The sequence below is a fragment of the Oncorhynchus clarkii genome, unplaced genomic scaffold, assembly GCF_045791955.1.
Source record: "Oncorhynchus clarkii lewisi isolate Uvic-CL-2024 unplaced genomic scaffold, UVic_Ocla_1.0 unplaced_contig_13632_pilon_pilon, whole genome shotgun sequence".
In the NCBI taxonomy this organism is placed as follows: domain Eukaryota; kingdom Metazoa; phylum Chordata; class Actinopteri; order Salmoniformes; family Salmonidae; genus Oncorhynchus; species Oncorhynchus clarkii.
The window spans coordinates 1-122683 of NW_027261044.1; the positions used below are offsets into that span (position 1 = coordinate 1).

General features: G+C 44.3%; 1 protein-coding gene across 1 annotated transcript; it reads right to left on the minus strand.

The window, feature by feature from the left end:
* Window positions 1–5390: 5390 nt before the first annotated feature.
* On the minus strand, window positions 5391–93045 carry LOC139403924 (integrin alpha-11-like). The gene is made up of 29 exons (XM_071147130.1): window positions 92892–93045; window positions 72058–72169; window positions 50717–50826; window positions 48196–48287; window positions 47709–47823; window positions 47410–47537; window positions 47063–47211; window positions 46652–46796; window positions 42913–43078; window positions 42719–42789; window positions 36608–36752; window positions 33478–33626; window positions 31538–31681; window positions 26782–27116; window positions 25959–26125; window positions 23425–23564; window positions 20807–20917; window positions 20315–20400; window positions 19990–20200; window positions 18706–18804; window positions 11504–11580; window positions 10605–10688; window positions 10116–10206; window positions 9833–9946; window positions 9632–9715; window positions 9432–9542; window positions 9235–9330; window positions 7773–7886; window positions 5391–7317 (listed from the first exon to the last, which is right to left on the minus strand). Exons 1-29 carry the CDS (start codon window positions 92941–92943, stop codon window positions 7240–7242), a joined length of 3576 nt encoding a protein of 1191 aa, XP_071003231.1. The 5' UTR covers window positions 92944–93045; the 3' UTR covers window positions 5391–7239.
* Between the last annotated feature and the right edge of the window lie 29638 nt (window positions 93046–122683).

Sequence of the window (122683 nt, forward strand, 5' to 3'; positions counted from 1 at the left end):
TATTTAGAGGAGACAAACTAAGATGCATACACAACATACACCCCGACACAATGTATGTTGTAGGAATATGCACAATTTATGGGAGACAATTTCATTCAGACGTTCATAATCTGGAATTATTGCACATCAATAGGAGAATGTCATTGATGTTTCTGTAAATATTGGGGTATCTAAGAACATGGATAATCAGTTTTTAGCGCTATCTGCTTCCCCCTGCAAGAATGGACCTCAAACTAGGTCCTAGTCAGAGCCCTTGCCCAAAGATGGAAGCTGCCTATTTGTGAAAGCAACAATTCCATTCCTGCTTCCAATGTGTAAGAATAATTATTTTGGCAGGTGTAAGGATCAGCTAGTGAGAGGAGGCTGGACTCTGCCCAACATTCTACATTTACTCAGTCAGTGTTTGAGAGAACATGTTAATAAAGAATTCCAGAACACTGTGAATTCTCAGAGACCGCTGAGAGACTCACCCTGCACCTCACTGAGTGGAGTTTTTCATGGTGTACTAGTCATTGACTTCCACTACTGAGCCTTATCTACATCTACCATGAGAAACACAGACAGTGGAGATGTTCTGTCTGTCTCCTGCTCCATCAGTCTGCCTCGGTCTACTGCTCTGTCAGTCTCTCCCCCTCTGGGCGATCAGGTTGTGTATAAGTGAAGTGTGTTTGTCTACAGGGAATGTTGGTAGAAGACTCCGGTGTAGGGTAGACCTGCTTGCTAGTTTGCTTCAAAAGTGTCTGCTAAATGACATGTAAATTCACCTGAATGTTCCTGCAGGTAGAACCCGATCATAGGACAATTTAAACTTCTTGGGCATTGATACCCTAGTTACACTGGGCCATTTTTCCTCCTGAGTGTTTATGTTTGATTCAAAATATACATATATCATATTTGGTTTTAATGTTTAATGTGTAGCTAAGGTATTGAATATATGGTTTACTGGATGTGCAGTGTTTGTTTGATTCAAAATATAAATATATCATATTTGGTTTTAATGTTTAATGTGTAGCTAATGTATTGAATATATGGTTTACTGGATGTGCAGTGTTTGGAACTTTCTATAACATTCTTGGTAGCGTGAATCATTTCTGTGCCAATGTAACAGTATAACTTTAGTCCGCCCCCTCGCCCATACCCGGGCTCGAACCAGGGACCCTCTGCACACATCAACAACTGACACCCACGAAGCATCATTACCCATCTCTCCACAAAAGCTGCAGCCCTTGCAGAGCAAAGGGAACCACTACTTCAAGGTCTCGGCAAGTGACCGTCACCGATTGAAACGCTATTAGCGCGCTCCACCGTTAACTAGCTAGCCATTTCACATCCGTTACACCAACAGGTAACATACTAGGAGCTACTTTAGAGTTACTATGTACGATGTGCATACAGTCTATGTTCGAAAGGAGACTGGTATGTAAAGAAATGTCGTCTAAGGCAAGGAGAAAAACATGTTAATAGCTACTGAAGAAAAAACACTAACAGCTAGAGTTTATTCTTCTCTCATCCCTGTTGTCTGTGTCATTTTGTCAAGGCATATGATTCATGTGTTAGACTACACATAGAAAAAAGGGTTATTTGGCTTTCCCCAATAGGAGAACCCTTTTTGGCTATCCATACATTTAAAAATAGAAAATGTTGCTGTTTAGTTTATATGGAATTTGAAATGATTTTTACCTTTGATACTTAAGTATATTAAATGACTACTTCTAGACTTTTACTCGTAGTATTCTGCTGGATCAATTTTACTTGAGTCATTTTCTATTAAGGTATCTTTACTTTGAGCGTGAGAGACTCTCCCCTATTTGACATTGATAACACCATCACTGTGAAACTATTCATTCTTCTGCCCCTGCACTAATAATGATAAACTCAGACCTGTTGGTCATTACCCCGGTCAATCACCAACTAGCTGTTCATTGCCTAACTTTTGTTAACCCCTAAAAAGGACAACAGGGTATTTTCTAGAAAGTAAAGCTTAGGGAAGCACTTTGCTAAATATAACACATTTACATGCATTTCCTGTTGTTTCAAATGGTCATTTTTAGCTGCTCTGCATTGATACACATTATTGTAGAAATCAAACACAGATTCAACCACAAAGACCAGGGAGGTTTTCCAATGCCTGGCAAAGAAAGGCACCTAAAAATGTAAAAAAAACACTGACTTTCAATATCTCTTTGAGCATGGTGAAGTTATTAATTACACTGTGGGTGGTGAATCAATGCACCCAGTCTTTACAAAGATACAGGAATCATTTGCTGCAGAGGAAGGAAACAGCTCAGTGATTTCCCTGGGAGGCCAATGGTGACTTTAAAGCAGTTGCAGATTTTAATGGCTGTGATAGGAGAAAACTGAGGATGGATCAACAACATTGTGGTTACTCCACAATACTAACCTAAATGACAGAGTGAAAAGAAGGAAGTCTGTACAGAATACAAATATTCCAAAACATGCATGCTGTTTGCAATAAGGCACTAAAGTAAATCTGCCAAAACTTTGTCCTGAATACAAAGTGTTATGTATTTGGTCTGTACCCGCTTTAAGTTAGTTTTAACAGTGGCCAAGTAGGATACTGTGGCTATTTGATCATAATGTACCATCAAAAACAATGGAGAAAATGCATCCCATAACATTTTAACATGGCTGAACGATATAACTTTTTCCAACTGTAGCAAGCAATGTGTGGTGCTCAATGTAGTCCTGCATTCCATCCAACTTTTGGGGGAAAAAACATGCAGGGTGTCACGACTCCCGCTGAAGTTGGCTCTCCTGCCTGTTCGGGCGGTGCTCGGCGGTCGTCGTCACCGGCCTACTAGCCGCCACCGATCCCTTTTTCTGTTTGTTTTGTCTTATTAGTTGCACCTGTGTCTAATTGTGTTTTTCTGATGTGCTTCCTTATTTAAGGCTAGTGAACCCGCCCCTGTTTTGCGCGGTATTGATTTTGTGTTACGTGTTGTTGTCGTTGGGTGTGTTCGTGCTCCGGACCTTGTACCCTGTGTTTTGGGTTGGTCAGTATTTTTCGCGCCCTGTGTTTTGGGCATTGGATTTTGGTGCCATATTAAAGTGCACTTTTCCCTGTGAAACTCTCTGCTCTCTGCGCCTGATTCTACCTCACACACTCAGTCCCTCGTGACACGGGGCTTGACATTAACCTGTTTATCCACTTGTCCTTCGGATAGGGAAGTGACTGAAAATATTGTGGCGTACGATACCGGAAACCACTTTACAAAATAAGGTGCATTATTATTCCCACAATAGTATTACAGAGAATCAGATACATTATGCTACCCTCTGCCTATTGGCTACTCATCTTATTCAAGCCTGTCTCAAAATACAACACTGCCCCTTTATGACAATAAAAAGCCCTTTGACCTGACTGGCTTTTCAAATATGTCTCTCAAAGCACGTTTTATGCTCTTGTAGGAAACATTCACTCCCCCATTTGCTGACTACAAATGATGTATAACTGGGCTAATAACTCACTAACTTGCAAAGGATAGAAACAAAATGTGCACACGTGGATACATGCAGTTCTCCCTTTGATCTCAAAACAAGCACATTTACTCAAGACCGATCATGCTGGAAATACAGTCCAATTCAAAGTAAATGTCACAGATCCATATATGGAAATGGTCTATTTGCATATAGGCCTACTGCAGCTCTTTTGGGTATGCTGCACTGGTCTGTGTAGTCTGTCTAGTGTACTGGCTGAGTCAGTAGAATCCTAGTCCGAAGCGCTCTGCCTACAACATTTCTTGCAAAGCTCTTCTTGTTTAGCTATGTTGCGTTGAAAGTGGCTAATGCTGCTGTTGATTCGATCACAATTGCCAAAGTAAAGGGAAACGTTGATCGTGTTAACTAACGGAAAACTCTCGAAAGTGAATGAACTTCCATCTCGTGCTTCTTTCCGTGGGCTGATATTTCTTCTGCGAGGCAGTCTCAGGCTACTGCGCAGGCACGCAGTTTAGAGGGAATATTGCTGAGTACCACTCTAAACATTTTCAAGCATGGTGGTTGCTGCAACATGTTATGGGTATGCTTGTCATTGGCAAGGACTAGGGAGTTTTTTTTAGGATAAAAAAAGTAACGGAATGGAGCTAAGCACAGGCAAAATCCTAGAGGAAAACCTGGTTCAGTCTGCTTTCCACCAGACACTTGGAGACAAATTCAACTTTCAGCAGGACAATAACCTAAAACACAAGGCCAAATATCCACTGGAGTTGTTTACCAAGATAACATTGAATGTTCCTGAGTGGCTTATTTACATTTTTGGCATGAATATCTATGGCAAGACTTGAAAATGGCTGTCTAGCAATGATCAACAACCAACTTGACATAGTTTGAAGAATAATGGGCAAATATTGAACAATCCTGGTGTGAAAAGCTTTTAGAGTCTTACCCAGAGAGACTGACAGTTGTAATCGTTGCCAAAGGTGATTGTATTGACTCGGGGTGTTGAAGCTAAACAACATAGTGTTTTATTTTCCATTTAATAAAACGTTTGTATTTTTCTTCCACTTTGAAATTACAGTATTTTGTTTAAATCGTTGACTAAAAAATGACAATTTAAGCCCATTCGAGACAGTATGCACATTCGTGAGGCTAGCATCTCCATTGAACACAGGAGGTGGATGTCAACACCCCTCATCGAATATTTTAAAAAGTGTTCAAATAACTATGTATCCACCAATCCAAAGAGGGGAATAGGCCGTTCCGCTCTGTGGACAATGAATCCCATTGTTAGGGCGAAGACACAAGTATCTTGTCATTATATCCAGTATCTCCACACACACACACACAGTGGAACACATGCGGATGAAAGTTGGGGGAAGGGATTTTTCACGTGGGCGTAGGATCTCGACTGTAGTTTGAGGTTATTGATTCTAGCAGATAAGTTATGGAGAATTTATATCATTAACACATTTCTCACTTAAAGTACATAATACGTGGAGCTTTACCAGAGACGGAAGAGGAAGTGAGACACCCCACTGGCTGTTTTTATTCTGGTTCAAGGAAAGTCAATGAACTAACTAGATCAGACCCAGCTGCTATTGCATTGGTGTCTATGGAAGACTACACCATTAAAAGTAGACTTGAACTGACCATTATTTTCAATGGGAAATGGCCTGAGTGAACTATCTTCATTTATCCACCATATTTGACTTTACTTATGTGATGTGATGTTGTCCCAGTGCTCTGCTGGTCAGGACTTTTGCCTAGTTTGAAGGCTCTCTGTTTTAGAAGCCAGCTTCAATGTATCGGCTATTCATTTAGCTATTTTTGTCAGTTACTTCTATACAATTGTGTGTGTGTTTCACGGTGACGGGCATTGAAGGAGTGTCTCATACAAAACGCTGATAAAGTTGAGGCAACACAACAATAGATACAACACATTAGACATATTTTATTCTAGATGTATTAGAGTTGATTTATACCTCATCCACATGGGTTGGACACTGACATTCATGAATAAACAAAAGGGATTTCATTGACAAAAAAAACATTTGAAAATAATTCATTTGCACATAGAAGCACTAAACACCAATGGTCCGATCCTCATTAGCTCATGTAACATTACATGATAGCCCGCCATTTTGTTGAAATCCTGAATAAGTCGTTTTTCAACAGCTCAGAACAGGTGCATGTTGCGGGTGGAGAATAGTTCTATGCATATCCTTTCTTCAAAGGCTATTTGTTGTGGTGCAAAGCATGTCAGAAAACCCATTTGTATTTGTCTCGTAGGCTAAACACATTTGCCATGTCTCTAGAGGAACAGGATAATGCCACAATCCTTGTGGGGAATACTGGAAAATCACAATATTACACTTGGTTATGTATAAAAAGATACTTGACTATTTACAAAATTCAAGTTTGTATTTCTACAAAGTAAAAGTGCATCAAAATTATGAATTTATTCCATGTATTTTCCTCCAACGGAGATACTGTAGGACTAGTATGAGAGGAGAGGGGAAGGAACGTGGGATCTCCAAAACAGAAGGTCTTTTCTTGGGACTTACAAAAAAAACTGTTCTCTGGAAACAAAAGCACCAGAGAGTTTCTTGAATGTTGACAATTGTTGTCCTGGTGTCTTGGAGATGTTCAGTTCACAATACCATTCTCTAAAAGTCACTTGGGTAGAGTCACATCTACTGGCACATGCCGCCAACTTCTTTGTCTTTGTGTTTCTCTCCAGAAGTATGTACTGTACATGTCAGCACAGTCGGCCATAGTAAGCCAATATTGCCGCCTGCAGTTGGCACAGCACCTTGAGGTTTCTTCTTGTACAGTGTACAGTTATCTCAAAACAAAGCCTACCAAGGTGAATCAAATTTAAGCTGCTTGCCTCAGAATCATTGTCTGACTATAACTGCAGCCTTTTCTAAGTTAGTCATTATTACACCAATAGGAATGGACTCATCAACCAAAATATCTCTCCATCACTCTTCAATGTGGTCAGGAGGAAGGGTGCCATTGCCTAGATACAGGGTAGAGGTCAGAGGTGGGTAACCAGGGGCAGTGTGGGTGGAGGTTAGAGGTGGGTAACCATGGGGAAGGGTGTCTAGATACAGGGTAGAGGTTAGAGGTGGGTAACCAGGGGCAGTGTGGGTGGAGGTTAGAGGTGGGTAACCATGGGGAAGGGTGTCTAGCTAAAGGGTAGAGGTTAGAGGTGGGTAACCAGGGGCAGTGTGGGTGGAGGTTAGAGGTGGGTAACCAGGGGCAGTGTGGGTGGAGGTTAGAGGTGGGTAACCATGGGGAAGGGTGTCTAGCTAAAGGGTAGAGGTCAGAGGTGGGTAACCAGGGGGAAAGGTGTCTAGCTAAAGGGTAGAGGTCAGAGGTGGGTAACCAGGGGTAGTGTGGGTGGAGGTTAGAGGTGGGTAACCATGGGGAAGGGTGTCTAGCTAAAGGGTAGAGGTCATATGTGGGTAACCAGGGGGAAAGGTGTCTAGCTAAAGGGTAGAGATCAGAGGTGGGTATTGGTAACCAGGCACCGAGGAGGGTCCAGTAGTCTCAGCAGTACAGTGGAGGGCAGGGCATTATGGTTGGTAGTGCTAACGTCTCATGGGTCATACAGGTACAGTTGGTCATCCAGTGCACTGAGCAGGTCTTGATCTGACGGTCTCATCTTGCAGAGCCTTCTGGACTGTACCGCTGTAGTGTCGGGGGGATGGGACAGTCCCTGAGTGTTGGTTCCCCTGTGTGTGTGTGTGATGGCTGGTCCCTCGCCTGCGTTAGTTACCGCTCCTCTGCCACCTTTCCATTGGTCTCCTGCTCATCCTCTTCTCTCCTCTTCTGCCTCTGGAAGAAGCCAAGCTTGGAGGAGGAGGGAGAAGTGAGATTGAGAGGCATAGATACTTCTAGATCGTTTTCATAGAAACAATCTCAGCTGGCTTTATCAGTGTGGGAAAATACATACAATAATGTACAATCATTCTTTGCCAGAAGAGGGCAGTGTCGTCCACTATTACACTGCAGTTACAACACTGTCTAGACGTCAGTCAGTTAAAATCCTCCTACTGAATTTAGAGAAAGAACCTGAGTGTTCCCGAAATGGCACACTATGCTCACTGTCACTTCTGCAATCCAGGACAGTACAATTACAGGTGCAATCGGGTAATTATCTATCTAGTTTAAACAAACACAAATCCTGTTGCTGTAAACTCACTATCTAGATATGATTATGTCCATGATAAATGTATATTGTGATCATCATGCCGTTGTAATGTTTGTACATGATGAAAGCTCCAGGGTAGTAGGGCAGGGTTTACCTTCCATAGAGCTAGGCTGAGCAGGGACAGCAGCAACAACCCTCCCAGCGTGCTCCCAATGATAATCCAGATTGAGATTCTGTAATCCCCTTCTTTCCTAATCTCCAGGATTATCTGTGGAAACAAGCACACAAAACAAGACAAAATGGCACCCCGATCAAACAACAAAAGCTGATCCTAATTCAGTTTACACGTCATAGACTGCAGTAGATACCAGTCTACTATTGGAAATCTTACTACATGTTGCTTTTCTCTACCATTGGAAGACTTTCGAAGGGCAGATTCTAGGGTTTTTAAAAGCAACTGGTGCCTCTAAAGCTCTTGTACACACACATTATATGCAGATCTGTCTTGCGTGAGGCTTTGTGGGTCAGTGTTAACACGGTGTCATCTTGCGTGATGCTTTGTGGGTCAGTGTTAACACGGTGTCATCTTGCGTGATGCTTTGTGGGTCAGTGTTAACACGGTGTCATCTTGCGTGATGCTTTGTGGGTCAGTGTTAACATGGTGACATCTTGCGTGAGGCTTTGTGGGTCAGTGTTAACACGGTGTCATCTACCCCCTCCTTTTTTGAAAATTCTGTTAAAAATCGCGTGATGCTTTGTGGGTCAGTGTTAACACGGTGTCATCTTGCGTGATGCTTTGTGGGTCAGTGTTAACACGGTGTCATCTTGCGTGATGCTTTGTGGGTCAGTGTTAACATGGTGTCATCTTGCGTGATGCTTTGTGGGTCAGTGTTAACATGGTGACATCTTGCGTGATGCTTTGTGGGTCAGTGTTAACACGGTGTCATCTTGCGTGATGCTTTGTGGGTCAGTGTTAACACGGTGTCATCTTGCGTGATGCTTTGTGGGTCAGTGTTAACACGGTGTCATCTTGCGTGATGCTTTGTGGGTCAGTGTTAACATGGTGTCATCTTGCGTGATGCTTTGTGGGTCAGTGTTAACACGGTGTCATCTTGATCACCGGTTTGACTGGAATTCCATCTGACCAACGATGCATTAAAAATAAAATGTTTCCATGCTCTCTTTCCCTGTGGAGTCTCGTCAAAAGCAGAGATGAAGGGAACTGGTTGTGCTTCTAAGAGCGCTGAGTTGAGTGCATAACAACTTTGTGTGACTGGTTGTTGCTTAACTCTAAATATTGGCCTATAGGTGGCAGCAAAGAGCAGTGTATGGGAGAACAGGGCTACACCACATGTGTTGCTGTTGGTCCTTTCGGTCCTTAAGCACCATGCAGTCAATCATGTGTGTTAGAATAACAGCCTTGGCTGTGAGGATTCTGCATAGCTATTAGGAGGTCATTTGTAGAACATGAACTGCAACTATAGTGAAAAGTAGTCTAGTCTCTTGGCCAGGCTGCTGTTGAAAATACAAGTTTTCAATCGAATGAATGAATGAATGACTCTATAGAAAAGGTTATGCACTGAAGTGTGTCTTGACTCAGAGTGTTTTGTACTCACATGTCTGACAGGCCTTTCTTCATGAAGAAACATGGGGCTTGAAGGTGGAAGTTCTACTGTTGCACTCGTCACCAGTTCCAGGACTTTGAACCTCAGCTGGTGTTGTAAGAGAGGGTGAATGAACACAACAGGAAGTTGACGTCTCACAGACATGCTCAAGGAGTGTAGGATTTAGCAGTGGAATGCGATATACTCACAGCATGCAAGGCGTCCAACCGCAATGCCCCCCTGATTCTGACGCTGACTTCCTTGTAGGGGTTCAGGTTGACAGTGCATTGGACTGGCAGAGGCAGAGTATTGGACTGGTTCTGAATAGGGGCCAAACACAAGCTTGTTAGTTAAGAATGTTCCATTATTTAGGTAAGCTAGTTGAAATCATATGGTGTGGGTGGGTTACCAGGCGTGAGACTCGAGAGAGGTCTTCTGGGGACGCCCTGCTCTGTGCCACATGTTGAGGGGGTATGCAGCGGGTACCGTCTGTCTAAGGAAACAGAATTACATCTCCGTTAGAACCGAGACAGTATGAGTACACACTTGGTGGTCTCTCAAAGGAAGCAGACCATTCTAAGTCCTTGGCCAGATTTTCAAGTCCTCTCACTTTGTCAATATGGAAGTCCGATATCTGCAACAGCTGGTTCCCGTTTTTGGTCATCTCTGGAATTTCTATATTCAACTGCAGGTCCCTCACGGGAAAGAAGCCCAGGTTCTGAATCTGGGAGAAATATAGGGCACTAATTCAGTCTTAACTCAAGCAATAAAAAATAGTTGGGGTATTTTGTAAATGTAATTGCAGTATTTCTACACTGTAAAGACAATTGATTGTTACGTGGTTGATGTGTGATTGTGGCCCAACCCTGTGTGTTGTGACCTTTCATCCTCACCTGGAAGGTGAAGTTGAATGGAGGACCAATATTTCCTGGTATCTCCAGGGAGAGGTCTGCTTTGATTTCACAGCCAGAGGGGTTGGAGTCCCTTTACGGAGAAAGGAAGGTGATACACTCAATCATGTACAGTGGCATGGGGCGGCATGGTAGCCTAGTGGTTAGAGCGTTGGTCTAGTAACCTGAAGGTTGCAAAGTTCAAACCCCTGAGCTGACAAGGTACAAATCTGTCGTTCTGCACCTGAACAAGCAGTTAACCCACTGTTCCTAGGCTGTCATTGAAAATAAGAATTTGTTCTTAACTGACTTGCCTAGTTAAATAAAGATAAAATATCTGTATACTGTATATCTATGTTTGCCATTGTGTCTGTGCAACACTAAATCAACATTGAATCTGTCAGTTCTAATGACAAGAGTTTAATGAGTTTATTTAAGGAGAGTGACAGAAGGAGAAGGAACGTTAGAGAGGACATTGTGACAAAGACAAACCTTGTAAATAGGAGGTCAGCCTCGTATTTCAGCGGGTGAAAGATGTCGTTGAAATTGTCTTCTAAGGTAACCTCCTCTCCGTCACTGCAGAGAGAAAAAAAATGCATTTCAACTAATCTGGCATGCCAAACTCACATCTCAATGGGACTGCATGCCAAACTCACATCTCAATGGGACTGCATGCCAAGTGACCCTTGGATGACGAGAACATATTTCAGAGATGTTATAGCTCAGTTTCTGTATATCCTGTTTCTCACTGGGTGGATCTGTAGTCTGTGGTTAGTGTGATGAATCAGTTAATTGTTGTAAAACTGATTGAGATTCAGTATCTGCAGGTTTTCACCCTCTTTTCACCCTCACCCTGATTAGTGACTGTTTGACACCACCCTCATCTGTTGATTAGTGACTGTTTGACACCACCCTCATCTGTTGATTAGTGACTGTTTGACACCACCCTCATCTGTTGATTAGTGACTGTTTGACACCACCCTCATCTGTTGATTAGTGACTGTTTGACACCACCCTCATCTGTTGATTAGTGACTGTTTGACACCACCCTCATCTGTTGATTAGTGACTGTTTGACACCACCCTCATCTGTTGATTAGTGAGTGTTTGACACCACCCTCATCTGTTGATTAATGAGTGTTTGACACCACCCTCATCTGTTGATTAGTGAGTGTTTGACACCACCCTCATCTGTTGATTAGTGAGTGTTGGACACCACCCTCACCCTGATTAGTGACTGTTTGACACTAGGAAAGTCAGGAGAGCAGAAACTCCTGAGCTAAGAACATTAGCTCATTATCTCACCTGGTCATAACTGTAAAAAATAATATTCATCAGACAAAGTGTTTAAAAAAACAGTTTAATATTTGAAGTGGTTTAGTGCGCCCTCACCTGCTGGCTTCTAGAATGACTCGTACGTGGTCCAGGAACACTGATCGGCTGAACTCAAACTCCAGGCGGAAAGATACCTACGTGGGGGACGACCAGAGAGAGTATTATAGTACCACGATGACAATGTTTCCAGATATTAATTTACTGTAGTCATTCCTCTCACAGGAAATATCATGCCTTTGCGTCATTGTAAATAACTTTGTGGGTCAAAGGTGTTTTCCTTGTGTAATTCTTGGACAGTCTTAACTCAGTTCTGTCAACATTGCTGATTTGGTCGTTACAGTGCTCGTACTAGTCACATTACCCATGAGTTTTGCCACAACAGAACAGTCAGAACATGCATACAGGTGTGGACACAGAGTAGAGCTGAGCTGAGAGCAGTAGCACTGGGTGAGGGTTCTCCTGGCTATAAACCCTTTCCAAACTGTACGCTCCCTCAGTCCCCAGCCTCCGACAATAATACATCCCACATTAGGGATTAAAGAGAGAAGCCTGCAATAACCTGGACTAAGTCCTTGGCCCAGGACCCAAGGAGCCTGCAGCCCTGTTGGTACCAAACTAAGAACCAGGGCATTTCCCCTCTGAAGACCAAGCACTGAACATATGTACAATTACTGTACTGCCAACATGGATGGGTTCAATGGAGACACACTGTAGCTACCGTGAGTTTACATATGCCTGATTCTAAATCAACCCTTAAAACCTAGGAACCTTGTACCTTCATGTAGATGTAAACAGATTGGATATGGACAGTAGGCGAGAGTGGAGTGTTTTACATTCTGCATCACTACGTCAAGAGAAATAATATCTTCATATATTTCAGGATGTTATGTATAATAATCAGGGTCGGTAGTCATTTAGGCAGGTTACCTTAGTGTTCTTGGGCACAGGGACTATGGTGGTCTGCTTGAAACATGTTGGTATTACAGACTCGGTCAGGGAGAAAATATCAGTGAAGACACTTGCCAGTTGGTCAGCGAATGCTTTGAGTACACGTCCTGGTAATCCGTCTGGCCCTGCGGCCTTGTGGATGCTGAACTGTTTAAAGGTCTTACTCACATTGGCTGCGGAGAGCGTGATCACACAGTCGTCCAGAACAGCTGATGCTCTCATGCATGTTTCAGTGTTACTTGCCTCGTAGCGAGCATATAAGTTATTTAGCTCGTCTGGTAGGCTCGTGTCACTGGGCAGCTCTTGGCTGTGCTTCCCTTTTTACCCTGTAATAGTTTGCAAGCCCTGCCACATCCGACGAGCATCAGAGCCGGTGTACTACGATTCAATCTTAGTCCTGTATTGCCGCTTTGTCTGTTTGATGGTGTGTCGGAGGGCATAGGATTTCTTATAAGCTTCCGGGTTAGGTTCCCGCTCCTTGAAAGCGGCAGCTCTACCCTTTAGCTCAGTGCGAATGTTGCCTGTAATCCATGGCTTCTGGTTAGGGTATGCACGTACAGTCATGTGGGGACGACGTCCTCGATGCACTTATTGATAAAGCCAGTGACTGATGTGGTGTACTCCTCAATGCCATCGGTAGAATCCTGGATTATATTCCAGTCTGTGCTAGCAAAACAGTCCTGTAGCTTAGCATCTGCTTCATCTGACCACTTTTTATAGACTGAGTCACTTGTGCTTCCTGCTTCAATTTTTGCTTGTAAGCAGGAATCAGGAGGATAGAATTATGGTCAGATTTGCCAAATGGAGGGCGAGGGAGACCTTCTCTGTGTGTGGAGTTAAGGTGGTCTAGAATTGTTTCCTCTCTGGTTGCATATTTAACATGCTGACATAAATTAGGTAAAACTGATTTAAGTTTCACCTGCATTAAAGTCCCCGGCCACTAGGAGCGCCGCCTCTGGATGAGCGTTTTCCTGTTTGCTTATGGCGGAATACAGCTCGCTGAGTGCGGTTTACGTGCCAGCATCGGTCTGTGGACGTATGTAGACAGCTACGATAAATATAGATAATCTCTCTAGGTAGAGAGAGAGACTCTACCTCAGGCGAGCAAACCTTGAGACTTCCTTAGATATCGTGCACCAGCTGTTTATATATATGCATAGTCCCCCGCCCTGTGTATTACCAGAGGCTGCTGTTCTATCCTGCCGATAGAATGTATAACTGTTTCCTGCTCCAGCAAAATCGCAGTTCAGATGTCCAGAAGCTCTTTTCGGTCATAAGAGACGGTAGCAGTAACATTATGTACAAAACAAGATGCGAACAACGTGAAAAAACGAACAAAATAGCATGGTTGGTTAAGAGCCGATAAGACGGCAGCCCTCCCCTCCGACACCATCACTACTACATCACCCCTCCGGTGCCATCACTACTACATCACCCCTCCGGTGCCATCACTACTACATCACCCCTCCGGTGCCATCACTACTACATCACCCCTCCGGTGCCATCACTACTACATCACCCCTCCGGCGCCATCACTAGTACATCACCCCTCCGGTGCCATCACTACTACATCACCCCTCCGGTGCCATCACTACTACATCACCCCTCCGGCACCATCACTACTACATCACCCCTCCGGTGCCATCACTACTCCATCACCCCTCCGGTGCCATCACTACTACATCACCCCTCCGGTGCCATCACTACTACATCACCCCTCCGGCACCATCACTACTACATCACCCCTCCGGTGCCATCACTACTACATCACCCCTCCGGCACCATCACTACTACATCACCCCTCCGGCACCATCACTACTACATCACCCCTCCGGTGCCATCACTACTACATCACCCCTCCGGTGCCATCACTACTACATCACCCCCACTTTTTGTTTTTACACTGCTGCTACTCGCTGCTTATTGTCTATGCATAGTTACTTTACCCCTACCTACATGTACAAATGACACTTTTTATATATTTTTTTACTGTAGTTTATTTAGTAAATATTTTCTTAACTCTATTTCTTGAACTGCATTGTTGGTTAAGGGCTTGTAAGTAAGCATTTCACAGTAAGGTCTACCTACACCTGTTGTATTCGGCGGATGTGACTAATAACATTTGATTTGATGTGACAAACAAAATTTGATTTGTATTTGTGTTGACACTTAACCTGTCCAGACGGCCAAAGTAATCCCTGCAACACTTAGCAGTAAGGACATTCTCTTCACAAAAACAGACACAAACAAGCCTAAATTCCAGCTGTATTTAGTATGCAGTGCATAGTCAGCCTACTAACTGCAATCCTTGGCCCCATTCAAGGAGGGGGAGAGAAGAGGAGGAGAGGCGGGGAGCATTGTTAACTGTCCTCCATCGCATGATGGACCCCTGATTCATTCCGGCTGGGCAGGAAGGAATGCCTAATGAGGCAGCTATCTTCCTGCCTGTATAGAATGCCTCAACTCTGACAGAACACAGTTACTGAATGTACACAAACAAGAACCTCTACATTATAACACCCATTTGTTTTACTATCCTTGTGGGGACCAAACAATTGATTGCCATTCAAAATCCTATTTTCCTCTAACTCCTAAATCTAATCTCTAAGTCTAAAATTGTATTTTTCCTTATGATGACCTGGCGAAATATCCCCACTTGTCTGAATTGTTCTTATTTTAATATCCTTGTGAGGACTTCTGTTTTTGGTAAAACCAAAAACACACACTGTGCTGTAGGCATCAGATATGTCAAAGGAATGTTCATCTTGTCTGCCTGACCAAAATGCTGAGGACTGGGTCAGTTTATGCCAGGTCCTATGGGGGGAGGATATTGACAGTAATAATAACTCTAATGGTTGGCTTCAGCGGCATTGGCTTGGAAGACATCACAGTGAAGCAGTGTGGGTAATGACTGGGGCCAATCAGAGCCCTGACACAGTGGAGTGGTGTGGGTAATGACTGGGGCCAATCAGAGCCCTGACACAGTGGAGTGGTGTGGATAATGACTGGGGCCAATCAGAGCCCTGACACAGTGGAGCGGTGTGGGTAATGACTAGGGCCAATCAGAGCCCTGACACAGTGGAGAATGTAAAACCAGAAAGTGCCTTAGGTACTCTCCTCTGCTCTGGGCCAACTCAAGACACCATAGTAAAGTGTTTCCCAAACTGAGTCCTGGGGACCCCAAGGGGGGCATGTTTAGTTTCTTTCCCTAGCACTACACAGCTGATGAAAATAATCAACTCATCATTCATCTTTGAATATTTGAATCAGCTGTGTAGTGCTTTGGGGAAAAAACAAATGGGAACACCTTGGGGTCCCCGGGACTGAGTTTGGGAAACCCTGTAATAGCACTATACCGTACTGTACCCATCTGATGCTACTCTCCTCTGTTCTGGGCCAACTCCAGCCACTGTAGCACTATACCGTACTGTACTTATCTGATGCTACTCTCCTCTGTTCTGGGCCAACTCCAGCCACTGTAGCACTATACCGTACTGTACCTATCTGATGTTACTCTGTTCTGGGCCAACTCCAGCCACTGTAGAGCTATACCGTACGATACCCACTCTCTACAGGGAACACTGCTGGTTTCACTGGGCTGGCCTCTGCTCTCTACAGGGAACACTGCTGGTTTCACTGGGCTGGCCTCTACAGGGAACACTGCTGGTTTCACTGGGCTGGCCTCTACAGGGAACACTGCTGGTTTCACTGGGCTGGCCCTCGCTCTCTACAGGGAACACTGCTGGTTTCACTGGGCTGGCCTCTGCCCTCAACAGGGAACACTGCTGGTTTCACTGGGCTAGCCTCTACAGGGAACACTGCTGGTTTCACTGGGCTGGCCTCTACAGGGAACACTGCTGGTTTCACTGGGCTGGCCTCTACAGGGAACACTGCTGGTTTCACTGGGCTGGCCTCTACAGGGAACACTGCTGGTTTCACTGGGCTGGCCTCTGCTCTCTACAGGGAACACTGTTGGTTTCACTGGGCTGGCTTTGCAGCTAGGGTGGTTTACTGGGAGTCTTAACTCAGTACCACACTTTAAAGAGACCCAACCAGAACAGAAAACATCTGGCTTGTGACTCTGTCTGGCTCCCATTCAAACACAATGACTGTGGGTGATTAATTCATTTCATTTTTTTTAAGGGTCCCCCAACATGGCCCCAGATCAGATCCCTCAGAAGGGTCCCCCAACATGGCCCCAGATCAGATCCCTCAGAAGGGTCCCCAACGTGGCCCCAGATCAGATCCCTCAGAAGGGTCCCCAACGTGGCCCCAGATCAGAAGGGTCCCCGACGTGGCCCCAGATCAGATCCCTCAGAAGGCTCCCTCAACATGGCCCCAGATCAGATCCCTCAGAAGGCTCCCTCAACATGGCCCCAGATCAGATCCCTCAGAAGGCTCCCTCAACATGGCCCCAGATCAGATCCCTCAGAAGGCTCCCCCAACATGGCCCCAGATCAGATCCCTCATAAGGGTCCCCCAACATGGCCCCAGATCAGATCCCTCAGAAGGCTCCCCCAACATGGCCCCAGATCAGATCTCTCAGAAGGCTCCCCCAACATGGCCCCAGATCAGATCCCTCAGAAGGGTTTTTGTTGGAGAGAATATGAAGCAAATAATCCTGCGGTAATTCTGTTGTCAAGGAGATTACCGTTATTTGCGCTAATGACTTGGTGGGGTAATGTGGTGGGAGGATTGGGGAGTGGATGAAACGGGTGGTTAACTGAGACCACTACTTGCTCGCTGTGTGTGTGTGACCTTTATTTATATATGCATTTGATTATCCAGATATTTCATTGGAACAGAATACATCTCCATTTGAAGTGTCTTTCTGTGCTACTAGAAATAAAGCAATTACTGTTGAGTTACTGTTACTGTTGAGTTACTGTTACTGTTGAGTTACTGTTACTGTTGAGTTACTGTTACTGTTACTGTTACTGTTGAGTTACTGTTACTGTTGAGTTACTGTTACTGTTGAGTTACTGTTACTGTTACTGTTACTGTTGAGTTACTGTTACTGTTACTGTTGAGTTACTGTTACTGTTGAGTTACTGTTACTGTTACTGTTACTGTTGAGTTACTGTTACTGTTGAGTTACTGTTACTGTTACTGTTGAGTTACTGTTACTGTTACTGTTGAGTTACTGTTACTGTTGAGTTACTGTTACTGTTACTGTTGAGTTACTGTTACTGTTGAGTTACTGTTACTGTTGAGTTACTGTTACTGTTACTGTTGAGTTACTGTTACTGTTGAGTTACTGTTACTGTTGAGTTACTGTTACTGTTCTGTTACTGTTACTGTTACTGTTACTGTTGAGTTACTGTTACTGTTCTGTTACTGTTACTGTTACTGTTACTGTTGAGTTACTGTTACTGTTGAGTTACTGTTACTGTTGAGTTACTGTTACTGTTGAGTTACTGTTACTGTTGAGTTACTGTTACTGTTACTGTTGAGTTACTGTTACTGTTGAGTTACTGTTACTGTTACTGTTACTGTTGAGTTACTGTTGGTGTTGAATTACTGTTACTGTTGGTGACTCCAGGTTACTGAATGCCTGAATGTGTTCTAATGTTCTCTGGCATGCCACGGGGTTCTATTTCTGGATACCAGACTATAAAAAGCTATAAAGAGATGATCAAATAAGTGTTGTTTTTTAACCAAACTCCTATGTTCAGTGCTTAGGGGCATAGACACATGTTAAGTGTGGATACTTGTTTGTACAGGGCTGTTCGGATGAGATATGTATATATTTGTGAGGCAGTTAGATGTGATTTTGGTGTATGTAGTTGATTGTATAAAGGGCAATAATGCATTTTGTTATGATATTTTGTTGTGATGGTGTTTGCTAAGCCCAGGAGAACTGTTGTACCATAATATTGACAATATTAAAGTGGTGGAGATGGTTACCAGCACACTGCTGACAGCCATCTTGACGGGAGTTGGGTCAGGAAGGACACTCTTCCATAACTCTTAGATGGTCGGGTTGGATAGGTGGGTGACTTGATTGTAAAATGTCCAGGATCAACCCCATATAGATTAACCATGGTGCAGCTTGATCAACTCTGTGGTTGCAAATGGTCTGTATTACTTTACTATGGTCTTTAATGGTCCACTGTTTTGGTTTACTGTTCTGGTAAGCACTGTTATGGTCTATGGTCTCCTATTCTGATCCATGATATGCTACAGTACTCCACTAAGAGCAGCTGTGGTACCCTGTGGTCATGAACGGTCTGGTATGGTGCATTGTGGTGAACTGTGTCTCAGTGTGGTCTACCTTGAATGCCTGTGTCATTAAAGGGACTCTCACTCACCTGCGTCTTGGCTCTCATGAAGGGAGCGCTGACGTTGCAGGTCTTCTCGTGCCTCTGTCTGTCCTCACTGCGACACTCTATCTTGATATCCGAGTTGTCCTGAGATGGAAACAGAGATAAAACACACTGAGACAATCTCCTACATAAGACAAGCCTGAATTCCCTCAGGAATAATTCTATTCTATATGGCTAGAACAGGTGCAGTAGTACTCCATACTGTATTTGAGGAAAGCTTGTTATTAAATAGACAGACTGTACTAGTCTAAAGGTGACTGGCCAAATCATCTTCACACTGACTTCTGTGAGCAGTCAACCAAGCACTGTTTCTGTGACTCTGCGCTACTGGTGTACTGTTGTCTGCAGTACTGGTGTACTGGTGTCTGCAGTACTGGTGTACTGGTGTCTGCAGTACTGGTGTACTGGTGTCTGCAGTACTGGTGTACTGGTGTCTGCAGTACTGGTGTACTGGTGTCTGCAGTACTGGTGTACTGGTGTCTGCAGTACTGGTGTACTGGTGTCTGCAGTACTAGTGTAGTGTACTGTTGTCTGCAGTACTAGTGTACTGTTGTCTGCAGTACTGGTGTACTGGTGTCTGCAGTACTGGTGTACTGGTGTCTGCAGTACTGGTGTACTGGTGTCTGCAGTACTGGTGTACTGGTGTCTGCAGTACTGGTGTACTGGTGTCTGCAGTACTAGTGTACTGTTGTCTGCAGTACTAGTGTACTGTTGTCTGCAGTACTGGTGTACTGGTGTCTGCAGTACTGGTGTCTGCAGTACTGGTGTACTGGTGTCTGCAGTACTGGTGTCTGCAGTACTGGTATACTGGTGTCTGATGTACTGGTGTCTGCAGTACTGGTGTACTGGTATCTGCAGTACTGGTATACTGGTGTCTGCAGTACTGGTATACTGGTATCTGCGGTACTGGTGTACTGGTGTCTGCAGTACTGGTGTCTGCAGTACTGGTGTCTGCAGTACTGGTGTACTGGTGTCTGCAGTACTGGTGTACTGGTGTCTGCGGTACTGGTGTACTGGTATCTGCGGTACTGGTATACTGGTATCTGCGGTACTGGTATACTGGTATCTGCGGTACTGGTATACTGGTATCTGCGGTACTGGTATACTGGTGTCTGCGGTACTGGTGTCTGCAATACTGGTATTCTGGTGTACTGTTGTCTGCAGTACTGTTGTCTACTGTACTGCCATTTATTGGACTGTATTGTTACACTATAGTCTTTGGGTCCTGGAGTAGTGGTCTTTAAAATCCAATGTACTGTGAATCATCACCTTGACTATGAGACTAGAGAATCGTAGGTTAGGAGTGTAGGTGATGTTGAGGCGGGCTCCGTAGGCGTTTTCTCCTCTGTTCTCCAGACGAACGTCCACCACCATCCTCCTCCTCGATCCCTCCATCACTCGCTCTGACCCCTCCGCCCCTCCTTCGGACAGACGTCGACACATCGCACCCCTGGAGTGGACTGCATTCCCACAGAACTGCCTGTGGGGGGAGGGGGGGAAATCAATCAATTCTGATCTCTGTGTGTGTGTGTGTGTGTGTGTGTGTGTGTGTGTGTGTGTGTGTGTGTGTGTGTGTGTGTGTGTGTGCGCTCACCTCCAAGACAGCAGGTCAGTTGTACTCTGTAAGGACAGGCCTGGTATACAGCGGTCGTCCTCATCACAGCCATTCCAGAAGGGAAGCTAGTAGAGCGGGAGATACTCAGTTACAATCCATATGATAGTACGGCTATGCCAAGAGGTCTGGACCTTTATGGTACAGCGACTACTATGCTTGCCCTGCAATCCATAGTGTCACTGGTTCAAGCCCCTGGAGGTTCCCCTTAATCGCTACAATACCACTCATAAAGCTGTAGACTAAGAGCTAAACAAGGAGACGACTGGTTAGTGGTCAGGTCAAGCAGTCATGTGACCCGCTCAAAGCGCTTCCTTCCTTCGTCGCTTCCTTGAAGTGATCACTGAATTGATATGATTGGACAGATGAACGGAAGGTTCCAGCAAATATTGTTTTTTTTACCTTTCCAGACATTTCTAATCAGTGATTACATAAGAAGTGATGATTGTCAGTGGTCAGATGTGTGTATCTCACCTCAGTCCTGAAGGTGGTGGGCCAGGTGTCGTCCAGCGCAGGGCCCTGGTCGGGATCCTGCAGTGCCACTGCCACAGTGAACACGATGGGCCTCACGTAGTCCGTGGTCTCCTGGATCAACAACACGTGGGGAGGATTAGCATTATTACAACTGTATGATAGGATAGAATAGGAAACATTATAATGATAGGATAGGAAACGTTATAATGTTAGGATAGAATAGGAAACGTTATAATGATAGGATAGGAAATGTTGTAATGTTAGGATAGAATAGGAAACTTTATAATGATAGGATAGAATAGGAAACTTTATAATGATAGGATAGAATAGGAAATGTTATAATGATAGAATAGGAAATGTTATAATGATAGGATAGAATAGGAAACATAATGATAGGATTGAATAGGAAACATAATGATAGGATAGAATAGGAAATGTTATAATGATAGGATAGAATAGGAAATGTTATAATGATAGGATAGAATAGGAAATGTTATAATGATAGGATAGAATAGGAAACTTTATAATGATAGGATAGAATAGGAAACATAATGATAGGATAGAATAGGAAACTTTATAATGATAGGATAGAATAGGAAACAGAATGATAGGATAGAATAGGAAACATAATGATAGGATAGAATAGGAAACATAATGATAGGATAGAATAGGAAACGTTATAATGATAGGATAGAATAGGAAACGTTATAATGATAGGATAGAATAGGAAACGTTATAATGATAGGATAGAATAGGAAACTTTATAATGATAGGATAGAATAGGAAACTTTATAATGATAGGATAGAATAGGACACTTTATAATGATAGGATAGGAAACTTTATAATGATAGGATAGAATAGGAAACGTTATAATGATAGGATAGAATAGGAAACTTTATAATGATAGGATAGAATAGGAAACTTTATAATTATAGGATAGAATAGGAAACTTTATAATGATAGGATAGAATAGGAAACTTTATAATGATAGGACAGAATGGGAAACATAATGATAGGATAGAATAGGAAACATAATGATAGGATAGAATAGGAAACTTGTTAATGATAGGATATAATAGGAAATGTTATAATGATAGGATAGAATAGGAAATGTTATAATGATAGAATAGGAAACTTTATAATGATAGGATAGAATAGGAAACGTTATAATGATAGGATAGAATAGGAAACTTTATAATGATAGGATAGAATAGGAAACTTTATAATTATAGGATAGAATAGGAAACTTTATAATGATAGGATAGAATAGGAAACTTTATAATGATAGGACAGAATGGGAAACATAATGATAGGATAGAATAGGAAACATAATGATAGGATAGAATAGGAAACTTGTTAATGATAGGAAATAATAGGAAATGTTATAATGATAGGATAGAATAGGAAACATAATGATAGGATAGGATAGGAAACTTTATAATGATAGGATAGAATAGGACACTTTATAATGATAGGATAGGAAACTTTATAATGATAGGATAGAATAGGAAACTTTATAATGATAGGATAAAATAGGAAACATAATGATAGGATAGAATAGGAAACATAATGATAGGATATAATAGGAAACGTTATAATGATAGGATAGAATAGGAAACATAATGATAGGATAGAATAGGAAATGTTATAATGATAGGATAGAATAGGAAATGTTATAGTGATATGATAGAATAGGAAACATAATGATAGGATAGGATAGGAAACTTTATAATGATAGGATAGAATAGGACACTTTATAATGATAGGATAGGAAACTTTATAATGATAGGATAGAATAGGAAACTTTATAATGATAGGATAGAATAGGAAACGTTATAATGATAGGATAGAATAGGAAACATAATGATAGGTTAGAATAGGAAACGTTATAATGATGGGTTAGAATAGGAAACATAATGATAGGATAGAATAGGAAACATAATGATAGGATAGAATAGGAAACATAATGATAGGATAGAATAGGAAACATAACGATAGGATAGAATAGGAAACATAATGATAGGATAGAATAGGAAACATAATGATAAGATAGAATAGGGAACTTTATAATGATAGGATAAAATAGGAAACATAATGATAGGATAGAATAGGAAATGTTATAATGATAGGATAGAATAGGAAACATAATGATAGGATAGGAAACATAATGATAGGATAGAATAGGAAACATAATGATAGGATAGAATAGGAAATGTTATAATGATAGGATAGAATAGGAAACATAATGATAGGATAGAATAGGAAACGTTGCAATGATAGGAATAAACCAGAGGAATGTATTTAGATTGTCAGGACATTGAGGTTTCTGCATTATGAATTGATCATGGTACCCCCCCATTAACATTACATAGGGGAATATTGCTATGCTGAATGTCTGAATGTCTAGAATTCTAATATTTACAATTATAAAAGTTGTCCCAATTATCTAAATACATGGCTCTGGATAATACCATCTCAAGTCTCTATCTTACCTTCTGATTGGCTGTATGTAAATGTGGTCATATTGCTTCCACCTATCCAATAATCTCAGATCTCCCGGATAAGTTAGAGTCTAGATGTTGATTTGGAATTCAGCTAGAGTTCAGTCAGTGCTCACCATGACATGGAAGTAGATGTGTTGACAGGTCTCCTCTCCAGAAAGCAGGGTCAGGTTTTGAAACAGCAGTTTATCAGGGTCGTCCATTATGGCTCTGGGGTTGAATCGGCGCTCCCCAATGGAGGTGTTGTAAGTGATAGCTAGAGAGATGAAGAAAGAGGGAGCATAAATGTTGGAAACATGTTCTATACATCAATACTTTATTTTCTATAAAGTAATGACCAGAAGCAGCACAGATTACATTACAAAAAAGAAACTTGGACAAAATACAAGAGCCACCGTCAAGGAACTGAAACAACGTCTCAGTCGAGGACAGTTGAATGAGTGACTACTGCGGAGTTGAGAGAGTTGACTAGACCTCTTGAGCCATATGGCTTTGGAAGTGATTCATTTCCAACCCACACTGTTTAAGAGGCACGTTATTTATTACACTGCTTTAATAGCTTGGGGAAAATACCATAAAATGCAGAGCTCATGCACATTACCCTACTGAGCATGCCAACTGGAGAGTACACTGGTCTCCCATACCTCATACCTACTCTCTCCATTATACCATGGCATTGTTGAATGCTCCTTTCTGATTGGCTTGAAAGGCATTCTAGAGTGTGCATTATTTCCCTATAACGTATGGTATATTTGCACGGTAGAATTCAATGGCTATAGTTCATTCTTACATGTTCTATATTTGAGCTGCTTTTTAAAAGTAAAAGTTCAATTGAAAACATTGACATTGTTGAATTCCATTTTCATAATGGCAAGCTAGAACTGATGGTTTGGTTAGCTAAACTAGCAAGTGTGATTGTTTGGTTACCACTGCAACTACTGTATCTATTAAAGTTGATAGCTACTTCAGTGGATGTTGAACACATGCTCTTTTCATTTCCATCAGATGCTGCTTAAAGTTGAAAGCATGTTACCTTAAGCACATTTGGAGATATCTCTTTTCTCAAAGTTTAGTCTTCCTTGTACAGTTGACAACAACAGACTTGCAGCCCCAGCAGCAGCAGCAGCACATCTGACAGATGTTACTAGACCAGACATGATGATGAGGGGAAATCAAATCAATGTGTTCCCACTGTTCAGTGTCCCCTAAATGACCAACCGTCCCGGCGGAGGACAAGATAACTTTCTGAGCCTTCTTCCTATTAGTTTGGTCCTTCTAACATATTTGACAAAGATGGCGGGAGGTTGGGAGGTTAACCAGAAACATCCACGCCTCAATGCCTCCTTAGCCTGCCTCCTTAGCCTGTCTCCTTAGCCTGCTTCCTTAGCCTGCCTCCTTAGCCTGCCTCCTTAGCCTGCCTCCTTAGCCTGCCTCCTTAGCCTGCCTCCTATAATCCCACACAAGGGGGAAAACTTGAGCCAACAGGCCTCAACCTTTAAAACAAATTGTGACCAGAGATACCTTGTGTCAGAGCACGGGTGGGTCACTGTCGGTGATTCAACACCTCAGAGCCACGGCAACCGAAACGGTCTCCAGGGAGATTCAGAAGTGTGGGGTAGCCATGTCGGGTTATCCGCAGCCTGACAACCATCAGGCTGATTATATTGACACCATAGAAATTCAATGAGTAGAGTGGACAGAATGCATACTATTCGGAGGGCAATTTACATACAGTATGCAAGGCTACTTAACAGTCAGAGGCTAGGATGATCCAGATCAGTTCTCATCAGATGTAGCAGTTGGCATAGCATGTCCGTAACCGCTCTGTAGCCTGCAGCGTATGTGTTTGGCAGATAGAATGATATCCTAAACTGTCACTGATAGCGAGGAAACATTTTCCTGTGGCTCTGCTCCGGGGCAAGAAGCCATCACCCTTTCACTTAGTGAGCCAACAACAGAGCGGTCTGACTGACTCAACAACAACCAAGCAGAGACATTGAGCAATACACGTTTGGATCTCTGAACTGCATTACTTCTAGTGCTGACTTGATCCTTAGCCAATGTGTAGCAGGCTTGGAAAGGCTAAGCTTTGCTCTAAACATAGAACAGTCTTGGAAAGGCTAAGCTTTGCTTCAAACAGAACAGTAGGAGATCAACAGTAGAGTTAATCAAGATGTCAGTTCTGCCTGAAAGACAATGAGGTCCTCTGCTGACTGTACAGTGAACGAACAACAGTGAATAAACTTCTTCCTGAATATAAACAAGGCTTTGTGGCTCCACTGGGATATTACATCCATTAAGATGAATCCAGTTTTATTTGTTTAGTTCTCATCCCCATAAAAGCAGTAAGCAGTGGGCGGCTTAAACAGAACCCACATTATGAGAAGTGCAGAGAAAGAGTTCAGCAACATCAGCAATATCTCAAGGTAGTTGGAGTCAATCTGACATCTTTTGCACTGAAGTTATAATCAGTAGAAGGATGCAGGCTACATTATAGTCTATAAAGTGACTCACTGAAGTTATAATCAGTAGAAGGATGCAGGCTACATTATAGTCTATAACGTGACTCACTGAAGTTATAATCAGTAGAAGGATGCAGGCTACATTATAGTCTATAACGTGACTCAATTGGTCATTTTTGAACACTCACCCACTTCCTGTGTAGGAGGTATGGCTGTCCGGGCGGTGACGTTTAGACACACTATGGCTGACATGCAGGTCACGTCCTTGCCTCCCCTGTCACAGTCCTTCACAAAGATGTTGATCTTGCTGGGTTCAAACCTGATGTTGGCGTGAATTCGGACGACACTGCGAGACCTGCAGATGAACCATACACAGTGTTATGATCATAAATGTGGTTATTATATGCTCCGCATACATACAGTACCATAGAAACAGTAGAACACTTGTTAATCTCTAAGAGGAACAGTAGAACACTTGTTAATATCTAAGAGGAACAGTAGAACACTTGTTAATATCTAAGTGACCTATCAGAGGAACAGTAGAACACGTGTTAATATCTAAGTGACCTACCAGAGGAACAGTAGAACACTTGTTAATATCTAAGTGACCTACCAGAGGAACAGTAGAACAGGTGTTAATATCTAAGTGACCTACCAGAGGAACAGTAGAACACTTGTTAATATCTAAGTGACCTACCAGAGGAACAGTAGAACACTTGTTAATATCTAAGTGACCTACCAGAGGAACAGTAGAACACTTGTTAATATCTAAGAGGAACAGTAGAACACTTGTTAATATCTAAGTGACCTACCAGAGAAACAGTAGAACACTTGTTAATATCTAAGTGACCTACCAGAGGAACAGTAGAACACTTGTTAATATCTAAGTGACCTACCAGAGGAACAGTAGAACACTTGTTAATATCTAAGTGACCTACCAGAGGAACAGTAGAACACTTGTTAATATCTAAGAGGAACAGTAGAACACTTGTTAATATCTAAGTGACCTACCATAGAAGCACGGCTGCCCCCAGGGACCCCACGGCCAAGTCCACCAGGCCATCCTCATTCATGTCCATACTGCCATGGATACTACGGCCAAAGTAGCGCAGGCCACTAGCGATGTCTAACGCAGCTATCCTCTGTTTGTATTTCCGCAGAATCCTGTTGCGTTGGCTGAAGAAGACGTAGATAGCTCCTCTGTGGTCATCCTCCAGAGGAGCCCCCACCACCACGTCGTTGAAGTCGTCCCCGTTCAGGTCAGGGACCGGGGCGAGCGAGGAGCCGAACCGAGCGTTCTGACCATGGTCCTGGATCTCCAACGCTCCCTCCAGGACGAAACGATTCTGAAGAAGGAAATAGGATGTCATTTTGGAATATTTCTGATACACGGGATAGAGGGTACTGTAGGTAAAGGTTGTGTCATGTGCATGTCTATTCAATTATGTATTTGCCAATGTTTCCCCTACTGGTTGGTAGGATTCTCTTTGTTACTCTGTACTTAGAGTCTTTGGTTGAAAAACCTTGACAAACATATGCACAAGTGGAATCCATCAACAACAGACATAGTGGCTAAGGAAATGGAGTTACAGTTTCTCAATTGCTAAAACACTAAAACCCATTGGCTGAACAAAGTTCTCAGTTGCCTGGACTCATTTAGCTAATTATGCAGTCTGTTGTCAATACCTTAAACCATTTCACATGGTAAAACACAATTTGCAGATCTCACTTAGACTTTTCAGCAAATCTCTAAACACATTCTCATTCTCAAAACACATTCTGCACTCTAATGCACATGTCATCCATACTGGTAAACACAAGTGGCAACAATCAAATACAAATAGAGAACACATGTCATTGATTGAACACAACCACTCAAAATTGATTTAACCTGTTTCAAATGATGCGACACAACCAATATAAGCCAGTTCAGAGAGCAAACAGGTTGTTGAAGGTGGGAAGGAGAAAGTCTGAGAATGGATAGAAGAAACAATGTACGAGGACGAGTGCGTATGCGAGGTCGGCGACGAGGAGGAAGAGGAGGTGTTGGGCAAGAAACAGGAAGAAGAGGAGGAAGAGGAAGACAAAGAGTGGAAATATCTGATGAAATTCGAGCAACATTGATCACATGTTTACTCCTTTTGATTTTTGTCCCTTTTTAGTATTGTATACTGTAGTACAGTGCATTGTAGGCTGTATACTGTAGTACAGTGCATTGTAGGCTGTATACTGTAGTACTGTGCATTGTAGGCTGTATACTGTAGTACAGTGCATTGTAGGCTGTATACTGTAGTACAGTGCATTGTAGGCTGTATACTGTAGTACAGTGCATTGTAGGCTGTATACTGTAGTACAGTGCATTGTAGGCTGTATACTGTAGTACAGTGCATTGTAGGCTGTATACTGTAGTACAGTGCATTGTGCATGTGTAGGCTGTATACTGTAGTACAGTGCATTGTAGGCTGTATACTGTAGTACAGTGCATTGTAGGCTGTATACTGTAGTACAGTGCATTGTAGGCTGTATACTGTAGTACAGTGCATTGTAGGCTGTATACTGTAGTACAGTGCATTGTAGACTGTATACTGTAGTACAGTGCATTGTAGGCTGTATACTGTACAATGGACAAAGTGTATGGCCCTGAACATTGTGCTTTCCATTTATTAACAGTACTGACTGCTCAATAGATTTTGACTGGTTGCAGGTTCATATCAACAAAGAACAAGAATTACAGGATCACAGAGACAAAGGACAAGTTTGTGAGATGCAGGGTACAGTACTGTAAAAATAGGGGTACAAGGAGGAGGAAGAACAAAAAACAAAATTACAAAGAGCAAAGCAGTGTAGTAATTTCTGATCAATTTTGAGCTACTATGATAAAACATGTTTTCGTTCATCAAAAGACAATGATGGAAAAATATGAATATTTTTTTAGATTAAAAACGTACTTCTCCCTGAGAATTGTATGTTTTGAACAATGTGTTTTCTATTTTTCGGTGTATTGTTTACTGACTGCTTGAGAGAGTATATCATTTTGATCACTTTGTTTATGCTTTTAGAACAGTGTATGATTTTGAACACAGGTAAACTGTTTTGAGGCGAATGTTTCAGTCAGAGGTTATGTAAATAGTGCTTGAAGATGAGGTTTTGTGTTGAATGTTTTCAGGAAATGGAGCAAGGTTTCAGAAATTGTGTTTTAGCAATTGAGAAAAACTGTAAGTTCTAAATCTGTTATCCCCTGTGCTGCGGCCGGGTAGCCCCACCCCACAGGCTTCTGGGATATCTCAGTCATCCATCGATGAGCTTCTTCAAATGGACAGTCCTCCATTTATTTACACAGCTCATAATGAGACATAGAGACATTGTTGTCTTTAACTTCCCCTTCAGTCTTTACAGAAGCTTTCATTTGTTATTCCAAATTCATTTAGGAAAGTAAACAAAACAAGTTGGAAACCTTTGTTTTTGTTTACATAAATAGACCAAAGTAACTAACAAACAATAACTGGGGAGTTATGAGTTTTGAATTTGAAATCAAGTGAAAACCTCAAGCCGCATTGTTTTTGCTCACGCAAGAGGAAGGTTTTAACTCATTTTCTATCCCAAGGGGGAAATATGATTTCCCAAAAACATTGTCAACATGAGGGATGGGAGATTCATCCGAGTGTCACATGATCAAAGGCAAACAAGGCTTCTGGATGTTTCTTTAGGGATGTTTCTGAGGAACTTTGAGTATTCACAGTGGGTGTAAAGTCAGTCGGAGTAGAATTAGGTTTACCCTCAGTCTGGAAAAAGGTACAATCCCTCAGCATGAAGAAAGTATGGGAGCCAAGTATTTTAGGCCGTCATCAGCCATACACATGATCACTCTCCAGTCTGTCTCATCTTTCTCCCTAATCTACAGCCTATGAACAGCTGAAACATTAGATCACTTGCTTTTTTCAGTTGTCTTTTAAAAGGAAAGAGGAGGACAGGGTACTGTGTGTGTGTGTGTGTGTGTGTGTGTGTGTGTGTGTGTGTGTGTGTGTGTGTGTGTGTGTGTGTGTGTGTGTGTGTGTGTGTGTGTGTGAGAGAGAGAGAGAGGATCATACTCAGTGGGGAACATTAGACACATGTGGTGGGATGGGGAGACCATCACTGTCATTATTGGTAGAATGGAAGGCCACCTCTCTGTCACTTATTTTTAACATAAACACAACACCTGTGTCCTTAGTTGGGGGATCCCTTGTCTTTTTTTCTTGTTTGTGGAACCTTAATGATCAAGCCCTTATCAGTCCACAGGTACCCCTTATAGTATATTTGAGAGAGAGAGAGAGAGAAACAGAGAGAGAGAGAGAGGGAGAGAGAAACAGAGAGAGGGAGAGAGAAACAGAGAGAGAGAGAGAGAAACAGAGAGAGAGAGAGAAACAGAGAGAGAGAGAGAAACAGAGAGAGAGAGAGAGAAACAGAGAGAGGGAGAGAGAAACAGAGAGAAACAGAGAGAGAAAAACAGAGAGAGAGAAACAGAGAGAGAGAAACAGAGAGAGGGAGAGAGAAACAGAGAGAGGGAGAGAGAAACAGAGAGAGAGAGAAACAGAGAGAGAGAGAGAAACAGAGAGGGAGAGAGAAACAGAGAGAGAGAGAAACAGAGAGAGAGAGAAACAGAGAGAGGGAGAGAGAAACAGAGAGAGGGAGAGAGAAACAGAGAGAAACAGAGAGAGAAAAACAGAGAGAGAGAGAGAAACAGAGAGAGGGAGAGAGAAACAGAGAGAGGGAGAGAGAAACAGAGAGAGAGAGAAACAGAGAGAGAGAGAAACAGAGAGAGAGAGAAACAGAGAGAGAGAGAAACAGAGAGAGAGAAACAGAGAGAGAAACAGAGAGAGGGAGAGAGAAACAGAGAGAAACAGAGAGAGAGAAACAGAGAGAAACAGAGAGAGAGAAACAGAGAGAGAGAATCAGAGAGAGAGAAACAGGGAGAGAGAGAGAGTCTCAAAACTACAGGAATTCCTCTGCAGTCATTTCCACCTACTAAGAAGCCCCTTTCTTCTCCAAATAACAGGCTGTTAATTCAGTTTGATGTAGTGAATGCTTTCCTACTGAGTTCACGGTGCACTTGTACACTAACCAACCAAGACTCTAATGAAGACGGCGTGCTGGCGCAGGGAGGGAGGCTGTTCATTTCATCTGTGTGACGGCAGGTGCCAAAAGTTGATGTTGTATCAGTGGGTTAACTAACCCATCAAGGCTCTGGAACGTCTGGTAGACTGTGTTGTACCAGTGGGTTAACTAACCCATCAAGGCTCTGGAACGTCTGGTAGACTGTGTTGTACCAGTGGGTTAACTAACCCATCAAGGCTCTGGAACGTCTGGTAGACTGTGTTGTACCAGTGGGTTAACTAACCCATCAAGGCTCTGGAACGTCTGGTAGACTGTGTTGTACCAGTGGGTTAACTAACCCATCAAGGCTCTGGAAGGCCTGGTCTGATGTGTTGTAATGTAAATACAATGCACTGGGATAGTTTGTCTCTATGTGTTCTGGTCGAGGTGTTTCGTATTCTGTGCTGACCTGGTTTTAATTCTGTTTGGTAACGTGTAAGTGAATGTGTGTGCACACGAGTGTGACGTGTGTGTGTGTGAGCATTCGTACATCTGTGAGTGAGTGAGTGTGTGTGTGAGTGCGTGTGTGCACGTATGTGTGTGTGCGCGTATGTGTGCGTGCGTGCGTATGTGTGCGTGCGTGTGTGCGTGCGTGTGTGTGTGTGTGTGTGTGTGTGTGTGCGTGCCCACCCACCAGCTCAGTCACTCTGTAGATGTACACCTTGCCCTTCTCCCAGCCTCCACTGAAGAACATGGGAGCTGCCACCAGTAGGTTGTCTGTTACTCCGTCACCATCTATATCCACCGGGGAGATCTCACTCCCATAGTACGACCCGATCTGAAATATAACCACACATCCAGACCATCAACACCCTGGATCAACAACATTTATTTAGCAGACACTTTTATCCAGAGTTAACACATAGTGTATTTCATACTCAGTAGATGTGGCCCATGTGGGAATCGAACCCATTACTCCAGCTGGAAACATCAGACTCTAAAAGCACCATGCTAACCAACTGAGATCATTAAGATCCCCACAATCACACGTCCTACACACGTCCTTCACCACATCCTTCACCACATCCTTCACCACGTCCTTCACCACGTCCTTCACACTTCCTTCACACATGCTTTGACCACATCATTAAAACCCCCCAGCAAACGTCATTAGTATTCATTAGCATAGCATTCCAGTCATCATCATCGTTCAGGTAACAGACCCAGATGTTTCCATGTAGAGGCTAGTTGGCTCCACAAAACAACCCTGCCTTTTATCAACCAGACCTGGGTTCAGATACCATTTGAACTTTTCAAATATGTTTAACGTTTTCTTTAGCCCATCTGGACTGCCAATGATTTACACTTTTGGAACTATTCCATTCGTTCCATCGCATCAGGCGAGCTCAGTCAAGCCCAGCTATAGTCTTTGTAATGATGTCAAATAGTATTTGAACCCAGGTCTGTTCCTCTCAATGAGTGTTGTTATGGATCTCTCTGTCTGTAGTATCCTCTTAGCTGGTGTTGTTATGGATCTCTCTGTCTGTAGTATCCTCTTAGCTGGTGTTGTTATGGATCTCTCTGTCTGTAGTATCCTCTTAACTGGTGTTATTATGGATCTCTCTGTCTGTAGTATCCTCTTAGCTGGTGTTGTTATGGATCTCTCTGTCTGTAGTATCCTCTTAGCTGGTGTTGTTATGGATCTCTCTGTCTGTAGTATCCTCTTAGCTGGTGTTGTTATAGATCTCTCTGTCTGTAGTATCCTCTTAGCTGGTGTTGTTATGGATCTCTCTGTCTGTAGTATCCTCTTAACTGGTGTTGTTATGGATCTCTCTGCCTCTTCTGTCTGTAGTATCCTCTTAGCTGGTGTTGTTATGGATCTCTCTGCCTCTTCTGTCTGTAGTATCCTCTTAGCTGGTGTTGTTATGGATCTCTCTGCCTCTTCTGTCTGTAGTATCCTCTTAGCTGGTGTTGTTATGGATCTCTCTGCCTCTTCTGTCTGTAGTATCCTCTTAGCTGGTGTTGTTATGGATCTCTCTGCCTCTTCTGTCTGTAGTATCCTCTTAGCTGGTGTTGTTATGGATCTCTCTGTCTGTAGTACCCTCTTAGCTGGTGTTTACTGTAGCTGGAAGCTTGTTTTTCAAATTGTATTCACAATGTAGATGGAATGTGTGTGTTTTGAATTAAGGGGGACAGGAATGGGATGGGAAACACATGGGATCTGTGTAATGTTGTTGGCTACATGGGGGCGTGGGAAGGCTGTCTAGACTCCATAGTGCAGACTATCATGTATGCTGTGTCCTGGCTGGGTTGCCAGATTGACAAAAGGACTGGAAAGACTACTGTCATGGTGGACTCAGATGGTGATGGGAGAACCAGATTGAGAAGGGTCCATGTGGGGTCCATGAGCAGAAGGGACTATCGGGGTCTTGGATGATCTTCATATGTCTTTTAAAGAGAGAGTAATGCCAGTGTAAGTGTGTGTTATACCACTGTGTAACTGTTCAGTTTATGGTTGGTGTTTAGGACTTGGGTTGTGGCTCAGGATAGTGCTGTGTCAATCAAATAGGTGGTAGACATGTCTTAGGGCCCCAGTTAAAAACAGAGTTTGGGAAGCCCAGTTGTTGAGTCTACCTGTTGTCCTTTGAGGGAGTGCAGGATGGTGAGGTTACCAGTGTTCTTCAGGGTGAAGATGATGACCTTGCCAGTATGGTTGAACCGCGGTGCCCCTGCCACGTACAGCCGACCGTTCCTGGCCGACACCACCGATGTTACTGTGTAACCTGGACACACACACACACACACACACACACCCTTGTTGAGTCCAAATGATTCAATCATTCATGACTGAAACCCAGAGTATTCACTAAACCCAGAGGTAGAGGATTGTCATAATTGCTAACTCAGCCTAATGTTCTCCTGTCTGTCACAGCTTCACGTTGTGTTGACCTCCTATGTTCACCTTGGATTGCCCAGTTGTCTTGAACTGTTTCCACAGCTTCTTTCTCCTTGGAGCACAAAGCCTGTTCCTCATATAATATCTGGAAGGAATGTCAGCTAGTTGTTACGGTGTGTGGTGTGACTCCCTCTTCTCTGCACAATATCACCATCAAATGGGTCATAAAGGCATACCAGTGTGTGTGTGTGTTCACCATAGGCCACTGTCATTCCTCTGGTTGGGTTGTATGAACTGCATGAGACCTGATTTTATAAAAAGCAACTATCCTATCAGCTTCGTTTAGAAACAGAGTTCAATGGCCTGCATTGACTCACTAGGGTGAAGCCAAGTGTCTCTCTCTCTCTCTCTCTCTCTCTCTCTCTCTCTCTCTCTCTCTCTCTCTCTCTCTCTCTCTCTCTCTCTCTCTCTCTCTCTCTCTCTCTCTCTCTCTCTCTCTCTCTCTCTCTCTCTCTCTCTGTAATCCTTTCTGTGTCTGTCTGCATCTCTGTCTTCCTCCTCCCTCTTTCCCCACCCCTCTGTCAGTGAGCATGTCCAGACCCATGCCTTTGCCCTATATTCCTAATGGGGCTATAATGGCTTCCGTGGGCAGGCATGCAGGCCAGCCAGAGGCTGATGGGAAAAGCAGAGGGCCTTATAGGCAGGAGGAGTGGTGGTAGGGTGGAGTGGGAGGGGGTGGAGCAGTAGAGTGGTTTATAGAGAGGGCTGCAGCGAGGCCTGGTGCTAAACCACTGTGCCTGTCACATGTCTATCCAGAGATAGAGAAGGACGGGATAGATGGAATATGGAGAAAGAGAAAGCAAGGGGGAGATGGAGGAAGAGAGATAGCATGAGAGAGAGCCAGAGAGAGCGCGCGCGAGTGAGAGATGGGTGAGAAATCAAAAGAGATGGAGGAGATGAGATGGTGAACAGTGGACTGTAGAGACAGTAAAGATGAAGAGAGAGAGAGGAGATGAGATGGTGAACAGTAGACTGTAGAGACAGTAAAGATGAAGAGAGAGAGAGGAGATGAGATGGTGAACAGTAGACTGTAGAGACAGTAAAGATGAAGAGAGAGAGGGGATGAGATGGTGAACAGTAGACTGTAGAGACACTAAAGATGAGGAGATGAGGTGGTGAACAGTAGACTGTAGAGACAGTAAAGATGAAGAGAGAGAGAGGAGTTGAGATGGTGAACAGTAGACTGTAGAGACAGTAAAGATGAAGAGAGTAGATGAGATGAGATGGTGAACAGTAGACTGTAGAGACAGTAAAGATGAAGAGAGAGAGAGGAGATGAGATGGTGAACAGTAGACTGTAGAGACAGTAAAGATGAAGAGAGAGAGAGGAGATGAGATGGTGAACAGTAGACTCTAGAGACAGTAAAGATGAAGAGAGAGGAGATGAGATGGTGAACAGTAGACTGTAGAGACAGTAAAGATGAAGAGAGAGAGAGGAGATGAGGTGGTGAACAGTAGACTGTAAAGACAGTAAAGGTGAAGAGAGAGAGAGAGATGAGATGGTGAACAGTAGACTGTAGAGACAGTAAAGATGAAGAGAGAGAGCGAGATGAGATGGTGAACAGTAGACTGTAGAGACAGTAAAGATGAAGAGAGGAGATGAGATGGTGAACAGTAGACTATAGAGACAGTAAAGATGAAGAGAGAGGAGATGAGATGGTGAACAGTAGACTATAGAGACAGTAAAGATGAAGAGAGATGAGATGAGATGGTGAACAGTAGACTGTAGAGACAGTAAAGGTGAAGAGAGAGAGAGAGATGAGATGGTGAACAGTAGACTGTAGAGACAGTAAAGATGAAGAGAGAGAGAGGAGTTGAGATGGTGAACAGTAGACTGTAGAGACAGTAAAGATGAAGAGAGAGGAGATGAGGTGGTGAACAGTAGACTGTAGAGACAGTAAAGATGAAGAGAGATGAGATGAGATGGTGAACAGTAGACTGTAGAGACAGTAAAGGTGAAGAGAGAGAGAGAGATGAGATGGTGAACAGTAGACTGTAGAGACAGTAAAGATGAAGAGAGAGAGAGGAGTTGAGATGGTGAACAGTAGACTGTAGAGACAGTAAAGATGAAGAGAGTAGATGAGATGAGATGGTGAACAGTAGACTGTAGAGACAGTAAAGATGAAGAGAGAGAGAGGAGATGAGATGGTGAACAGTAGACTGTAGAGACAGTAAAGATGAAGAGAGAGAGAGGAGATGAGATGGTGAACAGTAGACTCTAGAGACAGTAAAGATGAAGAGAGAGAGAGGAGTTGAGATGGTGAACAGTAGACTGTAGAGACAGTAAAGGTGAAGAGAGAGGAGATGAGATGGTGAACAGTAGACTGTAGAGACAGTAAAGATGAAGAGAGAGGAGATGAGATGGTGAACAGTAGACTGTAGAGACAGTAAAGATGAAGAGAGAGAGAGGAGATGAGATGGTGAACAGTAGACTGTAGAGGCAGTAAAGATGAAGAGAGAGAGAGAGAGATGAGATGGTGAACAGTAGACTGTAGAGACAGTAAAGATGAAGAGAGAGAGAGGAGTTGAGATGGTGAACAGTAGACTGTAGAGACAGTAAAGGTGAAGAGAGAGTATGAGGGACAGAGAGAGGATGAGGGACAGAGAGGATGAGGGACAGAGAGAGGATGAGGGACAGAGAGGACGAAGGACAGAGAGAGGACGAAGGACAGAGAGAGGATGAAGGACAGAGAGAGGATGATGGACAGAGGATGAAGGGCAAAGAGAGGATCAGGGAGAGGAGTCTACAGCTCTACCCAAACCAAACCCCTCTGTGACCAATCCTTTAGATCGTCAATTCCTCCCTCACCTAGGTAGGCGCCGTGGTTCTTCAGCTCCTCTGGGAATTCATGTGAGTAGGAGGACTTGGGCGGAACCACCTTCCCCTGTCGGGTCTCCTTCAGGACGGCTCCATTCCAGTCGTAGGCCCCCGGTGCCCCCACCAGGATCCCATCCTTTAGGGACAGACAGGAGACAGGCACTTAGTGTGAACATTAAAACATATTGTAACATTGTGTGTGTGTGTGTGTGTGTGTGTGTGTGTGTGTGTGCGCTAGTGATTGTATTGCCATTGGTTCAGCAGGCAATGATGGTAAAATGGAGAAGGTGATGAGTACACAGGATGATGATGATGGTGATGATGATAAATACATCCTTTCTCTCTAAATCAAATCATCCTTCCTCATCCTTCCTCCCAGGCTACAATCCCCAGTCTCCCTCCAGTCCCCAGACTCCAGCAAGGATATTTTTGCAGAAACTTTAAGAGTTTGATGACCGTTCACACGTTCTGCCAACAATAGCTTAATAAACAATAAATCAGTCAAAACATAAGTCTGCCCACATTCATGATATTTTCCTTCGTTCTCCTCCCAAATTGATTTAAAAGCCACTGGAGACATTTGAGAGGATAATAAGTTAAGCTTGCATGGGTCCTCTAAATGAATAAAGCATTGGACAAACGTTCTCTCTCTCTCTCTCACACACACACGTGTTCCATCACCTGTATGCACCACACAAAGTAATAGGAAAGAATGTTGATGAGAAACGTTACAGGTTCTTCATTATAATACATTATAGTAGGGGCTATTTTGGGTCTGTGTCATCAAAAAAGGACAAAACACTGTCACCAGTAACCAACCAGTAACCAACCAGTAACCACAAGCATGGGAGAAGAAGATGGCATATGGGCTGACGGTGGACATTTGTTCATCCTACCCTGAATACATGTTAGTTTTATAATGACAGAGTTCCCCCGAGGAATAATCTAGTCCCTCCTCTGCCACGCATAATATGCAGACGGAACATTTTCCAAAGGTTAGCTACCAGTTAGCATACGACTGACGGAACACTCTTGGACTACTTCTCGACCACTTCCTGGGACATGGAAACGTCTAGGTCAGTTTTTGACAGCTGTGTGGTGCTAGACTCTGTGGGTATCTGTTTTGGTGGTGGTGCATGCTGTTTCCATGGTGATGTAGCCCCAAATAGTCCCCACTATACACCCTTCTTCAGGCTTGTTGAGATCTGAATATATGCAATAAAGACTACCTGGAACATGTCCATTCTCATTGTCCAACCTGCGGCCATTTGCACACACAACTGGGTGTGAAACAATGCCTTATATCTGGGAATCCCTTTTCAACATTATTACTCTGAGTTGGAGGAAGCCATAAACAAACAGATCTCTGGCTAACTGGACTGAACTGGTCTGGGTATGTAGGACTTCAGCAGAATCAAGCCGGCACACTCCACATTCAACAAAACCATCTGGTCTTTTGGGACACGTTTTCTCCTTTATTAAGGCTCCTGAAGTCTTTCCAATAAGTTATCCTACTCTCAACACTCGGGTTGCGTTGGTTGAGAAAGTGCTATCCCTGGAATCCAGCCTTCTGGAGTATGGAATTTCCAGCCATCCCAGTCAACCAGCTGCAGTTTCCCTATTTATTGTTTTAAGAAAAAGGGATATATTTATTGTTCCCTCGTCAGGTTGTGCTTCAACTGTGGCGTTGAACTGGAAAATCAAAGCTATTGCATCAGCAAACCTGAATCTGGGACGCAGATGGAGAGAGTAAAAAGAAAGACAACAAATGAAGACTGGTACATGAGGGAGGATGGTGATGAGGCTACAGTAGAAAACAGGAAGACTGGTACATGAGGGAGGATGGTGATGTCAACTACAGTAGAAAACAGGAAGACTGGTACATGAGGGAGGATGGTGATGTCAGCTACAGTAGAAAACAGGAAGACTGGTACATGAGGGAGGATGGTGATGTCAGCTACAGTAGAAAACAGGAAGACTGGTACATGAGGGAGGATGGTGATGAAGCTACAGTAGAAAACAGGAAGACTGGTACATGAGGGAGGATGGTGATGTCAACTACAGTAGAAAACAGGAAGACTGGTACATGAGGGAGGATGGTGATGTCAACTACAGTAGAAAACAGGAAGACTGGTACATGAGGGAGGATGGTGATGTCAGCTACAGTAGAAAACAGGAAGACTGGTACATGAGGGAGGATGGTGATGAAGCTACAGTAGAAAACAGGAAGACTGGTACATGAGGGAGGATGGTGATGTCAACTACAGTAGAAAACAGGAAGACTGGTACATGAGGGAGGATGGTGATGTCAGCTACAGTAGAAAACAGGAAGACTGGTACATGAGGGAGGATGGTGATGTCAACTACAGTAGAAAACAGGAAGACTGGTACATGAGGGAGGATGGTGATGAAGCTACAGTAGAAAACAGGAAGACTGGTACATGAGGGAGGATGGTGATGTCAACTACAGTAGAAAACAGGAAGACTGGTACATGAGGGAGGATGGTGATGTCAACTACAGTAGAAAACAGGAAGACTGGTACATGAGGGAGGATGGTGATGAAGCTACAGTAGAAAACAGGAAGACTGGTACATGAGGGAGGATGGTGATGAAGCTACAGTAGAAAACAGGAAGACTGGTACATGAGGGAGGATGGTGATGAAGCTACAGTAGAAAACAGGAAGACTGGTACATGAGGGAGGATGGTGATGAAGCTACAGTAGAAAACAGGAAGACTGGTACATGAGGGAGGATGGTGATGAAGCTACAGTAGAAAACAGGAAGACTGGTACATGAGGGAGGATGGTGATGAAGCTACAGTAGAAAACAGGAAGACTGGTACATGAGGGAGGATGGTGATGAAGCTACAGTAGAAAACAGGAAGACTGGTACATGAGGGAGGATGGTGATGTCAACTACAGTAGAAAACAGGAAGACTGGTACATGAGGGAGGATGGTGATGAAGCTACAGTAGAAAACAGGAAGACTGGTACATGAGGGAGGATGGTGATGAAGCTACAGTAGAAAACAGGAAGACTGGTACATGAGGGAGGATGGTGTGAAGCTACAGTAGAAAACAGGAAGACTGGTACATGAGGGAGGATGGTGATGAAGCTACAGTAGAAAACAGGAAGACTGGTACATGAGGGAGGATGGTGATGAAGCTACAGTAGAAAACAGGAAGACTGGTACATGAGGGAGGATGGTGATGAAGCTACAGTAGAAAACAGGAAGACTGGTACATGAGGGAGGATGGTGATGTCAACTACAGTAGAAAACAGGAAGACTGGTACATGAGGGAGGATGGTGATGTCAGCTACAGTAGAAAACAGGAAGACTGGTACATGAGGGAGGATGGTGATGAAGCTACAGTAGAAAACAGGAAGACTGGTACATGAGGGAGGATGGTGATGTCAACTACAGTAGAAAACAGGAAGACTGGTACATGAGGGAGGATGGTGATGAAGCTACAGTAGAAAACAGGAAGACTGGTACATGAGGGAGGATGGTGATGAAGCTACAGTAGAAAACAGGAAGACTGGTACATGCGGGAGGATGGTGATGAAGCTACAGTAGAAAACAGGAAGACTGGTACATGAGGGAGGATGGTGATGAAGCTACAGTAGAAAACAGGAAGACTGGTACATGAGGGAGGATGGTGATGAAGCTACAGTAGAAAACAGGAAGACTGGTACATGAGGGAGGATGGTGATGTCAACTACAGTAGAAAACAGGAAGACTGGTACATGAGGGAGGATGGTGATGTCAACTACAGTAGAAAACAGGAAGACTGGTACATGAGGGAGGATGGTGATGAAGCTACAGTAGAAAACAGGAAGACTGGTACATGGGGGAGGATGGTGATGAAGCTACAGTAGAAAACAGGAAGACTGGTACATGAGGGAGGATGGTGATGAAGCTACAGTAGAAAACAGGAAGACTGGTACATGAGGGAGGATGGTGATGAAGCTACAGTAGAAAACAGGAAGACTGTAGAAAACAGGAAGACTGGTACATGAGGGAGGATGGTGATGTCAACTACAGTAGAAAACAGGAAGACTGGTACATGAGGGAGGATGGTGATGAAGCTACAGTAGAAAACAGGAAGACTGGTACATGAGGGAGGATGGTGATGAAGCTACAGTAGAAAACAGGAAGACTGGTACATGAGGGAGGATGGTGATGAAGCTACAGTAGAAAACAGGAAGACTGGTACATGAGGGAGGATGGTGATGAAGCTACAGTAGAAAACAGGAAGACTGGTACATGAGGGAGGATGGTGATGAAGCTACAGTAGAAAACAGGAAGACTGGTACATGAGGGAGGATGGTGATGAAGCTACAGTAGAAAACAGGAAGACTGGTACATGAGGGAGGATGGTGATGAAGCTACAGTAGAAAACAGGAAGACTGGTACATGAGGGAGGATGGTGATGTCAACTACAGTAGAAAACAGGAAGACTGGTACATGAGGGAGGATGGTGATGTCAACTACAGTAGAAAACAGGAAGACTGGTACATGAGGGAGGATGGTGATGTCAACTACAGTAGAAAACAGGAAGACTGGTACATGAGGGAGGATGGTGATGAAGCTACAGTAGAAAACAGGAAGACTGGTACATGAGGGAGGATGGTGATGTAGCTACAGTAGAAAACAGGAAGACTGGTACATGAGGGAGGATGGTGATGAAGCTACAGTAGAAAACAGGAAGACTGGTACATGAGGGAGGATGGTGATGAAGCTACAGTAGAAAACAGGAAGACTGGTACATGAGGGAGGATGGTGATGAAGCTACAGTAGAAAACAGGAAGACTGGTACATGAGGGAGGATGGTGATGAAGCTACAGTAGAAAACAGGAAGACTGGTACATGAGGGAGGATGGTGATGAAGCTACAGTAGAAAACAGGAAGACTGGTACATGGGGGAGGATGGTGATGAGGCTACAGTAGAAAACAGGAAGACTGGTACATGAGGGAGGATGGTGATGAAGCTACAGTAGAAAACAGGAAGACTGGTACATGAGGGAGGATGGTGATGAAGCTACAGTAGAAAACAGGAAGACTGGTACATGAGGGAGGATGGTGATGAAGCTACAGTAGAAAACAGGAAGACTGGTACATGAGGGAGGATGGTGATGTCAACTACAGTAGAAAACAGGAAGACTGGTACATGAGGGAGGATGGTGATGTCAACTACAGTAGAAAACAGGAAGACTACAGTAGAAAACAGGAAGACTGGTACTGAAGGTAGAAAACAGGAAGACTGGTACATGGGGGAGGATGGTGATGAAGCTACAGTAGAAAACAGGAAGACTGGTACATGAGGGAGGATGGTGATGAAGCTACAGTAGAAAACAGGAAGACTGGTACATGAGGGAGGATGGTGATGAAGCTACAGTAGAAAACAGGAAGACTGGTACATGAGGGAGGATGGTGATGAAGCTACAGTAGAAAACAGGAAGACTGGTACATGAGGGAGGATGGTGATGAAGCTACAGTAGAAAACAGGAGTTGGACAGACACTTGCGGATACCTCTCCAGCTGTGTCAAGCCCAAAGCCAACACACCGCCCCTGTCAGGTCTGAATGCAACCAAAACTTTCAGGAAAGACACCCCAACATCTTTTAAGGGGCGGCAGGTAGCCTAGTGGTTACACCGTTGGACTCTTAACTGAAAGGTTGCAAGAATCCCAGAGCTGACAAGGTAAAAATCTATCTTTCTGCCCCTGAACAAGGCAGTTAACCCACTGTTCCTAGGCCGTTATTGAAAATAAGAATTTGTTCTTACTTGCCTAGTTACATAAAGGTAAAATAAAATAAAAACTCTCTGGTGAGATGTTCTTTCAGCCTTCTCTGCTACGACCCCCTGGGGACTTCAGAGTGTCTTATTCGCACCTCTGGAAGGTCAAAGTGGAACAATGACTGTCGTCAGTGAGGGGTTCCTTAATCAGGATGACCTCAGCATCACAGCAGGCCCCCCAGGAACCTGGAGAGTGAGGGATGGGATGGGGGGGTGGAAACCTGTCAGGAGTAGGAGAGAGGTGTGTGTGTGTGTGTGTGGGGGGGGGGGGGGGGTATACTGGCAGCAGTGGTGAGACTCACCTCCACGAAGTGTGAAGAGAAGCCAGCCTGAGACATCTGGAGGCCAAAGGCTGTCCCGTTCTTACTGGTCCCTGTAGAGGAAGACCAGGTGAGTTCAGCAGGAGGAATTATTTTCTTTGAGAACAGGAAAAGGAAATGAGTTGGGTCTAGTTTGTGGTTTACAGATGGCTGTTTTACAGCGTTATATGGAATACCTTCCAAACTGAAGATCCTATCCCCAAGCGCGTCCACAATGTCCTTCAAGGCAGACTCATCAGTCACCTTGAAGAAGTGCTTGTCATCGGGGTCACTAGCGATATACTTGATTTCATTCAGGAATGCCTCTGGGTTGATTCCACGCCGGTTGTAGTAGCCAAGCACCTGGTGACAACCAGACAGAGACATCAATCACCAGACTTTGTTGTAGAGTGCCCTACTATAGAGCCATCTCACTTATGAACTGTGACTCAACAATCCTTTTGCCCACACAAACCAATAGGGAAACTGGCACACTTTAGATAGACTTAGAAGTTTAACCAGAGAAGGGTGGTTCCAACTTCCAATCCTTTGGTGGACTGTGGCCCTGCTGCCTGCTGTCACAAATTCCAGCTGTCAGCAACCAAATGAACTCAGCACCTCCCTTCTCTTCTTAGATGCCCATGGCCTGGTTTGACTGGGCCCCTCACCTCATCATCTATGGGCTGAATAAGCTCAGGAGAACCCCATGCCAAAGCGGGCTTAACCAAAGTGTTCTGTGGGCTTGGAAAGATCATTCACACCTTCAACCACTTGCTGGCTGTGTATATACATTTTGAGAGGGCACTAAACCGTTTAGGCTCTGTCTAATAACCTGACAACACCGCTCTGTCTAATACCCTGACAACACCGCTCTGTCTAATACCCTGACAACACCGCTCTGTCTAATACCCTGACAACACCGCTCTGTCTAATACCCTGACAACACCGCTCTGTCTAATACCCTGACAACACCGCTCTGTCTAATACCCTGACAACACCACTCTGTCTAATACCCTGACAACACCGCTCTGTCTAATAGCCTGACAACACCGCTCTGTCTAATACCCTGACAACACCGCTCTGTCTAATACCCTGACAACACCGCTCTGTCTAATACCCTGACAACACCGCTCTGTCTAATACCCTGACAACACCGCTCTGTCTAATACCCTGACAACACCGCTCTGTCTAATACCCTGACAACACCGCTCTGTCTAATACCCTGACAACACCGCTCTGTCGGGTGCACAAAATACATTTAGAAATCCATGTTATTCAATTATTGCACCCACACTGTTCGCGCGTGTCAACCAATGTCTGCTTTGCCAAGGGCTAAAATAGAACTCCTTTCTATTTCTAACGCAGATCGTGCTGTAAGTCCTGCCTCTCCCATCTCCTCATTGGTTTATAGAAGACAGAGAGGATGACTCACAGTGATGGTGTAGCAGGAGAGAGGACAGGAAGGAGACAGAGACGGTGACTCACAGTGATGGTGTAGCAGGAGAGAGGAAGGAGACAGAGAGGAAGGAGACAGAGAGGATGACTCACAGTGAAGATGTAGCAGGAGAGAGGAAGGAGACAGAGAGGATGACTCACAGTGATGGTGTAGCAGGAGAGAGGAAGGAGACAGAGAGGATGACTCACAGTGATGGTGTAGCAGGAGAGAGGAAGGAGACAGAGAGGATGACTCACAGTGATGGTGTAGCAGGAGAGAGGACAGGAAGGAGGCAGAGACGGTGACTCACAGTGATGATGTAGCAGGAGAGAGGAAGGAGGCAGAGAGGAAGGAGACAGAGAGGATGACTCACAGTGAAGATGTAGCAGGAGAGAGGAAGGAGACAGAGAGGATGACTCACAGTGATGGTGTAGCAGGAGAGAGGAAGGAGACAGAGACGGTGACTCACAGTGATGATGTAGCAGGAGAGAGGAAGGAGACAGAGAGGATGACTCACAGTGATGATGTAGCAGGAGAGAGGACAGGAAGGAGACAGAGAGGATGACTCACAGTGATGATGTAGCAGGAGAGAGGAAGGAGACAGAGAGGATGACTCACAGTGATGATGTAGCAGGAGAGAGGACAGGAAGGAGACAGAGAGGATGACTCACAGTGATGATGTAGCAGGTGAAAGGAAGGAGACAGAGAGGATGACTCACAGTGATGATGTAGCAGGAGAGAGGAAGGAGACAGAGAGGATGACTCACAGTGATGATGTAGCAGGAGAGAGGACAGGGAAGAGACAGAGAGGATGACTCACAGTGATGGTGTAGTAGGAGAGAGGAAGGAGACAGAGAGGATGACTCGCAGTGATGATGTAGCAGGAGAGGGAGGAGACAGAGAGGATGACTCACAGTGATGATGTAGCAGGAGAGGGAGGAGACAGAGAGGATGACTCACAGTGATGATGTAGCAGGAGAGGGAGGAGACAGAGAGGATGACTCACAGTGATGGTGTAGCAGGAGAGAGGAAGGAGACAGAGAGGATGACTCACAGTGATGATGTAGCAGGAGAGAGGACAGGGAGGAGACAGAGAGGATGACTCACAGTGATGATGTAGCAGGAGAGAGGACAGGAAGGAGACAGAGAGGATGACTCACAGTGATGGTATAGCAGGAGATAGGAAGGAGACAGAGAGGATGACTCACAATGATGATGTAGCAGGAGAGAGGACAGGAAGGAGACAGAGAGGATGACTCACAGTGATGATGTAGCAGGAGAGAGGAAGGAGACAGAGAGGTTGACTCACAGTGATGATGTAGCAGGAGAGAGGAAGGAGACAGAGAGAATGACTCACAGTGATGATGTAGCAGGAGAGAGGAAGGAGACAGAGAGGATGACTCACAGTGATGATGTAGCAGGAGAGAGGACAGGAAGGAGACAGAGAGGATGACTCACAGTGATGATGTAGCAGGAGAGAGGAAGGAGACAGAGAGGATGACTCACAGCGATGATGTAGCAGGAGAGAGGAAGGAGACAGAGAGAATGACTCACAGTGATGATGTAGCAGGAGAGAGGAAGGAGACAGAGAGGATGACTCACAGTGATGATGTAGCAGGAGAGGGAGGAGACAGAGAGGATGACTCACAGTGATGATGTAGCAGGAGAGAGGAAGGAGACAGAGAGGATGACTCACAGTGATGATGTAGCAGGAGAGAGGAAAGGAAGGAGACAGAGAGGATGACTCACAGTGATGATGTAGCAGGAGAGAGGAAAGAGACAGAGAGGATGACTCACAGTGATGATGTAGCAGGAGAGAGGAAGGAGACAGAGAGGATGACTCACAGTGATGATGTAGCAGGAGAGAGGAAAGAGACAGAGAGGATGACTCACAGTGATGATGTAGCAGGAGAGACGAAGGAGACAGAGAGGATGACTCACAGTGATGATGTAGCAGGAGAGAGGAAGGAGACAGAGAGGATGACTCACAGTGATGGTGTAGCAGGAGAGAGGACATTTACATTTGAACATCTTGACCATGTTCTGTTATAATCTCCACCCGGCACAGCCAGAAGAGGACTGGCCACCCCACATAGCCTGGTTCCTCTCTAGGTTTCTTCCTAGGTTTTGGCCTTTCTAGGGAGTTTTTCCTAGCCACCGTGCTTCTTCACCTGCATTGCTTGCTGTTTGGGGTTTTAGGCTGGGTTTCTGTACAGCACTTTGAGATATCAGCTGATGTACGAAGGGCTATATAAAATAAATTTGATTGATTGATTGAGGACAGGAAGAAGACAGAGAGGATGACTCACAGTGATGATGTAGCAGGAGAGAGGAAGGTGACAGAGAGGATGACTCACAGTGATGATGTAGCAGGAGAGAGGAAGGAGACAGAGAGGATGACTCACAGTGATGATGTAGCAGGAGAGAGGAAGGAGACAGAGAGGATGACTCACAGTGATGATGTAGCAGGAGAGAGGAAGGAGACAGAGACGGTGACTCACAGCGATGGCATAGCGGGTGATGCCATCCTTCTCGCTGTCCTCGATGGCCTGTTGAAGGTCAGGGCTGTCATGTGACTCCCCGTCAGTGATCACGATCATCACCTTCTTGGCGCCTCGTCGGGCTCCTCGTTTGAATGCTTCTGAGCTGTGGCATGTGATTTATTCAACTCGTATTTGAAAGGTTCAAAGTTTACAGCCAAAAAGTGGGATTTGAGTAATAACCCAGAATAAGGTAACAAATACAGTATTTTATCGTCTTCTATTACTATTACCTAGTGTCATTTACAATAATTTACTCTATGTCATTATAGTTGTACTTGTTGTGAGATACAACAGACAGCTTCCAATACTATACTGATTCAATATTAGGGATATTGCTGCTGTAGTTTCATATCAGTTAGGGAGGTTTACCGAGCAACGTTGATGCCGAGTGCCGTGTTGGTTTCCTCTCCACCTCTCTGATGGATGTTGCTTGCTCTCTTCACCACCTCCTCCACCGACTTGTAGTCATTCAGATGGAACTCGTGCACCACCTTCTCCCCATACTGCACCACTCCAACCTGAACCATATCACGCACATACATTATAACAGGTCTGGAGGGACAAAACACGTCTGGTTTTTCATTCTACTAAACATCAACATGGACTCAGACAACATCGTCCTTTGACACTCCAGACCTCGAGTTGAATCATGAAAACTGGGGCATAACAGGCAATTCAACCAGGTTAGCCAGAGCGACACATTTCCCACAACTCACCTGTATCTGGCCTGGTCCAATGTAGAACTTCTGTAGAATGTTGATAAGGAAGGCTTGCACCTCCGTCCAGGGGTAGATGGAGTTGGAACCATCCAGAACGATCACTATATCCATGTAGGTCTCACACCCTAGCAGAGGAAGACACACAGTAATGTCTGAACTGCACCATCAATGCAACCTTTATGGTTGAGCAATGGCAAACAGTCTAATGCATCAATAATAATCAATAATGACTTGTACTTATGGAAGAAGATCCATAAAGCATTGCCAAACAGGAAAGGGGCGTGCTCTGTATTTACTCTGGAAGGCTGGAGCTATGGTTTTGGAGAATTTGAAGCTGGCGTTGACTCGAGAGCATATCCCAGTGCTGTAGTATGAGCTGCCACACTCATAGGACCACAGGGGTCCACAGACCTGTACAACACACAAGAAAACACATTCAGCACAGCATGACTGAGACATGTACCGTGGGCCTACGTTGGATGAAAAGGTCATCACAAAAACTATATGTGGTTCTTCACCACAGGAGGTTGGTGACACCTTAATTGGGGAGGATGGGCTCGTGGTAATGGCTGGAGCAGAATAGGTGGAATGGTATCACATACATCACACCCATGGTTTAATGCCATTCCATTTGCGCCGTTCCAGCCATTACTATGAGCCGTTCCCCTCTCAGCAGCCTCCGTTGTTCTTCACATACCCCTGAAATTGACCACCAAGTTAGTCTCTGTGGAAACCACACATAATGACACTATACTTTTGATAGCCTGGGTGTTCATCACTAACCACAAAGCTGTTGTCTTTGGGGTTGGTTGTCAGCGTCATCCCCAGCCTCATCTTGTCTTTTCGCTCGGCGACATTGGTCAGAGAAATCCTTCCTTGAGGAACAAGAAAAGACAGAGTCAAAGAAATAACAATGTTTAAAAATCTAATCAAATTTATTTGTCACATACACATGGTTAGCAGATGTTAATGCGAGTGTAGCGAAATGCTTGTGCTTCTAGTTCCGACAATGTAGTAATAACCAACAAGTAATCTAGCTAACAATTCCAAAACTACTACCTTATAGACACAAGTGTAAAGGGATAAAGAATATGTACATAAAGATATATGAATGAGTGATGGTACAGAGCGGCATAGGCAAGATACAGTAGATGGTATTGAGTGCAGTATATACATATGAGATGAGTATGTAAACAAAGTGGCATAGTTAAAGTGGCTAGTGATACATGTATTACATAAAGATACAGTAGATGGTATCGAGTACAGTATATACATATGAGATGAGTATGTAAACAAAGTGGCATAGTTAAAGTGGCTAGTGATACATGTATTACATAAAGATACAGTAGATGGTATCGAGTACAGTATATACATATGAGATGAGTATGTAAACAAAGTGGCATAGTTAAAGTGGCTAGTGATACATGTATTACATAAAGATACAGTAGATGGTATCGAGTACAGTATATACATATGAGATGAGTATGTAAACAAAGTGGCATAGTTAAAGTGGCTAGTGATACATGTATTACATAAAGATGCAGTAGATGATATAGAGTGCAGTATATACATATACATATGAGATGAGTATGTAAACAAAGTGGCATAGTTAAAGTGGCTAGTGATACATGTATTACATAAAGATACAGTAGATGGTATAGAGTGCAGTATATACATAGTTTGAAGTTTCTACAGATTTGGAAGACTTTTGCGTATATTTTTCACTTCTGTTATGAACCTGCGGGGAAGTCGCTTCACAAGCTTCTGCAAACCCACTGACTACACACGGCAGTTAAGAAGAGGATACCAAGTCTCCCAACTAAAGGACGAGACACCTGTGCTTTGAGGCAGTGTGCAGAGCATGTTACTACAGTGGGCTAAATCAGGGTCACACACAGCGTTTCTTGGTAGTCTTAAACAAATCTAGTCTGAAACAAAAGTAGACACTTCACACATGGTTATTGGCTTAAAAGAAGACACCTGTACCGTGTCAGATATAGAGTTGAAATGTCTTTGCATCCCAATATGACACTTTATATACATCACAGAAGACTGAAATATAATAAAACAGCAGATTTTCAGCAGGTTTTTTGATTTTTTAAAAATTAATTATGAAATTATGAGAAATATTAACAACATTCCACCCGTGAGGCCATTAGAAGGGCGATTTGATCATTTGACTGCAGGAAAGGAGCTTCCGGGAACTAGGTTTGTTACACTTGTCAAGCCAGGAGCAGCAGTGTCTACACCATACAATATCTGCCAGCTAGTTCACACATCTCGCTGTGTCTCTCTGTACAACACAGAGCAGATAGGTCTCATCTAAGGAGACATGTGGACGTGTGGCGTGATGCCTAGGAGGATGTGGACGTGTGGCGTGATGCCTAGGAGGATGTGGACCAGTGGCGTGATGCCTAGGAGGATGTGGCGTGATGCCTAGGAGGATGTGGACGTGTGGCGTGATGCCTAGGAGGATGTGGACGTGTGGCGTGATGCCTAGGAGGATGTGGACGTGTGGCGTGATGCCTAGGAGGATGTGGACGTGTGGCGTGATGCCTAGGAGGATGTGGACGTGTGGCGTGATGCCTAGGAGGATGTGGACGTGTGGCGTGATGCCTAGGAGGACGTGAACGTGTGGCGTGATGCCTAGGAGGACGTGGACGTGTGGCGTGATGCCTAGGAGGATGTGGACGTGTGGCGTGATGCCTAGGAGGATGTGGACGTGTGGCGTGATGCCTAGGAGGATGTGGACGTGTGGCGTGATGCCTAGGAGGATGTGGACGTGTGTCGTGATGCCTAGGAGGATGTGGACGTGTGGCGTGATGCCTAGGAGGATGTGGACGTGTGGCGTGATGCCTAGGAGGATGTGGACGTGTGGCGTGATGCCTAGGAGGATGTGGACGTGTGGCGTGATGCCTAGGAGGATGTGGACGTGTGGCGTGATGCCTAGGAGGATGTGGACGTGTGGCGTGATGCCTAGGAGGATGTGGACGTGTGGCGGGATGCCTAGGAGGATGTGAACGTGTGGCGTGATGCCTAGGAGGATGTGGACGTGTGGCGTGATGCCTAGGAGGATGTGGACGTGTAGCGGGATGCCTAGGAGGATATAGATGTGGAAATGTACATAAACTGTTAAAGGTGGAATGAACAGCATGGTTCCCAGATTCCACTCACACACAACCTATGAACACACATATAAGATGTATACACACACACTCTAATGGCTACAGCACACACACACATCAGTCTCATGAGGCACAGTAGGCACATGTCAAGTCTGTGAGAGTTGATAGGTCTACTGTACCTAGGTTGAGTTTGGAGCAGCTGCCATTGGACCGTTTTCCCAATGGGCATTTGTACACATCCCCTGTCTGGTGGTGACCATTGGTTTCATATGGAGCTCCCACCAATAACCTGTGAAACATAAAACAAGACAGTTGAAATCCCCCCAAAATGAATTGCATATTACAATTGTTTTGTATTAATAGTATTTGTTGTGACATTGTAAAAATATTGTGATAACATTGAAGGCACTTCTCCTAATGACGTTTCATCTGATAAGAAATAATGGTGTGAAAGAGACGGCATTTAAACTCTGCTACACCGATTTATCTGACTGGAATGTCTTTGCTAACTTAACAAACACACACCCAGTGAGTATCAGAGCAGGTATTTGAAACACTCGTGAACTTCCTTGTTTGTGACTGGCTGTGTTCCTGTGGGAGCATGTTGACTTCTCCCCTGACCCCAGACTGACACGCACATAAACACACTGGCCTATAAACACTGTATCCACTCCACATTGACCCTGGGAAGATTCTCTCTCCCTGTCTCTCTGTCTCTCTCGCTCTCTCTCTCACCCTGTTAACTACTCCTCTGAACGCAGACTCTCGTCCTCTCTCTTTCTCTCTCTTTTGCTCTCTCAGATTCTCTGTCTCTCTCTCTCTCTCTCTCTCACACACACACACACACACACACACACACACACACACACACACACACACACACACACACACACACACACACACACACACACACACACACACACACACACACACAGAGAGAGAACAATATATAGAGATCGCAAAAGGTAGATAGAGAAAGAAAGGAGAGCGGGAAATTGTGATATCGGCGAGCATGCTGACCGAATCAATTGAAATACCCAATGAGGAGGCATTTCACCATGAAACAATACAGGACGGGTCACCATGAGTTCTCCTTGGCTGAAACACAAGCAGGCTCAGAGTTCTGTGGTCATGACGTAGAGCTCAGGGGGAGACAGTTTGTCACTCGACTTTGGGGTTGTACATCAGTGTCAGGTCAGGATGCTCTTGTAAATGTTGTAGATGTCAGTGAAGGCTTTCGATGACTTAATGTGGTGGAGCATTTAAAACACTCTGTGTTTACATCAGGCTGGACAGATAAAAGTCTCCTGAAGTATCTGAGATAGAAGAGCTCTTTGTATTCTTGGGTAGGAACCAGAGACTTTTGCCAAGACGTTTATGTGACAGCATGAAAACACAAAACGCAGATAGGTTTTCTTGATTATCTCTTGACCTTTCACCTTGTAACACAATGTCTTGGTACATGAAGTTCTTCCAGGTGATGACAAACTTCACCTGATTCTTCTCATACATAAACACAGATCTCCTCAAAGTTTAGCATATGATATCTTTAGATCAGACACCAACACATGATTACCATCATGCAATATATTGATATATTTTTTTTACAAGAGCTTCTGTTAGTAACCTAAGCTGTCAACACAAGAAACATATGTAGCCTAAGACAAATCAAATCAAAATCAAATGAAATTGTACTTGCTACATGCGCCGAATTCAACTGTTGGTTGTAGACCTTACAGTGAAATGCTTATTTACAACCAACAACCAACAATGCAGTTTTAAAAAAATACCTATAAAAAAAGTAACCAATGAAAGTAACAAATAATTAAAGAGCTTCAGTAAAATAAAACTAGCGAGGCTATAAACAGGGGGTACCGGTACAGAGTCAATGTGGAGGCTATAAACAGGGGGTACCGGTACAGAGTCAATGTGTGGGGGCACCGCTTAGTCGAGGTAATTGAGGTATAATGTACATGTTGGTAGAGTTATTAAAGTGACTATGCATAGATAATAACAGAGAGTGGGGGGGGGGGGGGGGGGGGGGGGGGCAGTGCAAATAGTCTGGGCAGCCATTTGATTAGATGTTCAGAGGGTAGAAGCTGTTTAGAAGCCTCTTGGACCTAGACTTGGCGCTCCGGTACCACTTGCCGTGTGGTAACAGAGAGAACAATCTATGACTAGGGTGGCTGTAGTCTTTGACCATTTTTAGGGCCTTCCTCTGACGTACTGGGCTGTACGCACTACCCTCTGTAGTGCCTTGCAGTCGGAGGCAGAGCCGTTGCCATACCCGTCAGGATGCTCTCGATGTTGCAATTGTAGAAACTTTTGAGGATCTGAGGACCCACGTCAAATCTTTTCAGACTCCTGACGGGGAATAGGTTTTGTCGTGCACTCTTCACGACTGTCTTGGTGTGCTTGGACCATGTTAGGACGCCAAGGAACTTGAAGCTCTCAACCTGCTCCACTGCAGCCCCGTCGATGAGAATGGGGACGTGCTCGGTCCTCCTTTTTCTGTAGTCCACACTAATCTCCTTTGTCTTGATCACGTTGAGGGAGATGTTTTTGTCCTTGCACCACACGGTCAGGTCTCTGAACTCCTCCCTAAAGGCTGTCTCATCGTTCTCGGTGATCAGGCCTACCACTGTTGTGTCTGCAAACTTAATGATGGTGTTGGAGTTGTGCCTGAACGTGCCTGACCGTGCAGTCATGAGTGAACAGGGAGGACAGGAAGGAACTGAGCACACACCCTTGAGGGGCCCCCGTGTTGAGGATCAGCATGGCAGATGTGTTGTTACCTACCCTTACCACCTGGGCTACTCAGGATAGTGGCATGCACAGGAGCAATTCACTCATCAGGTCAGAGGTGTCCCAAAGGGAAGGGACCACATTTACATTTAACATTTACATGTCAGTCATTTAGCAGGCGCTCTTATCCAATTAGGGTTAAGTGCCTTGCTCAAGGGCACACCGGTAGATTTGACCCGCTAGGCTACTTGCAAACACTTGACACCCCTTAATAGCAAAACCAGACCTCCATCAATTTACTGCCTGGAGTTATGGGTCAACCACACGAACCTCTGTAGTTTTAAAACATGTCTCCATCACATTGTTCCTATGAGGTAACATTTTAGTGGTGTGGTACATTTACGTATGGTATAATGGTTACCTAAACAAAACATGACACTTGGCATGAACATCCTTGGTCATCTAAAACTACTATGACAGGTTTCTTGAGATTATGACATCATACAATATTCAAGTAGTAAACTGGTGTTATGTTCCCCAGTTTCTGTTATGGGTTTGTATGTGTTTGAATGTGTATATTTCAGGAAATGGCTTCCTGAAGTCCAAAGCAGCTGATTGGTCGGCCCCATTTCAGATTGGTACTCTGACCCCGCCCTGTCGTCAGGAGATACAGCTGTCTGCCATTACCAACTCCTTCTGCAGCTTGAAAAGCCAGTGTTCCTTTGTCAGGAAGTAGGAGCTTCTTGGATGTCCTGTGTTGGATGTTGTGCAGAGACAGTTTAGTGGGAAGTATTTTGTAGCTGCTACTTCTGAGGTATGTGTGTGCCAATAGGACTGTGTTTTTGATTATTGAACTTGTTCACTTTAAGTTTGTATTATTCTGTTTCTTTTGTTCCCAGGGGGGAGGGGAAGGCACCTTGGGAGTGCTTAGGCAAGAGGCCTGCGGTCATACATATACCGTGTTAAGAAAATAAATTCCCAGTAAACTGTAATACTCTCTTTCACTCCACGGGGAGTTGAGTGTAGCAGGGTGTTGCGTTCCCTCCAAGAGGCGTGCGTAACACTGATATCATAAGTGCAGGTCATGTCAACTGAAACAGAAGCGTTGTATGTCACTGAATGTTTGAATAAGGTACCTTACTAGCACTGAATTTTCTGATAGCTACTTTATTGTGTATACTGAACAAAAAATATAAACTGAACTTTTGGTCCCGTGTTACATGAGCTGAAAATAATTATCCAAGAAATGTTCCATACGCGCAAACTTTATTTCTCAAATTTTGTGCGTTTTTCCTTTGCCAAGATGTGGCATATGAAGAAGTTAAACTGCACGATAATTTCATAAGTGCACCTTGTGCTGGGGACAATTAAAGGCCACTCTAAAATGTGCAGTTTTGTCACACAACACAATGCTACCGATGTCTCAAGATTTGAGGGAGCATGCAATTGGAATGTTGACTGCAGGAATGTCCACCAGAGCTGTTACAAGTGAATTGAATGTTAATTTCTCTACAATAAGCCACCTCCAGCGTCATTTTAGAGAATTTATCAGTACGTCCAAACGGCCTCACAACCGCAGACCACGTGTAACCATGCCAGCCCAGGACCTCCACATCCTGCTTCTTCACCTGTGGGATCATCTGTGACTGGACAGCTGATGAAAATGAGTATATCTTTAATAAAGCCATTTTATTTATTGTGGGGGAAAAAAACTTGTTTTGATTGGCTGGGCCTGGCTCCCCAATGGGTGGGCCTATACCCTCCCTGCCCTACCCATGGCGCCACTCCTACCCAGTCCTGTGACTCATGAATTTATTTGAATTGACTGATTTCCGTATATGATCTGTAACTCAGTCAAATAGTTGCATGTTGAATTTATATTTTTGTTCAGTTTACTTTCTCTGACTGAGGTATGTGGTTGTCCCACCTACAGTATACTTACTCTGACTGAGGTATGTGGTTGTCCCACCTACAGTATACTTACTCTGACTGAGGTATGTGGTTGTCCCACCTACAGTATACTTACTCTGACTGAGGTATGTGGTTGTCCCACCTACAGTATACTTACTCTGACTGAGGTATGTGGTTGTCCCACCTACAGTATACTTACTCTGACTGAGGTATGTGGTTGTCCCACCTACAGTATACTTACTCTGACTGAGGTATGTGGTTGTCCCACCTACAGTATACTTACTCTGACTGAGGTATGTGGTTGTCCCACCTACAGTATACTTACTCTGACTGAGGTATGTGGTTGTCCCACCTACAGTATACTTACTCTGACTGAGGTATGTGGTTGTCCCACCTACAGTATACTTACTCTGACTGAGGTATGTGGTTGTCCCACCTACAGTATACTTACTCTGACTGAGGTATGTGGTTGTCCCACCTACAGTATACTTACTCTGACTGAGGTATGTGGTTGTCCCACCTACAGTATACTTACTCTGACTGAGGTATGTGGTTGTCCCACCTACAGTATACTTACTCTGACTGAGGTATGTGGTTGTCCCACCTACAGTATACTTACTCTGACTGAGGTATGTGGTTGTCCCACCTACAGTATACTTACTCTGACTGAGGTATGTGGTTGTCCCACCTACAGTATACTTACTCTGACTGAGGTATGTGGTTGTCCCACCTACAGTATACTTACTCTGACTGAGGTATGTGGTTGTCCCACCTACAGTATACTTACTCTGACTGAGGTATGTGGTTGTCCCACCTACAGTATACTTACTCTGACTGAGGTATGTGGTTGTCCCACCTACAGTATACTTACTCTGACTGAGGTATGTGGTTGTCCCACCTACAGTATACTTACTCTGACTGAGGTATGTGGTTGTCCCACCTACAGTATACTTACTCTGACTGAGGTATGTGGTTGTCCCACCTACAGTATACTTACTCTGACTGAGGTATGTGGTTGTCCCACCTACAGTATACTTACTCTGACTGAGGTATGTGGTTGTCCCACCTACAGTATACTTACTCTGACTGAGGTATGTGGTTGTCCCACCTACAGTATACTTACTCTGACTGAGGTATGTGGTTGTCCCACCTACAGTATACTTACTCTGACTGAGGTATGTGGTTGTCCCACCTACAGTATACTTTCTCTGACTGAGGTATGTGGTTGTCCCACCTACAGTATACTTACTCTGACTGAGGTATGTGGTTGTCCCACCTACAGTATACTTACTCTGACTGAGGTATGTGGTTGTCCCACCTACAGTATACTTACTCTGACTGAGGTATGTGGTTGTCCCACCTACAGTATACTTACTCTGACTGAGGTATGTGGTTGTCCCACCTACAGTATACTTACTCTGACTGAGGTATGTGGTTGTCCCACCTACAGTATACTTACTCTGACTGAGGTATGTGGTTGTCCCACCTACAGTATACTTACTCTGACTGAGGTATGTGGTTGTCCCACCTACAGTATACTTACTCTGACTGAGGTATGTGGTTGTCCCACCTACAGTATACTTACTCTGACTGAGGTATGTGGTTGTCCCACCTACAGTATACTTACTCTGACTGAGGTATGTGGTTGTCCCACCTACAGTATACTTACTCTGACTGAGGTATGTGGTTGTCCCACCTACAGTATACTTTCTCTGACTGAGGTATGTGGTTGTCCCACCTACAGTATACTTACTCTGACTGAGGTATGTGGTTGTCCCACCTACAGTATACTTACTCTGACTGAGGTATGTGGTTGTCCCACCTACAGTATACTTTCTCTGACTGAGGTATGTGGTTGTCCCACCTACAGTATACTTACTCTGACTGAGGTATGTGGTTGTCCCACCTACAGTATACTTACTCTGACTGAGGTATGTGGTTGTCCCACCTACAGTATACTTACTCTGACTGAGGTATGTGGTTGTCCCACCTACAGTATACTTACTCTGACTGAGGTATGTGGTTGTCCCACCTACAGTATACTTACTCTGACTGAGGTATGTGGTTGTCCCACCTACAGTATACTTACTCTGACTGAGGTATGTGGTTGTCCCACCTACAGTATACTTACTCTGACTGAGGTATGTGGTTGTCCCACCTACAGTATACTTACTCTGACTGAGGTATGTGGTTGTCCCACCTACAGTATACTTACTCTGACTGAGGTATGTGGTTGTCCTGACTGAGGTATGTGGTTGTCCCCTACAGTATACTTACTCTGACTGAGGTATGTGGTTGTCCCACCTACAGTATACTTACTCTGACTGAGGTATGTGGTTGTCCCACCTACAGTATACTTACTCTGACTGAGGTATGTGGTTGTCCCACCTACAGTATACTTACTCTGACTGAGGTATGTGGTTGTCCCACCTACAGTATACTTACTCTGACTGAGGTATGTGGTTGTCCCACCTACAGTATACTTACTCTGACTGAGGTATGTGGTTGTCCCACCTACAGTATACTTACTCTGACTGAGGTATGTGGTTGTCCCACCTACAGTATACTTACTCTGACTGAGGTATGTGGTTGTCCCACCTACAGTATACTTACTCTGACTGAGGTATGTGGTTGTCCCACCTACAGTATACTTACTCTGACTGAGGTATGTGGTTGTCCCACCTACAGTATACTTACTCTGACTGAGGTATGTGGTTGTCCCACCTACAGTATACTTACTCTGACTGAGGTATGTGGTTGTCCCACCTACAGTATACTTACTCTGACTGAGGTATGTGGTTGTCCCACCTACAGTATACTTACTCTGACTGAGGTATGTGGTTGTCCCACCTACAGTATACTTACTCTGACTGAGGTATGTGGTTGTCCCACCTACAGTATACTTACTCTGACTGAGGTATGTGGTTGTCCCACCTACAGTATACTTACTCTGACTGAGGTATGTGGTTGTCCCACCTACAGTATACTTACTCTGACTGAGGTATGTGGTTGTCCCACCTACAGTATACTTACTCTGACTGAGGTATGTGGTTGTCCCACCTACAGTATACTTACTCTGACTGAGGTATGTGGTTGTCCCACCTACAGTATACTTACTCTGACTGAGGTATGTGGTTGTCCCACCTACAGTATACTTACTCTGACTGAGGTATGTGGTTGTCCCACCTACAGTATACTTACTCTGACTGAGGTATGTGGTTGTCCCACCTACAGTATACTTACTCTGACTGAGGTATGTGGTTGTCCCACCTACAGTATACTTACTCTGACTGAGGTATGTGGTTGTCCCACCTACAGTATACTTACTCTGACTGAGGTATGTGGTTGTCCCACCTACAGTATACTTACTCTGACTGAGGTATGTGGTTGTCCCACCTACAGTATACTTACTCTGACTGAGGTATGTGGTTGTCCCACCTACAGTATACTTACTCTGACTGAGGTATGTGGTTGTCCCACCTACAGTATACTTACTCTGACTGAGGTATGTGGTTGTCCCACCTACAGTATACTTACTCTGACTGAGGTATGTGGTTGTCCCACCTACAGTATACTTACTCTGACTGAGGTATGTGGTTGTCCCACCTACAGTATACTTACTCTGACTGAGGTATGTGGTTGTCCCACCTACAGTATACTTACTCTGACTGAGGTATGTGGTTGTCCCACCTACAGTATACTTACTCTGACTGAGGTATGTGGTTGTCCCACCTACAGTATACTTACTCTGACTGAGGTATGTGGTTGTCCCACCTACAGTATACTTACTCTGACTGAGGTATGTGGTTGTCCCACCTACAGTATACTTACTCTGACTGAGGTATGTGGTTGTCCCACCTACAGTATACTTTCTCTGACTGAGGTATGTGGTTGTCCCACCTACAGTATACTTTCTCTGACTGAGGTATGTGGTTGTCCCACCTACAGTATACTTACTCTGACTGAGGTATGTGGTTGTCCCACCTACAGTATACTTACTCTGACTGAGGTATGTGGTTGTCCCACCTACAGTATACTTACTCTGACTGAGGTATGTGGTTGTCCCACCTACAGTATACTTACTCTGACTGAGGTATGTGGTTGTCCCACCTACAGTATACTTTCTCTGACTGAGGTATGTGGTTGTCCCACCTACAGTATACTTACTCTGACTGAGGTATGTGGTTGTCCCACCTACAGTATACTTACTCTGACTGAGGTATGTGGTTGTCCCACCTACAGTATACTTACTCTGACTGAGGTATGTGGTTGTCCCACCTACAGTATACTTACTCTGACTGAGGTATGTGGTTGTCCCACCTACAGTATACTTACTCTGACTGAGGTATGTGGTTGTCCCACCTAGCTGTCATATGATGAATGCACTAACTGTAAGATGCTCTAGATAAGTCATTTAGCAGACTCTCTTAATGTAGAATGTAGGAAAATGTTTGTAGGAAATGTTGAGAAATATGACTCAAATCTGATAGATTGCTCAGCTTCCTTCAAAAACGATTACATTTCCCAAGTGTATTTATTCGTATTGAAAAGAGAGAGAGATATAAATATACAAATATGTGCAACAATTCAGATCCTGGCCAAGGAGTGAAGCTGTTAACTGGGCTGCACATGCAGTGTATGGCAGCCAGGCTGAGACACAAACTAGTGGCGAAGGGACTGCGTCTGGGATCAACTGTCCAAGTCTCACAGACTCTGGAAATGATTTTCACCTCGAGCTCCAGCAGTGCTCATATTTTCATAGCTATTAATATCATGATTATTGCTGAGATTACTGCTGTCCTCTGGCACGGTGTGATACTGTAGACTGGGAAAGTTCAGGCTGGGACACAGCTACCTTCAGAGAAATGGGATCCATTGTTTCCCTTTGACTTGAAGGACTCCTTTAACTCCCAGTCAGTTTCATGAAGAGTTGTTAAAACAATCATGGCTGAACATCCATTAAGGTCAGCCATGTAGCATCATTGAGGATAAAGTAATGCTGATATAAACAAAATAACCTGACCCTAAATGGACACCAGGACGTACTCTCTCGCAGTTACTGAGGAGAGCAGGATTTGCGGTTTGTGGACGCGACATACCAGAGCCGAAGACATTAATGCGCTAACATCTTTCAGGTTTAGAGGAGGAAGGAGAGACGTTTATGCTACGAAACCGTACCTCTGCCCTTAACACGAGACTGCGTGCAACTTCAATGACATTGCTCTCTCATCACATTCCATGTGTGTATGTAGACAGGATCTGAATGGCTTTGGTCCAAATTTGCCAATCCCAAAAGTATTCTGCAACTTGCACTCTATGTTTCATAAGAGCTCTGTCAAGTCATTACATAACCTAACAACTCTGCGGTAAAATTAGCATCTTTCAACCAAGATGTCCAGACCAACTTTAAGCAAAGAGGACATAAGATACATAGGTTTCCCAGAACCAGATTAAGCATAGTCCTGGACCTAACAGCTCGCTCAACGTAGAATATTGCAGAAGGTCCATAGCGTTCACACAATGCAGGTGTCAAACTATACAGTATACTCGTGTTTGTCAAGTGTTTAGCCTTGTCCTTCAGCTTCAACAGTGTCAGGTTCAACTTTCAATGAAAGCTGAAGGTTCAGATAACAGGCAACAGTATTTCAACTGAACCGCTGAGGATTGGCTGTGGATTGGTTGAGGAACGGCTGAGGATTGGCTGTGGATTGGCTGAGGAACGGCTGAGGATTGGCTGTGGATTGGTTGAGGAACGGCTGAGGAGCACCTGAGGAAAAGCTGAAGAACTTCTTAGACTCCCTGCATCTCCAAGTGTTGTGTGACCCGTGACCACGCCAAGGTGAAATGTCAAGTCTCAGCTGGAGCGACCCTGTTTCCATGGCAGGAAAACAAACAGAAAGAAGTGAGAGTGGGAGGTATGGAGGCGTAGAGGAGAAACTGGTGCGTGTGCCCATTTATCCCCGCAGCGCTCTCACATGGGGCTCGTCTTCAAACAGTCCTGGACGGACACGTGGGACAAACAGGCATTCTTGAAATGGCGACCTTTCCCCAAGTTAACAGTGTATTTTAACTAGATACTGAATTATGGAGAGTCATTATAAGCTTTCAGCTACGTTGTTTTCCAAATCATGTGATTTGCCACATGATGGTTTCCCCTCAAGGACTTTCAATTTGGGGGAGCATTCAAAGGAATTTAAATTGTAACAATTACTGACATTGCCCATAAGCCTCTGTGCCAAATACCATAGCTCTTGTCGACTTTTTCCAGTCTTACAAAGAGCTGTCTGATTTTCTTGAAAGCTCAGCTTGGTATTTGGATAGGAACAACATCACAGTTTCACTCAGCTTGAAAATGACCATAAACGAGCCTTTTTACGACCCAGAAAGTTCAGAGATTGCCTTCCTGAGGACTAACAGTAGAAAATAGCACTACCTGATCTCTACAGTATGTGCCAGTAGACTGGCTTGAGCAAGTACTCATCTTGGGACAATGTAATAAAGTGTCTATGGAACAATGGGTTTTCTGTGAAGTTTCTGTGGAAAGAAAGCATGGCCTTTTACAGTGTCTTGGGAATCTTCATAGCGCATCTGCTGACTTCAGTTTTTTCTTCAGTCTATAGTTTCTTGAGAAAGTGATTTAACACGGAGGATATTTTGCCATATCGACTCTTTCTCACCAAGTCCAAGCAGTTGCTTATCATCAACAGATAGTTTGTTGATAGTGTGACCATCTGTGGAGTATCTATATGGGACTAACCACATAAAGTGGGACCGTCTCTTTCCACAAGTCTTTTAACCTTACAGTGAACGGACACTAAAGTGTTGAGGCATCCTTCAAACGTCAATTGACAGGTGCGGTCCTTGTTTTCCAAACAAACAGACAGACAGACACACAGACAGACAGACATAGACAGCCAGCCTGCCAGCCAGCCAGACACATAAACAGACACACAGACAATGTACACAGTGACACCTATAAGAACAGTGAAAGTCTCACGTCTTAGGTCACCCACGGTGCCACAGCGTTCCACAAAGTGTCATGACATTGGTGAACACACGCGGTTCTCCAACGGGTAGCCGTCTGCTACATCAAAGACACATGTCAACATTGAAAAAAACTCAACTTCAGTACCCCTTTTCAAACCGTCACTACCCGCTGAATTCCTGGCATCACAGACTCATTCATCACTCCTTGAAAAAAGGCCAAGACTGCGACCCGTGACATTTGCACAATGCGAGCTGTGTTAACCGGGGGTCTGCTTCCCACATCACAGGCATGCTGCTGCGTTCAGGTTTCAGCTGATTGATATCTGGGGCAGTGGTCTGGGTACTGGGGGTCTTGGACTAAACACAGGCCAGCTTACCCACACTGCCTAGTGACCAGAGAGTGGATTCCTGAGTGGCACGCATCGCTGATAAGTCTACCCAACACTATCCATCTAGTGGACATCTACCCAACATTATATATCTAGTGGACGTTACTGAAAGCCAAGGGGGATTGCCAACCACCATGAGGAAGAAGGAGAAGAAGAAGAAAAACAATTGGACACAATGTTACAATCCTTTAAAGAGATGACTGTATTAAATCATCAAGCACTGTATGTTGCAACTGTTGAATTGAGGCCAGTGTCTCACATAAGGTAACAGCTGTGTCTCTAACGGTGTGTAGTTCTGTAGGACAATCATTGTAGAAGTTTGTAGACATCCAGTGTTAGCAAGTCATATTTGTGTCTCATGGGCTAGCAAATACAAAGATCAGTGACAGCAAATGTTTCCTCAAGATACATGTGAAATTATTAAAATCAAATCTAAGCAATGCTGCCAACATTTTATTGATTAACTATGCTGGCAACAGTTGTGAGGTTCAATTCTGGTCCGTCACCCTGGCTGACACTCTAAGATGACGTGAAAGCAGTCTTCAGGGTACTGAAGACTGAACAGATGTAAGAATTCTGTCTTTCGCCTCACGATGAAGCAGAGGGAAGCTCACACACTCCCTTCATATCCTTGGACTCCTTTGCTTCACAAACCACAGCTGACTAGCTAGTGTTGCCAACTTCCCTCCAACCATCACCATTAAAACACTCCCCCACTATGCTCCTGAAATCAGTAACTGACAGGGTCGGCTGTCGGCCGGCCCGGGAGCTGCTACTGGGCCCTAAGGGCTCAGACGCACCAATAGAGTTTGCTGGCCGAGAGTTCTTAGCACCTCTGCAGGTAATTTGTGAACAGAGTGCCCACAGATTTTACATGTAAAATCCCGTGAAAAATCTAGGAGTTTATATGTCTACAGTGGGTGGTACCTAAAACAGCATGTTGAATGATCGGCAGACAAACGTTAGACACATTTGGTGCGATGTGTGTGAGCCTTAAGAGAGTCTCTATAGTAGGGAAGTGGGTCATAGTGGTTAGAGTTTGTTATTACAGTGTTATCCAGCCTTTATTAATGTGTTATTACAGTGTTATCCAGCCATTATTAATGTGTTATTACAGTGTTATCCAGCCATTATTAATGTGTTATTACAGTGTTAACCAGCCATTATTAACGTGTTATTACAGTGTTATCCAGCCATTATTAATGTGTTATTACAGTGTTATCCAGACATTATTAATGTGTTATTACAGTGTTATCCAGCCATTATTAACGTGTTATTACAGTGTTATCCAGCCATTATTAATGTGTTATTACAGTGTTATCCAGCCATTATTAATGTGTTATTACAGTGTTATCCAGCCATTATTAATGTGTTATTACAGTGTTATCCAGCCTTTATTAATGTGTTATTACAGTGTTATCCAGCCATTATTAACGTGTTATTACAGTGTTATCCAGCCTTTATTAATGTGTTATTACAGTGTTATTCAGCCTTTATTAATGTGTTATTACAGTGTTATCCAGCCTTTATTAATGTGTTATTACAGTGTTATTCAGCCTTTATTAATGCGTTGTTAGTGTTATCCAGCCTTTATCAATGTGTTATTACAGTGTTATCCAGCCTTTATTAATGTGTTATTACAGTGTTATCCAGCCATTATTAATGTGTTATTACAGTGTTATCCAGCCTTTATTAATGTGTTATTACAGTGTTATCCAGCCATTATTAACGTGTTATTACAGTGTTATCCAGCCTTTATTAATGTGTTATTACAGTGTTATTCAGCCTTTATTAATGTGTTATTACAGTGTTATCCAGCCTTTATTAATGTGTTATTACAGTGTTATTCAGCCTTTATTAATGCGTTGTTAGTGTTATCCAGCCTTTATCAATGTGTTATTACAGTGTTATCCAGCCTTTATTAATGTGTTATTACAGTGTTATCCGGCCATTATTAACGTGTTATTACAGTGTTATCCAGCCTTTATTAATGTGTTATTACAGTGTTATCCAGCCATTATTAATGTGTTATTACAGTGTTATCCAGCCATTATTAATGTGTTATTACAGTGTTATCCAGCCATTATTAATGTGTTATTACAGTGTTAACCAGCCATTATTAATGTGTTATTACAGTGTTAACCAGCCATTATTAATGTGTTATTACAGTGTTATCCAGCCTTTATTAATGTGTTATTACAGTGTTATCCAGCCATTATTAATGTGTTATTACAGTGTTATCCAGCCTTTATTAATGTGTTATTACAGTGTTATCCAGCCATTATTAATGTGTTATTACAGTGTTATCCAGCCTTTATTAATGTGTTATTACAGTGTTATTCAGCCTTTATTAATGCGTTGTTAGTGTTATCCAGCCATTATTAACGTGTTATTACAGTGTTATCCAGCCTTTATTAATGTGTTATTACAGTGTTATTCAGCCTTTATTAATGTGTTATTACAGTGTTATTCAGCCTTTATTAATGCGTTGTTACAGTGTTATCCGGCCTTTATCAATGTGTTATTACAGTGTTATCCAGCCTTTATTAATGCGTTATTACAGTGTTATCCGGCCATTATTAACGTGTTATTACAGTGTTATCCAGCCTTTATTAATGTGTTATTACAGTGTTATCCAGCCATTATTAATGTGTTATTACAGTGTTATCCAGCCATTATTAATGTGTTATTACAGTGTTATCCAGCCATTATTAATGTGTTATTACAGTGTTAACCAGCCATTATTAATGTGTTATTACAGTGTTATCCAGCCTTTATTAATGTGTTATTACAGTGTTATCCAGCCATTATTAATGTGTTATTACAGTGTTATCCAGCCTTTATTAATGTGTTATTACAGTGTTATCCAGACATTATTAATGTGTAACTAATGTGTAGTTAAAGATGATGATACAAAAATAAAAAATAAAAAAAGTCTGTTTTTTTAAATTGTTTTATCTAAACCAGATATATTGTGTTATATTCTCCTACATTCAATTCACATGTACACAAACTTCAGAGTGTTTTCTTTCAAATGGTACCAAGAATATGCATATCCTTGGTTCTGTGCCTGAGCTAGGCTGTTAGATTTGGGTATGTCTTCAGGCAGAAATTGCACAAAGTAGGGGGGGAGCTGTAATTAATGTGGAACAATCGCTGACGTTTTAGCGTAACCCCCTAGCGAAGGCTAAACCATGTATTTTCTAGATAATCCCAACAAAGGTTTCCTCAGTTTAACAAAAAGTCATTTTGAATATAGTTTCACAGCATTATACTTGTAAAACAGTTTTGGAATATAAAATGCTGTAAACCATGGAAGGACTTCCATGAATCCCATTCCAAACTGTATTACGCCTGTAGCCATTTTGTTTATAAAGAACACAGCCAAAGTTGCTGTGCCTCATTCCATTAAGTCTGTGTTTATCTGTCTCAGCGGACAGTTACCTCAGACGTGTGGGTCCTCTCTTGACATCCATATTCCTCACATGTCAACTTCATCAGACCTTTTTCTATGGGACAAGTAGGCATGGTAGGCTGAGCAGCGTTCCAAGCCATAAATACACTGGATTTGTTTCTGTGGGTTTTGTGCCTGACAGTGTCCCTAACATAAGGCTAAGTTAGCATGTCGTTCAGGTCGACTAAGAATGTGTACTTCATATTGTGATGCTTGTCTAATATGGTTGGCCTGCCATTTCATTCTCTATCAGAGCATCTGATTAAACCCCTCTGAGTCCAATCCAGTGACACACACGCTCTACTATACGTCGCTTGTCAACTGCAATCGCTCTTCTTCATCTTGTAGCTCATCTTGTAGAAATTGAAATAACAGACTATTTGGTTTTAATTTGTGTTTACAGCAACCCCCACCAAAGATCATACATGAATGTCAGCCATCAAGTGTTTAAGATATATCAGTAAAAATACAGAAATACAGCTGGGCTAAAAAACATGTCTGGGTAGAAACAAAACTATTTCCAACAACCCAGTCTAAACAAAACTCTTTCCAACAACCCAGTCTAAACAAAACTCTTTCCAACAACCCAGTCTAAACAAAGCTCTTTCCAACAACCCAGTCTAAACAAAACTCTTTCTAACAACCCAGTCTAAATAAAGCTCTTTCCAATAACCCAGTCTAAACAAAGCTCTTTCCAACAACCCAGTCTAAACAAAGCTCTTTCCAACAACCCAGTCTAAACAAAACTCTTTCTAACAACCCAGTCTAAACAAAACTCTTTCCAATAACCCAGTCTAAACAAAACTCTTTCCAACAACCCAGTCTAAACAAAACTCTTTCTAACAACCCAGTCTAAACAAAACTCTTTCTAACAACCCAGTCTAAACAAAACTCTTTCCAACAACCCAGTCTAAACAAAACTCTTTCTAACAACCCAGTCTAAACAAAACTCTTTCCAACAACCCAGTCTAAACAAAACTCTTTCTAACAACCCAGTCTAAACAAAACTCTTTCCAACAACCCAGTCTAAACAAAACTCTTTCCAACAACCCAGTCTAAACAAAGCTCTTTCCAACAACCCAGTCTAAACAAAACTCTTTCTAACAACCCAGTCTAAACAAAACTCTTTCCAACAACCCAGTCTAAACAAAGCTCTTTCCAACAACCCAGTCTAAACAAAACTCTTTCTAACAACCCAGTCTAAACAAAACTCTTTCCAACAACCCAGTCTAAACAAAGCTCTTTCCAACAACCCAGTCTAAACAAAACTCTTTCCAACAACCCAGTCTAAACAAAACTCTTTCCAATAAACCCATTCTAATAGATATAACGTAACTTTCCATAATAATGGAAGATAAGAACATATCATTTTCTATTGAATGTTCTACTTATTTTTGGTACATTTTATATCCATAAAAGTAAATGCATAAAAACACAGCCTTTGCATATTGTTTTTCAAAAATGATTTATAAATGACTTAGATACATTGAAATGTATGAGGGTGTCACGTTCTGACCTCTATTTCCTTTGTTTTTGTATTTATTTAGTATGGTCAGGGCGTGAGTTGGGTGGGCAGTCTATGTTTGTTTTTCTATGTTTTGGGGCAGTTCTATGTTTTCGGCCTAGTATGGTTCTCAATCAGAGGCAGGTGTCATTAGTTGTCTCTGATTGAGAATCATACTTAGGTAGCCTGGGTTTCACTGTTTGTTTGTGGGTGATTGTTCCTGTCTTTGTGTAGTGTTCACCAGATAGGCTGTATTAGGTTTTGAGTTCTCACGTTTCTTGTTTTTCCGTTAGTTTGTTCATGTATAGTGTCGTCAATAAATTACAATGAACAACCACCACGCTGCGTTTTGGTCCGCCTCTACTTCACAAGAAGAGAACCATTACAGAATCACCCACCACAACAGGACCAAGCGGTGTGGTAATGGGCAAAGGAGAAAGCAGCAGCAGGAGCAGCGCGAGGAGTTATGGACATGGGAGGACGAATTAGACGGTAAAGGACCTTGGGCTCAGCCAGGAGAATATCGCCGCCCCAAGGAAGAACGGGAGGCGGCGAAAGCGGAGAGGCGCTGGTATGAGGAGGCAGCGCGGCGTCGTGGATGGAAGCCCGGGAGTCAGCCCCAAAAATTTCTTGGGGGGGGGCTAACAGGGAGTATGGCTACGCCAGGTAGGAGACCTGAGCCAACTTCCTGTGGTTACCGGGGGGCTAGAGAGACCGGGCAGGCACCGTGTTATGCTGTGGAGCGCACGGTGTCCCCAGTGCGGGTGCACAGCCCGGTGCGGTACATTCCAGCTCCGCGTATCGGCCGGGCTAGAGTGGGCATCGAGCCAAGTGCCATGAAGCCGGCTCTACGCATCTGGTCTCCAGTGCGTCTCCTTGGGCCGGCTTACATGGCACCAGCCTTGCGCACGGTGTCCCCGGTTCGCCTGCATAGCCCAGTGCGGGCTATTCCACCTCGCCGCACTGGCAGGGCGACCGGGACCATTCAACCGGGTAAGGTTGGGCAGGCTCGGTGCTCAAGAGCTCCAGTGCGCCTGCACGGCCCGGTCTATCCGTCACCACCTCCACACCCCAGCCCTCCGGTGGCAGCTCCCCGTACCAGGCTGTCTCTCCGGCCCATCCGTCCAGAGCCTTCCTCCTCTCCAGCGCTGCCGGAGTCTCCCGCCTCTCCGGCGCTACCAGAGCCTTCCTCCTGTCCGGCGCCTCTGCCGGAGCCTTCCTCCTGTCCGGCGCCGCTGCCGGAGCCTCCCGCCTGTCCGGCGCCGCTGCCGGAGCCTCCCGCCTGTCCGGCGCCGCTGCCGGAGCCTCCCGCCTGTCCGGCGCCTCTGCCGGAGCCTCCCGCCTGTCCGGCGCCTCTGCCGGAGCCTCCCGTCTGCCCAGCGCCAGCGCCGCCCGTCTGCCCAACGCCGCCAGCGCCGCCCGTCTGCCCAGCGCCGCCAGCGCCGCCCGTCTGCCCAGCGCCGCCAGCGCCGCCCGTCTGCCCAGCGCCGCCAGCGCCGCCCGTCTGCCCAGCGCCGCCAGCGCCGCCCGTCTGCCCAGCGCCGCCAGTGCCGCCCGTCTGCCCAGCGCCGCCAGTGCCGCCCGTCTGCCCAGCGCCGCCAGTGCCGCCCGTCAGCCAGGGGCCGCCAGTGCCGCCCGTCAGCCAGGGGCCGCCAGTGCCGCCAGTCAGCCAGGGGCCGCCAGTGCCGCCAGTCAGCCAGGGGCCGCCAGTGCCGCCAGTCAACCAGGGGCCGCCAGTGCCGCCCGTCAGCCAGGGGCCGCCAGTGCCGCCAGTCAGCCAGGGGCCGCCAGTGCCGCCAGTCAGCCAGGGGCCGCCAGTGCCGCCAGTCAACCAGGGGCCGCCAGTGCCGCCAGTCAGCCAGGGGCCGCCAGGGCCGCCAGTCAGCCAGGGGCCGCTAGAGCCCCTCCGCCCGGAGCAGCTGCCCCTCTGTCCCGAGCAGCTGTCCCTCTGTCCCGAGCAGCTGTCCCTCTGTCCCGAGCAGCTGTCCCTCTGTCCCGAGCAGCTGTCCCTCTGTCCCGAGCAGCTGCTTCACCTCTGTCCCGAGCTGCCCCTCTGTCCCAAGCAGCCCCTCTGTCCAGTGGGGTCATTGAGAGGGGTGGGCATGGTGAGTAAGCCACGGAGGCGGACAATAAGGCGGACTGAGACAATGGCGAAGTGGGGTCCGCGTCCCGCGCCAGAGCCGCCACCGCGGACAGACGCCCACCCAGACCCTCCCCTATAGGTCAAGGTTTTGCGGCCGGAGTCCGCACCTTTGGGGGGGGGTACTGTCACGTTCTGACCTCTATTTCCTATGTTTTTGTATTTATTTAGTATGGTCAGGGCGTGAGTTGGGTGGGCAGTCTATGTTTGTTTTTCTATGTTTTGGGGCAGTTCTATGTTTTCGGCCTAGTATGGTTCTCAATCAGAGGCAGGTGTCATTAGTTGTCTCTGATTGAGAATCATACTTAGGTAGCCTGGGTTTCACTGTTTGTTTGTGGGTGATTGTTCCTGTCTTTGTGTAGTGTTCACCAGATAGGCTGTATTAGGTTTTGAGTTCTCACGTTTCTTGTTTTTCCGTTAGTTTGTTCATGTATAGTGTCGTCAATAAATTACAATGAACAACCACCACGCTGCGTTTTGGTCCGCCTCTACTTCACAAGAAGAGAACCATTACAGAGGGTCAAAAAGACTCCTGAAATTGATTATTGAATTAGAACTATTAGAAGACCCAAAAGCTTAATTTATGACTTATTTGAAGCCAATATATATATTTTTTGTTTTGTTTATTTAGCCATGTTGTACATCTTGTGTGTTCTGTTTCCCACTGACTCTATGTATTTGCACATTGGTAATACAATTATGACATACAAGAGCACATACCTGGTTTCCCAAGTCTAAATTGAATGAACGAATGTGGATAAATGTGTGTGTGTGTGTGTGTGTGTGTGTGTGTGTGTGTGTGTGCGCGCGCACAGCAGCACACACAGCTGGTCCTGGGCATCGCTCCAGTGTAGCCCTGGCCAGCAGACGTACAAAGTATGCCAGCGATGAATCCCCATCGCCGCAGTGCCAGTTGGCCTAATAACAGTGTTTATAACCAGTCAGGGTCTGCTATGAGGTAATATGATGAATGTGAAAAGTCCGGCTCAGGAGCTCAATTTGTGTTGCAAGGCACAAATCATGACAGTCAAATCCACACTACAGGAGAAATGGCTCGCTATCTTTCCTGGCAGTGAAACGGATACATCTCCCTGTCTGGCTCCAGAGTCCCGAGACAGACAGTAACAATGCTGTGTGTGTCAGCACTTGGAGACGTTGAACAGTAAAACTACTTCATCTTTTACCTGACTTTAACCATCGCTGTCTGCAACGTGAGGAGGTTGTTACCTCGGAGTTAGTAGTTAATAGTTCAAACAATGCACCCAAACAGATTCTCTCAGTAGTCACTTTGGGGATTGTTTGAAATCTAGTCTTTTACATTCTGAGACAGTACTATATGGACCTGGAGAGTCAGCAACCCAAGACTTGTGTTTGTTTAGTTAGCTACGTTTGGCTTAGCGTTTCACATCACAGTGTAAATAAAAAGCTGTGGCAAGACCCCTGTTAGCAGAGTCATTGAAGCATGCTTACAGTACCTCACCTCAAAGCAACTGAAAGTCAGTGAAGTGACAAGGTACATCAAGTAAATGACAAATGCACATTTAAGTGATAATGTGGTAGAGGAGCTAGCTAACAACACAGCTAACACAATCACTTCAAACTGAAGCTGGAAAGACTGCAAACTAGCTGCACTTCAGTTTGTTTGATCTTTTTTCAATTGACATTTCTTTGTATATATCCATACAAATGATGCTAGCTGATTCATGATTTCGACTGTCTGAGAAACATTGCCTGTCTGTCTCGTCCCGACTCCCGACACGTTCATTACTATGGTACAGCTGGAGATCGAATTTGAATATTGAAACAATGTTGCACATTTTGGAGAGACAGACAGCAAGGTTTATACAAAATGTCAGTCTAAAATAAATGTGAGCTCTAGATGCTTTTATGGTGGAGATCAAGTTTATAAATTGCTTGGCTGGGTTGACGAGACAGTGGATTGGGCTGATGAGACAGTGGATTGGGCTGATGAGACAGTGGATTGTGCTGATGAGACATTGGATTGTGCTGATGAGACAGTGGATTGGGCTGATGAGACAGTGGATTGGGCTGACAAGACAGTGGATTGGGCTGATGAGACAGTGGATTGGGCTGACGAGACAGTGGATTGGGCTGACGAGACAGTGGATTGGGCTGACGAGACAGTGGATTGGGCTGACGAGACAGTGGATTGGGCTGACGAGACAGTGGATTGGGCTGATGAGACAGTGGATTGGGCTGACGAGACAGTGGATTGTGCAGTCAGATGGAACAGAGTAAATAGGCATTTTAACGTCATAGATTTAGCCAGTGTTAACTTGTGGAATGGACATCGGCTGGAATGCGGTTTTAACCAATCAGCATTCAGGATTTGACCCACCCGTTGTATAAAATGTAAATAATCGTCTTACCACTTTTGTCCCCCGGCAACGTGCTGCTGCACAGTGTATCCAAACTGGGCCTGCTTGGGGCCCTTGATGATCCTGTGGTTCTTGGTGTGGATGTTGAAACCATCATGGAGCCCTGGAAACAGACACAGCAAGGCAAACACATGCCATTAATAGCATGCTTGGACAGCACGTTATATTTATTTGGCTACGACAGACACTTCCCAAAAAACGCTTGTGTTTTGCTTGTGACCTGAAGTGCAACAGAAAGATTTCATGCTGGTTAGAACATTAACACCAGCCAAGTAACACAAACTCGAAGCGATAGATTGGAAACAGGACATGTGTGGGTTTGAGATTTTCACCCAGCGGTACCAAGAGCATCACAGCTGTTATTAGCCGGAAGGCGGCCATTTTGATGCTGACTTTGTAGCCAGCCACCTTGTGCGAGAAGGATACAGATAGCATGCCAGAGAGGGTGTTTGTCTTGTCTCGATATTCAAATCAAATCAACTTGTATTGGTCACATACACATGTTTAGCAAATGTTATTGCGGGTGTGGCAAAATGCTTGTGTTTCTAGCTCCAGTGCAGTAATATCTTATGAGTACTATCTAACAATTTCACAACAATACACACAAAATCTAAAGTAAAGGAATCGAATTTACCTTAACTCATTTGCACTAACTGTATATAGACTTTTTGTTTTCTTTTGTTCTACTGTATTATTGACTGTATGTTTTGTTTATTCCATCTGTAACTCTGTGTTGTTGTATGTGTCGATTGCTATGCTTTATCTTGACCAGGTCGCAGTTGCAAATGAGAACTTGTTCTCAACTAGCCTACCTGGTTAAATAAAGGTGTTCTCAACTAGCCTACCTGGTTAAATAAAGGTGTTCTCAACCAGCCTACCTGGTTAAATAAAGGTGTTCTCAACTAGCCTACCTGGTTAAATAAAGGTGTTCTCAACTAGCCTACCTGGTTAAATAAAGGTGTTCTCAACTAGCCTACCTGGTTAAATAAAGGTGTTCTCAACTAGCCTACCTGGTTAAATAAAGGTGTTCTCAACTAGCCTACCTGGTTAAATAAAGGTGTTCTCAACTAGCCTACCTGGTTAAATAAAGGTGTTCTCAACTAGCCTACCTGGTTAAATAAAGGTGTTCTCTACTAGCCTACCTGGTTAAATAAAGGTGTTCTCAACTAGCCTACCTGGTTAAATAAAGGTGAAATAAAATAAAAATAAATAAAAAATAAAAAATAAATATCAATATTTGGACTTGCAATGTTGGAGCAGCATAGACTAAAATACAGTAGAATAGAATACATTATATACAAATGAGATGAGTAATGCAAAATATGTAAATATTATTAAAGTGACTAGTGTTCCATTATTAAAGTGGCCAGTGATTTCAAGTCTATGTATATAGGCAGCAGCCTCTAAGGTGCTATTGAAAACAGGCTACCGCTGATGCGTCTGATCCAAGAAAACTATAGTATTTTCCCTTGGAATATCTCTAGGCTATGACACCTGAACTCCAGTACCTTAAGTATCTCGTACAGAAACAAACATAGCCATGGAGGTCTCATGATGTCATCTCAGAATGATAATTGTTTCCATTCCCCTCATGCCTGTGAAGAGCCCTGGCCTTACCCCTCTCTCCCTGATCTCCTAGCTCACTGTAAACAGAGCCTTGTCCCAAAAGGCAAGCAGATCTTTTACACTGTAGGGGCTGTAGGTAAACAGTAGAGCTGTCTGTCACTGAGTTTGATTGACATTTCTCAGTCTGCGTGAGGGTGGGTGGAAGGGGTGAATGGATGGCTGAAGGTTTTGTAAGCGGTAGTAGTCATATTGAAAGGAGTGGATGGATGGCTGAAGGTTTTGTAAGCGGTAGTAATCATATTGAAAGGGGTGGATGGATGGCTGAAGGTTTGTGTGAGGATAAGCAGTAGTAGTCATATTGAAAGGGGTGGATGGAGGGATGGCTGAAGGTTTTGTAAGCGGTAGTAGTCATATTGAAAGGGGTGGATGGATGGCTGAAGGTTTTGTAAGCGATAGTACTCATATTGAAAGGGGTGGATGGATGGCTGAAGGTTTGTGTGAGGATAAGCAGTAGTAGTCATATTGAAAGGGGTGGATGGATGGCTGAAGGTTTGTGTGAGGAGAAGCGGTAGTAGTCATATTGAAAGGGGTGGATGGATGGCTGAAGGTTTTGTAAGCGATAGTAGTCATATTGAAAGGGGTGGATGGATGGCTGAAGGTTTGTGTGAGGAGAAGCGGTAGTAGTCATATTGAAAGGGGTGGATGGATGGCTGAAGGTTTGTGTGAGGATAAGCGTTAGTAGTCATATTAAAAGGGGTGGATGGATGGCTGAAGGTTTGTGTGAGGAGGAGAGGTAGTAGTCATATTGAAAGGGGTGGATGGATGGCTGAAGGTTTGTGTGAGGAGAAGCGGTAGTAGTCATATTGAAAGGGGTGGATGGATGGCTGAAGGTTTTGTAAGCAGTAGTAGTCATATTGAAAGGGGTGGATGGATGGCTGAAGGTTTTGTAAGCGGTAGTAGTCATATTGAAAGGGGTGGATGGATGGCTGAAGGTTTGTGTGAGGATAAGCGGTAGTAGTCATATTGAAAGGGGTGGATGGATGGCTGAAGGTTTGTGTGAGGATAAGCGTTAGTAGTCATATTGAAAGGGGTGGATGGATGGCTGAAGGTTTGTGTGAGGAGGAGAGGTAGTAGTCATATTGAAAGGGGTGGATGGATGGCTGAAGGTTTGTGTGAGGAGAAGCGGTAGTAGTCATATTGAAAGGGGTGAATGGATGGCTGAAGGTTTGTGTGAGGAGAAGCGGTAGTAGTCATATTGAATGGGGTGGATGGATGGCTGAAGGTTTGTGTGAGGATAAGCGTTAGTAGTCATATTGAAAGGGGTGGATGGATGGCTGAAGGTTTGTGTGAGGAGGAGAGGTAGTAGTCATATTGAAAGGGGTGGATGGATGGCTGAAGGTTTGTGTGAGGAGAAGCGGTAGTAGTCATATTGAAAGGGGTGGATGGATGGCTGAAGGTTTTGTAAGCGGTAGTAGTCATATTGAAAGGGGTGGATGGATGTCTGAAGGTTTTGTAAGCGGTAGTAGTCATATTGAAAGGGGTGGATGGATGGCTGAAGGTTTGTGTGAGGAGAAGCGGTAGTAGTCATATTGAAAGGGGTGGATGGATGGCTGAGGTTTTGTAAGTAGTAGACATATTGAAAGGGGTGGATGGATGGCTGAAGGTTTGTGTGAGGATGTAGTAGGAATGGGGTGGAAGCGGTAGTAGTCATATTGAAAGGGGTGGATGGATGGCTGAAGGTTTGTGTGAGGAGAAGCGGTAGTAGTCATATTGAAAGGGGTGGATGGATGGCTGAAGGTTTTGTAAGCGGTAGTAGTCATATTGAAAGGGGTGGATGGATGGCTGAAGGTTTGTGTGAGGAGAAGCGGTAGGTGTCATATTGAAAGGGGTGGATGGATGGCTGAAAGTTTTGTAAGCGGTAGTAGTCATATTGAAAGGGGTGGATGGATGGCTGAAGATTTGTGTGACGATTAGTGGTAGTAGTCATATTGAAAGGGGTGGATGGATGGCTGAAGGTTTGTGTGAGGAGGAGAGGTAGTAGTCATATTGAAAGGGGTGGATGGATGGCTGAAGGTTTGTGTGAGGAGAAGCGGTAGTAGTCATATTGAAAGGGGTGGATGGATGGCTGAAGGTTTTGTAAGCGGTAGTAGTCATATTGAAAGGGGTGGATGGATGGCTGAAGGTTTTGTAAGCGGTAGTAGTCATATTGAAAGGGGTGGATGGATGGCTGAAGGTTTGTGTGAGGAGAAGCGGTAGTAGTCATATTGAAGTTGATCATTCATGTTATAGTGCAGAAGACTACTGAAAGAGCTGCTTCCTGTGCTTGGTCCTCCTATGTTGAATATAATAAACGGCTCTCTATCCACCAGATGTGTACCAAACTCACTAAAAGTGGCAGTAATAAAGCCTCTCTTGAAAAAGCCAAACCTTGACCCAGAAAATATAAAAAACTATCGGCCTATATCGAATCTTCCATTCCTCTCAAAAATGTTTGAAAAAGCTGTTGCGCAGCAACTCATTGCCCTCCTGAAGACAAACAATATATACGAAATACTTCAGTCTGGTATTAGACCCCATCATAACACTGAGACTGCACTTCTGAAGGTGGTAAATTACCTTTTAATGGCATCAGACCGAGTCTCTAACATCTGTCCTCGTGCTCCTAGACCTTACTGCTGCTCGATCACCACATTCTTTTGGAGAGATTGGAAACCCAAATTGGTCTACAAGTTCTGGCCTGGTTTAGATCTTATCTGTCGGAAAGATATCAGTTTGTCTCTGTGAATGGTTTGTACTCTGACAAATCAACTGTAAATTTCGGTGTTCCTCAAGGTTCCGTTTTAGGACCACTATTGCTTTCACTGTATATTTTACCTCTTGGGGATGTCATTCGAAAACATAATGTTAACTTTCACTGCTATGCGGATAACACACAGCTGTACATTTCAATGAAACATGGTGAAGCCCCAAAATTGCCCTCGGTAGAAGCCTGTGTTTCAGACATAAGGAAGTGGATGGCTGCAAACTTTCTACTTTTAAACTCGGACAAAACAGAGATGCTTGTTCTAGGTCCCAAGAAACAAAGAGATCTTCTGTTGAATCCGACAATTAATCTTGATGGTTGTACAGTCGTCTCAAATAAAACTGTGAAGGACCTCGGCGCTACTCTGGACTCTGATCTCTCTTTTGAAGAACATATCAAGACTGTTTCAAGGACAGCTTTTTCCATCTACGTAACATTGCAAAAATCAGAAACTTTCTGTCCAAAAATGATGCAGAAAAATTAATCCATGCTTTTGTTAATTCAAGGTTAGACTACTGTAATGCTCTACTTTCCGGCTACCCGGATAAAGCACTAAATAAACTTCAGTTAGTGCTAAATACGGCTGATAGAATCCTGACTAGAACCAAACAATTTGATCATATTACTCCAGTGCTAGCCTCCCTACACTGGCTTCCTGTTAAGGCAAGGGCTGATTTCAAGGTTTTACTGCTAACCTACAAAGCATTACATGGGCTTGCTCCTACCTATCTTTCTGATTTGGTCCTGCCGTACATACCTACACGTACGCTACGGTCACAAGACACAGGCCTCCTAATTGTCCCTATAATTTCTAAGCAAACAGCTGGAGGCAGGGCTTTCTCCTATAGAGCTCCATTTTTATGGAATGGTCTGCCTACCCATGTGAGAGACGCAAACTCGGTCTCAACCTTTAAGTCTTTACTGAAGACTCATCTCTTCAGTGGGTCATATGATTGAGTGTAGTCTGGCCCAGGAGTGTGAAGGTGAATGGAAAGGCTCTGGAGCTACGAACCACCCTTGCTGTCTCTGCCTGGCCGGTTCCCCACTCTCCAATGGGATTCTCTGCCTCTAACCTTATTACAGGGGCTGAGTCACTGGCTTACTGGTGCTCTTTCATGCCATCCCTAGGAGGGGTGCAACACACTTGAGTGGGTTGAGTCACTGACGTGATCTTCCTGTCTGGGTTGCCCCGCCCCCCTTGGGTTGTGCTGTGGCGGAGATCTTTGTGGGCTATACTCGGCCTTGTCTCAGGATGGTAAGTTGGTGGTTGAAGATGGTGTGAGGGCTGTGCTTTGGCAAAGTGGGTGGGGTTATATCCTTCCTGTTTGGCCCTGTCCGGGGGTATCATCGGATGGGGCCACAGTGTCTCCTGACCCCTCCTGTCTCAGCCTCCAGTATTTATGCTGCGGTAGTTTATGTGTCGGGGGGCTAGTGTCAGTTTGTTATATCTGGAGTCCTTCTCCTGTCTTATCCGGTGTCCTGTGTGAATTTAAGTATGCTCTCTCTAATTCTCTCATTCTCTCGGAGGACCTGAGCCCTAGGACCATGCCTCAGGACTACCTGGCATGATGACTCCTTGCTGTCCCCAGTCCACCTGGCCGTGCTGCTGCTCCAGTTTCAACTGTTCTGCCTGCGGCTATGTAATCCTGACCTGTTCACCGGACTGCTACCTGTCCCAGATCTGCTATTTTCAACTCTCTAGAGACAGCAGGAGTGGTAGAGATACTCTTAATGACCGGCTATGAAAAGCCAACTGACATTTACTCCTGAGGTGCTGACTTGCTGCACCCTCGACAACTACTGTGATTATCATTATTTAACCATGCTGGTCATTTATGAACATTTGAACATCTTGGCCATGTTCTGTTATAATCTCCACCCGGCACAGCCAGAAGAGGACTGGCCACCCCTCATAGCCTGGTTCCGCTCTAGGTTTCTTCCTAGGTTTTGGCCTTTCTAGGGAGTTTTTCCTAGCCACCATGCTTCTACACCTGCATTGCTTGCTGTTTTGGGTTTTACACTGGGTTTCTGTACAGCACTTTGAGATATCAGCTGATGTACGAAGGGCTATATAAATAAATGTAATTTGATTTGAAGACTGGATGTTGAAATCATGTAGCAGCTTACATGGATATTTCCATCCTGCTCATTTAAATGGACATACTGTATACAAAGTACATTAAAGGAAAACTCCACAGAAAAATTATATTAACTTCTTTTTTTTAAATACAGAAAAACAGCCGGTGTACAAAATGCATCATACCTGCTGTATTTCTGTATTTTGACATGTACAGTATGTCTTGAAAAGTTGATTGCTGACATTGTAAAACATGGAACTGTATCAACAATGGGACTAATGAAACAAATACCAAAATAGATTTCCTTTTACTAGATGCCAACATTATGTAGCACTGAATGAACACTAAAGTCAGAATAGCACTGATCTACACTGAATAACATTATTTAAGGTTATTGCCATTGTACTTGGCTAAGACAAGACTTTACGACAAGAAGAACAGAAGCATTATCAACCTTATTGTCTTATTCTGAGGAAACGTAAATGCATCTATTTGTTTTCTACCAACACCCGAGACAAACACACTGAGTGCCTTGCTTTTAATGGCATAAAGGCTGGAGATGGCATCTAGAATACTGATGCCAGGCAGCAGCCCTCTGATTGGCAGATCACTCTTCATCAGATGATGACTGACCATTGACTGTACGATGCTCACATCAGGGTAGGGAATTCCCTTCCCAGTCAAATTCGACCCCCTTAATTGTTTTCTGTACGTGAGATCAGATTTAGAAATCTACCACAGGTGCTGAGCTGAGAAAGATCAATAATTGCAACCCACATGCCTTCCCAGATGTGTATTTCTGGTAGAAGTTGAGCAGAGCGTTTAAGCACTGTGGTGAAACCCTGATTAGACCATGTGGGAACCAGACAAGACAAATTCATCTCAGAGATCAAAATGGAAAGGACCGCAAACACAACTATGGGGACTGATCAAAAGACAGAGCGGATTTGTGATGGTGTAGATTACTTCTCCTCACTTCCTCTGGACACTAAGAGCATTATGGGAAAACGCAATTCCTTTCTGGATTCAATTAAAATGCGTATCAGAGACGATACTTTTTCGGCTTTTCTCGCTGTCACCAAGTTACCCCAAATGGCTTATTAATGAAAACAGCATCATGTGGATTTTTTTATTTCCAACGGAGGAAGCAAGCAGCAAGCACATTTTTGTTGAGGAGATGGAAGACATGAGTAGATCTTCTTCTTGACAGAGAGGAGAGAGCAGGATGGAAAACATAATCTTCGTCAACATAACTTCCTTTCATTCTGGCTCTTCATTCATCTATCTTCTCTTTCAACTCCAGCTGTATACAGTGTCTTCGTTTCACCGGTCTCAGGTCTCACACCACTTTGTCTCTATATTATATACAGTGGAAGACAGACGTCTTGGCTACTGTAAGGTCAGGGTTCATGTTGGGATGTACATTTCATTGCAATTTTTCTTGTCTGACGTCAAGGGCTATGAGCCAGCTTGTGATGACAGTGATTTAACACTAAAGTAGAGCAGGAAATAGAGAGAGAAATGGAGAAGTACCAAGAGAAAGAAAGAGGCAGCTTTAAAAGTCATCACGCTTAATGACATAGAGTTAGAGGATTATTACTTGGAAAAAAAGATTTCACAGTCAGAACCCAACCCTGTGAGCAGTCAGAACCCAACCCTGTGAGCGGTCAGAACCCATCCCTGTGAGCAGTCAGAACCCAACCCTGTGAGCGGTCAGAACCCAACCCTGTGAGCAGTCAGAACCCATCCCTGTGAGCGGTCAGAACCCAACCCTGTGAGCAGTCAGAACCCAACCCTGTGAGCAGTCAGAACCCAACCCTGTGAGCAGTCAGAACACAACCCTGTGAGCAGTCAGAACACAACCCTGTGAGCGGTCAGAACCCATCCCTGTGAGCAGTCAGAACCCAACCCTGTGAGCGGTCAGAACCCATCCCTGTGAGCAGTCAGAACCCAACCCTGTGAGCAGTCAGAACCCAACCCTGTGAGCGGTCAGAACCCAACCCTGTTAGCAGTCAGAACCCAACCCCTTGAGTGGTCAGAACCCATCCCTGTGAGCAGTCAGAACCCAACCCTGTGAGCAGTCAGAACCCAACACTGTGAGCAGTCAGAACCCAACCCTGTGAGCAGTCAGAACCCAACCCCTTGAGTGGTCAGAACCCATCCCTGTGAGCATTCAGAACCCAGCACCTTGAGCAGTCAGAACCCAACCCCTTGAGTGGTCAGAACCCAACCCTGTGAGCGGTCAGAACCCAACCCTGTGAGCAGTCAGAACCCAACCCCTTGAGTGGTCAGAACCCAACCCTGTGAGCGGTCAGAACCCATCCCTGTGAGCAGTCAGAACCCAGCACCTTGAGCAGTCAGAACCCAGCACCTTGAGCAGTCAGAACCCAACCCAGTGAGCACACAGAACCCATCCCAGTGAGCAGTCAGAACCCATCCCAGTGAGCAGTCAGAACATTACTTAGTAATCAGTCAGAACCCATCCCAGTGAGCAGTCAGAACCTATCCCAGTGAGCAGTCAGTACCCATCCCAGTGAGCAGTCAGAACATTACTTAGTAATCAGTCAGAACCCATCCCAGTGAGCAGTCAGAACCCATCCCAGTGAGCAGTCAGTACCCAGCCCAGTGAGCAGTCAGAACCCATCCCAGTGAGCAGTCAGTACCCAGCCCAGTGAGCAGTCAGAACCCATCCCAGTGAGCAGTCAGTACCCAGCCCAGTGAGCAGTCAGTACCCAGCCCAGTGAGGAGTCAGTACCCAGCCCAGTGAGCAGTCAGTACCCAGCCCAGTGAGCAGTCAGTACCCAGCCCAGTGAGCAGTCAGAACCCATCCCAGTGAGCAGTCAGTACCCATCCCAGTGAGAAGTCAGAACCCAGCCCAGTGAGCAGTCAGTACCCAGCCCAGTGAGCAGTCAGAACCCATCCCAGTGAGCAGTCAGTACCCATCCCAGTGAGAAGTCAGAACCCATCCCAGTGAACAGTCAGTACCCAGCACAGTGAACAGTCAGAACCCAGCCCAGTGAGTTGAAGAGATGGATTTCATAGAGCACACAAAAACAGACCCCAAGACAAGCCCCCCCTTCTCTTACGTCAACACAGTAGGGCCTATTTTGAATACCCTAAACCCCACTCTCAGTCCTCTCTATACAGCTCTACAATCTGTTAGGCTCTGAGGGTCAAGTCAAGTGATCCTTTTTTCTCCATGGGAAATGTATTTTGTTACTGAGATCACAACGTAAAAGCACCAACAAAGTTTATGAGGCGACATAACAAATAAATAGAAGGTCAAAGTTGAGTTAGCTTCAGCACTGAGAGGCAAACCAATGGTTCAGAGAGTATGTAAGAGGCAGATCAGGTATGGTTCTGTTGTGTATCGCTAATCATTTTTACCAAGATTAGAGCAGTATAGAGAGCTGATATATTAAACAAATAGTTAGAAGCAGAAAATGGCCAAATACATTTTTATTTCCATTTGATGGACAAATGGACTTGACAGAGAAAAGTGTGTATTGGACAAACGTGTGAAATGCATTGGAACTCGTTATTTAATTGCTGGTCGGGATAGTTAGTAGGGTCAGGACAATACCATTATCACAATATTTTATCCATGACAAAAATGTAAACACAAAGCAGACCAAACTCTTTCAGTCCTTTAAAAACCTGCTGTATGTAAAATATTGTGAGCTATAGATATAAAATAAATAAATGTGACTCTGGAAGACAAACTAATGATGTTTGTTTCCAACATTAATGCTGTTTTCCTAAAGAACTTAAATCCGCATTGTGTTTGGTTTCTTTGTTGTGATACTAACGAGTTTCGCGATACTGGTATCGTCCTGGCCCTAGTAGTTAAAATTATTATATTTTTTTTTTTCATAGAAAGTAGGCTATACATTTGAAAAAAACATCAGTCACTTTCGAGATGCAGTTAACAGTTGGGATTCAATACCATTATCAAATGGTATTTGATACCAGTATCAAAGTCAAATTCAGGACAATAACCATTTCCTTTGTCATGGTTCATTCTTTAGAAGACTTTGATTTTTCACGTTGACAGTTTTAAAGGAGATTACCTCTGCTTTCAAGGCAGCTGAAGAATTTAAATCTAATGAGAGCACTGCAACTGCAGAAAAAATATCTTTATAATCCTCCAAAATATGTATATCTCACTAGTATATTCTGCCAACAGATGTTGCTGCTCTGTCAAGAGAAATTATACAAGAGTATATGTGAGAATACAGTGCCTTCGGGAGGTATTCAGATCCCTTCGTTTCTCCCACATTTTGTTACAGCCTTATTCTAAAATGTATTAAATAAAACAATTTCCTCAGCAATCTACACACAATACCCCATAATGACAAAGCAAAAATATGTTTTTAGAAATGTTTGCAAATGTTTTAAGTATTCAGACCTTTTGCTATGAGACTCAAATTGAGCTCAGGTGCATCCTGCTTCCACTGATCATCCTTGAGATATTTCTCCAACTTGATTGGAGTCCACCTGTGGTAAATTCAATTTATTGGACATGATTTGGAAAGGCACACATCTGTCCACAGTAGCTTGCGAAAGTATTCACCCCATTGTCATTTTTCCTATTTTGTTGCCTTACAATCTGGAATTAAAATAGGTTTTTGGGCAGTTTCTTCATTTGATTTACACAACATACTACCTACCACTTTGAAGATGCAAAATATTTTTATTGTGAAACAAGCAACCGTGCATAACTATTCACCACCCCAAAGTCAACACTTTGTAGAGCCACCTTTTTCAGCAATTACAGCTGCAAGTCTCTTGGGGTATGTCTCTATAAGCTTGGCACATCTAGCCAATGGGATTTTTACCCATTCTTTAAGGCAAAACTGCCCCAGCTCCTTCAAGTTGGATGGGTTCCGCTGGTGTACAGTAATCTTTAAGTCATACCACAGATTCTCAATTGGATTGAAGTCTGTGCTTTGACTAGGCCATTCCAAGACATTTAAAAGTTTCCCCTTAAACCACTCAAGTGTTGCTTTAGCAGTATGCTTATGATCATTGTCCTGCTGGAAGGTGAAGCTCCGTCCCAGTCTCAAATCTCTTGAAGACTGAATAAGGTTTCCCTCAAAAATGTCCCTGTATTTAGCTCCATCCATCATTCCTTCAAGTTCTGATCAGTTTCCCAGACTCTGCCAATGAAAGACAGCATGATGCTGCCACCACCATGCTTCACTGTGGGATGCTGTTCTCGGGGGGATGAGAGGTATTGGGTTTGCGCCAGACATAGTGTTTGCCTTGATGGCCCAAAAGCTCAATTTTAGTCTCATCTAACCTGAGTATCTTCTTCCATATCTTTGGGGAGTCTCCCACAGGCCTAATGGTGAACACCAAACGTGTTTGATTATTTTTTTCTTTAAGCAATGGCTTTTTTCTGACCACTCTTCCGTAAAGCCCAGGTCTGTGGCATGTACGGCTTAAAGTGGTCCTATGTACAGATACTCCAATCTCCGCTGTGGAGCTTTGCAGCTCCTTCAGGGTTATCTTTGGTCTCTTTGTTGCCTCTGATTAATGCCCTCCTTGCCTGGTCTGTGAGTTTTGGTGGGAGGCCCTCTATTGACAGGTTTGTTGTGGTGCCATATTCTTTCAATTTTTTTATAATGGATTTAATGGTGCTCCGTGGGATGTTCAAAGTTTTTGATATTTTTTTATAACCCAGCCCTGATCTGTACTTCTCCACAACTTTGTCCCTGACCTGGTTGGAGACCTCCTTGGGCTTCATGGTGCCACTTGCTTGGTGGTGTTGCAGACTCTGGGGCCTTTCAGAACAGGTGTATATATACTGAGATCATGTGACAGATCATGTGACACTTAGATTGCACTTTAGGTGGACATTATTTAACTAAATATGTGACTTCTGAAGGTAATTGGTTGCACCAGATCTTATTTAGGGGCTTCATAGTAAATGGGGTGAATACATATGCACTCAACAATTTTCCGTTAAAATTTTGTACAAAGTGGCCCAGCCCGATGAAACATCTCTGGATTGCTGTGCAGCAACGCTCCACATCCAATCTGACAGAGCTTGATAGGATCTGCAGAGAAGAATGGGAGAAACTCCCCAATTACAGGTGTGCCAAGCTTCGAGCGTCATACCCAATAAGACTCGAGGCTGTAATCCCTGCTAAAGGTGCTTCAACAAAGTACTGAGTAAAAGGTCTGAATACTTAAGTAAATGTGATATTTCAGTTTTAAATGTTTTAATAATATTAGCAAAAATGTCTAAAAAACAGTTTTTGCTTTGTCACTATGGGGTATTGTGTGTAGATTGGTGAGGAAAATAAACAATGTAATCAATTTTAGAATAAGGCTGTAACCTAACAAATGTGGAAAAAGTCAAGGGGTCTGAATACTTTCCGAAGGCACTGTATATCTAGCATATGTTATTGCTAAATGGTTCAGTTGTTGATAAGGCATCACATTGTTTCCTGCAAAATTGAATGACATGGCCATAAACTATATGTTCTGGTTGGAGAAAACATCCATTCATGGTTACCATCACTGCAATGTACAGTACACCGTTCAATCTAAATATTGACATATTTTCCACATTGTTCATTTCCTGTTGCATGAATGGTTCACATGTTCAGCTGTTCTTTGATCTCCCCCAAAAATATTATCCGGAGGGAGTCAACAAGTATATTAATTAAGCTGAAATAAAAAATGCTGCTAAATGGTGGAGGAACTGGTGCTGAAAAGCTATAATTCTTCACAGCAGGTGGTATATTTGAATTCTTTCCCATATGGGTTTGCATAATTTGTCCAGGCGTGCCGTCTTAAATACACATAAACACAAATTACTCCACTAGCCCGGCGCTTTGATGTCTCTGAGGCTCGTTATATAAAGCAAACTGTCCCAGATACCATCACAGAGCAGCTATGCTGTACTTCCTACCAAGAAAAAGAGAGAGCAAAAAGAACAACATAGAGAGAGAATGAGCGAGAGACGGAAAGAGTGGAGGTGAAAGCGTGAGATGGGGAGGGGATCCAGTTTCCATTTCAAACCCCTAACGTGGCAGAGCAATTTAATATTCCCAGTAATATCAGCAGCTCCTAAAGCTAGGCCGGAGTCTTGCCGGGTTTCCTGTGTACCGGCTCTTCTGCCCAGATAAATAAACCACGGGCCCGACCGGCCAGCCACTGCTTTTGGCCCAGCACCAAGCTGCAGGAGCTCCACCGCAGCCCCACTGGTGGAGAGACGACCCGCGGGTGCACTATGAACAGCCAGGGGTGCAACGCCTGCTAGAATGGATCCTCACACAGGACTTGATGGAGCTTCGTGCTACTCAAAGGACAATCAGCGTCATGGTCAGGTTTCAGTTCATGAGAGGTGATGCTGATGCCCTTTAAAAGGATCCATGCAACGTCCATAATGTGACCTGGGACTCATCATATACAGCGCTACACAGTGCTGAACAAAATAATGTGTCTACATTTTGTCAAACATAGACACGGGGGGCTTTCAGGGAAGATGTGAAAGACTTCACACACATGGCCACCTCACAGCGTCTGCCATGCTGGTCTGTGTGTGGGTAACAGTCATAACGCTCCGGGGCATGACTGTTACCCACAGGCCAAGATTCTGGACCAGCAGATTGAGTTTTAACCAAATCCAAATGGCGAGACGGCAGCTCCCCACCACCTCTCTGAAAACCAACCTTCAATGGTGCACCTATACGTACGTGGTGGAGAAGTCCACGTTCCAGATTCTAATATGAAACGGTCAAACGCTCTCTGAACTTTATGAAGGAATTCACATTGCAGCTCTCGCATGAAAGAGCAGCCCTGCGATTGGAGGTGTACACCTCACATGAGGTAAAAGGTGCAACTCAGCATCTTTTAGTTGGCCCGTTCTGGATCTTCTTGCGCTGGAAGGCTTTTCTCTGGAAAGCTCATCAGACCTCTGTTGAAAGATGCTTCACAATGGATGGTGCTGGTGACATGATGGGATGGAGTATCTGGCACCAGATGTGCCACTCCCACACAGGAGTTGGGCACTGCTAAGCAAGCTGTCTGCCTTCTCGGCCAGCTCTACGCCCTCCCAGGGTTAACTAAATCCTCGGTGGCAGAGCTTGATGCAGCGCCATGGACTGTATAAGCCATGTCTGCAGAGCAGGTCTGGGGGGAGTTGTAATGCACAGCTGTAAGCCACTGTGGGGACATCGGGACATTCATAACTGGAACAGTCAGGGTCTAAGGACTGGCTGAATGACATATTGATTCATTATTGGGACATTGACGCTGTACAGCATTTCAAAAGTTTAGATTTGAAATCAAACAATGACTATGCAGTCTGTCAGCTTTAATTTGAGGGTATTTTCACGATATCAGGTGAACCGTTTAGAAATTACAGCACGTTTTCTACATAGTGAGAAAGTTACAGATGAACAAATATCCTAACCCCTCCCCCCTGTTATTGAAATGGTGAGATGTTAGCATTTCCTGGAGGTAAGATATTTGTACGTCTGTAACTTTCTCACTCATCATTATTTATGATTCATTCAGGATGAACTGTAATCGTGTTCGCATCCACATTACTGTGGAATTGTTCAGAAACATATTATATTCTCATGTACAATACAATGACACAATCCATTATTTACCATTCATTTATTTCTGGCACAACATAATCTGAAACACAACCAAAACAAACAGCAAATGCATCCAACAACTTTGTAGAGTCACAAGCTGGATGTAGTCATTGAGTGCTATAAATATGGGACCAAATTATTTTACACACATATGAGTATTTGTCCCAATTTTTTTGGTCCCTTAAAATGAAGGGACTGTCACAGTCAGACTGTGTACAAAAAGTACTATGTTTCTAAACAGTTCACCCAACATGAATACACCCTCAAATTAAAGCTTGCAGTCTTCAATTTAACAGCATAGTCATTGTTTCAAATGCAAAGTTTTGGAGTTTAGAGCCCAAAGAAGAGAAAACTATGCACACTGTCCCAATAATTACTGAGGGCTCTGTACGGGGACAAACATGTTGCATTGGGACAAACATGCTGTACTATGACCAACATGATGCACACTGTCCCAATAATTACTGAGGGCTCTGTACGGGGACAAACATGTTGCATTGGGACAAACATGCTGTACTATGACCAACATGATGCACACTGTCCCAATAATTACTGAGGGCTCTGTACGGGGACAAACATGTTGCATTGGGACAAACATGCTGTACTATGACCAACATGATGCACACTGTCCCAATAATTACTGAGGGCTCTGTACGGGGACAAACATGTTGCATTGGGACAAACATGCTGTACTATGACCAACATGATGCACACTGTCCCAATAATTACTGAGGGCTCTGTACGGGGACAAACATGTTGCATTGGGACAAACATGCTGTACTATGACCAACATTAGACATCTAACAGGTGAAGAATACAGACTGTATGTGAGCGAAGAAATTACTAACGACCGGGTTTTTTAAAAAGCGAAACCATTTTCAAACACCACTATTTACTTTAAACTGTTTTTGTGTGTTTTTGTGCAGCCCGAGGGAGATATGACACTGCTCGCTTAATGAGCCCATAAAACTCAATGAGCAGTGTAACAAGTCCAACCTGGCCCTCTAAACCTGCCCTCTCACACTCAGGCCTAACAAGTAAAGTGTTGTCTTGACAACACGGCCAGGCTTGTGTGACAGCTTTGGAAAACCGTTGAATGCCCGCAGGCTGTTCATACCTCAAACAGACTGTACACTCTTCATGTGGCTTAATGTTTCAATCTCTAAATACATTCTACCTGAAGGAAGCCACAGTGCTGCAACTGGTTAGAGCTGCAAGATCACATATAGACAGCAGCAGTGGACAGCTGTGAATATGTCAGAATTGTCCAGCCAACCCTTCAGCAAACCCTCATCCTCTGTGGAAATGACAGAGTGATCCAGCCAACCCTTCAGCAAACCCTCATCCTCTGTGGAAATGTCAGAATAATCCAGCCAACCCTTCAGCAAACCCTCACCCTCTGTGGAAATGACAGAGTGATCCAGCCAACCCTTCAGCAAACCCTCACCCTCTGTGGAAATGACAGAGTGATCCAGCCAACCCTTCAGCAAACCCTCATCCTCTGTGGAAATGACAGAGTGATCCAGCCAACCCTTCAGCAAACCCTCATCCTCTGTGGAAATGACAGAGTGATCCAGCCAACCCTTCAGCAAACCCTCATCCTCTGTGGAAATGACAGAGTGATCCAGCCAACCCTTCAGCAAACCCTCATCCTCTGTGGAAATGACAGAGTGATCCAGCCAACCCTACAGCAAACCCTCATCCTCTGTGGAAATGACAGAGTGATCCAGCCAACCCTACAGCAAACCCTCACCCTCTGTGGAAATGACAGAGTGATCCAGCCAACCCTTCAGCAAAACCTCATCCTCTGTGGAAATGACAGAGTGATCCTGCCAACCCTTCAGCAAACCCTCATCCTCTGTGGAAATGACAGAGTGATCCAGCCAACCCTACAGCAAACCCTCATCCTCTGTGGAAATGACATAGTGATCCAGCCAACCCTTCAGCAAACCCTCATCCTCTGTGGAAATGACAGCATCAAATGACCTTTGGTCTGCTTCAGAAGGTACTTTTTTATGTAACTCTGTCTGGATGAGTGTCCACTGACTTTGTCCTTATTGACCAAAGGCATGAAGCCCACTAACTTTGCTGGCACAGCTCCCTCAGTTGTTCACTCAATGAGTTGTCATCAGCATGTATGCCATGACATTTTGCTATGTCACTATCCCCGCTATAACACCATCCTGACCATGTTAAGCAGCCTCGTTCAAACAGGACATTTAGCTATGTCACTATCCCCGCTACCACCATCCTGACCATGTTAAGCAGCCTCGTTCAAACAGCACATTTAGTTATGTCACTATCCCCGCTACCACCATTCTGACCATGTTAAGCAGCCTCGTTCAAACAGGACATTTAGCTATGTCACTATCCCCGCTACCACCATTCTGACCACGTTAAGCAGCCTCGTTCAAACAGGACATTTAGCTATGTCACTATCCCCGCTACCACCATCCTGACCATGTTAAGCAGCCTCGTTCAAACAGGACATTTAGCTATGTCACTATCCCCGCTACCACCATTCTGACCATGTTAAGCAGCCTCGTTCAAACAGGACATTTAGCTATGTCACTATCCCCGCTACCACCATCCTGACCATGTTAAGCAGCCTCGTTCAAACAGGACATTTAGCTATGTCACTATCCCCGCTACCACCATCCTGACCATGTTAAGCAGCCTCGTTCAAACAGGACATTTAGCTATGTCACTATCCCCGCTACCACCATCCTGACCATGTTAAGCAGCCTCGTTCAAACAGGACATTTAGCTATGTCACTATCCCCGCTACCACCATCCTGACCATGTTAAGCAGCCTCGTTCAAACAGGACATTTAGCTATGTCACTATCCCCGCTACCACCATTCTGACCATGTTAAGCAGCCTCGTTCAAACAGGACATTTAGCTATGTCACTATCCCCGCTACCACCATCCTGACCATGTTAAGCAGCCTCGTTCAAACAGGACATTTAGCTATGTCACTATCCCCGCTACCACCATCCTGACCATGTTAAGCAGCCTCGTTCAAACAGGACATTTAGCTATGTCACTATCCCCGCTACCACCATCCTGACCATGTTAAGCAGCCTCGTTCAAACAGGACATTTAGCTATGTCACTATCCCCGCTACCACCATCCTGACCATGTTAAGCAGCCTCGTTCAAACAGGACATTTAGCTATGTCACTATCCCCGCTACCACCATCCTGACCATGTTAAGCAGCCTCGTTCAAACAGGACATTTAGCTATGTCACTATCCCCGCTACCACCATCCTGACCATGTTAAGCAGCCTCGTTCAAACAGGACATTTAGCTATGTCACTATCCCCGCTACCACCATCCTGACCATGTTAAGCAGCCTCGTTCAAACAGGACATTTAGCTATGTCACTATCCCCGCTACCACCATCCTGACCATGTTAAGCAGCCTCGTTCAAACAGGACATTTAGCTATGTCACTATCCCCGCTACCACCATCCTGACCATGTTAAGCAGCCTCGTTCAAACAGGACATGTAGTGATGCAAACACTCCCACAATAGATAAATAAAATCTTGAATGCAGCCCTTTCCCGTCTTATTGTCAGGACTTCTTTCCCAGTCCGGCCAACAGCTTCTCTCCTTCTCATTCCAGACTCTTTCTGTGTTCTCAAGGTTGACCTTTCCTCCCCTCGGCAAGACTGAATGTGTCCAAAACTTGGACCCAACATCAAATTCCTCTACCTCAGTAAATATTTCCTCTACTGCTCCACCCTCTGGCCTCATGTCATCTAACAACGTCTAATCAAAGATTAATAATAGCTAGTCTACTTCAACAAGAGGGTGTAAAAACCATGGGAACCTGTCACGCCCTGACCTGTTTCACCTGTCCTTGTGCTTGTCTCCACCCCCTCCAGGTGTCGCCCATCTTCCCCACTTATCCTCTGGGTATTTATACCTGTGTTTTCTGTCTGTCTGTGCCAGTTCATCTTGTTTGTTCAACCCTACCAGCCGTTTGTCTAAGCTCCTGGTTTTCCTAGTCTCTCTTTTTCCTCGTCCTCCTGGTTTTTGACCCTTGCCTGTCCTGACCCTGTTCCTGCCCGCCTGACCACTCTGCCTGTCCTGACCCTGTTCCTGCCCGCCTGACCACTCTGCCTGTCCCTGAGTCTGCCTGTTGTCCTGTACCTTTCTCCACCTCTGGATTACCGACCTCTGCCTGACCTGACCCTGAGCCTGCCTGGCGTTCTGTACCTTGGCCTCTACTCTGGATTACCGACCTCTGCCTGCCTTGACCTGTCGTTTGCCTGCCCCTGTTGTTACAATAAACACTGTTACTTCACACAGTCTGTACTGGCGTTTTACCTTGATTCCTGATAGGAACCTAGTGCTATCCAACTGCTTGTTAGATTAAGGTCAGTAGTACATTACTGGAAAGCAGTGAGGACAAGAAACGTCAGACATTTCCATGTCACTTACACAGTGACATACTGTACATTGCCATAGACTGAAGCAATTACACTAACATATACAGTATGTATGGCTACCAGTACTGTGAGCCGTGTGCACTCTTTAAAAGCCACCTGTCATAGCAATCTCTCTTGACATTGGTCCAATTTCATATTACCATATAATTAAAATAGATGAAGATTGACAGCGGGATGCAGTCCATATATCAGGTTATACAATCCAGGTCATATAGCCATAGGACAAATTCAAACAACTCTCTCTCTCTCTCTCTATTCCACTTCAAAATGTTGCTGCTATTGTAATTTTACTGGTAATTGACCCCAGTTCTGGCTGCACACCACACATTTCCAGATGCTGGAAACTCTGAGCGCTTAGTTTCTAAACAGATAGCACCACCTTTCATTTCAAAGGACACGCCTGCTTTCAATGAGAGACAGAGCACCTCTGTCAAACCTGAGGGAACCAGCACATCCCTTCAATAAGCCAAGTCAGCCCCCATCTCTCTCACACAGTATGAGCTCCAAGATATGATGCTAAGATATTAGAATAGTTCAAAATATGAGACTAAGATATAAGAGTAAAATATGATACTATTTTTTTTAACCTTTATTTAACTAGGCAAGTCAGCTAAGACAAATTCTTATTTAAAATGACGGCCTACCCCGGCCAAACCCGGACGACGCTGGGCCAACTGTGTGCCGCCCTATGGGACTCCCAATCACGGCCGGATGTGATGCAGATATGATACTAAGATATGAGAGTAGTTCAAGATATGATACTAAGATATATGAGACTAAAATATGAGAATAAGATATGATAGTTCGAGATATGATACTAAGGTATCAGAGTATTTCTAGATATGAGATTAAGATATGAGACTAAGATATGAAACTTAGATATTAGAGTAGATCAAGATATGAGACTGATATTATAGTAGTTTAAGATATTCGCTGCACGAGAGAAGAGACACTCATTTACTAGTTCTCCAGAAAGCCACTTCACTGCGGACACCGTGGAATTATATTCCTGTCTACATTTCCATATAAATATTGGAGAACTGAAAGCTAGACTGTCTGCCTCTTCTTATGCAAACATTCGACTAACTTTAGCGCCTATAAAAGCTATGCCACAAACGTTTTATGTGCCTTCCAGAGAGAGCTGGAATAAATTAAATGTAATAACTACTACTTATTGTACACATGCACATGCACACACACACACACACACACACACACACACACACACACACACACACACACACACACACACACACACACACACACACACACACACACACACACACACACACGTTAGCTCACCTGGTAACAGGCTGCAGCAGATCCAGAGAAACACAGCGCGGCAGTACTCCATGTGTTTGGTCGGTGTGTGTGTGTGTATGGTGTGTGTGTGTGTGTGTGTCTGGGGGCTGAGGCAGAGAGACCCAGCAGCGTGCTCTGTTAAAGATTCAGCTCTGGTTGACTCCGCGGCTAGTCAAAATGCTCACTATATCTGAGGAGGTAGGAGGGGACTGTGGCTGAACTGAAAGGAGGTCCACGTTGAACCAGCAGACAGGACTCTCCTCTCAGTCCCTCTGCTACTCAGACAGAGCAGTGAGCTGAGGGACACACAAGCTATCCACCGCAAGTACAGATCTTGGATCAGTTTCTCTGGATAATCAGAGGCAAAGTTGATGGAGTTTGAATACAGTCATTCCATTATTCATTATGTGCCTTGGTATGGTATAGTTGAAGAAATGCGTGTCCTCTCTCTTCTGCTTCCAAATACACTGATGATAAAGTAGACTTTCTTCAACTGCATGGTTGGTTATGGGCTTGTCAGTAGGCATTTCACAGTAAGGTATACATGTTGTATTCAGCACATGTCACAAACACGATTTGATTGATCTAATTAATTAACAATGAAGTGGAATGTAATCAGAGGGGTTGGGTTATTTATTTTGATTTAAGAAATTTATTTCAGCTTTATTAAAACTAGGCAAGTCAGTTAAGAACAAATTCTTATTTACAATGACGGCCTACCCCGGCCAAACCCGGACCACTCGTGCACCACCCTATGTGACTCCCAATCACGGCCTGATGTGATACAGCCTGGATTTGAACCAGGGACTAGTAGTGACGCCTCTTGCACTGAGATGTAGTGCCTCAGGCCGCTGCGCCACTCGGATTAAATGCAGAAGAAACGTTTCAGTTGAATGCATTCTCTTGTACAACTGACTAGGTCTCCCCCTTTCCCAAATCAGAGCATATATCTTCAGAACAGCTGCGTTTTAAAAGACAAAAAGTTGTGTTTTTCACAGCACTCATGCTTGACAATCATGTTGTGACCACACGGCGCCCAATGTATTAATGCGGAACACAAATACCCCCACAGTCATACCCCTACAGTCAAACTATCCAGACTGAACTACTACCTCATACCCCCACAGTCAAACCATCCAGACTGAACTGTTACTTCATACCCCCACAGTCAAACTATCCAGACTGAACTACTACCTCATACCCCCACAGTCAAACCATCCAGACTGAACTGCTACCTCATACCCCCACAGTCAAACTATCCAGACTGAACTGTTACTTCATACCCCCACAGTCAAACCATCCAGACTGAACTGTTACCTCATACCCCCACAGGGAAACCATCCAGACTGAACTGTTACCTCATACCCCCACAGTCAAACCATCCAGACCGACGTCCATAATGACCCATGTTATGTAACAATGGATACTAAGACTGAGGGAACCGCAAGAGTCAGCACATAACCCAACATAAAGGCACGCACCGTGACAACTCACATCGCGTGCATAGAAGCACTTTCATTGATCGATAATAGGAACAATGAGATACAATTGATTACATGTACAGTTGAAGTCAGAGGTTTACATACACCTTAGCCAAATACATTTAAACTCAGTTTTTCACAATTCTTGACATTTCATCCTAGTAAAAATTCCCTGTCTTATGTCAATTAGGATCACCACTTTATTTTAAGAATGTGAAATGTCAGAATAATAGTAGAGAATGATTTATTTCAGCTTGAATTTCTTTCATCACATTCCCAGTGGGTCAGAAGTTTACATACACTCAATTTGCATTGCATTGCCTTTAAATTGTTTAACTTGGGTCAAACATTTCAGGTAGCCTTCCACAAGCTTCCCACAATAAGTAGGGTTAATTTTGGCCCATTTCTCGTGACAGAGCTGGTGTAACTGAGTCAGGTTTGTAGGCCCCCTTGCACGCACACGCTTATTCAGTTCTGCCCACAAATGTTCTATAGGATTGAGGTCGGGGCTTTGTGATGACCACTGCAATGCCTTGACCTTGTTTTCCTTTAGCCATTTTGCCACAACTTTGAAAGTAAGCTTGGGATCATTGTCCATTTGGAAGATTGACATTTGGAAGACTTCCTGGCTGATGTCTTGAGATGTTGCTTCAATATATCCACATAATTTCCCTTCCTTATGATGCCATCTATTTTTTGAAGTGAACCAGTCCCTCCTGCGGCAAAGCACCCCCACAACATGATGCTGCCACCAACCATGCTTCACAGTTGGGGTGGTGTTCTTCGGCTTTCAAGCATCCCTCTTTTTCCTCCTAACATAACGATGGTCAATATGGCCAAACAGTTCTATTTTTGTTTCATCAGACCAGAGGATATTTCTCCAAAAAGTACAATCTTTGTCCCCATGTGATCTTTGTCCCCATGTGCAGTTGCAAACCCTAGTCTGGCTTTTTTATGGCGGTTTTGGAGCAGTGGCTTCTTCCTTGCTGAGCGGTAGGACTCGTCGATATAGGACTCGTTTTACTGTGGATATAGATACTTTTGTACCTGTTTCCACCACCATCTTCACAAGGTCCTTTGCTGTTGTTCTGGGATTGATTTGCACATTTCGCACCAAAGTACGTTCATCTCTGGGAGACAGAAAACGTCTCCTTCCTGAGCGGTATGACGTCTGCGTGGTCCCATGGTGTTTATACTTGCGTACTATTGTTTATACAGATGAACATGGTACCTTCAGGCATTTGGAAATTGCTCCCAAGGATGAACCAGACTTGTGGAGGTCCTGGCTGACTTCTTTTGATTTTCCCACTGAGTTGAAGGTAGGCCTTGAAATACATCCACAGGTACACCTCCAATTGACTCAAATTCACAAGCTTCTAAAGCCCTGACATCATTTTCTGGTATTTTCCAAGCTGTTAAAGGCACAGTCAACTTAGTGTATGTAAACGTCTGACCCACTGGAATTGTGATACAGTGAATTATAAGTTAAATAATATGTCTGTAGACAATTGTTGGAAAATGACTTGTGTAATGCACAAAGTAGATGTCCTAACCGACTTGCCAAAACTATAGTTTGTTAACAAGAAATTTGTGGAGTGGTTGAAAAACAAGTTTAATGACTCCAACCTAAGTTTATGTAATTTCCGACTTCAACTGTAAATGTACTACTTTGAATGTGGCTACACAGTATTGTCAGGATGCGTCATTCACAAATACAAACACACACTAGTTGAGATGTCTGTTAAACTCATCAAAAACAAGTGAAAGACCTCCAATGTCAGGTTTTGTTATCTGACCCAGACCATGGTCCCTAAGCTGGCTGGCTGGCTGGCTGGCTGGCTGGCTGGCTGGCTGGCTGGCTGGCTGGCTGGCTGGCTGGCTGGCTGGCTGGTGTGTGTGTGTGTGTGTGTGTGTGTGTGTGTGTGTGTGTGTGTGTGTGTGTGTGTGTGTGTGTGTGTGTGTGTGTGTGTGTGTGTGTGCGTGTGTCAAATCAAATCAAATTGTATTTGTCACATACACATGGTTAGCAGATGCAAGTGTAGCAAAATGCTTGTGTGTGTGTCTGTGTGTGCGTATTTGTGTGTGGGTGTGTGTGTGTGTGTGTGCGTGTGTGTGTATTTGTGAGTGTGTGTGCGTGTGTGTTTGTGTTTGCGCGTGAACGTTTGAGGACTGGAAACCACACATCATCACCTCTTTTGAGCAGGTCTCCACCTCCTCATGCAATCACAACCACTTTCTCATTTCTGAACAGAATGCACCAGAAACCAGAAATACAAAGGCGTGATTTAAGTTTCAGACTTTCACGGTGACCAAATCTTCCCAAAATCAAGGCTTGCTTTCATTAGTGGTGCTTAAAATCTCATTGGCTCTGCTCTCTAATCAGCACTCCTCAATCCACACTGCTAGCCTTCTTAGGCCTTCTTTCAAGGCAGGATATTGAGCCCCTACCTCCCACTGGTGCCTGCGATATGCCCTTTAGCAATGTTGACCTTAGAATGAATGGCCAGGATTACTTAGTCTTCCTGTAGTGAATAACTGCAGCCCATTGCCTAGAGAGGGTGAATAACAGCTGTATTCCCCAGTCAGCAATATGCTTATTGCAGAGATAGCTCAGGGAATAATCATACTCTATTATATACATCTGAGCATCATAAAGCAGGAGTTAGGATACTTGGTCTGCTTTTATTGGTCTGCTCTTAGCCGAGTTATCGGCTAAGATTCAGTACCAGTCATTCAAGGGTTTTTCTTAATTGTTACTCATTTCTACATTGTAGAATAACAGTGAACTATGAAATAACACATATGGAATCAAGTAGTAACCAAAAAAGTGTTAAACAAATCAAATATATTTTATACTTGAGATTATTCAAAGGAGACTCCCTTTGCCTTGATGACAAATTTGTACACTTTAGGCATTCTCTTAACCAGCTTCACCTGGAATGCTTTTCCTACAGTCTTGAAGGAGTTCCCACATATGCTGAGCACTTGTTGGCTGCTTTTCCTTCACTCTGCGGTTCAACTCATCCCAAACCATCTCAATTGGGTTGAGGTCAGGTGATTGTGTAGTCCAGATCATCTGATGCCGCACTCTATCACTCTCCTTCTATGTCAAATAGCCCTTACACAGTCTGGTGGTGTGTTGGGTCCTGATGAAAAACAAATGATAGTCCCACTAACCACAAACCAGATGGGATGGCGTATCGCTGCAGAATGCTGTAGTAGCTATGCTGGTTATGTGTGACTTGAAGGAGGCTGAAGAAATTCGGCTTGTCACCAAAAACACTCACAAACTTTTACAGATGCACATTCGAGATCATCCTGTCGGGCTGTATCACCGCCTGGCACGGCAACTGCTCCGCCCACAACCGTAAGGCTCTCCAGAGGGTTGTGAGGTCTGCACAAAGCATCACCAGAGGAAAACTACCTGCCCTCCAGGACACCTACACCACCCAATGTCACAGGAAAACCAAAAAGATCATCAAGGACAACAACCACCCGAGCCACTGCCTGTTCACCCCGCTATCATCCAGAAGGCGAGGTCAGTACAGGTACAGTACAGGTGAATCAAAGCGGGGACCGAGAGACTGAAAAACAGCTTCTATCTCAAGGCCATCAGACTGTTAAACAGCCATCAATAACATTGATTGGCTGCTGCCAACATACTGAATCATCTCTAGCCACTTTAATAATTACAAATTGGATGTAATAAATGTATCACTAGCAACTTTAAACAATGCCACTTTATATAATGTTTATATACCCTACATTACTCATCTCATATGTATATACTGTAATCAATACCATCTACTGCATCTTGCCTATGCCGTTTGGCCATCGCTCATCCATATATTTTTATGTACATATTCTTATTAATTCCTTTACACTTGTGTGTATAAGGTAGTTGTTGTGAAATTGTTAGATTACTTGTTAGATATTACTGCATGGTCGGAACAAGAAGCACAAGCATTTCGCTACACTCGCATTAACATCTGCTAACCATGTGTTTGTGACAAACAAAATTGGATTTGATTTGATGTTCTGGTTAGAACAACAGAGAGAATAGTTGTCTTAATGCATCATCCACATTGACATTACATTGTCTTTTGTCTGACTGAATTCAACTAATGACTGTAGCAGGTAGAACCCATGAGAGTCTCAAGACACTGACTTCCCAGAGCACAAACTAACTAATCTACATTGGGAAAGGGATTTTAAAAAGCAGCATGTCTCGACCCTAAATTTCCTCGGAACACAACATTCTCATATTGCAAAGAAAGCAGAGAGGGGGTGGGTTGGAGTGAGGGGGGGAGGGGGGGGGGGGTAACCATTACAACACAACATAGAGTGGTATCTACCAGTATTGTGGGTGTATGAGCTCACAGCTCAAGAATCCACCATCCCCACTGTCAGTTTGGGACAACATCGAGAGACAAATGATAAATCGGAGAGGAACCTAGAATTAAAATGAGGCATTTTTTACTCTTAATGGAGGCAGAACGACAACGCAGTGCAGGAATTGGGTTGCCTCTGTCAGTGTTTCCAGACGGGGTGGAAATGTTTCCCATGATGCTGCACTGCTGACCAAAATTGCCATGAGGATATTTAACTGGCTTTCAGGAAAGAAGGGGAACTGTGGGGAACTCTAAGGGGTGTGAGAAGTCATATTTTCTAAATCCTATTCCGCTGTGATGCGTACCCTGAAATCAATACTTGTCGTACGAATGGGAGCTATGCTTTCTTCACCTCCTAGGAGGCCTCCCAACACCATTTGGTAACTGCAAACAATTACCTAAACCACCCCTGGATTGTCTGCCTTGTGATGATATACGGCCGCCTGTTTGGGGAGGGACAGGAGCTTGAGCCACTCACAGGTCAGGCCCACTGGGATCAGTACAAGAGAAACAAATAGCTGACCTCCATCGGAGCTCAGAGCTTACTGCGTGCCACATGTTGAGGTCTCCATCTATCACAGGTCATAACGTCCTCAAGGCCCTCCCTGCACTGGCCTCTCCTCCTGTTTCCTTTACTCAGCTACTGGTTTTGTAAGGTTTGGGAATAAGGCAGACCCTGCATGTACAGGGCCTCTTGTGTGGTTCTTCCACAGTTACGTTGTTGTCTGAATTACAGCCTTAAACGCAACCAACTGCACACAGGGCTCCCATACAAGCAGCTAGCTACCATTAGAGACAGCATTTGCTTGTCGAGCTAAAGTCTCTAACCCAAGTGGCCTGTAGGCTCTTCTCTGAGTCTGCACACTTCTATAGTAACACCAGTTCAGCCCAAATAAACTTCAGTGGGTTGTGTCCCACAGCATGGCTCCTAAAGAACGGTTCCCAAAGCATGGCTCCTAAAGAACGGTTCCCAAAGCATGGCTCCTAAAGAACGGTTCCCAAAGCATGGCTCCTAAAGAACGGTTCCCAAAGCATGGCTCCTAAAGAACGGTTCCCAAAGCATGGTAACAAACATTTTCCAGAACAATCAAAATATTTGGATTATTGACATTGGAGCAAAGAAGCCATGTCATTGACTGCTGCCTCTCGTGTCAGACGGCTAGCGGTTGAGGTAGTTGGAGTCGTGTGTGAAGCCTCAACCAGCCATATACACTGGAAGCCATAAGTAGAGCTCTTCGCAGAATCTGATAGAAAACCAATGTTGCCAAACCCACTTCAAAATGCATTACGCTCGGTAAGTTCCTCATCCAGAGTTCTCTCTACACAGCAACGGAGGGACAATATCTTGGATGTGATCCCTGAGACATCTCAACTGTATGTTTTGAGACCCGTAGCATGTTGGGATGTTTATTTTCCATAGATAACTGCCAAGACTAAGATAGGGTAGAATGCAATACAGTACATACAAAAAAATCACCCAAGGACCTAGAAACAGGACGCCTTTTTTTCCAAGCGGCTAATGTTGGACCGGAATCAATAGTTTTAAAGTCTGTCAAGGAGAAGTCTCAGCACACAACCACCTAACAGGCTGTATTCACCATTAACCTGGAAAGTGTATAGGATTTCATATTTTTAGTAGCCTAAGTCCGTGCAGAGCCCCCCATGACACTGACACACATGAATGACCATTCCAACATTCATATATCACCTCCTGTCAAAGACTGGATTTGTATGTATCAATTCCAACAAGGTCTGTCTCCCAACGATGTCTCCATCCTTGGGTTTTTCTGGTTGAGTTTTAAGAGGTGTTAGCTATGCTAGAGTTTGGTCTAGCGGTAACACAGCCAACTCTGAACTATGCATTCTCCTATGGGAGGCCAGGGTTCAATCTCAGAGTCTAACATTACAATTCTGTACATCTCTCTCACCTGTTTCATCCTTTCATTTCAGTGTTTGAAAAAGTCTGACTGCTTAAACACCAGTGCCCAGTGCCCATTGTAAAGCCAACTATCTACAAATGTAGGATCTTAATTTTATCACCTTGTTGCAGGATAACTTTTTCTGTATTTTTGGTTTAAAAGGGCTTCAGAAGTTTGAAATTTGGTAATAAAAAATGTATGTTTACACACTCCCAGGAATGTCATACATGATGGATCATTAGCTTCCCTACAGGAAAAAAACACTAACCTTCACACATCTAGATGGCCGGGCGGGGTAGGTGTGGAGCCAGATACAGCTGTGGGGTCAAACTGTACATACAACCCAGTTCCTACATTTGAATATAAAATTGATTTTTATCAAACAAAACGATGCTACATTTTATCTCTGGGACCCTCAGGATGACAAATCAGAGCTTATCAGAGCAAGATTACTGAATGTAAGTACATTATCTACCTTCAGAGGTGAATGTATCAAACCAGTTGCCGTGATAAAAGTGTTTTGTTGTTGTGCACTCTCCTCAAACAATGGCATGGTATTTGCTGTAATAGCTACTGTAAATTGGACACTGTAGTTGGATTACCAAGAATGCAACCTTTCTGCCCATATAAGACATGTCTATATCCCGGAAAGTTGACTGTTGTATACAACGTCATTCTAGTCACATTATCGCCTATCGAGCAACAACTGTCTCCGTTTAGGAACACCGATCCTGTAGAGGATAACTTTATAACTTTAGCTTCATGGTGTTAAATTAATGGAGATCATAGTCTCACATGCGCAGTTGCTCTCTGGGCTTGAATCACCACTTTCACACTTTGAGGATAGTCAAAAGTGGTTTTCTAAATGTTGTCCAACTATGTTTGCATTAGATATTGTTAGACTGAGAGTAGTAAACTAACAGCTACAATGTTCTCTCTCTTACCTTACTTTTTCTGTGCTGTTACCAGATATACATAAATGTAGCTTCATCTCGCTATCTCTCTCTATCTCTCTACAATCTCCCTCTTCTAGCTCTCTCTCTCTCTCTCTCTCTCTCTCTCTCTCTCTCTCTCTCTCTCTCTCTCTATCTCTCTACAATCTCCCTCTTCTAGCTCTCTCTAAGTTGTTCAGGCCTCTTGAGGACACACCATGTGACACAGTATGGTGAAGCTTATGCTTACAGTGTGTGTATAAACAAGTGTAACCACTCTGACCAGAGTTTCCCAAAGATGACATTTTGGAATCAACAGCCCATGTTGGTTGTAAACTAGATTCAAGCACCATGGCCTAGAAGTTGCAAATACAGTGTGAACTATTTGCATGCTCTCGAATAAGAAAATGCATATTTATGTGTTGTGAGCGTGTCTTGGTATTAATTTGGGGTTAAGAGGCCTCTGGTCCAATCATACAGTACAAAGGTTAATTTTAACAATAGAACTTCCATTTAAATGTATTAAAAAATGTCACATGACTGAAGTAGTCAGTATCTGCTACACTTAGCAATGCTGATGTGAGTTAGTCCTCCAAGCTGAGGAGGGTGCTGTATGAGTAGATTGACAGACCCAAACACTGGTAAATCAGGGAGTCATTAATCATTATTTTCCTACCTATATAGTTCATTAAAAATGTAAAGTATATATGTCTTCCATATTTCTATGTCATTAATAAAGCTTTCTTCCACATCTCCCTGTTCCTGCTCATATGTGAGCTACTGAACAGTTTGACAGAGGACAGAAATTCATCAGCCTCTATGGACCTTCCTCAGCTTTTCGGAGACTTGGCATGTCGTAAAACACAGATTTGCTAACAATTCTCTCCTGGATCCTCCATGGAGGTCCACTGTAGTAGAGGATAAGGAATGTGGTCAGAGGTGCCATAAAAACAGGGAATGCAGTGGATATCAACGACAATGTTTTGGTGGAAGGACTTCACAGCAAGAACGTGTTGCCAAGTTACTTCCTCTCGCTAACTCACCGTTCAGCTCTGTTTCGTTTGTGTTGATGTTTAATATGGTCCCTAAAAACATTGTAAACCGAAAGAAGGGGAAGCGGCTAGGCTAATTGATACAATTATGTTAGTGGTTCAATGCCAGTGGAAAACCTCACTACACAGTGAAAAATGTAAATGGAAGGGGCAAATAGAAATATCAGAAAGAGAAGTGAAGAAATGGTCCAGTCTCAGCCAGTGACTCATTCTAACTTTTCCAGATATCTGGCAGTAGATCTTGCAGGCGCAGAGAGCCAGTAGCAGTACTGGGAGATGAACTAATGTGGAAACTGAAGCCACACACCACAAGATGGACGTCGGAACCCAATTCACACCACACAGCTCACGCATGCAGATTCTCAGAAGTACAATTGCTCTCTCGACACCCATATTGAATGACTTCCACAGATTTCACACATAAAGTGTGCAGTATGTCTACGTTCAGTATCGTCACACAATGTGAAGTGTGAGAGAAATAACAGCAGATACCAACGGCCCCCGACTGTGAACGAAAACATTAAGTGCATCCTTTGAGTTGGAAAGCTGTCTTCCTTTCCAGAAGCCACATCAATCAATCAGAATTGAGCTATTGCTCACTCCAGTCATCTGATTCACAGCTCATGAGGGCACATGCAGCAGTTCCCATATACAGTTGAAGTCAGAAGTTCACATACACCTTAGCCAAATACATTTAAACTCAGTTTTTCACAATTTCTGACATTTAATCCTAGTAAAAATTCCCTGTCTTAGGTCAGTTAGGATCACCACTTCATTTTAACAATGTGAAATGTCAGAATAATAGTAGAGAATGATTTATTTCAGCTTTTTTGTCTTTCATCACATTCCCAGTGGGTCAGAGGTTTTCATGCACTCAATTAGTATATGGTAGCATTGCCTTTAAATTGTTTATCTTGGGTCAAACGTATCGGGTAGCCTTCCAAAAGCTTCCCACAATAAGTAGGGTGAATTTTGGCCCATTCCTCCTGACAGAGCTGGTGTAACTGAGTCAGGTTTGTAGGCCTCCTTGCTCGCACACGCTTTTTCAGTTCTGCCCACAATATTTCTATGGGATTGAGGTCAGCACTCCCACAACATAATGCTGCCACCCCCCGTGCTTCACGGTTGGGATGGTGTTCTTCGACTTGCAAGCCTCCCTCTTTTTCCTCCTAACATAACAATGGTCATTATGGCCAAACAGTTCTATTTTTGTTTCATCAGACCAGAGGACATTTCTACAAAAAGTACGATCTTTGTCCCCATGTGCAGTTGCAATCCGTAGCCTGGCTTTTTTATGGCGGTTTTGAAGCAGTGGCTTCTTCCTTGCTGAGCGGTAGGACTCGTCGATCGATATAGGACTCGTTTTACTGTGGATATAGATACTTTTGTACCTGTTTCCTCCAGCATCTTCACAAGGTCCTTTGCTGTTGTTCTGGGATTGATTTGCACTTTTCGCACCAAAGTACGTTCATCTCTAGGAGACAGAAAATGTCTCCTTCCTGAGCGGTATGACGGCTGCGTGGTCCCATGGTGTTTATACATCCGTACTATTGCTTGTACAGATGAACATGGTACCTTCAGGCATTTGGAAATTGCTCCCAAGGATGAACCAGACTTGTGGAGGTCTTGGCTGATTTCTTTTGATTTTCCCATGATGCCAAGCAAAGAGGCACTGAGTTTGAAGGTAGGCCTTGAAGTGCATCCACAGGTACACCTCCAATTGACTCAATGCCATGACATAATTTTCTGGAATTTTCCAAGCTGTTTAAAGGCATCTTAGTGTATGTAAACTTCTGACCGACTGGAATTGTGATACAGTGAAATTGTAAGTGAAATAATCTGTCTGAAAACAAACATAGGAAAAATGACTTGTGTCACTCACAAAGTAGATGTCCTAACCGACTTGCCTATACTATAGTTTGTTAACAAGAAATTTGTGGAGTGGTTGGAAAACTAGTTTTAATAACTCCAACCTAAGTGTATGTTATCTTCCGACTTCAACTGTATTGTCTCATTAGGTCATGGAGTCCTGCGGTCTGAAGTAAACTTTTGCCTCCAACATGTCTTTGTCATGGCGGAACACATACTCCTGTTTCATTGAGCTTGCATTTACGTTCATTCGGAGACAGATGGAAAGAAATGTTTGAGGGAATTTTTTTTTTTTTTTTTTCTTTCCCTGGATCTCCATGGAAAACGTAGAGCTCTGTGATTTTCTACATGTAATTATTAGGTTTCCAAAGGCTTATAGGTAATCATCTATCGTGGGTTGACCGCTGAAACACCAAGCTAAGTCCCTCTCACAGTGTTTCTAAATCCACTCCATATGATGGCATATCAGCAGATAATGTAACATCTTGTGGTGAAGTCTTTTCTCAATAAAGGTCTGTGTTGCCTGTTTTCTGGTGTTTCTCTAGTCTGTGGCAGCTACTGTTTGAGCTGGGGTTGAACTTTTTATGTATTTCTTCTATCGGACTTGGCAGTTGGCTCTGGGGAAGTTGGTTGTATTCTGTCGATTGGTCTTTTTAAACACATGTTTTGACAAGAAACGGTGGCTGTGTATTTAGTAGCTTCTCATTTGTTGACTGACTGACTGTGTTCCAGCAAGTCAATAGCCACTGCAGGGAATCAGCCAGATATGTTCATGCTATGAAGCATATTAGGTACACTACATATAATGACAAAATAATACGTTTTGCCCTTACATATTACAAGATTGCTCCAAATGGTACAGGTGTAGGATCTTAATTTGATGACCCTGTTGCAGGACATTTAAAACTTGAAGTGTATTTGAGGTTTTAAAAAGGCTTCTCAAGTTTATAATTTCCACTATGAAAATTCAGACTTAATTTTCCCTCACAAAACATGTATCAACCCCTACAGAAATGTCCACTAATTATAATCCACACAATGATTCACATTTCCTGTATGATTATTTCCCTGCTGTAACTAACTGGCTCAAATGAAGATCCTACATCTGTATATGTGTCGGAACAATAACTAAGGTTTCATTGTTAAAGGGGAGGGAAGCACTGGGGCTGGAACGGCTGTGTCATTTCAAAGAGCATGTGTATTTACAGTAGTAGAAAGAACAGGCAAAACTTTAAAAGGATATAAAGTGTATAAAAGAAGGAAGGTAAGCAGAACCACTGGTTTACTTTCATTATGATTTATATCATGCCAAGTGAACTGACAATCATGTTTGTTTACTTTAAAGCCAGTGATCAATACAATTCCCTCACAATGCATTTGATGGTTCGAGACCATTTCATCTAACAAGGCATACGAAACGCTCTGGTTCTAAGCTACGACATAAAGATAGACTATCTTAGCTAGGACCTCATTTAAAAGACGTTGTTAGGATAGACTATTTTAGCTAGGACCTCATTTAAAAGACATTGTTAGCATGTTGTACAATAACATGTTGCATCTTAATACTTAAGAATAAATGTCCTAGTCTACATGAACTCTGTTCTATCCAGGCTGTTTCACAACCGGCTGTGATTGGGAGTCACATAGGGCGGTGCACAATTGGCCCAGCGTCTTTCGGGTTTGGCCAGTGTAGGCCGTCATTGTAAATAAGAATTTGTTCTTGACTGACTTGCCTAGTTAAATAAAGGTTAAATAAAAAACGTATATATACAGTGCCTTGAGAAAGTATTCGGCCCCCTTGAACTTTGCGACCTTTTGCCACATTTCAGGCTTCAAATATAAAGATATAAAACTGTATTTTTTTGTGAAGAATCAACAACAAGTGGGACACAATCATGAAGTGGAACGACATTTATTGGATATTTCAAACTTTTTTAACAAATCAAAAACTGAAAAATTGGGCGTGCAAAATTATTCAGCCCCCTAAAGTTAATACTTTGTAGCGCCACCTTTTGCTGCGATTACAGCTGTAAGTCGCTTGGGGTATGTCTCTATCAGTTTTGCACATCGAGAGACTGACATTTTTTCCCATTCCTCCTTGCAAAACAGCTCGAGCTCAGTGAGGTTGGATGGAGAGCATTTGTGAACAGCAGTTTTCAGTTCTTTCCACAGATTCTCAATTGGATTCAGGTCTGGACTTTGACTTGGCCATTCTAACACCTGGATATGTTTATTTTTGAACCATTCCATTGTAGATTTTGCTTTATGTTTTGGATCATTGTCTTGTTGGAAGACAAATCTCCGTCCCAGTCTCAGGTCTTTTGCAGACTCCATCAGGTTTTCTTCCAGAATGGTCCTGTATTTGGCTCCATCCATCTTCCCATCAATTTTAACCATCTTCCCTGTCCCTGCTGAAGAAAAGCAGGCCCAAACCATGATGCTGCCACCACCATGTTTGACAGTGGGCATGGTGTGTTCAGGGTGATGAGCTGTGTTGCTTTTATGCCAAACATAACGTTTTGCATTGTTGCCAAAAAGTTCAATTTTGGTTTCATCTGACCAGAGCACCTTCTTCCACATGTTTGGTGTGTCTCCCAGGTGGCTTGTGGCAAACTTTAAACAACACTTTTTATGGATATCTTTAAGAAATGGCTTTCTTCTTGCCACTCTTCCATAAAGGCCAGATTTGTGCAATATACGACTGATTGTTGTCCTATGGACAGAGTCTCCCACCTCAGCTGTAGATCTTTGCAGTTCATCCAGAGTGATCATGGGCCTCTTGGCTGCATCTCTGATCAGTCTTCTCCTTGTATGAGCTGAAAGTTTAGAGGGAAGGCCAGGTCTTGGTAGATTTGCAGTGGTCTGATACTCTTTTGTATCCAAATCCGGCTTTAAACTTCTTCACAACAGTATCTCGGACCTGCCTGGTGTGTTCCTTGTTCTTCATGATGCTCTCTGCGCTTTTAACGGACCTCTGAGACTATCACAGTGCAGGTTGTATATACAGTGCCTTGCGAAAGTATTCTGCCCCCTTGAACTTTGCGACCTTTTGCCACATTTAAGGCTTCAAACATAAAGATATAAAACTGTATTTTTTTGTGAAGAATCAACAACAAGTGGGACACAATCATGAAGTGGAACGACATTTATTGGATATTTCAAACTTTTTTAACAAATCAAAAACTGAAAAATTGGGCGTGCAAAATTATTCAGCCCCTTTACTTTCAGTGCAGCAAACTCTCTCCAGAAGTTCAGTGAGGATCTCTGAATGATCCAATGTTGACCTAAATGACTAATGATGATAAATACAATCCACCTGTGTGTAATCAAGTCTCCGTATAAATTCACCTGCACTGTGATAGTCTCAGAGGTCCGTTAAAAGCGCAGAGAGCATCATGAAGAACAAGGAACCACTGCAAATCTACCAAGACCTGGCCGTCCCTCTAAACTTTTAGCTCATACAAGGAGAAGACTGATCAGAGATGCAGCCAAGAGGCCCATGATCACTCTGGATGAACTGTAGAGATCTACAGCTGAGGTGGGAGACTCTGTCCATAGGACAACAATCAGTCGTATATTGCACAAATCTGGCCTTTATGGAAGAGTGGCAAGAAGAAAGCCATTTCTTAAAGATATCCATAAAAAGTGTCGTTTAAAGTTTGCCACAAGCCACCTGGGAGACACACCAAACATGTGGAAGAAGGTGCTCTGGTCAGATGAATGGTTTGGGCCTGCTTTTCTTCAGCAGGGACAGGGAAGATGGTTAAAATTGATGGGAAGATGGATGGAGCCAAATACAGGACCATTCTGGAAGAAAACCTGATGGAGTCTGCAAAAGACCTGAGACTGGGACGGAGATTTGTCTTCCAACAAGACAATGATCCAAAACATAAAGCAAAATCTACAATGGAATGGTTCAAAAATAAACATATCCAGGTGTTAGAATGGCCAAGTCAAAGTCCAGACCTGAATCCAATCGAGAATCTGTGGAAAGAACTGAAAACTGCTGTTCACAAATGCTCTCCATCCAACCTCACTGAGCTCGAGCTGTTTTGTAAGGAGGAATGGGAAAAAATGTCAGTCTCTCGATGTGCAAAACTGATAGAGACATACCCCAAGCGACTTACAGCTGTAATCGCAGCAAAAGGTAAGCTACAAAGTATTAACTTAAGGGGGCTGAATAATTTTGCACGCCCAATTTTTCAGTTTTTGATTTGTTAAAAAAGTTTGAAATATCCAATAAATGTTGTTCCACTTCATGATTGTGTCCCACTTGTTGTTGATTCTTCACAAAAAAATACAGTTTTATATCTTTATGTTTGAAGCCTGAAATGTGGCAAAAGGTCGCAAAGTTCAAGGGGGCCGAATACTTTCGCAAGGCACTGTATATATTTCAAGCAAGCCCAAGTCTTGCCCGTTAGGATTACAAAGGACAGGACAGGTGTGAACTACATGGCAGAAACACCATAAAACAGCATTCTTCTATTCTGGTTCTGGAGAACAACAAGCTGTGCAAGCTTTTATTTCAGATCGGTTAACTAACCTGATTCCATTTGTCAGGGGCATGAAGATACATTGGTTAGTCTAATCAGGTGTGTTGGTGATGAACTAAAATGAAACCTTACACACTCTGTATGTAGCGGTCATCATGGATGGAAGAAGGTGAGGACCAAAGCGCAGCGTGGTAAGTGTTCATCTTGTTTTAATAAGAAATTCTGAACACCGAACAAAACAATAAAACCATAAAATGAACAGTCCTGAACGGTGAAACAAAAACACAGAAAATAAATAAAATTTTCACTCACGAAACACAGGTGGGAAAAAGGCTACCTAAGTATGATTCTCAATCAGTGACAACTAACGACACCTGCCTCTGATTGAGAACCATACCAGGCCAAACACAGAAATACCAAATCATAGAAAACGCAAATAGACTGCCCACTCCAACTCACGCCCTGACCATACTAAAACAATGACAAAACAAAGGAACTAAGGTCAGAATGTGACAGTATTCCCCTCCCCTCCCCCAAAGGTGCGGACTCCGGCCGCAAAACCTGAACCTATAGGAGAGGGTCTGGGTGGGCGTCTGTCCACGGTGGAGGCTCTGGCGCGGGACGTGGACCCCACTCCATTATAGTCTCAGCCCACATAAGTGGCACCCCTGGCGCAGCGACCCTCGCCGCCGACCTCGGACTGGGGACCCTAGCAACGGGTCCCGAATGGACGGGAGATTCCGGCAGCACCGGACAAGCGGGACACTCCGGCAGCGCCAGAGTGAAGGGTGACTCCGGCAGCTCCGGCGTGAAGGGCGGCTCCGGCAGCGCCGGAGTGACGGGCGGCTCTGGCAGCTCCAGACTGACGGGCGGCTCTGGCAGCTCCTGGCTGACGGAAGGCTCTGGCAGCTCCTGACTGACGGGCGGCTCTGGCAGCTCCTGGCTGACGGAAGGCTCTGGCAGCTCCTGACTGACGGGCTGCTCTGGCAGCTCCTGACTGACGGGCGGCTCTGGCAGCTCCTGACTGACGGGCGGCTCTGGCAACTCCTGACTGACGGGCGGCTCTGGCAGCTCAGGACAGACGAGCGGTTCTGGCAGCTCAGGACAGACGGGGGCTCTGGCAGCTCAGGACAGGAGGGAGACTCTGGCAGCGCTGGACAGGAGGGAGACTCTGGCAGCGCTGGACAGGAGGGAGACTCTGGCAGCGCTGGACAGGAGGGAGACTCTGGCAGCGCTGGACAGGAGGGAGAATCTGGCAGCGCTGGACAGGAGGGAGACTGGCAGCGCTGGACAGGAGGTAGACTCTGGCAGCGCTGGACAGGAGGGAGCACCTGTAGGGAGGAGACGGAGAGACAGCCTGGTGCGGGGGGCTGCCACCGGAGGCCTGGTGCGTTTAGGAGGCACCGGATAGACCGGACCGTGGAGGTGCCTCTCGTCCCAGCCGCGCTGCCGTGCTACCTCCTCATACCACCGCCGCTCAGCTTTCGCTGCCTCCAGCTCTGCCTTGGGGCGGAGATATTCCCCAGCCTGTGCCCAGGGTCCCTTGCCGTCCAAAATCTCCTCCCATGCCCAGGAGTCTTGCGATTTCGGCCACTGCCCGTTTCCACGCTGCTTGGTCCTTAGTTGGTGAGTGATTCTGTAACGGTCGTCATGGATGGAAGAAGGTGAGGACGAAAGCGCAGCGTGGTAAGTGTTCATCTTGTTTTAATAAGAAGTACTGAACACCGAACAAAACAATAAAACCACAAAACGAACAGTCCTGAACGGTGAAACAAAAACATAAAACAGAAAATAATCACGAAACAGGTGGGAAAAGGCTACCTAAGTATGATTCTTAATCAGTGACAACTAACGACACCTGCCTCTGATTGAGAACTATACCAGGCCAAACACAGAAATACCAAATCATAGAAAACGCACATAGACTGCCCACTCCAACTCACGCCCTGACCATACTAAAACAAAGACAAAACAAAGGATGGAACATCATTGCTCTAAAGAAATCCACAGATACGTATCCACTGCTTCCTGCTGTATGAAAAGAGACAAATACTTTTTGAATATTGATCCACAACGACCTTCTAAGAGTGATGAGGCTTACCTCATATTCTGTCTTTCAGCTAGATTCTCTACAGGCAAAGGTCACTTTTCCTCTCTCACAGATTGACTTTCTCATTCTCAAACAATGACGAAATTTGGAGGAAGAATTGATTAGGAATAATATCTGTCAGTGGTGCAGATCAGAGACGATAGAGTTATAGACGATAGAGGTATAGACGATAGCACGGAGTTAGACCTCGACTGTATCAGTTTCCTGGACTCCGATCACAGAAACCACAACCATGCCCAGTATGCCAGACACAGTAAAAATAAACACATAATGAACGTCACAGATGCCGAAAAAAGACCAATGACTTGTTTCCTGAATCCCAAAAAAGAGGACTAGGAAAAAATTCACAGGCACCTTTACAAAATGGCCTGAAGCTGCTGGCTGGCTTCCCACTCTCACTCTGCCAAACAGCTGGTGTCCAGGAATGAGATTGTTTAGCTGGAAATACCAACTCTGTCTTTCTACATTTCCAATGGTTCCTACTGCTTGTGATTTAGGATCAGGGCTCCATTCCTGGAGTCGAGTTGGGAAGTAATGGGCTCCCTGCACGCCTAGTGTCTTTCCTCTGTCACAACCAAGGAAATACACCCCCCACTGATGCTGACAGACATAGCTTCGTACAAGTTCACTCTTTATGAGCACTGAGAGTCATTCTCAGTCTAAGGGGCTTGCTGACTGACTGAAAATATAGTATGGATTGACGATCAGCAGGAGATGGATGTTAATATTGAACACCTGTTAAGACACTAAGCAGAACTCAGGCATAAAGCATTCAGTCACTAAAATACAATAATAGACAACCGTTGACAAAAGAGACAGTCATGGGTTTCACTGGATCATTCCGACTTCTTGCATTTCTTACATTAGCAAACAAAAACAGTCCAGTTACGTACATTCCCAAATTCAAAGCGTAACCAAGGTTGACAACAGCAGTGCGTAGTCACAAAAGCTAGATTTAGCACTTTGCTGAGAATGCAGTCAGTCACCATCCCTACAAGACTTCACTGTCTTGAGGCCCAGTGACATACCTCTTGGGGATGTCATTCGAAAACATAATGTTAACTTTCACTGCTATGCGGATGACACACAGCTGTACATTTCAATGAAACATGGTGAAGCCCCAAAATTGCCCTCGCTAGAAGCATGTGTTTCAGACATAAGGAAGTGGATGGCTGCAAACTTTTTACTTTTAAACTCGGACAAAACAGAGATGCTTGTTCTAGGTCCCAAGAAACAAAGAGATCTTCTGTTGAATCTGACAATTAATCTTAATGGTTGTACAGTCGTCTCAAATGAAACTGTGAAGGACCTCGGAGTTACTCTGGACCCTGATCTCTCTTTTGAAGAACATATCAAGGCCATTTCAAGGACAGCTTTTTTCCATCTACGTAACATTGCAAAAATCTGAAACTTTCTGTCCAAAAAATGATGCAGAAAAATGTATCCATGCTTTTGTCACTTCTAGGTTAGACTACTGCAATGCTCTACTTTCCGGCTACCCGGATAAAGCACTAAATAAACTTCAGTTAGTACTAAATACGGCTGCTAGAATCCTGACTAGAACCAAACAATTTGATCATATTACTCCAGTGCTAACCTCCCTACACTGGCTTCCTGTTAAGGCAAGGGCTTATTTCAAGGTTTTACTGCTAACCTACAAAGCATTACATGGGCTTGCTCCTACCTATCTTTCTGATTTGGTCCTGCCGTACATACCTACACGTATGCTACGGTCACAAGACGCAGGCCTCCTAATTGTCCCTAGAATTTCTAAGCAAGCAGCTGGAGGCAGGGCTTTCCCCTATAGAGCTCAATTTTTATGGAATGGTCTGCCTACCCATGTAAGAGACGCAAACTCGGTCTCAACCTTTAAGTCTTTACTGAAGACTCATCTCTTCAGTGGGTCATATGATTGAGTGTAGTCTGGCCCAGGAGTGGGAAGGTGAACGGAAAGGCTCTGGAGCAACGAACCGCCCTTGCTGTCTCTGCCTGGCCGGTTCCCCTCTTTCCAATGGGATTCCCTGCCTCTAATCTATTACAGGGGCTGAGTCACTGGCTTACTGGGGCTCTTTCATACCGTCCCTGGGAGGGGTGTGTCACTTGAGTGGGTTGAGTCACTGATGTGATCTTCCTGTCTGGGTTGGAGCCCCCCCCTTGGGTTGTGCCGTGGCGGAGATCTTTGTGGGCTATACTCGGTCTTGTCTCAGGATGGTAAGTTGGTGGTTGAAGATATCCCTCTAGTGGTGTGGGTGCTGTGCTTTGGCAAAGTGGGTGGGGTTATATCCTTCCTGTTTGGCCCTGTCCGGGGCTGTCCTCGGATGGGGCCACAGTGTCTCCTGACCCCTCCTGTCTCAGCCTCCAGTATTTATGCTGCAGTAGTTTATGTGTCGGGGGGCTAGGGTCAGTTTGTTATATCTGGAGTACTTCTCCTGTCCTATTCGGTGTCCTGTGTGAATTTAAGTGTGCTCTTTCTCTCTTTCTTTCTCTCTCTCGGAGGACCTGAGCCCTAGGACCATGCCACAGGACTACCTGACATGATGACTCCTTGCTGTCCCCAGTCCACCTGGCCGTGCTGCTGCTCCAGTTTCAACTGTTCTGCCTTATTATTATTGGACCATGCTGGTCATTTATGAACATTTGAACATCTTGGCCATGTTCTGTTATAATCTCCACCCGGCACAGCCAGAAGAGGACTGGCCACCCCACATAGCCTGGTTCCTCTCTAGGTTTCTTCCTAGGTTTTGGCCTTTCTAGGTAGTTTTTCCTAGCCACCATGCTTCTACACCTGCATTGCTTGCTGTTTGGGGTTTTAGGTTTAGGTTTCTGTACAGCACTCTGTACAGCACTTTAAGATATCAGCTGATGTACGAAGGGCTATATAAATACATTTGATTTGATTTGGTTTGTTTGTGGGTGGTTATTTTTTGTTTTGTGTGAGTACCTGACAGAACTGTTGCGTTTTGTTCCACTTTTGTTTTTGTTTCAGTGTTCCGGTTATAATAAACAACATGGACACTTACCACGCTGCGCATTGGTCCAATATTTCCTCCTCCTCAGAAGAGGAGGAAAATCATTACACACTGTTCCTGAAGACAACTTGCTACACTGATATACCTCAGTATAAAACCCTCATTCCTCACTGATATACCTCAGTATAAAACCATCATTCCTCACTGATATACCTCAGTATAAAACCCTCATTCCTCACTGATTTACCTCAGTATAAAACACTTATTCCTCACTGATTTACCTCAGTATGAAACACTTATTCCTCACTGATATACATCAGTATAAAACACTTATTCCTCACTGATATACCTCAGTATATAACACGTATTCCTCACTGATATAACTCAGTATAAAACCCTAATTCCTCACTGATATACCTCAGTATAAAACCCTGGTGTATACATTTCACAGAGCCACATCCAGAGCTAGGCTGGTACACTGCTTCTGTACTGCGACGTTTCAATTACAGATGTCTCTGTCTTCTGAATTGAAGTCCAGAACGGAGTAAAAACTCTGCTACCCAACGTCACTGTTTCACTGATTTGATTTTGTCCTGACGGTCTGATAATCGATGGCCAACATGACGTTTCAATGCCTGATAAGTGTAAAGACGGACTACTAAAGGCATTACATTGACAATATCTATTCTGCTGCAGTGTGTCCATCAACACTCTATGTCTCCACATAAAGCTTTCAGGTTCTACACCTGGGCATTGTCACTCACCCAGGTGGTTGGTTTCGTCCAGTTGCCCTCATTGTTCTGAATAAGACCATTTCACACATTTCACACTTTCATATATACACTTAGCCATAGTCCATGATCCCTTGTTTCATATATACACTTAGCCATAGTCCATGATCCCTTGTTTCATATATACACATAGCCACAACTACTCTATTTGTGTCTGTGTGGCCTGTCTATCTATTCACCTCAAAGAGAGAACAAGGTCTTGTGCTCAGTCCGGCGCTCTTTCTTCAATTAGGTCTGGGTCTGCCTCTGTTTACAAAGCTCACTGGTCTGCCCTGAGGGTCTCACTCCGGGGCTTAGCTTTAACTGGCTACAGTTTGCGATAAAAGCATTAGAATGCCATTGAATCTGAAGGAGACTTCGGCCACCAATACAGCTGCCCCTTGTCAGTCTCAGCAGCGTAGACCAGTGAACTGTGAAGATAAGCAAAAGGAACTTTGTGTTAGCTATGTCTATTTGTTTATACAAGCTTAGAAAGGTTTTACGTTTCAGGAGACGTCGTCTATTTGCAGCCTGCTCTCTCTGGGGTAAACTCTTAACAAATAACATTACATTAACTTAATGAGGCACGTAAGATTAAGGAGGAACATTATCTAGTATTTTTTTGTTAATATCCTGATTGAACTGAAAGCTATAGCACAGTCTATATATCAGTGTTTTTCTTTAGTTAGTGTCTGTTGCATTAAAAAGGGGTTCTAAACTTCGAAACTGCTACCACATGTGGCTTTGTACTGCGGTCTACTGAATGTGAGCGTGTTGTTTGTTAGACTCAGTGTGGGTCACGTTAGTGGGCCTTTGTACTGCGGTCTACTGAATGTGAGCGTGTTGTTTGCCAGACTCAGTGTGGGTCACATTAGTGGGCCTTTGTACTGCGGTCTACTGAATGTGAGCGTGTTGTTTGTTAGACTCAGTGTGGGTCACGTTAGTGGGCCTTTGTACTGCGGTCTACTGAATGTGAGCGTGTTGTTTGTTAGACTCAGTGTGGGTCACGTTAGTGGGCCTTTGTACTGCGGTCTACTGAATGTGAGCGTGTTGTTTGTTAGACTCAGTGTGGGTCACGTTAGTGGGCCTTTGTACTGCGGTCTACTGAATGTGAGCGTGTTGTTTGTTAGACTCAGTGTGGGTCACGTTAGTGGGCCTTTGTACTGCGGTCTACTGAATGTGAGCGTGTTGTTTGCCAGACTCAGTGTGGGTCACGTTAGTGGGCCTTTGTACTGCGGTCTACTGAATGTGAGCGTGTTGTTTGTTAGACTCAGTGTGGGTCACGTTAGTGGGCCTTTGTACTGCGGTCTACTGAATGTGAGCGTGTTGTTTGTTAGACTCAGTGTGGGTCACGTTAGTGGGCCTTTGTACTGCGGTCTACTGAATGTGAGCGTGTTGTTTGTTAGACTCAGTGTGGGTCACGTTAGTGGGCCTTTGTACTGCGGTCTACTGAATGTGAGCGTTGTTGTTTGTGGGTCACGTTAGTGCTCAGTGTGGGTCACGTTAGTGGGCCTTTGTACTGCGGTCTACTGAATGTGAGCGTGTTGTTTGTTAGACTCAGTGTGGGTCACGTTAGTGGGCCTTTGTACTGCGGTCTACTGAATGTGAGCGTGTTGTTTGTTAGACTCAGTGTGGGTCACGTTAGTGGGTGTGGGTCTACTGAATGTGAGCGTGTTGTTTGTTAGACTCAGTGTGGGTCACGTTAGTGGGCCTTTGTACTGCGGTCTACTGAATGTGAGCGTGTTGTTTGTTAGACTCAGTGTGGGTCACGTTAGTGGGCCTTTGTACTGCGGTCTACTGAATGTGAGCGTGTTGTTTGCCAGACTCAGTGTGGGTCACGTTAGTGGGCCTTTGTACTGCAGTCTACTGAATGTGAGTGTGTTGTTTGCCAGACTCAGTGTGGGTCACGTTAGTGGGCCTTTGTACTGCGGTCTACTGAATGTGAGCGTGTTGTTTGTTAGACTCAGTGTGGGTCACGTTAGTGGGCCTTTGTACTGCGGTCTATTGAATGTGAGTGTGTTGTTTGTTAGACTCAGTGTGGGTCAGATGATTGTTTTTTTGTCCAACTCAGAATATGTGGGTTTCCAGAAGAACTGCCCGTTGGTCAGAGCTCAACATAAATCTCCTCACCTGTCCTTACCTCATCTAGACACTAATAGCATCAGCTAATAGAGCTTGAATAACTCACTAAAGGCTTTGTCATACTTGAGTAACTGTGACAAGGTCACGGAAGTCATGACTTTAAGAAGGGAAATGCTTCCGTAATTGTTTCATACTGACGCTCATCTATCTGACCGTGTCAGGAAGAAGTCACACTGGGCTTCGCTCATCTATCTGACCGTGTCAGGAAGAAGTCACACTGGGCTTCGCTCATCTATCTGACCGTGTCAGGAAGAAGTCACACTGGGCTTCGCTCATCTATCTGACCGTGTCAGGAAGAAGTCACACTGGGCTTTGTTCTATGAACGACAACATAAAACAGCTTCTATATGACCGGCAGGTGGACTAATAAAACCTGCAAATGAGAGGTTGGGGTTCTTCCAGGTGATGGAGGGAAGGCAGGGGGGACTGGAAGAGACACTAGTGGCTAAGAAACCAGTGGAAAATATCAGACTAGACTAGGATAGGCTAGACTGGAACGATGCCTGTGTGGTGAGAACACATTTTGAATTCTCAGCTGACACTCTGTCTGACTCACACACACACTTTGACAGCATCAAACAACACCACAACGAGTTGTTAGACCACAAGGAAGCCAAACAAATGGCAAACACACATATTGTACTTCACAATACAAGTCAGTATAAGTTCATCCTCCAATCTCTCTCTTATTTCCTCCTTCTATACTCTTTCCCTCTCATCCCCCGTTTAACCCTCCATCCATCTCTCCACAGTCCTCTCTTAGTCCCCTCTCTTTCCACAGTCCTCTCTTAGTTCCCTCTCTCTCCACAGTCCTCTCTTAGTCATCTCTCTCTCCACTGTCTTCTCTTAGTCCCCTCTCTCTCCACAGTCCTCTCTTAGTTCCCTCTCTCTCCACAGTCCTCTCTTAGTCATCTCTCTCTCCACTGTCCTCTCTTAGTCATCTCTCTCCACTGTCCTCTCTTAGTTCCCTCTGTCTCCACAGTCTTCTCTTAGTCCCCTCTCTCTCCACAGTCCTCTCTTAGTTCCCTCTCTCTCCACAGTCCTCTCTTAGTCCCCTCTCTCTCCACAGTCCTCTCTTAGTTCCCTCTCTCTCCACAGTCCTCTCTTAGTCATCTCTCTCTCCACTGTCTTCTATTAGTCCCCTCTCTCTCCACAGTCATCTCTTAGTTCCCTCTCTCTCCACAGTCCTCTCTTAGTCATCTCTCTCCACTGTCCTCTCTTAGTCATCTCTCTCTCCACAGTCCTCTCTTAGTTCCCTCTCTCTCCACTGTCCTCTCTTAGTCATCTCTCTCTCCACTGTCCTCTCTTAGTCATCTCTCTCTCCACTGTCTTCTCTTAGTCCCCTCTCTCTCCACTGTCCTCTCTTAGTTCCCTCTCTCTCCACAGTCATCTCTTAGTTCCCTCTCTCTCCACAGTCCTCTCTTAGTCATCTCTCTCCACAGTCCTCTCTTAGTCATCTCTCTCCACTGTCCTCTCTTAGTCATCTCTCTCTCCACAGTCCTCTCTTAGTTCCCTCTCTCTCCACTGTCCTCTCTTAGTCATCTCTCTCTCCACTGTCCTCTCTTAGTCATCTCTCTCTCCACTGTCTTCTCTTAGTCCCCTCTCTCTCCACTGTCCTCTCTTAGTTCCCTCTCTCTCCACAGTCTTCTCTTAGTTCCCTCTCTCTCCACAGCCCTCTCTTAGTCATCTCTCTCTCCACTGTCCTCTCTTAGTCATCTCTCTCTCCACTGTCCTCTCTTAGTTCCCTCTCTCTCCACAGTCCTCTCTTAGTCATCTCTCTCTCCACTGTCCTCTCTTAGTTCCCTCTCTCTCCACAGTCCTCTCTTAGTCATCTCTGTCTCCACTGTCCTCTCTTAGTCATCTCTCTCTCCACAGTCCTCTCTTAGTTCCCTCTCTCTCCACAGTCCTCTCTTAGTCATCTCTCTCCACTGTCCTCTCTTAGTTCCCTCTCTCTCCACAGTCATCTCTTAGTCATCTCTCTCTCCACTGTCCTCTCTTAGTCATCTCTCTCTCCACTGTCCTCTCTTAGTTCCCTCTGTCTCCACAGTCCTCTCTTAGTCCCCTCTCTCTCCACAGTCCTCTCTTAGTTCCCTCTCTCTCCACAGTCCTCTCTTAGTCCCCTCTCTCTCCACAGTCCTCTCTTAGTTCCCTCTCTCTCCACAGTCCTCTCTTAGTCATCTCTCTCTCCACTGTCTTCTCTTAGTCCCCTCTCTCTCCACAGTCCTCTCTTAGTTCCCTCTCTCTCCACAGTCCTCTCTTAGTCATCTCTCTCCACTGTCCTCTCTTAGTCATCTCTCTCTCCACAGTCCTCTCTTAGTTCCCTCTCTCTCCACTGTCCTCTCTTAGTCATCTCTCTCTCCACTGTCCTCTCTTAGTCACCTCTCTCTCCACTGTCTTCTCTTAGTCCCCTCTCTCTCCACTGTCCTCTCTTAGTTCCCTCTCTCTCCACAGTCCTCTCTTAGTTCCCTCTCTCTCCACAGCCCTCTCTTAGTCATCTCTCTCTCCACTGTCCTCTCTTAGTCATCTCTCTCTCCACTGTCCTCTCTTAGTTCCCTCTCTCTCCACAGTCCTCTCTTAGTCATCTCTCTCTCCACTGTCCTCTCTTAGTTCCCTCTCTCTCCACAGTCCTCTCTTAGTCATCTCTGTCTCCACTGTCCTCTCTTAGTCATCTCTCTCTCCACAGTCCTCTCTTAGTTCCCTCTCTCTCCACAGTCCTCTCTTAGTCATCTCTCTCCACTGTCCTCTCTTAGTTCCCTCTCTCTCCACAGTCATCTCTTAGTCATCTCTCTCTCCACTGTCCTCTCTTAGTCATCTCTCTCTCCACTGTCCTCTCTTAGTCCCCTTTCTCTCCACAGTCCTCTCTTAGTTCCCTCTCTCTCCACTGTCCTCTCTTAGTCATCTCTCTCTCCACTGTCCTCTCTTAGTTCCCTCTCTCTCCACAGTCCTCTCTTAGTTCCCTCTCTCTCCACTGTCCTGTCTTAGTCCCCTTTCTCTCCAGAGTCCTCTCTGAGTTTCCTCTCTCTCCACAGTCCTCTCTTAGTTCCCTCTCTCTCCACTGTCCTCTCTTAGTTCCCTCTCTCTCCACTGTCCTCTCTTAGTCATCTCTCTCTCCACAGTCCTCTCTTAGTCATCTCTGTCTCCACTGTCTTCTCTTAGTCCCCTCTCTCTCCACTGTCCTCTCTTAGTTCCCTCTCTCTCCACAGTCCTCTCTTAGTTCCCTCTCTCTCCACAGCCCTCTCTTAGTCATCTCTCTCCCCACTGTCCTCTCTTAGTCATCTCTCTCTCCACTGTCCTCTCTTAGTTCCCTCTCTCTCCACAGTCCTCTCTTAGACATCTCTCTCTCCACTGTCCTCTCTTAGTTCCCTCTCTCTCCACAGTCCTCTCTTAGTCATCTCTCTCTCCACTGTCCTCTCTTAGTTCCCTCTCTCTCCACTGTCCTCTCTTAGTCCCCTTTCTCTCCACAGTCCTCTCTGAGTTTCCTCTCTCTCCACAGTCCTCTCTTAGTCATCTCTGTCTCCACTGTCCTCTCTTAGTCATCTCTCTCTCCACAGTCCTCTCTTAGTTCCCTCTCTCTCCACAGTCCTCTCTTAGTCATCTCTCTCTCCACTGTCCTCTCTTAGTTCCCTCTCTCTCCACAGTCCTCTTTAGTCATCTCTCTCTCCACTGTCCTCTCTTAGTCATCTCTCTCTCCACTGTCCTCTCTTAGTTCCCTCTCTCTCCACAGTCCTCTCTTAGTTCCCTCTCTCTCCACTGTCCTCTCTTAGTTCCCTCTCTCTCCACAGTCCTCTCTTAGTCATCTCTCTCTCTCTCTCTCTCCCTCTCCCTCTCCCTCTCCCTCTCCCTCTCTCTCCCTCTCTCTCTCTCTCTCTCTCTCTCTCTCTCTCCCTCTTTCTTTCTCTCTCTCTCTCTCTCTCTCTCTCTCTCTCTCTCTCTCTCTCTCTCTCTCTCTCTCTCTCTCTCTCTCTCTCTCTCTCTCTCTCCACAGTCCTCTCCTAGTCCCCTGACTCTCTCTCCCCCTCAGAGGAAGCGGTTTGTGTGCAGACTGTGGCTGACTGGAACACCATGCAGTGTGCATGGGAAGCTGTAACTCGAGCCTAGCGCATTAAAAGTTCCACTGGACTAACAGTTTCTGCATGGAAGGATTTTGCGGTGGGCCGGTGTTAGGAATGGAGGGGACTCTACTGGGAGAGAGACATGTGCCTGTGTTGATGCGCTGGCAATGCCAGACGGGACAGAGGGGGACACTGCCCCCTGTTGATAGAGAAGTGGTGTCAGGGGAAATCGATGTTGAAACTTGATGAACATGTTTTTTATTGTTAAACCATTACGTGTCACTAAAGCCTTGTATTTACATAACCAACTGCAGTGTACTTCTGATGTAGATACACATTACAACTGTGATAGTTTCCATACAACTGAGCACCTTGGATTGGGCATAGAGTTCTCCTTATGGACTTATGCCATGTCATGCTTGAAATCACTGACCAGCAAGCCAGATTTGAGATATATTGTAGTGCAAGAGTCTAGTGTAGGCGGGCCTACTATGACGGTAGACTTGACATTGAGGGCCAGTTGAGACAGAGAAGCATTTAAACCACATCGGTTTAACCAGGATGACCAGTGGCATAAATATGATTAACCCAGACACACACTGCAGCCTTCTGATAGACGAACGTATGGAATATTGCTTCAATACCACAGTGGAAAACTTAAAATACTTTTTTTTGCCGCAGTTCTACTTACAGCCACTAGAGGGTAGTCTCCCATAACGGATATATTTGTGATTGTGTAACTTTGGCCTTTCTGTGACGTCTCAATTTTGCAGGAAGACTGGCTTTCATCACCGGAGGACAGGGTTGGAGAAATGTAACCACTCTCAAATTCACATACAGAGGTGTGAATGCAAGGACTGACCATCCATTATATCAAAAATATAGTTTTAGACAATATGTTGATGCTATAAAGCATTTGGCTGCATGTGCATTGTTTATAAACATTGGAGTAAAACAAGCTTATATTTGGGGTTCTGATGGGTTACGGCAGTTGAACTAAGCTCATAAATAAGTAATATTCTTCAAAAATCTATGAGTATATATGATTCATTTATTAGCCCAAAATGTAATGTATCAACTAAGGATTCTAGCTAAAAGAAAATGAATAGAGGATCTTGAATGTTTTATTTAGTCTGAGTTAAAGCAGGAAACCCAGCAATCTGAAAAACAAAGAATTAAATCAGTGTTTATGAAAATTGGACATTCCCCATAGAAAAATATACCATTTCAATTAGATACCACTATACACAACCAAGTCTGGGCCTGTAAACTCACTTTAATAAATATCTCACCACACATGATAAAATCCAGGGTTGAGGGACATGATCAGCGGAAGAATTCTGTCTCTTTACTTTGGACAGATGAGCTTGGAAACGGCCAGACCCAGGGCTCTGTAACCTCTGGGCCTGAGTTGCTCCTCTCCTCTCCTCTCCAGTCCTCAGCCCAGTCACACAAGCCCCCAGCTCCTATTCCTGATCCCATTCCACTCCGCCCCCCACCCCCTCTTGTGTCCTCCCAGTCCGCCCCTGTCTTTTAACAGTGTGGAATGGAATGTGAGAATGCTTCCAACATACAGGATGAATAATCCTGTCAGAGAATCAGATACATCAGT

Excerpts from the sequence above, each read along its gene's own strand:
- LOC139403924 (XM_071147130.1), bottom strand. The coding sequence starts at position 92,943 with ATGGAGTACTGCCGCGCTGTGTTTCTCTGGATCTGCTGCAGCCTGTTA. Across the intron at positions 72,170-92,891 it reads CTGCTGCAGCCTGTTACCAG|GGCTCCATGATGGTTTCAAC; the intron begins GTGAGCTAACGT and ends GTCTGTTTCCAG. Across the intron at positions 26,126-26,781 it reads GGGGCAGCCGTGCTTCTATG|GTCTCGCAGTGTCGTCCGAA; the intron begins GTAGGTCACTTA and ends GTTCATCTGCAG.